Source organism: Dermochelys coriacea, chromosome 5 (genome assembly GCF_009764565.3).
Source record: "Dermochelys coriacea isolate rDerCor1 chromosome 5, rDerCor1.pri.v4, whole genome shotgun sequence".
Classification (NCBI taxonomy): domain Eukaryota; kingdom Metazoa; phylum Chordata; order Testudines; family Dermochelyidae; genus Dermochelys; species Dermochelys coriacea.
Window position 1 is genome coordinate 80,081,346 of NC_050072.1, and position 144,179 is coordinate 80,225,524.

Consider the following 144,179-nt stretch of genomic DNA (forward strand, 5'->3'; position numbering starts at 1 on the left):
TGGACCAATCCTCCATGAACTTACCTAATTTTTATATGAATCCTGTTACAGTTCTAGCCTTCACAACATCCCCTGGCAAAGAGTTCCACAACTTGACTGTATGTTGTGTGAAGATGTCCTTTGGTTTGTTTTAAACCTGCTGCCTATTAATTTCATTGGGTGACTCTTGGTTGTTGTGTTATGTGAAGGAGTAAATAACACTTCCTTATTCACCTTCTCCACACCATTCATGATTTTATAGACCTCTATTATATCTCCCCTTAGTCATCTCCTTTTCAGGATGAATAGTCCATCTTTTAATCTCTCCTCATATGGAAGCTGTTCCATATCCTTAATCATTTTTGTTGCCCTTCTCTGTACCTTTTCCAATTCTTGTATATCTTTTTTTGAAATGGAGCAAGCAGAACTGCACACAGTATTCAAGGATTTATATTGTGCCATTATGATATTTACTGTTTTATTATCTATACCTTTCCTAATGCCTACTAACATTCTGTTAGATTTTTTGACTGTCACTGTATATTGAGGAGATGTTTCCAGAGCACTAACCATGATGACTCCAAAATCTCTTTCTTGGGTGGTAACAGCTAATTTAGACCCATCATTTTTATATACAGTTGAGATTGTTTTTCAATGTGCATTAGTTTGCATTTATCAACATTGAATTTCATCTGCCATTTTGTTGCCCGTTCACCCAAGTTTTGTGAGATCTCTTTGTAACTCTTTGCAGACTACTTTGGATTTAACTATCTTGAGAAATTTTGTATTTGCAAATTTTGCGACCTCACTGTTTACCCCTTTTTCCAGATCATTTGTGAACATGTTGAACAGTGCTGGTCCCAGTATAGATCTCTGGAGGATCTGAAAACTATAATTTATTCCTACCCTGTCTTTTAATCAGGTACTGACCCATGAGGGCATCTTCTCTACTATCCCATGACTTTGTGCTTTGCTTCAGAGGCTTTGGTGCAGGACCTTGTCAAATGCTTTGTGAAAGTCAAAGTATACTGTATCAACTGCATCAGCCTTGTCCACATGTTTGTTGACACACCTCCCCCCCACTTAAAGCATTCTAATAGATTCATGAGGCATGATTTACCTTACAAATGCAGTGTTGACTTTTCCCCAATAAATCATTTTCATCTATATATCTGATAATTCTATTCTTTACTATAGTTTCAGCCAGTTTTGCCAGTACTGAAGTTAGGCTTACTGGCTGTAATTGCCAGGATCACCTGTGGAGCCTTTTTAAAAAAATAGCATCACATTAGCTATCCTCCAGTGATCTGGTACAAAAGCTGATTTAAATGATAGTTCACATACCACAGTTAGTAGTTGTGCAATTTCATATCTGAGTACCTTCAAAAGTCTTGGATGAATATCCTCTGGCCTTGGTGACTTAGTACTGTTTGTTTATTCAATTTGTTCCAAAACCTCTTTTAATGAAACCTCAATCTGGGATACTGCCTCAGATTTGTCACTTAAAAAGAATGGCTCAGGTTTGGGAATCTCCCTCACATCCTCTGCAGTAAAGACTGATACAAAGAATTAATTTAGCTTCTCTGTAATGGCCTTATCGTCCTTGAGTGCTCCTTTAGCACATGGATTATCCAATGGCCCCACTGGTAGGCTTCCTGCTTCTGAAGTACTTAAAAAATTTTGTGAGTTTTTGAGTCTTTGGCTAGTTGCTGTTCAAGTTCTTGTTTGGCCTGCCTAATTATACTTTTACATATGACTTGCCAGAGTTTATACTCTTTTCTATTTTCCTCAATGGGATTTAACTTCTAAATTTCAAAAGGATGTCTTTTTGCCTCTAATCACTTCTTTTACTTTTTTCCTTCTCTTACTATGTTTTTTAATTTGGGGTATACATTTAATTTGGGCCTCTATTATGGTGTTTTCAAACACCATAATTCCTTGCTCTGAACAGTAGGCTCTGGAGATGTTTGCATCACAAAATAATGACACAAATGTCATAGTGCCCTGGAGGACAAATTCATAACATCACAATTCTGCACATAACACTGTAACTAGTGGTTTTCACCATATGAACTTTCAGAGTACTTCCATTTTGAGAAAGTAAAGAATCGGAGATCTTTTTAATGTAAAAAATATATATATATATGCAAAATGTTATCCAAAGAGATGAATAATAAATATAAACAGTGCAGTGGCTATAACATTTTTTTTAATAAACGGAAATAACCTGAAGGAGGGAAAAATCTTAGATGGGAACAATAAAATGTTGATGTATATTCCACAGATCATTGTTTTCCATGGTTTAAAAGGAAAACTTCTTTCATAGGTAGTCTGTCCCTCTGACTAATAGAACCTGAAAATACAATGGAAGATTAAAATAAATTATTTTTGTATTGCTTAGTGAAAATTACACCTTTTGTGTAATCATGACATTCCTTATTTATTTACCACCTTAGTTTACTCAAATATTTAAAATTGCAATCCAGCACTACATATTGATTTCCAATTGATAGTTATCATCTGTGATCTAATAAAATGACAAATTTTCAAAAATCTACCAACAGAGACCTTTATAATACAGGACATGGGTTAAACATATTTGCATGTCATGTCTCATGTCTGCCTTTTATGAAGCTGTTGTAAATGATTTAGCTTAGCTTTTAGATTTCAGAGTCATTTCATTTCAATTTGGACTCTCCCTCATATAATTCGTAGGCTTTGTTCAACCAAATGAAGACTACTGACATTTAGCGTGTTGAATAACATGTCAAAAATCAGGGATGCTGAAATTCACAGTTTGTGGATTTAGTAAAGATGTGAAATAAAGGCCTTGATGCATGTTAAAATCACAGTAAAATGTAAGTGAAACCTAATTGTAAAATGTAAATGAAGCTTAATTGTTTACCATGCACTTTCAGTTGATATCCTGCTGTAATACATGGCAGCATCCATTGCGGATATGTTGGGGCTGCAAAGCAAAGTCCAAGTTGGTTTGGTTGTGACAAATACCCTCCTTATTCATGAACCAGAAAGTGCAGAGCTTTTCAGATGGTGGTGGTGGGGAAATACAGCTTTCTGCAGTAGCGAACACTTAAAAGCATAGTCCCAGAGGGAAAAAAAAAATTATTCGGAAAGCACCACTACATTACAATCAATATTTTGATTTGCTAAACAGAAAAGATTTCATAAGAAAATTTTACTGAAGTTTAACAGCTAATCAGGTAAATGTATCATCATGTTTTTTTTATATGGCTTTGTTTTCAGTGTGGTAAAAAACCAACAACTTCTTATCAAGTTCATTAATGCACTAAGCATTCATTAGAATACATTCTACTGCAATGAGATACTATATTCAAAATTCTTGAATTTTGAGTCTTTTGGAGTCAGAATAAAACTAATTAAGGCAAAAACAACCAAAAAAAGCATTCTCCAAAATAATGACAAGTTGACCCCAAAATCACATCCATGTATCTTTAAATTGAAACTGTTTTAAACCAACTGCTGGGTAGAAAAGAATCAACATTTTCTTCATTCATTCCCATTCAGTGTCACATTTTCTTTTGAAACATGTTTGAATTACCTTTTTAAAGTAATTGTAAATGTACAACAAAAATGCATTTTAAATCTTTAGTATTTGATTCCAGATGTCATAGTATCCTCTTGCAGTGAGAGACAGGTAATAATAAGGAGAATTCAATTAGACATATAGATAGTTGGGTTTGAGAGGACTGGGAGAACTACATGGTGAATTGCCTGCTGAATGCAAAGGTTGTGCGCCTCTTGAGACACATAGTCAGACTTGTTTCAGATAGCGGCCGTGTTAGTCTGTATTCGCAAAAAGAAAAGGAGGACTTGTGGCACCTTAGAGACTAACAAATTTATTTGAGCATAAGCTTTCATGAGCTACAGCTCACTTCATCGGATGCATTCAGTGGAAAATACAGTGGGGAGATTTATATACATAGAGAACATGAAACAATGGGTGTTACCATACACACTGTAACGAGAGTGATCACTTAAGGTGAGCTATTACCAGCAGGAGAGCGCAGGCGTGTGGGGTGGGGGGGAGAAGAACCTTTTGTAGTGATAATCAAGGTGGGCCATTTCCAGCAGTTGACAAGAACATCTGAAGAACAGTGGGGGGTGGAGGGGAGAAGAAACATGGGGAAATAGTTTTACTTTGTGTAATGACCCATCCACTCCCAATCTCTATTCAAGCCTAAGTTAATTGTATCCAGTTTGCAAATTAATTCCAATTCAGCAGTCTCTCATTGGAGTCTGTTTTTGAAGTTTTTTTGTTGAAGAATGCAACTTTTAGGTCTGTAATCGAGTGACCAAAGAGATTGAAATGTTCTCCAACTGATTTTTGAATGTTATAATTCTTGACGTCTGATTTGTGTCCATTTATTCTTTTACATAGAGACTGTCCAGTTTGACCAATGTACATGGCAGAGGGGCATTGCTGGCACATGATGGCATATATCACATTGGTAGATGTGCAGGTGAACGAGCCTCTGATAGTGTGGCTGATGTGATTAGGCCCTATGATGGTGTCCCCTGAATAGATATGTGGACACAGTTGGCAATGGGTTTTGTTGCAAGGATAGGTTCCTGGGTTAGTGGTTCTGTTGTGTGGTGTGTGGTTGCTGGTGAGTATTTGCTTCAGGCTGGGGGGCTGTCTGTAAGCAAGGACTGGCCTATCTCTAAATAAAGTGCTGGGGAGGAGACAGTGGTCTTGGTACATGTAGCTACCAATGCAATAGGGAAAGGTAAGAGAGAGGTCCTGCAGGCCAAATTTAGGCTGCTAGGGAAGAGACTAAAGCCCAGGACCTCCAGGGTAGCATTCTCTGAAATGCTTCCAGTTTCATATGAAAGGCCCATTAGACAGGCAGAACAACAGGGTTTCAATAAGTGGATGAGTTGATGCTATTGGGAGGAGTGATTTAGATTTGTTAGGAACTGGAGAACCTTTTGGGAAAGGAAAGATGGGCTCCTCCTAAGCCAAATGGAACCAGATTGCTGGCATGTAAAATTAAAAAGGTTTGTAAAGGAGTTTTTAAACTAAGGGAATGCCCATGGGTGCAGAAGAGCACATGGTTTAGACAGGCATCCCTTTTGGAAGATTTTTTTTTAAAGGGGGGTACTCAATATCCTAGTGAAGAGGAAAGGATAAAAGATGGTAAAGTACAGGTAGGGACTGAAGACACTCCATCAAATGATATCACATGAAGGCAAACAATTAAATACTGACAAATGTTATAAGTGCTTTTCTATAAATGCTAGAAGTTTAAATACTACGATGAATGAACTGGTATTAAATGAGGATATTGATATAATAGGCATCACAAACTTGGTAGAACAATGATAATCAATGGAGCACATTAATACCCAGGTACAATATATATATGAATGACTTGGTAGGTCATGCTGGTGGGGAAAGTGACACTATATGTGAAAGAAAGCATAGAGTCAAATATAGTAAAAAATCGTAAATGTATCAAACTGTCCCTTAGAATCTCTAGGTACTTGTATGGGATAGCTGAACCTTCAAAAGAGTCATATACCATTTGCCTGTTACAGCCTGGTACTTCCAACAGCAGACACAAAGCAACTATTTGATTTAGGCTGTGTGCACATTTAAAAAAAAACCCCAACTCATCTTGCATTAGCAACACAGCAAGATGCATGCTGGTGCCAATTTCTTTCTCTGAATTTTATATAACTGTTGCCTTATAACCTGTTTGAGTACAATAGATGACTGTCAGGCAAAACAACTCAAACACCTGCTTTTTGGGGTATAAAAGTAACATTGTAAAACACAGCTAGAATCATAGACATGTGGCTGGTTCTTCTGTTGGAAACAAAAGACTTCCAAGTTTCTGGCTCACACCAACACACAGTTGTATTTAGCATGGATCTGACTCTAGGATGGATTTTGATCTGTATGTTTTATTACTGTACTGACTATATACATGGATTTGGGGAAACATCTGTTTTTTACTTCATGGATTGATCCCGTTGCATTTTTGTGTAACTGCATAAGGTTTCCTTGTATCCTGGAGTTGCGATGGAGGAAGGAAGGTCAGGAGTTGCCCTACATGTTTTGCATCATTTATATTATTGTGCTTTGAGATGTCTCTGCCTAATCAATGGGTCTACTTCTCCATTCGCTGAACCTGAAAAGCATAAACAGACCCATTGATCTGATTAAAGATCGCATAAAGGTTAGGACAAGGAACATGTTTCTCTGAGAATATTTTTACCCAGGGGAGAGGTTATTTTATTCTTTAAATGCAGCTTCAGACCCCTCACCCACCCCCCTTGGAAAACTTTTCAAATCTCCTGTCTGTCATGGGGATTAGTATTGAGTACTATCAGCTCAACCAGTAACTGCTTTGTTATGATATATGACATAATGTGATTCATCCCAGGCTGTCTTAAGTGACTCATCATTATAGTGCAAGAAGGATATTGGAACAGGCAAATATTTGCTGAAATGGTACTTAAGTATAAAAACATGCCACATTTCTGTTACCAGATTCACTGATAAGTGGCTGTACTGTACATTTAAAATCCCCAACTGGAAAGCTTGATTATATTGTTACTTACAGAATCTTTTTTTAGTTGAATGGAACTGTCATTTAAAACAGATGGGAAAATAAGCTCTGAATCTCTTAGGGTCAAATATTAAGAGATGTCAGATAACAAGTTGTGGGTGCTCAGCATGACCTCCAGACCTCAAAATTTTGACCCTTTTTTCTCCCAGTCTCTTACTTATCACTGTTGACCATGTAATTTAATTCTGGAATTGAGGATTTGGAATGATGAGAGGGAGTGGAATATGTTTGACCTTGAAGGTTAAAGCAGTAGTAAAACTTGACATTAAAGCTTTTCCTTTTCATCCCTGGGGCAAATATGAAGCAAGCTGATGCAGTGTTAAGCCTCTTCACAATGACATCCCATTGACCTAACCCATGACCTAGAAAGACCACTCTTTGTAGGTTGAGAACTAATTTGGTCTCCAAACCTACAAAGTCAGGTCAATTTATTTTCCCTAGGAACTGATTTGATGCCATCAAACTCTTTCGCACCATGCTTTAGCATGGACTTCCAGATAATACTAATGCTAAGTTTTGTCCACTGAGTCACCAGGTCACCATTCTTTTGTCTGTGGGTCTTTGTTCCTGTGCCATTCATTTCTAATTTAAGGGGTTTTTTTCCCACTCTTTCCTGTCCCATGATTATCTTCAGGTCCTATATAAAGGACACAAAACTGTAGCCAGTCACATGGGTTTATGTAATTTAATAATCATGCCCAGCACAGTCCCCTTTATCATTTATATCACAGAACAGCTACCTCCTCCTCATGATTGTAATAGTGTTTTTTTTCCTATTTGTAGTTTTAGGGTCACTTTTGTTACATTATTAATATGATTTTATAGTTTTTCTATTTATCATGACTTATTATGCCACAGCCAAGCACTTAGACATGGGTGAAATGGGAGACTTAATTTCACTCAAAGGTATTCTCATTATGATTTTATTTATTTGTAATTGTCTATTGTGTTCTAAAATTTTAAAGCTCCATCTTGTATCAGTTTCTGCCTTTTAATTAAGTGTTCTTCTCTTTCTTTTTCCACTTGAGCATTTTGTGTGATTAAACATTGTTTGATACAAAGTACACAAGTTGCATAAAGGCTAAATAATCCTTTAAGGCAGCCTGAATTTTGATTGTTTTTAAAAATAGATACTTTTGTGGAATGATACATACAAATGATATTTGTAACTTAATATTTCAAACTTCTTCAAAGCTTTTGGAACCACTAGCAAAACAAGATAAAACAAACAAAGGAAAAGTTAGATGGAATTTTCGTGTTTAAAATTTTAAAACTGTGATTTTTTTAAAGAAAGTCATGAGGTCAGTTGACCTTACACTCAAAATTAAGTCAAGTGAAACCTGGGCAGTAAAATGCAGTACAAAGTCATGGCAGAGCTCAGAGAAATGACATAGCAGAAAAGTTGCATAGAACTAGTACAGAACAAATAGAGGTTTTCTTAATCTTGGAAACATAACTAAATAGTGACCTCTGTTCTGTGTTTATCAACTGGTAGCATCAATAGATATCTACCAAATGTGGTTGGTAACTCCATTTACAACAATGCTAACTATTGCTTAAATACTGTGCTATTGCTTCCCTGAAAAAGAGAATCTATAAGTAGCTGCAGGGTAACAACAGAAAACTGAGCATCAAACAGCATGGACTTAAAAAGAATATATCAGGCCCAGAAAACAGCCTGCTTTTCACAATCTAATTATAAAATGAGTGGATGAACGGAATGTGGTACAGTGATGCAAGGGCTCTGGATTTCAGTAGTGTATTCAGTGTTATCTCATGTGATTATATTAAATTTCAGAAAAACTTCCTAACTGTAAGAATAGTAGGACAATGGAACAGACTGCCTAGGGAAGTTGTGGAAGCTCCTTCGCTGGAGGCTTTCAAACGGAGGTTGGATAGCCATTTGTCTTGGAGGTTTAGACACAACAAATCCTGCATCTTGGCAGGGGTTTAGACTAGATGACGCTTGAGGTTCATTCTAACCCTATGTTTTTACGATGTTTGCTTATTAAAGTCAATGACTTGTGTGATTAGAGAGATTAAACATTTGTGATTGCATTAAGATGACTTACTTATTGCCACACTGTTGCAGAACAAGAATCTATAATATTAAACAGAGCTGACTAAATACTGCAAAAAAATAGTGTTTTTAGAATTTCACACTACTAGGTTTTTGATAAGGTAAATGAGTGGGGAATAGCTTTTCTTCATATTAACACCTGTATTCACATTTATAGAAGGGTATTCATGTGTGATATTTACTATTCACTGTGTGCTATTTGTGCTGTTATTCATTATTCTCCTGTTTTTGAAAAATTTCAGGCATCCAATCAATGATCAGAAAAAATATCATATGATTTAAGTGGCTCATCACAGACCACAAATAATGAACAGCAAATAGTCAAAGTGAACAGTGTTTGAGTTTCAGTTCCATCAGAGGAACAATTTTCAGCCAAACTATTCAGGTAATAATTGTGAATAATACAAATCTATAGAAATCAGGTAGATTCACAAACAATTTGGGAAGAGAAAAAAGGGCCAAATTCATCTACTAATTTATTTGCAATGAATAATTCCATCAGTTCTCAGGTTAATCTTTTCAGCAGGGACTAGTCTAGCTCCAATTTCTGACTTTTGAAATATATATAAAATGAGGCACTCTTGTGATCATTAAAGGCCAAATTTACATGCCACTATTACCAACTACAGTTAACTCATTTGTGCAAAAAGTCAAGTAGCTGGATACCCAACTAATCAATATGCACCTGCAAATCCTCATTTATATTCCCAAAGGCAATAGTTATATGTGTGGTGCATTCAACTTTGTATTAAACAGTAGCATGCACAAGTTTGTGGGAAATAAATTAGAGACCACAGTGTCCAGGCTCAATTTCAATTTGATTAATTGCATTTTTTTTACCCCAAATTCTACCGCTAACTCCAGTTGGATGCAGTATTCTGTTATCAGCTGCTGTTGAAGTGTTTCTGTCTTACCCCAGAGGTGGCTGAATTTTCAGTGACAGCCACTTGGGTGAAGTTATTTGTGTTTGAGAGCATGTGAAACCTGATATTTCAGAGTTGTTGAGCAGCCATAGCTCTCAACTTCCATTGATTTTTAACTTTAATTTAGAGCTCAACAGCTCTAAAATCAGGTCATCTATAGTTGGAATATAGTTTTGAAATAAGAAACATTATACGTGTGATATTAGTGTAAAAAAATCTCACTTCGTTTCACCTCATACCCTTAACCCTTCTGTTCATTAACGCTAGACTATTTTGAAGTCATTATTACTTTCTGTTTTCACACTTACTTGGTTGTCAGAGTGCTCTTATTATAGCACTAACACTTCACACTCAAAGCTTGTTGTACAAACTTCTGATTCATGTCTCGTCACAGGTAATATGTACAGCATATTAAATTAAACTGTGAATAGAAATGTACATTCTATTATATAACACTAACACTTATTAAAAAAAGATATCAAGCACTCTTGTTCATTCATAAACAACATAACTCCCATGTTTTCTTAATTGGACTTCTGTGTTTTAAAGTCCCAGTACAACAATAACTTAAGCATGTGCTTGACTTTAAACATATGAATAGTGCCATTAACTTTAATGGGACTATTCATATACTTAAAGTTATGCATCTGATTCAGTTCTGTGCTTAGGACTGGGCCCACAGAGAGGAGAATAAAACCCCAAAAGTTTGATCCAGTTCCCCCTTAAGTTGCTGGGAGATGGAGTCAGTCCAAAGTATTTATATGAAATTCTCAGGTTCAGCATAACTGTTGACATACACAGGCATTGCCCTGTTACACAAGAGATCTGGGTTTATAAGTGATTTCTGAGGGGAGGGGGCATCTATCTACACAGTATGAGGTAATGCTGCTGGTGGTGACAAGGAAAAGAGACAATTTCATGTGTTAATAGGGAAAAACTGAGGGTATCAATACTGCAGTGAGGCTGGCTTGAGAGGTCATGTGGAGGAGAGAGACATTCTTAACTGAAGCTGTGAGTTTAGAAAACAAAATAAAGGCACTCCTCCTAAAATCTCAGTACACTGTGGTGGGAGGAGGAATAGCTTTCTTTCTCCGCCAGATGAGCAATTTAAGAGCTTCTACTGAGTACTGAACAATTAAGACATTCAAGTACCAAAAGTGAAAAATCGTTTTTTTTCAACCACAACACCCTCAGGGAGCTGTTAGCTGTCTCTGGAAGACAAAATTATTTTCCAGTCAACTCCTGGAGGATCAACTATAAACAAATTGAAAATCTTCAATGGGCTTGTTTTCTGCCTCCTGGCTGCCAGGAAGGACCAAACCCTTTGTGTCCTCTATATGAAAAAGTAATTTTTAAAAAATTTGTGGTGGTGTGGAATACACAAGTATTCTACATCCTTGTCGCTCCCTGATGCCCTCCTTCCTTCCTCCTATTGTCATGTCTGGTCAATTTTCTGTCAAAGTAAGTTTTATTGTATGTCACTTGACATCCTGTAGTGCGAGCCTAGCTTGTGACACAAACTGTTTTCCTTGAGCAATATTATCAGTAAGAAGAAAATAGAAAACAAATCCTGATTTAGTGCTTGTTCTTAAAAACAATATAATAGCAATAAACTATGATGTACAGTAGTATAATATACACTATAAATCACATAAATATAGACTATACAGTAAATTATCAGTAAAATCCGTACTCTATAACAGGATGTATATAGTAGCAATAAAAGGGATTTGTTTTCATAAACTAGACTAATTTATGTCTTCAGTAAAAGGGCAAAGTCTGCCCAGTAAAAGTCATTTAAACATCTTTCAAACACATGGGGCCTAATTCTCACAACAGTTTTACGTTAGCGTAAGCCATTGAGTTACTGCTAATTTAGACTGGTGTGTGGTTAGACTAAATTAGACACACACTATGTAAGTGACAAATCAAGCCTATAGTACTGCAAACTAAGAAAAGGTTCGGAGTCTCAACTATAATTCCTTTGAAGTTATACTGGCATAAAATTGGTGTCATGCCATGGAGAATGTGACCAAGAGCAGGGCCCAGAAAAATGGAATCAGCCTTCATCGAACTGTAGAAGAAAATGTCCATGTAATAATAATAATCAGCATAGTCAGTAATTGGTCTTTCATCTAAGTGTATATATGGTGCTTTATAAATATCTAATTATTAATAATCCTTCCACATGGGACTTCATATATTCAAATCACTGTATGTACAGTACTATCATTTGGATTGTGGTAGCAGGGCTCTGGGCCTCATTGTGCTAGATGTTGTACCCACATTAAGCCCTAGAGCTGATCTTCTATGGGAGATTTTCCTGAGTAAATGTGATGGCCAACATCTTGGCTGATCCAGGGAAGATTGAATTAGGGACTGCTAGTACTGAAAGCATGAATAAAAGAGACATGAATGGTGGTGGATGTAATGTGCTCTCAGACACTGAGAGTGTTGTCCAACATACCCTGACCAATGGATTAGGTAAGGACAGACTAGAGACCTGAGTAGTAATACTCATAGTAAGATGAGGCTGAAATCTGATTTCCAGCTCAGTTCTGAGTGAAAATGCAGCACTTATTTTTCAGTTGAATATTAACATAAGAATGTATATTTTAATAGTTTTCATCTGTGTGCTAATGCATGTTCCTTGACTAAACAAAGGTGGGGTTAATAAAGAATGTTTTGATTTAATAATCTACAACAGTATTGACTGACAAACTACATAGCTAATGAAGACTGGAGGCAAATGCTCAACAAATCCCTCCTCCAAAAAATCTTCATAATGCAAAAAGAGAAGTTTTAAGGGGAAGAATTTTCCCACTCTGGACATGGAAGGACCTGGGTCACTCACATCTACTCTTTCTTGCATGAAGGAGGGGAAAGGGTCAGACACCTCCAATATGCCCTTCTCTCTTCTTACCCCCAAAACCCCACAGAGAGCATTCAACTAGTTTGAAGTAGGAGGAAAAGTGTGTGGGCCATGGTCGGGACTGGTGGAGGGATTTATATTGTCTCTCCTATACCTCCCAGTCCCATTCCTGTGGAAATTCCCCAAAAGATAATACAATGGATTCATGCTGCTAAAGCTAGGGAAAATGACTCCATGGGGACTTTGCACAGATGACCCTTGCTTCCTGTGGGATTCACCAGCTTTGTATCTGAGTCCTGCAACTGTTCCCACCAGGGAGAAAACCCTATCTCTCCCTTTTCCCCGCAATAGAATGACACGGGATGACATGAGGGGAGTGTTGTGGAGCTTTCTACCTCCAAAGCCTCCTTCCCGTGTGCCTTCCTGTGTTAGGGGATGCTCTGAGCCAATATGATTAAGCAAATGTAATTCACATGAAATGAAATGTAAATATCAGAGGAAATTTATAGTTTTATTCAATACTGTGGTTTTACAAAGTGATTTTTTTCACCAGCTGGAATCTTTAAGTTCCTCTACAAACACATTTTCTAATGGAAAATTCACATGATGAGATTTAGTGGCCCACAGAGCTTTTCCTGAGGTTTGCCAAACAGTCTATGTGGGGTTATTTATAAACATGCACTTTTTATTTTTTAAAAAAACAACATTTTAATTAATAAATTTGTCTCCTGACTTTAAGTAGATTTCAATAACACTGTAGACCTGGATTTGTTTAATGATACTAACCTATTTTCAGGTTCAAATATTTTACAGCCATGGAATAGTTGTTCAGATATTTATTTGAGGGTTAAGGAAACAGGTTGGGAGAAAATCAGGTGATATCTACCTTGCAATCACATAGTTTGCAGTCGAATTAGTTTTAACCTCTGAGGTACTCAAATTCAAAACATACAAGCTATATCTTCATACAGAACTTTGCTATGAACAGTAAAAGCTGGTTCAGCATATCAGTTTAAACCTTCTTTTCTAGTAAATTTTTCTCATAGCTAGCTTTACACGTCTAGAAAAATAGCATCTAGTAAATCTGATTGTTGTTACATGTTTTGCATCAAAAAGGATCATAACCATTGTTTCCACTCCCCATGTGCTCTCATGTGCTTTGCATCTCTGAAACTAGGCTTGTTAGTATTTAATTAAATAAATGAGTGACTTATTTTTAGAGATGTCTTCCCTCTGCTAATAATCTGGTTGTCATGAGCTGCAGCTGCTCCAGCTTTAGAACTATTGTTCTATCATGTGCATAGAGACAATTATTTTCACAAAAAATGCATGAAAAGGTAAATCAGTTCTTTTCCTTTCAGAAACATGATGGTCCCATTTGGAATTCCTCATGAGTATCTCAGGTGATACTGTGGAGGCAAACCCCAAATAAATTGGTTCTTATTCTGTTTAGCACAGGCAATCATTCCTTTTTAGGGTACTTCATTTTTATTTAATATCTGGTGCAAAGCTAAGCTGAAGTTCTGCATTAATGCAGCCAAGTGTTAATTGAACATAAATCACAACATAAATGCAACATTTCTGTCATGAAATTAATCGCCATCATTTGTAGACCACATCATGTATTTTATTGTAGGAATAATTTAGTGATAGGGTATTTTATGCTTAGCAGTGATTAAGAAATTGTGCAATTTACAATAGAAACAAATGGAGTCATATAAAATGGGTAATAAAATGGGTGCCTATGTATATAAATTTGTTTATATGTAACACAAATTAAAAAGGCAAATGCTTCTGTAGTATAAGGCAGAGTAGGAAGGGTTTTTTTATTATTATCCCTCATACTGAAATGCAACCAAATAAAAGATTCAGATTTACAAGAGAACTTGCTCTATGTAAAAACAAACACCTTTCACTGGAAAGAAGCATCTGTTTCAGCCATTAATAACGTGTAACATATATGCTGCTTGGAACTAAACATTTCCATTATAAGAAAGCTCATTTACAGAGAGAAGCAGTGCGTGAGTGTGATCAGTCATAGTGTCACCATAGCATATGATAACTTGTATAGAACTTGGACATATGCTTAGCTGAAGGCCTCTCTAAATTGCTTGCAAGCTGTAAAGGGGAAGCATTTAGTGTACCTTGGAACCATTCATGTGGAACATAATGTAAGTCTTCATAACAGGTTTCAGAGTAGCAGCCATGTTAGTCTGTATTTGCAAAAAAGAAAAGGAGTACTTGTGGCACCTTAGAGACTAACAAATTTATTTGAGCATAAGCTTTTGTGAGCTACAGCTCACTTCATCGGATGCATCCGATGAAGTGAGCTGTAACTCATGAAAGCTTATGCTCAAATAAATTTGTTCGTCTCTAAGGTGCCACAAGTACTCCTTTTCTTTTTTGTAAGTCTTCATAGTTTTCTTGGTAAGGTGCTCTTAGTGCTGATCTAGGTTTACAAAATTGTTGCTCTGTATTAAATAAAACTAATGCAACAGCAATATCCTTGGTTTCTGCTGTGTAAACAGGCTCTCTCTTTGTTACCTCCTGATCGTAGCAAAACAAGATTTTTTTAATTTTTTTGTTGTTGTTGTAGTTGCTGATTGTTTGAGCAGCATTAATCTATTTTAAATAGATTAGAGCAAGGTAGTGGAAAGCTTTTACAGTTTTCACAATATTCTGTAATTTGCATATGGGAAGGCCTGCACCTGCATTATTTATCTTTAAATACTGTAGTTAATGTAGCACAAAGACATTCTGTCGATTTTTCACACCAAAAGTTTTCTGGGCAGCTTTCCAAAATGTAGCAATAGTTTAAAATGACCCCAACTTTGTGAATGTGAATGGAGCCATTATAGAGTAATCATCTTTCCCCAGCTTTAAGTTACATTTAGCAGCTTAGTCTGAACTAAGGATTTTTTTGAAATGAGAAACTTAACTTCTTGTGAAGTTAACTCCATGGCATTTTTTTTTCAGTAATACACAATGAAATCACTCTTAACTACTCTATTAAAAGAAAAATCTGCAGTGACTTGCCACTTACACATAGTGCTTATTTGATGGACTGTAGGATAGAATATTTTAACCTTCAGGTTTCTAATACCACTTTTATATCCCATAGCTACAAATTTTGTAGTTAGGTTTGCTGGTACCCTGCAATAAGTTGATTTGGATATGTGAGGAAACAATATACTGCTTTTTCCATACTTGGATTTAACTGTTGAAATCTGTAGAGAGGAAAAATTAAAATGTATTTTCTAGTGGTTTAATGCAGTTGAATCGCAGTCATGTAATCAGAAGTGAGCTGACTGGGATTTTCAAAATGCAAAGCCAGGACAGTTGAAGGGTATTGGAGAGAATTTTGGTTGTGAGTGAGGAAAGTATGAGTATTTTGACAGCTCAGGGAGATAAAAAGGCTACCAACTGTTGTAAGCCTAAATAGGAGACCCAGGACAGACTCTCAGAAAATAGGAGATTCCTAAGTTTGTATGACATTTGGTCAGCCTAATCAGAGGATATTCTGCTGTTTAATTGATCTGAAATGTTTCAAATATGCTTAATGCTGAATTATATTATCATAATAGCCCTTAGTTTTGTTTCCATTTTAGTAGTTCAGGCTATTAATATTTTATGGAACAGAATACAATGCCTATAGGAATAAGACAGTATTTTATTGCTTGCTACGATTACTTACATTTCCCCCCTTCTAGCTGGATATCAGGAATTGATGTTGGCTGAATTACTAAGCAACTACATTTGTCCTGAAGCTATCAGAGTTTAGTAACCCAATAAGAGATGGGTGCCTCTGTAACAAATACATGGGAGGTGCTCAGACTGTCAAACAATTAAGTGGACCTGAATAATCCTATGTAATTAAGCTTCTTACTGAATAATTATCTTTATTTTAAAAGTGTCTTTTGATGAAACATCTGTTCCTTGCTCTAGATTTGAAAAGATATAACTGTGCACATGATGAAAATGGTGAGGCCATCCACAGGGTGTTGCTGCTCAGTTCCTTGGCGACAAATGTTGTAATTTGTTCTGTTTTTACGTGCAAGAGGCAGGTGCCGTAGCATCCGTGGCCTGCTTTGCCTGACCTCCACGCTCACTGCAGCTGCCTTTCATATTGTTACCCAGAGAAATAATTGTGTTTGACAGCCAGGCTGAAGATCATTACGTGAAGTGGGGAATGGAGTGAACACAGTAACTCCTATCAGAGCTGTCAAAGGTGGCTATGCTTACCCACTGGACAGCAAGAGGGAGAAAAGCAATTGGACACTGACAGCAGGATTTTACTTTATTTTCCTCCTGCACTATGTTATGTTTGACTGGATTATATTCAAAATAGAAAGCAGCTGCATTCATGTTGAATACATTGTCGTTTCCCTGGTAGTTTCATTTTGTAGAATATAGTATATCTTCATTTATAAGCTGCGGCCACTGACATAGAATCACTTTCCCCTATAGCTTTGTAAAGCAAAGTTGGCTTTTATAAAATGTAATTATTTTCCTGTTTGGCTTCCATAATAAATGTACTACTCCCCAAGGACATCTCCTATCAGGGCAGCTTCTCAGCAAAGTTCTATGCTATAAGCCCTACTCTGGGTCAGCATCTGAGCAGTACTCAGTCTAGTTCAAATGTGTGGGGGAGATGCAGGGAGCAAAAGTGGCTTTTAACACCACGTTCATTCCCTTTCTGATTCTGGGTCTGCACAGGAGCTAGGCTGGTTCCTGTGAGGTTTATGACTGGGTGAGCCTGACTCCAAAGGGGCTTTCCAATAGCTGAAGATCACTGGCATAAAGACATCCCACTAGGATGACCATACATCCTGTTTTGATCAGGATAGTCCCTTTTTTAAGCCCTGTCCCATCTGTCCCGAATTTTGGCAAAACTGGGCCCCCTCTTTCCCTGGAAAGGCCACCTATGCCAGGATCTAGAGGACAGAGTCATATAGGAACTGCTATGGTAACCCAATGCCACGTTGTGGAGTCCTTCACATTGGGTAATCCTCCACTGGTAGATTATGACATAATGGCTACTTGGCATTGCTATAATAAAGTCCAGGAACAGGCCCATGTTTCTTATCAATCCCATGTATATACATGAATGGGAGTTTTGCCATTGACTTCCCTAGGAGCAGGCGAAGACTTCCAATATATTTGGGTTTGTAGATGTAGTATACATTTGAAAGGGCTGGAGGGATTGTTTCATACCTTTGCTGGAAATTTCATCCCAAGGTAAGCATAGGTATCTGAATGATAATTATTCACACTTATGTAGCGTCTTTATTAAGAAAAGCTCCAATTGTTTACAAAGGTGGATAGCTATTATTTCCATTTTGCCGATGAGGAAATTATGACATGGAGAATTGCAGTGACTGGCCTGAAGTTGCATAATGAGTAAAAGGCAGAGTTAGGAAGATATATCAGTGCTTCCTGGCTCTCATTCACCTGCTGTGATGTTCATGCAGGGCTCTTCAAACTGTTTCTTAAAAATGACACAAGTCAAAGCAAAACAAACTAAACAGGCTAGATGTTAATAGTTCAATCTGATCAGACAACCTTCCTTGATAAAATATTGCCAAATAGTTGTGATGTCTTAAAAATGTACATAACTTTTGTTGGTCAGCACAGCTGAATGACCTGTCAAAAATAGCCTGGAGGAGTTTATAAACAGACCTGACATAGTACAGAATTTAGTGTTCTCAGGCATAGCCTCGACTGAAATTCTTTGGAAGGAAAGAATTCTAAACAGTATCCCATCAGCAGTCCTAATTACCGTCGTGTATCCTATGTCAACAATAAATACTGTTTCCTATCTGTATAATAGAGATAATAATCCCCACACCCCCAGGCAACTTTAATCTGGCATTTCCTCATATTTTAGAGCTTGCCTTTGCAACTTTAGTGATCTATTAAATGTATACATACAACATATACACACACACACACACAATGATGAGCACAAATATGAGGAAATTTTGATCCTTCCACAGAAATATTTTAAAATCTTATATTCTTGCACAGTGATCTAAACGAGATTTTCCTTTTTTCTACAGAATAGAAAATGTATTTAGTTCAATTGCTGTCTGTGCAGGCACACATAAATATTAGCCACAGGGCCAGATCCTCAGCTGCTGTAAATCATCATAGGTCTTTTGACTTCAGTGGAGCCATGACAAGATATAGCCGCTGAGGACCTGCCCCACAATATAGGGTGATGTATTTTAAGTATTATTTTTAAAATGTAAATAGATCTTGAGCTTAGAAATAATGGTTCCAACAGCTGCCTACGAACATAAAATTAGTGTATTTTTGTGTGGAAGATATTTATAGTGTTCAAATTGAGGCTTACACTTTGGCATTTATAGTCATGTAAATAATAGGCCTGATCCCACAGTCCTTTCTCAAGTGAAATTTCCTTTGAAATCAATGAGAGTTTCACAGGTGTAAAATCTGCAGGATAGGATTCAATATTGTAAATTTCAATTTGGGACAAAATACACTTTATTTAGTTTGCTCAAATGTAATAAGAAATAGAAATGACAGTAACATGGCCATGAATATGTTGAATTTTAATATAATTTTTAATATAATTTCCACTTGTCAACATCTATTTCAGACGTTTTTATTACTAAAGACAGTACCAATTTAGGTAAAATGTATTTTATGATTACTATCTATCCTGCAGCCTTTCCTATGAAATATTCACTGTGCACAGAACTTTGCTTTTAAAAGCTTTGAATACTGACATGAGTATTTTGCTTTTACTTTACAATAAAATGTGCAAATTACATGGCTTTATTGTGTGTACTTTATGCAAATTGACTTGACTGAACTCATTTGAATGCCTTAGGCTAGGTGGTTTTTTTTTACATTGCTGTTAGGGATTTTTTTCTTAGAGCGTATTCCAGTGAACTGAAAAATCCTTTGTATTAAAAAAAGAAGGCTTCCAGGCCATCCCATTTTAAAAGGGGGGAGGGGGTGCGGGGGAAATCCTAGACATAATCCACTGTATTCCCCAAAAAAAAAAGAAAAAAAAAGACGCTGTGGTCCAATGGATAGGCTACTGGAATGGGACTTGGGAGACCAGGGCTCTATTCTTGGATGTGCCACTGACCTGCTTTGTCATCTTGGGTAAGTCACTTAACTCTTTGTTTCCATCTCTTTGGCTGTGTTGTCTATTTAGATTGTAAAATCTCCTATGGCACAGACTGTGTTTCTTACTGGTCATACCTGTGTTTGTGTCTCCTCAAGCTAAGAATTATACCCCCAGCTTGAAGCGTAGACTTACCCTCTGTTTTTGTACGGGGCCTAGCACAGTGGGGCCTCTAGGTACTACTGTAATAGAAATAATAATAAGAAGAAAGGAATCTAAGATCTGGTGGTTCTTCTCTTTCTTCCGCTGGTGTAAATCAGAAATAATTCAGTTGAAGTCAATGGAGACTCACGAGTGTAAAACTGGTTTAGGTGAGATGAGAATCCAGGCCTTTGTGATAAAATGTAACTATTCTAAAACAAAATGAGTGAGAAGAAGAAAAGAAAGAGGGAATCTGACATTTCAGTTACTTTGAGCCTGATTGATTGGTTTTTCAACGGGAGTTTTGCTCGCATAGACACTGCAGGATCTGACTGTTGATTATGTGAGAGGGCAATAGATGTTTAATTCAGAAGATTTCTGGGCAAATGTTTTCTTTGGGTGGGAGGAAGAGGAAAGAGGTGTAGGGTATGTATGAATACCTGAACTGAAAGAATCTGTATAGCAACTGATTATTACTTTACAGAGTCAGAATGGCAGGTCACAGCTTGAATGGCTTGTTATAACCTTGCCTCCTTTGGAGTATTTCCTTAGCTCATGACATTGGTCAATAATTTTGTGGTTGGTACTTATATTTGCTGATCGCTGTCCTTGCTGTTTGACTGGTTATCTAGTGCCATACTGGATCAGAACCAATGTCGTTCTAGTCCAGTATCCTGTCTCAGACAGTCACTGGCACCAGATACTTCAGTTCAGTGGAATCACGCTATTATAAGTCATGGCTATTTTTAATATTTTGGTAAAAGCCATCAAAAGATGCCCAGTTGTTCATGCAAACCAGGGAACTGGTATTTGTTGCACCTGCTTTTCTGCTCTCAGTATTTTCTATGTAAATAAACGTGTTTCCATTAATTTCTTCCATAGCTTGAACTGAGACTTTCAAAGTTTACTAGTTCCTCTGGCAATGCTGACCTGGGGTAAGTTTTGGCATTATGATGAAAAGGACTTGGGCACTGGTTAGGTGGGGTGGGGATGATTTCAGGAGGCCTGGAAATGAAAAAATGGGATCTAGAAGAAAGGCAGAATCTAGAGGGGAGAAAGGAGGATTGGAGAAGATGACAGTAAAGCCATGCTCAAGGCCTGCCAGAATACTCCAGGATGCCATAACACTTTTTGAGGAGCAGGAATGGTGTATTATGGCACTTCTGATATTTTCAGTACTTGAGCTGTGGCACTTCTTGAGCACAGTACTTACCCGCTGCAATAAAATGCTACGGGTGGGAGACAATCTGGGCAGAACACATAGGAGAGAGAAAAGGGGGACTGGTAACAAAAAAGAGATGCTGATACAGGGACAGAAGCCTGGGTATACAGACTAGAGGATGTTATTCTTTACAGATCAGTCCCTTTACACCACTCTGGCAATGCAAAATTGTCTTAATATGGGTATAAATTTAATTTCTGACTATGTGCTGCTAGAGCATGAAGAGGACCTTAGTGTAAATGAGAATCTAATCCAGAAACTTGGTTTGGTTCAGCTTTTTCTACAAAGCTTTTAAAACCACTGTAGTCTTCTCTTTCCTGCACTGAATCTGCTGTGCTTCCTGAGAGGCACTGCACAGAATCCAGCCCATTGTTTTTATGATTCACTGGAATGTACATATTGTAGGCTCATCTTGTGTGTAAAAAATTGTGTGCACAGTCAAGGTAGAAAATAACTAGATAAATCTTTCTATGGAGGAATGTGAGTGTCACCCCAGAGGAGTCCACTCTGTTCTTCAGCTGTGAACCCTGAATTTGGGGGGATAGGACTCAAATTTAAAACTCTTTCATTCTAATGATATTATTGACATTCATATCTGAATTCTGGGTTAAAAATGGGTATAACTGAATGCATTAGCCTCAGTGGCTAGCCTTATAGGCTTGTTTTTTGTGCACATTATTGTTTATCCTTGTGACTTCAATGTGCGTCATAAAAATCAGTTATACACTCACTGTTCAGTCATTGGCACATCTGACATGCAGAGCATGTACTATATATAGGGTTTCAAAGAGTGTGGGTTCAAGCACATAATATTTAGCACGTAAGGACAAGTAGAGGAAGTACAAGAAAGCATCTCGATCTTACTATAGACCTTTGTTCTTTGAGTAACCCCATTGCATAATCTTGTAAGGCCTGATCTCTGCTTTTCCAGCAGAGTGATGCTTTGTTGATCCCAATCCTAGGAATTTCAAAGTGCTTGCATGCCCCACAGAATGAGTGCTTTTTTTAATTCCTTATGAAAAAAGACTAATTGACCTATTGGAACAAAGGAGAACATTGATTTTGGTTCCTTTGGCATTTGGATTACTTGTAATCTAGAAAATGGTTATTGGATTAAGATTGGTTTAGCATAGTTAGGTGGTAAGAGCACTTGGAACCATTTAGCTCCTGTTAGGATAGCTGCTGAACTGCATATTTCCTTTATGCTGTCTCACTTTAGCAAAGCGGAATAAAATTAAACATAATTACCCCCAATTTGAAAAAGAATGATTACAAACATGGTTACATTTATACTGTACATGATGTTGGAAATGGTGCATTATCATCAGATAAGTAATTATGATGTCATGAGCAAATATGCAAACAGCAAAAAATATTTTTTAAATATGTAGTGTTGCCTCTTGAGCAATTTTGGTTATTATTTAGGACTTAGGTCCTTTATATTATACCGATGGGAAACTTATCTGGTGGGCAAGTCACAGTTAATTATTATAATGACTCCTACTGTAGCTGTACTGATCTACAGCATCACGTTCCTGATTTTTTTTCACATTCCTTATGTTATTCTACCTAAAAATATCATTAGTAATTTAGATCTTAATTACTCTTACCATGCCCTGGGCAATACTCAAATCTGTTTTTTTCCACTCATGATTTCAAAGCTGTAGAACGTCTTGTGTCCAAGATCCACCAATAGACAATGTGTTAACAAAACTGACCTTTAGATAAACAAGTTTTTAACTCCTTTCCCTTGAAAAATCTGGGCTGCTACTTGGAGGTATCTATAGAGCAGATACTAATCTGGTTTCTATAAGGCCTTGGGGGTTTCCTTTGATGCAATCTTTCTTTAAACTGCATGTAAGGAAAACATCTGGGAGAACCCCTTCCTTCATTCATGTAATTTGTCAAAGGTATTATGATTAGCTTAGTCGCTTCTACTATCACAGTCTCCCCACCCAACAATGTAAGCAGTATAACAAACATGAGAGAAAATTAACTGATGAACAAATGTGCCAAGCTATTTTTGTCTAGGATACTTTCAAAGTATGTAAGCTGGTTACTAAGCATGTATTTTAAACTCTTACCTCTAATTTTTCAAAAAATTGCACTGAGTATTAGCTGTGTCATTTCCATTACCCTGTAAAACATTGCATCCAATACCCTTGCACAACAAGGATTTATGTTTTTCTTCTTTACGTTATTTTATTTTGAACCTGTGTTTTAAGAAAACGCACATTAGCGCTTAGGGAAAAAGAAAATGTCACATAGTGCTAGTTCTTCTGAATGTCTTTCTTTTAATCTTTAAAAAAATAGTAGTTATATAAAACCATAACCTATTAAGTGAAGCAGTAGATGAGGATAAGATTTCAGGTACACACCATAGTATGATTATCATATAGCTAGCTGGAGAAGAACAAACATTTAATAGATACTTTCAGAAGAATTCATGTGTTTTTCTTCCCATGCACATCCATCTTCCCAGAGCTGCTTTGATAAGCGTTTCTGTGATTACAACAGATCATATTGTCTCCTTGTACAGAGAAACTTGCAGAGTTTCCTGGATAGTATAATTTATTCTGCAAGGTCTACCTCATGGTTTCCTCCAGATGGTCCCCTATGTGTATCCTGTAGGCAGACAGGGGGCTCAACATCAAGATTTGGAAGTGTTTTGTGATCTGTGAGGCCTCAAGTTTTTACTGCCCCTGAGGCAGTGCATCCCACATGGCAGAACATCTATATGAGGAGTCATGCTTCCAAAAAGTCCCCACTGGTGATTGCCAGCAAAGACTTTCTCAGGGAAGTTGATGTGTGGAAGACCCTGGATAAAATAATAGTGATGAGGTGGGCCTCAGGGAAATTTCAGAAGTTGTGGTAGGGATTCAGTCATTTCCTGTTCCATCCCAACCAATCTTCCCGCAGCTCCTCCGGACTCACAGAGCTCTGATCCCACAGTATATAATGGAGGACCTTCCATGGGAATAAGTGCTGTTCTCTCACTTTGCATGTGGAGGGACCTAATTCCTCTAGGTTTGTTTCCCTTTGTGCATGATCATGGAGGGTAGCTTCAAAATTTTCCCAGAAAATTCTCCAGTATATTTAAAATGCTCCGGTTACAGCAGCCTTATCTATTCCATTGAATGTATTGAATTTGAATTGGTTATTACAATAGCTGAATTGCATGTTACATTTAAAATCTTAATGGTTATATTGTTTCCTCATCTTTATTGTCTATTTTAAAGATTTTTGTACTTCAGTGTTTGCCAAAGCTTGCTTTTTTGTATGTGGGAGAGAGAAGGCAGTGACAGTTCTCATGGTGCCCAGGACTGTGGGTCACATTGTTACTGCCCCACCTCCAGTTAGAGGGAGACTTGCTTGGGCTTAACTGGGTGTCAGTTCACTAACACCACCAGTCTGTTAGCCAGCCAAGCACTCTCCTCTGGGCTATGCCAGCCTGTACTTTGCCTTGCAGATTAACAAGACCACGCCCGTTTGAAGCCTTTCCCTATAGCATCCAGCCCCTAATCCACTGAATACTCACAGAAATACCAGGTTTGCTGTCCCCAGAGGATCAGTGTACATCCCAGCATGTATGGTTCAACTCAGGATCAGCCCCAGCTTAATACTACAGCACTGAGCTATATCTATAGTGAAATCAAGGATAAGTTTATTATCAAAGATTCAAAATTCAAGAGATAGTAAGGATAACGGAAACAAAAGGTTTCATATAAAACAAAATCATAAGATGCTTTCTAGAGACCTAACTTAACAGGTTAACCTTCTGTCTAAAGAAGTCTTATGACAATTCCCCATTTACAGTTACATTTTGAGACCTGTTAGCCAGTTTCTAATTCATTTAAAATGTATCATGTTAATTTTATATCATTCCAATTTTTTAAGTCAAAATGTCATGCAGGACTAAGTCAAATGCCTTACAGAACTCTAAGTATTGTACATCAACAGTATTACCTTTATCTATCAAACTTGTAATATAAAAATATAAGAACGGCCATACTGGGTCAGACCAAAGGTCCATCAAGCCCAGTATCCTGTCCTCTGACAGTGGCCAATGGCAGGTGCCCCAAAGGGAATGAACAGACAGGTTATCATCAAGTGATCCATGCCCTTTCTTGATGATTCCCAACATTCTGTTCGCTTTTTTGACTGCCCCTGCATGGAGTGGATGATTTCAGAGAACTATCCACAATGACTCCAAGATCTGGTAATAGCTAATTTAGACCCATAATTGTATATGTATAGTTGGGATTATGTTTTCCAATGTACATTACATGTACAATGTGCATTTATCAACATTAAATTTCATCTGCCATTGTGTTGCCCAGTCACCCAGTTTTGTGAGATTCTTTTGTAGCTCTTCACAGTTTGCCTGGGACTTAATTATCTTGAGTAGTTTTCTATCATATCAAATATATCAAGTTAATTTGACAATCTAAACCCATGTTGATTTGCATTAATTACATTATCCTCCTTTAACTCTTTATTAATTGAGTCCAATACCTGCCACTCCATTATCTTGCCTATAGAACAATAGATCCCTACTGTTATATTCTTATTAGAGCATGGAATTACTATCCACAGAGATTCCGTGGAATATGTGGATTCATTTAAGATTTTTACTTCATTTGATTCTACATTGTCTTTCACACATAGTGCCACCCCACACCACCCCCCGCCCCACCCCCAGCACGACCTGTTCTGTCCTTTGGATATATTTTGTACCCTGGAATGATTGTGTCCCATGGATTGTCCTCTGTCCACCAGGTTTCTGTGATGCCAATTATATCAATATCCTCCTTTAACACGAGGCACTCTAGTTCACCCATCTTATTATTTAGACTTCTAGCATTTGTGTACAAGCACTTTAAAAACTTGTCACTGTTTATTTGTCTGCCCTTTTCTGATGTGTCAGATTCTTTTTTATGTGAATGTTTCTCATCTGATCTGGCCCATACTTTATCCTCTTTCATCCTCTCCTCCTGACTAAAAGCTAGAGAATCTCTATCAAAAGTCTCTCCTCTAAGAGAAGTTTCTGTCCAATCCACGTGCTCCTCTGCAGCAATTGGATTTCCCCCAATCCCTTAGTTTAAAAACTGCTCTGCAACCTTTTTAATATTAAGTTCCAGCAGTCTGGATCCACTTTGGTTTAGGTGGAGCCCATCCTTCCTGTATAGGCTCTCCCTATTGCAATGCATTTCCACTGAATTCATCCGATGAAGTGAGCTGTAGCTCACGAAAGCTTATGCTCAAATAAATGTGTTAGTCTCTAAGGTGCCACAAGTACTCCTTTTCTTTTTCCTATCCCAAAAGTTTCCTCTGTTCCTAATAAATCTAAATCCCTCCTCCCTACACCATCTTCTCAACCACACATTGAGACTCTGAAGCTCTGACTGCCGGGCCCTGCTCATGGAACTGGAAGCATTTCTGAGAATGCCTCCATAGAGATCCTGAATTTCAGTCTCTTTCCTAGCAGCCTAAATTTGGCCTCCAGGACGTCTCTCCTACCCTTCCCTATGTCATTGGTACCTACATGTACCACGACCACTGGCTCCTCCCCAGTACTACACATAAGTCTATCTAGATGTCTTGAGAGATCTGCAACCTTCGCACCAAGCAGGCAAGTCACCACATGGTTCTCCCAGTCATCACAAATCCAGCTATCTGTGTTTCTAATGATCGAATCTCCCATTACTAACACCTGCCTTTTCCTAATGACTGGAGTTCCCTCCCACAGAGAGGTAACCTCAGTGCAAGAGGATATCCCAACATAATCTGGACGGAGGGTCCCAACTTTGGAAGGTTTCTCTCTTCTCCCATTGACTGCTCTCCTTCTCTGGGTCTTTCATCCTCCTTAACAGCACAGGGTTTGTCTGACCGGAGGTGGGACATATCTACAGTGTCCCAGAAAACCTCATCAGCATACCTCTCTGCCTCCCTTAGCTCCTCCAATTCTGCCACCCTGGCCTCCAAAGCCCGTATGCGGTCTCTGAGGGCCAGGAGCTCCTTGCACGGAATGCACACATATGCCACCTGCCCACAGAGAAGGTAATCATACATGCTATGCTGAGTGCAATAAACAGGATAGCCCCCACTCTGCTGCTGGGCTTCTGCCTGCATTCTCTCCTACAGCTACCTAGGTTAATGATAGGGTTTTTGTTTAAATCAAGAAGTTGTGATTATAGTTTAGTTTAAAGGTTTTAAAGAATTGCACGTGTCCCTTGCTCCCTTCCCAACTCCCTCTCGAAACTCCCTGTTAATGGCCCCTGTTCACAAAGCTCCCTGGTCGCTGCCTCATGCTTTATAAAGCCCTGGCCTCCCTGATAGCCCGCCCCCTGACTAAGGCTCAGCCAATGAATAGAGGCTTCTAGATTTCAAACCTCACAGCTCACAGCTTCCAACTGCCGCCCACAGCACACGGTCCTTCAAACAAACAAACAGACAGACAAACACAAGCTCAGCACACAGCTAGTAACCCAAAAACACAAACACACACTACAGACAGACACTTACCTCAAGTGTCCCATATTTGCTCCTCCTTTATTTGGAGAACTCCCTCTTGAAACTCCCTGTTAGCAACCCAGATGACCCCTTTCGAAACTCCCCGTTATGATGACCATATCAACTGTTTTTTGTTCTATATTTGGAAATAAATATTTATTGACCCCTTCTACCTTTTCTGCATTATTATTGGTAATTCTACCATTTCCATCTAGTAATGCATGGATACCATTTTTAAGATTCTTTTTGTTCATAATATATTTTAAAAACTACTTCTTATTATCCTTAGCTCTCCTGGCCATATATGTGTTCCTTTGCTTTCCTTATCTATTTTCTACAGTTATTAACTTCTGAATTATATTAATTACTATCAACTTCCTCTTCCTTCCTTTTGTTTTATATAGATTTTTTTAATAGCTGCCTTCACTTCTCCTCTAAACAAGATTGTTTTTTAATAATATAGCCTTCTTGCTCAGTTGTGGGACTGTGGCTTTTTCGGCATCTCGTTAGGTATTCTTAAATGATTCCCAAATATCATTCACATTTTTCTCATGAAATTCTTCCTTTCAGTTGATTTGACTCATAATTATTTTCATCTTTGTGACTTTGGCCCTATTAAACCACCAAGTATACATATATATATATATATATATATATATATATATATATATATATATATATATATCACTGGTCTGGACTTGCACATTATAAATGTGATCAATTCATAATCACTTGTACCTAAGCAACCATTTATTTTTAGTTCTGTGATCAGTTCCTTTATCCTAACAGATAAAAGGTCTAATAAAGAATTCCTCCATGTTAGCTGCAACACTTTTTGAGTTAGGAAATTGTCATCTATAACGTTTAGAAATTCTAAGAATGTTCTAGTACTGACAGCATGAGACTTCCAGCATGTCACTTAGATTGAAGTCCCCCATAACTATGCAGCTTTTCCCCCCTACACATTATAGATAGGTACATAAGGAGGCAATCACCCTGTTCCCTAGTGTGATTTGGTGGTCTGTAGTGAACACCAACTAATACCCCATCTTGTGCTTTATCTGTTAAGACATTGATCCATAAGCATTAAAAATCATTTTCTTCCAAGTTATCAGTGACTTGGAAGCAAGTAATGCCATTTTTGACACAGAGTGCAACTCCTCCTCCCCTTTTGCCCATTCGATCCTTCCTAAATAGGTTATAACCATTGATTTTAACATTCCAGTCTTGCAAATCATCCCATCTGTTTTCAGTAATACCAAGTAGATCGAATTTATGCTCATAAATGAGCAATTCCAGTTCCTCTTGTTTGTTACCCATGCACTGGTGCGTAGGCAGTCAATAATTTTTTCTCCTCATGTCCTTTGGATCCTGGATTAATTTTGTTCTCTACATCTTGATTTTGTGCTGAGTGCTCACATTTTCTCTCTTTTTTTACCCTCCTCTTTTGTTGTTATTTTAACCCTTTCCTGACTGTTCTAGCCAGCTTGTCCCCCAGGAGATTGGTTCCCCTTCTACTGAGGTAGAGGACATCCAAACTTACAGCCCTTTCCCCATAGAAGGTGGACCAATGTTCCACAAAACCAAAGCCCTGAATCCTACACAACTTATTTAGCCAGGAATTCACTTCCATAATCTTCTGCCTTCCTTCACTTATGGAACACAAAGGATCTTAGGGAAGATTCATAGAATCATAGGACTGGAAGGGACCTCAAGCGGCTTCTAGTCCAATCCTCTGCACTCAAGGCAGGACTAATTATTATCTAGACCATCTCTGACAGGTATTTGTTTAACCTGCTCTTAAAAACCTCAATGACTAAGATTCTACAACCTCCCTAGGCAATTTAACTACCCTGACACCTAGGAAGTTTTTCCTAACATCCAGCATAAATCCCCCTTGCTGAAATTTAAGGATGTCTTCACTACCAACATTAAAGTGCTGCCGCAGCAGCGCTTTAACGTGGCTGTGTAGTCATGACACCATCAGTGGGAGAAAGCTCTCCCAGCGCTGTAAACCCTCCCCCCTCCCCGAGGGGAGTAGCTACCAGCGCTGGGAGTTCGGCTCCCAGGATTGGTGCAGTGTCTACACAGCCACTTTACAGTGCTGAAACTTGCATCACTCAGGGGGGTGTTTTTTCATGCCCCGAGCGAGAAAGTTTCAGAGCTGTACAATGGAAGTGTAGACGAGGCCTAAATCAATTGTTTCTTGTCCTATCCTCAGAGGTTAACGAGTATAATTTTTCTCCCTCCTCCTTGTATGTACTTTTACATACTTTAAAACTGTTATCATGTTCCCCCTCCCTTTAGTCTTCTCTTCTCCAGACTAAACAAACCCAATTATTTCGATCTTTCCTCATAGATCCTGTTTTCTAGACCTTTAATCAGTTTTGTTGCTCTCCTCTGGAATTTCTTCAATTTGTCCACATCTTTCCTGGAATGTGGTGCCCAGAACTGGACACAATACTCCAGCTGAGACTTTATCAGGGCAGAGTAGAGTGGAAGAATTATTGCTTGTGTCTTGCTTATAACACTACTGATAATACATCCCAGAATATTTGCTTTATTTTACACTGTTGATTCATATTTAGCTTGATCCACTATGACCCCCAGATCCCTTTCCACAGTACTCATTCTTGGCAGTCATTTCCCATTTTGTATCGAATTTCATCTAATTTACTTCAGACCATTTCTCCAGTTTGTCGAGATCATTTTGAATTTTATTCCTATCCTTCAAAACACTTGCAACCTCTCCCAGCTTGGTATCATCTGCAAACTTTATAAGTTTACTCTATATGACATTATCATTCTTCATTGAAGACCTTACAGGACAGTCTTTGGTGTACTAGAATGTATATACCAGAATCAAAATACTCTTGTAACCTCCTTTCCACGTGGCACTGATGTCATGGGGGAGGAGGGGAGAAGAAGGATGAAAGGGGCTGCTGGGATTCAAATAATTAAGCCTTTTCATTCTGAGGTTGACAGTCTGTTTCTCTGTTGCTTCACCCTTTGGGTATGTGGAAGGAAGGGTTATGTCTCTGTTGTTGGTTCCCTTTCCAAGAGACAGTTGTACTTGTTTGCTTAGTGAAAAGAATTAAATTTAGTTTTAGAGCATTTTTCACATTCAAAGTATCACAAAGTTCATTACAGAATGGATTAATGAGTTGTTATATTTACTGTAAATGTGAGTTTGCTGCCAGTTTAATCTTCCTTAAATGTCTCGTCCATTGTTTTCATATTTCTTCTGATTTTGTATCATTCTCTGTTCATGTTCACCACTTGCCTTTTATGCATAGTTGATTTGTATTTTTTTTCTGTAAAGTGCTTTGAGATTTGTATAGCACTGTGTAAATATTAAACATTAAACAATAATTATGAGCTTTTAAATTTAGTTTCTGTTGATAGAGTGATCCTAATGTGATGCTGTCAAACTGATGCTTGACAACAAAATGCTCAAGCAAAATAAGCCCAGCCTTTGCTAAGAATAGTGCTGGGGTATTATAACCATCATTATATGATTCATAGCTTATTTTGGAATGCATTGTGGTCTATAATCAATTAGAAAAAATCGTGATTAGATTGATACATTTATTTAGATCAATAAAGCTGTCGTCCACACCCCTTCTTATTCATGTCCTGCTTAGGTCTTCAGTGCACAACACAGTTCACTGAGACCATAGCCCTTGTTTTCAGCATGCCCTAACCTCTGCCCATGCCCTTTTGACTGAGACTGAATGGGGAGGTTAGGGTCCAGGACACACCTTTTGCCTTTTGAACTCTTCATGGGTGTTGAAGGACTTCTCTATTTTGGGGGGCGGACTGTGTGAAACACCCATACAACAGTAGTAACTTTGAAAACAAAAGATTAATTTTAGGCTGATTTTTTCCTGCTATTTTCAATCAAAGAAATAGTTTGCATAGCATACCTCATCTGAATACATTGCTAAAACTTGACTGGCCTCCCTAAGATTAGTTACAGGGGGAAAAGGCAAATCTTACATAGTTTACAAAGCAAGTCATACCCCAGACCTCCTTCATCACAGTGACATCCGTCTGTGTTGCTGCATCCAGAGAACAATCTCACCCTACCTCCTGGGACCACTTATTATGATGCCGCAATGCTGATCCCTGCTTTCTAAACCAGTTTTCTCCTGTTGCATACAGTGGTCAGTGAAGATGGGCTATAGTGGTTAAGAAGACTCTTTAATGCTGCTTTGAATTTCAAGTACAATCTTTCACAAATCATTTGGTTTGGCTGTGTTCAGTTTATCAAGATCTCTTTTAAAAACTTTTTTTTAATTAAAGCTCTAATTTCAAAGTTATCATTTCACGGGATTTTAAATACAGCTATGCAAATAACTGATTTTTCATTTTGCTGGAAGTTCCAAAAAATTGGGAGGGGGGAATTCATTTCAGGCTGAATGAAACATTTCATTTTAATTTTGAGAATTTTTACTTTTTATTCCTTTAAAAATAAAACTGAAAATTTTTTTAAACAAAAATTGAATTGAAAAATCAAATCATTTTGACTTTGTTCAGATTTTTTTCTTTTTTTTTTCTCAACTGACACATTTCACAAATTTGTGTCAAATCCACTGAATTGTTTGCCAGCCAGAATCTGCACTTTTCACCAGAAAGGTTTTGGTTGAAAAATGTTGCCCACCTCTAGTTCAAAATGGAACAACTTTTCACTCTTTTAAAATTAATTTTTGTGAAATATTTTTTTAAAAAATGGTTTTTAAAATTTCAGAATCCCCCCCACATTTTTGCTCCTGTTACTTTTCACAACTTTATCCAACTTTGGAAAAGTTAGAGAGCAGCAAAACGACAGTGTTTCATTTTTTCCAATGTTGAGAAAATTTTGAAAAATTCTAAAGTTTTATAAAAGGAAAAAAAGGAAAAGAAAAAAATAGACATTATTCATTCTATTTCATTTAGTGGCAAAAATGGAAAAAGAAAATATGGGTACAAAAGGGTAAAATTTGGAGAACCCCCCCAAAAAAACCCATTTTCAACTGAAAAATTGAAAATTTCAATTTTGAAATTTCCTAAAAACTAAATGTTATCCATGACATTTTCCCACCAAAAAATTTGTTCATTTTTTGGCAGAAACTTTTTTCAGTTGAAAAAATTTAATTTCTTCTCCTTTTAATCAATTTTCCCTTACAAAGAAATAAAAATTGACAAATTCTGGACTCTGTCACAAGAGCTATGTTGATTTACACTAGCTGAAGATGTGGCCTCTAAATGATGTTATACTCCCTTTCACTTTAATTTTTAGAATTGCAAAGTATTTGTTAGGATGGGACTTACACAGCACCAAGATTTGTGATGATTTTAGACTTGAATGTAGTTTGGCAATATCATAGAACATTGAATAACATGTGTTTAATCATAACAAGGTTTGTGACAATACTTTCCGTATCCTCAGAAATACTTCATGAAAATTAGCTAATGGGACATTACTGCTCAGTTGTTAATTCTCCAAGCTAAACAATTCATCATTTCACATTTGTTTGAACCACAAAAGCAATAAATCCTCTTTTAAAAATTTACTGCAAGATAAATTTTTCCATTTTTTAAAATAAATCTACATTTCCTGAATAGGTTTCAGAGTAGCAGCCGTGTTAGTCTGTATTCGCAAAAAGAAAAGGAGTACTTGTGGCACCTTAGAGACTAACAAATTTATTAGAGCATAAGCTTTCGTGAGCTACAGCTCACTTAAAGCTTATGCTCTAATAAATTTGTTAGTCTCTAAGGTGCCACAAGTACTCCTTTTCTATTTCCTGAATAGGTTCTCAAAAAAGTCACTAGAATTGGGCAAAAGCTGTAATGCTTAACTTGCATTTTTCATAACCAGAAAAATTGCTAACCAAGCTGACTCTCATACAGAATCAAAACTCAGGCTGAATTATTCTGAAATATCCAATGTCCAAAATATTTAGAGTTCACCTTTGAAATGTCAAGCCAGAATTACTTTAGTACTGTAGTATGCTGGGTGAGACCACCTTATGGTGAAAACCCATTGAGATTGATAGGAATGAACTCACAATTCAATTAACATAACTGTAAGCATCAACCCCCTCCTCAGACAAAAGGATTACATGAACCTACCCTGGAGCTTTTGCTGACTGTTTCTTTTGAGATGGGGGGGCAGTGTGTATGTGCACCTGTGTGCGTGCATGTCTGTGGGGAGGTGGAGGAACAGAAGAGATAAAAAAACTGGAGGAGGGAGAGTCTGAAGGAGCAGCTGAAAGCATAGTGGCTGACTCTAGAAGAAACCTCAGGAGAGGTTTTGGACTTGGGGTGCACACTGAAATGGGTGTTTTTGGTGTTGTGAAAGCAAGCTATTCCTGCTATTTGATTCCTTCTGCATTCAGAGACACAGGACTTTGTACATTCTTAAACAAAACTGCATCAGCGAAATATCTGACTGTTACCAATTTCTCCTTCTGACTGGAACAACCTACTAGACCCTGAATTTTTGGCTAGCTGGTTGGGTCAAAAGGGGCAACAGTATTATTCCAGGCTGTGCATCAGATTTTGTTGTTAGTTACGCTGTGTAAAGCCGGAGTAATTCTATAGAAGCCAGTCGAGTTATTCTAGGTTTATACTATATAACTGAATCTAAATGTGGTTCACATCAGTGATCCCTATACACTATACAAATCTGGTTTGCACTAAAAAATGTTTATACAGTTTTGTGGCTTTTGATTCGTTTGACTCATACTTTAATACATTTCTACTTTTGCCAATATAGTAATGTGGGCTAGGGGTGTGATTTTTTTTTGATGTTTCTATACTAACAAAAGCCCTGGTGTAGATGTAGTTATGCTGGAATAAAAGTGCTTTTGTCAGCATAGTTTATTTTTATTCAAGGAACCAGTATAAGATATACTGACAGAAGCACTCTTCTGTCAGTATAAACTGTGTCTCGACTAGAAAGGCTTGCTGGTATAGCTAAATTGGCAAACCTTTTCTAATGTAGACAAGTCCTTACAATCCTTGAACCATACACCCTGCCAATTCAGTGTGTAGCACTGACTGCTGGACTTGTGACAAACAGATTACAAAGCTAGTTTATTCAGCCATTGTATTTTGTCTGGATCTTTTCTGAAGCTGAAGCAGTTATTGCAGTAGGGTGCACTAATTGCTCATTTGCTGGAGTAACCTTTTCAACTGGACACATTTCATATCTGATTTCATGTTGATGTGTCTCTTATTTAATTACAGTGTGCTAGCAGGGAGAGAAAAACCAGTGGTGTGAAGTACTGAATAATGCCTGGAAAGGGCTGACTCTGCTTTTCAGAGAGGTGTACTTTGTAAGAACTAAGAAGCAGGACTTCTATTCTCTGTAGTTTTACACCTGAGGTGTGGCAGAATTTAAAACCACTAGCATAAGTGTATTATTACCCTGTATATAGTAAGATTTTCATCTCTAAATCATGTACATTAAAAAGACCACATTGCTATCAAAAACGTACTGTATGCTGAGATAATAAATGAATCAAAGGCAACCAGAAAATAAAAAGTTTGTCCCCATTTTTCCCAGTTTATTATCATGATGATAATTTTGTTTTCTATCTTTAAAATATCAGGACTGTCAAGTCTTGTGTTTCTTGATTTGCTAGAGATTTCCCTCATAAAACCGAGAGTTGTAGATTGGGAACTCCCTCTGACCTTAATTAAATGAGTAGTTAGGTTGACTATTTAACAAAAGAGCTTTTCTTCCAACTGTTTAAGTATTTGAGTTTGAAAGGTTTCAAATTATCATAACAAAAGTTTTAAACAGGCTGAATATATAATATCAAATAATCAGGCTTCACTTCCTTGGTCTCTGAAATGCCGTAAATCTACTAGTTGTCTAGACTCTAGACATCAACAGAGTCTTCCAGAAAACAAACAGACAGGATAGATTTTAGAGTAGCAGCCGTGTTAGTCTGTATCCGCAAAAAGAAAAGGAGTACTTGTGGCACCTTAGAGACTAACACATTTATTTGAGCATAAGCTTTCGTGAGCAACAGCTCACTTTCCATTGAATGCATCCGATGAAGTGAGCTGTAGCTCACGAAAGCTTATGCTCAAATAAATTTGTTAGTCTCTAAGGTGTCACAAGTACTCCTTTTTTAGACAGGATAGACAATTTCCATGGGTGTCTGGGAAATAGGGGCTGGTAGTGTGAAGCCTCGTTAATAGTACTTTAGCATTTGGCCACAGTATGGAAACTGTATAGTATCTAGAAAGCAAGTCAGTGTTTCTCAACCAATTTTGGCTGGCAAACCCTTATTCAAAGTTCAATGTTTTTATGACCCCTTTACGTTTATCATAAAAGTTAGAACAAAAAAAAGTCAGTGATAACAATAAGCCTGTATCATTAATTTTTGTAAAAAGAAAAGGAGTACTTGTGGCACCTTAGAGACTAACAAATTTATTAGAGCATAAGCTTTCGTGAGCTACAGCTCACTTCATCGGATGCATTTGGTGGAAAAAACAGAGGAGAGATTTATATACACACACACAGAGAACATGAAACAATGGGTTTATCATACACACTGTAAGGAGAGTGATCACTTAAGATAAGCCATCACCAGCAGCGGGGGGGAGGGGGGGGGGAAGGAGGAATATATAGAGACTGGGAATGGATGAGTCATTACACAAAGTAAAACTATTTCCCCATGGTATTTCTCCCTCCCACCCCACCCCCCCACTGTTCCTCTGATATTCTTGTTAACTGCTGGAATTAGCCTACCTTGCTTGTCACCATGAAAGGTTTTCCTCCTTTCCCCCCCCCCTCCCCCCCGCTGCTGGTGATGGCTTATCTTAAGTGATCACTCTCCTTACAGTGTGTATGATAAACCCATTGTTTCATGTTCTCTGTGTGTGTGTATATAAATCTCTCCTCTGTTTTTTCCACCAAATGCATCCGATGAAGTGAGCTGTAGCTCACGAAAGCTTATGCTCTAATAAATTTGTTAGTCTCTAAGGTGACACAAGTACTCCTTTTCTTTTTGCGAATACAGACTAACACGGCTGCTACTCTGAAACCTGTCATTAATTTTAGTGAGTGTTTTGAGAAGTTGAAAGAAAATACATGTCCTTGAAGGGAAAGGGTGTGTAGGGAATGTGGGAGTGAGATTTTCTTTTATTTAGATTGTAATAAAGTTTTCAAGGTCTCGTGACTACCACACCCAATTGCCCTTCTTCACCAACCTGCCGGTCGCAACCCAACCGTTGAGAAACAGTAGTCTATAGGCTAGGTGCATACAGCAGGTTGCAATATCACTTGCTGGCAGTAGGGTCCTCTTTGTGGGGATGAAACTGCTCAAAGCAGAGAAGCAGCACTAGTGATGCCTTCAAGGGTAAGAAAATTCTTCTTGCATTTTTCCACATGATCCAGACCTCCTTCCTTTTTGAAAATCAGGCCCTGAATGTCTGCAAGCAAGGCAGCATTAAGGCTTTTGTTTTTGTGAATATGTTATAGATCTGCTTTAATATGCACTGCATCTCTCTTTATCAGAGCCAAAGGGGAAATAGTACTCTCAGTTCAGTGGCTAACTGAAATTAAGAGCTAGTCGTAAATCCTTTCATTTGGTTGTGGTGCTGAGTTATTTCGGTTTGACTGTTTCCCCGTCACAGCTAATGGAAGCCAAATAATATCAGCCAAGCCCTAAAACAAAAGAACACAGTAGCAGGTCAAGGTGAATAGGTAATATTCGTAAGCATGTGTTAAGTCGGTGGTTTTCAAACTTTTTTTCTGGGACCCAGCAGAAGAAAATTGTTGATGTCCGCAACCCAACGAAGCTGGGGATGAGGGTTGGGGTGTGGGAGGGGCTCAGGCCTGGGACAGAGGGTTGGGGAGCAGGAGTGAGGGCTGTGGTGTGGGGCCAGGAATGAGGGGTTCAGGGTGTAGGAGGGGGCTCAGGGCTGGGGTAGGGGGTTGGGTGTGGGAGGGGGTCAGGGCTCTGGGGTGGGAGTGCAGGCTCTGGGGTGGGGCCAGGGATGAGGGTTTTGGGGTGCAGGAGGGGCTCCAGGTTTGGGGAGGCCTCAGGGCTGAGGCAGGGGATTGGGGTGTGGGGTTGGGGCACAGACTTACCTTCGGCAGCTCCTGGTCAGTGGCGCAGCTGGGGTGTAGAGGCAGGCTTCCTGCCTGTCCTATCACCGCAGCCCACGCTGCACCTGAAGCAGCCAGCAGCAAGTCTGGCTCACAGGAGGAGACGTGCAAACTCTCGCTCACAGGCAATGGGTTCCTGGCCAATGGGAGTGTGGAGCTGGTGCTCAGGGCAGGGGCAGTGCGCGGAGCCCAGTGGCCCCCCTGCCAAGAAGCCGGACCTGCTGCTGGCCACTTCTGGGGTGCAGCACGGTGTCAGAATAGGTAGGCATTAGCCTGCCTTAGCTGGGCAGTAGGATGTCAACAGGACTTTCAATGTCCCAGTCGGCAGTGCTAACCAGAGAGACCCAGTGCCTTACATGCCGCGCCAGTACTGGGTTGTGACCCGAACTTTGAAAAATGCTGATTTTATTTTTAGCACCTGTGCTAAAAATAAAAACAGCAAATATTAGGTCAGTTATTTGTACTTACTCAAGTGAAGGAAAGGTAAAACTGGACTAAACGAGGGGAAAATCTGAAACAAACCAGGTCTTCCTGCGTGTCAGAAAAGGATGGGAATTATAGTACATTTCCCTTGACCTGAAGTTTGCTGTAGGTTTCTTAATTTCACAGTAGCTTTTTGCCACTAAATTTTAACTAGGCCCAAAAGGTTTAGATAACTTCAGAGAATCTTCAGAAAAGCATATGAACTTGTGATGAGTTTATTTGAGGGTTGCCTATTAGTAGTCTGTAGTATAATGTATTTTTCTGGGAAATATCTCTGAAAATTGTGGATTCTGCAGAAAACACTTAATGATCAAATCAGTGCAGAATCTGGATATTAATAAATGAAAGATGAAATAAAATCAAGCAACATGGAAACAAGTTATTTTTTTTAAAAATCTGCCATAAGAATTATTTTTTACACTCATTCAACTCTCCATCTTCATCGGCTAAGGATAAAATGACAGGTTAAAAAAAGGCCTTCTATTGTTTACATTTGACATTACAGCAAGAACAAAAAGAGCAATCAAAGAATCTTCCACAAGATCTATCCATCTGTTACGATGTTTTATAGAATACTGCTGTGACTGCAAAATTCTTCATGAAAATTTAAAATAAAATACATGCAAGATGATTTAAAAAATAGACAAATCCTCTGGTGAGGCACATGAACTATATCACAAATTATAGTTAGGGGTGGACATGAAGAATTTAGTTTGTATCTATATTCAGATTCACACCTTAAATCTGGTTGATGTTCAGATATAGGGGTTTCGTTCAGGCTTATTCCTGGTTATAATGACATTAGGTTAATATGCAGTTCTGGTTGACTTTCCACTTGAAACAATAACATCGGGTTAATGCAGCATGGAAAATGACATCACACATCATTTTGAGACAGTTAAGGAGTGAGAAACCATACTCAGCCAGGCATTTCTTCCCATTTTACATGGCAGGGCATTAAAGGAAGAAAGGGAGGTAGGAGAATGAGACCACTGTGCAGAAGTTCCAACCGTTCTTTTGTTCTTTGTTTTTTGGGAGAATTTTTTTCCTTCTAAGTTCTGTATTTGTGCAGTAAAATGTGGTTCTATTTTTAGATGTAACCAGTATTAACCAGTCTCATCTGTGAAACATTCAGGAAGTGAAAGAAAAAGATTAAATGTCCCAAAAGAGAAATAATAGGGCTAAAAATATTCCCATAGGGAGGAGATCCTTATTACTGGAAATTAAATTTGACAGATGTCAGTTTGTCAGCGAGTATTAATTTCTCTTTGATTTTTTTCTTTTTGCAGAGATGTATTAACTGCTTCGGCAAGACAAATTGCCCTAATGAGGACAGGAATATTAACTGCTTGAGTTTTAAAACCAGACTCCCTTTTCGCACCCACAATTAATTGTTGTCACAAATTATCACAGTTAGCCATCTAACATCTGGATTTGTGGGTCAGGCATCTAACTACCACCTTTTGCACCCACAATTAAGGATACATAATTAATTTAAATTTGCTTTCAATATTTTTAACACAAGAACAAACTTTTATAAAATCTACAATCAATAGAAATGCTTCTACACATTAAAAAGAATCCTGGATTATTTTGTTCTTCCTTATTACTTTGCTGTTGATATAAGTTGCTAAGACAAGGATCTATCCTAGTTCTGACCAGAGCAAAGAATTTGGAGAATTTTGCTCCTCTTAAAATAGTTGTGCCCCCTCCCAACCCACATCCATTAATTATTTATACACACAACTGCTGTTCAATTATTACTTTGAAGAAGGACAGAATTGGATGTGATGTAAAGAGTGGATTTCTGCAATGTGTTGTTCACTGAAAGCAGCTTTTCCTTTGTTTCCTGGAAATTTACTTTGGCAATCCATTGTTATCCTTGTGGGGAACATCTTTGTTAATGGTTTCCCCTAAGAAAGGTGTTGAGTTTGGCTCCACCATCTCAAGGCTTGTATACACAAGACAATTATACTGATATAAACTAAGCTGTGAATTTAAAGTGATATACATATAACAATAGGTTTCAGAGTAGCAGCCGTGTTAGTCTGTATTCGCAAAAAGAAAAGGAGTACTTGTGGCACCTTAGAGACTAACAAATTTATTAGAGCATAAGCTTTCGTGAGCTACAGCTCACTTCATCGGATGCATTTGGTGGAAAAAACAGAGGGGAGATTGATATACAATTGGTGTATCAATCTCCTCTCTGTTTTTTCCACCAAATGCATCCGATGAAGAGAGCTGTAGCTCACGAAAGCTTATGCTCTAATAAATTTGTTAGTCTCTAAGGTGCCACAAGTACTCCTTTTCTTTTTACATATAACAATATACTCCTATGACCTATGTGGATTCTCTAATCTGATGTAAGAAGGCCTTTTTCCAGTATAGCTCATATTGCCTTTGGAATAAGGTTAAAGTTAAACCAAAAAAGCCACTCATGCTTGAATAGGAACATTCACATCAGGGTTTACACTGGTATAACTTAGGCTATGTCTACACTTGCAGAGTTTTTACGCTGTCAGTTTCACTGGAGATAGGGACCCGGTAAAAGAAAAGCTCTGGTTTGTATTCTCACTTACTTCCACAGGCAGATTGTGTTCACATTTGCAGCACTTCCATTGCCGATGAGAGCAGTGCATTGAGGGCAGCTATCCCACAGTGCAGCACTCTCCATTTTGAGGATAGGTCTTGTGGGAAGGGGGGGTGTGATCACAGGGCATCCTGGGTCCCTACACAGCCTCCTCTCTCCAAACACTGATCAGCTCCAGTAGCTCAGCATTGTGCAATCAGGGGATCATTTGCTCCGTGGAGCAGGCATTGTCACCTGGCCAGATGATAAGTGAGCACTTGCCAAAAAAACAGGAAGGGGAGTTTCAAAGTTCCCAGGGCTTTACAGGGGGAGGGATGGATGTCTGTTTACCTGGCATCGGAGCAGCAGAGCCAGAGTGGTCACCTACGCACCTCCGGAGGCTAAAAGCTGTGTAAACAGGAAGAACGTGTCATCACTTGCACATCACCCCAAAAGTATCACTGGTAAGATTTCTCCGCCTCTCTTGGAGGTGATTTTCTGTTGGTGATGAAACTTCTGAGTTTCACCGGAAAAAATCATTGGCAAGTGTAGACGCTCTCGCAGTTTTTGCTCAAAAAAGGGATTTTTTTTTACACTTCAAATGGCAAGTGTAGACATGCCCTAAATTGGCTTAACTACACTAGTATCACTATCCCAGTATAACTGTTAAAACTTTCTTGCATAGACAAGAATTCAGAGATTGCAGAACTGTTCTGGGAAAGTCACCATATCTGGAAGAAGAAAAGGAGTACCGGTGGCACCTTAGAGACTAACAAATTTATTAGAGCATAAGCTTTCGTGAGCTACAGCTCACTTCATCGGATGCATTTGGTGGAAAAAACAGAGGAGAGATTTATATACACACACACAGAGAACATGAAACAATGGGTTTATCATACACACTGTAAGGAGAGTGATCACTTAAGATAAGCCATCACCAGCAGCGGGGGGGGGAAAGGAGGAAAACCTTTCATGGTGACAAGCAAGGTAGGCTAATTCCAGCAGTTAACAAGAATATCAGAGGAACAGTGGGGGGGTGGGGTGGGAGGGAGAAATACCATGGGAAAATAGTTTTACTTTGTGTAATGACTCATCCATTCCCAGTCTCTATTCAAGCCTAAGTTAATTGTATCCAGTTTGCAAATTAATTCCAATTCAGCAGTCTCTCGTTGGAGTCTGTTTTTGAAGCTTTTTTGTTGAAGTATAGCCACTCTAAGACCTGCAACTCTGAAACATATCTGGAAGGGATTCCTTCCCCTCAGAGTTTCACAGAGAGAGGGAGAGAGAGAGAAAGAGTGTTATCCTGTGCAATGGACTCCATTTTAAATACACTACTCTACCCATGAATTTCAGTAATTGCTAAATTAGTGTAATTGGGTCCCTGGAGATGTTGATCATGACTAGATGCTCTTAAGGAGGTGGAAAGCCATACAGGTACCTGGAACTGTTTTCCTACCGGTTGTGGAAGAGGTTACCGATGAACCCTCTGACCCTACCTGCTCCCAAGACTTCTGCAGAGCAGTCACCAGGAAAGGAGGTAGAGCAGATTGGTCAAACTATACCAAGAATGACAGAAGGAACCTAGAAGAATCAAACTTCCTTAAAGAAGAAGCCCAAATAGGCCCCAAGCAAAGCAGAGAGCTCTAGCAATCGGTCTCTACTGCAACAGAGGTAAAATATTGGAGAAATAATGCAGCCTCAGATCCCTTGATAGCCAACCATTAGGTTCCAGAAGTTTCTAATTTGAGCTCCTCTGTCAGCTGCAGTAGGCATTACAGTATTGACCCAACCCCAATGTTCAAAAAATCATGAGTCAAGCCCAAAAAACCCATGAGATTGGTTTAAATATCATCAGGTAAAAAATAGTAATTAGGGGTCATTTTTATTTGCCTTCTGGGTTTGGATCCTCCATTGTACACTTGATTCACATTTTCAAGTTTTATTTTCTGTTCTCTGAGGTCTAGAAGGATGCATTTTCTTAAAAAATGAAAGCTGATTCTTATGCAATCAACTATTTCCAGGAGCTATAAAACATCAAATATCACGAGACTCACAATAAAATCTCAATAACTGGCAACATTGGCATTGCTAGTCCTAATAGCTGGCACCACTTTTTGCTGCTCTGTGGTTACACTCAATGGTTTCCAGAGAGCGCACTTATGAGGAGAATTGGAATCTGAGGCAGAGAAAAGAGCTTGAAGGGTTGCAAAGGAATATGAGGATCAAGAGGAGAATGAAGAGGGATGCAGGAGAATGGGGGGGGTCCTGATACAGTTGGTTCAGGAGAGCAGAGGGGAAAGGGAAGTGCTAGAGGGTCTGAGAGACTCAGGGAGCAGAGTACCTGTGAGAGACTGAAGATCAGGGGATTAGTGGGTCAAGAGAATGTGAGGTTCAGAGGAGAGACAGGCATATACAGGAGTATGGGGTAGAGTGAAGTGGTTCAGGGGAATGTGGGGGATAGGAGACTAAGTGGAATGGGGACTGTGAGGGAGACTGAAGGGGGGGTGCAACTGACTGAGGAAGAAGGGGATGGAGAAGGACAGAATAGCAGATCCTGTATTCCACAGGTTAGGAGATGGTAAATGGAATGCCCCTGCAAGAGCCAGGTGACATTCTGGAGTGTGCATTTAATATTGAATTTTGAACCTGAAATACTCGCTACACACTTGTAGAGGAGGTGGCTTCCCTCTAAAGGTTTAAAAACTGGAAGGCAGATAGAAAAAAATATTTTTCTAAAAATATCATAATTTTAAGCCTCTCATATTTTTTGCAGGGTGTTTGCCTCATGACTTGGAATTGGCCATTCCGTGTCAGGTAAATTTAATTTTTAAAATTATTTCACTTTTAATAATCTAAAGTGTTGTTAGTGACACAGGTAAAGGAATTTGACTTTTCACAGCATTTTAAAGTTGACAGTGTACTTATAATTGCACCAGCAATGCTGCACTTACAATTATTGGCAAGCATGAATGGAAGTCTGTTTTTAAAAATCAATCCTATACCAGAGGAATCTTTTTTTTTTAAGAAAGTCATCTTCATCTCTTTATTGTATAACACACTGTGCACTGTGTAAAAAGAAAAGAAGTACTTGTGGCAGCTTAGAGACTAACAAATTTATTTGAGCATAAGCTTTCGTGAGCTACAGCTCACTTCATCAGCTGCATCTGTGTGCACTGTGTGAATTTCATTATATCAAACCATGCCAAATTATGTCCCATCATGTGATTTCATGTGACTTGATGTAACCTGGCACATCATCACTTATCCATTGTGCTGCATGACCAAAACAGTGCTTTGCAAAGGCTTTCAAAAACGAAGTGATAGCAAGTAATTAATTACCATTATAAAATGGCTTTAGAATTCAGAACACACTGGAGCTGTCTGACTGGCAGTCCATGGCAACAATCCTTGACTGTGACATGAGTATGATGGTTTGTTCCATTTTTCTCTTTGTGTAACTCCCATTTTAAACTATCAGTATGACAGTCCAAGCTGTGTGTTTCAGGATGCATTTCTTAAGGTGTTGAACACAAATCAGCCTCATGCCTCACAGTGCTGCTCCAAAAGTATGGAATGATCCTGCCAAAATGTACTGTTTACCGTATTTTAGGCAAAGAATAGTACATAACAGATAATGTGGTTGTTGTGTAATACTTTTATGCTTTGGATCTATATTGAAGGTGTAAAGTAGGAATCTCATTTGCTTAAGTACATAACAAAACCTACCTATCAGGTGAAATCCTCATTCTACTAATATCAATGACAGTGTGTGGTACAAAAGCAAGAGGGAGAGTATACTGAACAGGGTAATTTTGGAGAGTTCCATCCTCGTCTCCTCCTGGCTTCTGTCAGTTGGAGGTTTAGGGTTGCCCATTACTTAGTGTTGCATCCCTGACCATCTTGACTAATAGCCATTGATGGATCTATCCTTCATGAAATTATCTAGTTCTTTTTTGAACCCAGTTATGTTTTTGGCCATCACAAAATCTCATAGCAAAGAGTTCCACAGGTTAGTTGTGCATTTTGTGGAAAAAATACTTCCTCTTGTTTGTATTAAATCTGAGATATTAATTTCATTGGATGACTCCTAGTTTTTGTATTGTGGGAAAGGAAAAATAATGCTTCTGTTCACTATATCCATACCATTCTTGATTTTATAGACCTCTATCATTTTGCCCCTTAATTGTCTCTTTTCTAAACAGAAAAACCTTAATCTCTCCTTGTATGGAAGCTGTTCCATACCCTTTATCATCTTTTTGTCCTTCTCTGAACCTTTTCCAGGTCCACTATATCCTTTTTGAGTAGGATATATTATTCAAGGTGGGGGGGAGGGGCACCATGGATTTATATAATGGCATTATATTTTCTGTCTTATTTTCTATCTCTTTCCTAATAGTCCCTAACATTCTATTAGCCTTTTTGACCGCTGCTGCTCACTGAACTGAAATTTTGAGAGAATTATCCAGGATGACACCAAGAGTGGTAACAGCTAATTTAGAACCCACCATTACATATGTGTAGTTGGGATTATGTTTTCCAATATGCATTACTTTGCACTTATCACTGTTGAATTTCATCTGCCATTTTGTTGCCCAGTCACCCAGTTCAGTGAGATCCCTATTACTCTTCATAATCAGCTTTGTACTTAACTATCCTGAAAAATTGTGTATCATTTAAAAACTTTGCCACATTACTGTTCACTCTCTTTTCTTGATCGTTAATGAATATGTTGAACAGCACAGGCCCCGGTACAGATCTTGGGGGAACCCACTATTTACTTCTTGCAACAAAGTTCCTCCCCTTAGTGAGACTTGCGCTTATTGGTGGATTTGCTCGCCTTGGAGTTTCACGGCAGTCCTCAGTTTGGCCGTTTTCATGAACCCACAGCCCAGGTCAACTCCTCCTGTGTCTGACCAGGACTTGAGAGGTTTGGGGGGAACCCGGGCCCGCCCTCTACTCTGGGTTCTAGCCCAGGGCCCTATGGAATGCAGCTGTCTAGATTGCCTCCTGGAACAGCTGTGTGACAGCTACAACTCCCTGGGCTACTTCCCCATGGCCTCCTCCCAACACCTTCTTTATCCTCACCATAGGACCTTCCTCCTGGTGTCTGATAATGCTTGTACTCCTCCGTCCTCCAACAGTATGCATTTTCACTCCTAGCGCCTCTTGCTCCCAGCTCCTTACACATGCACCACAAACTGAAGTGAGCTCCTTTTTAAACCCAGGTGCCCTGATTAGCCTGCCTTAATTGATTCTAGCAGCTTCTTGATTGGCTGCAGGTGTTCTAATCAGCCTGTCTGTCTTAATTGTCTTCATAAAGTTCCTGATTGTTCTGGAATCTTCCCTGTTGCCTTACCCAGGGAAAAGGGACCTACTTAACTTGGGGCTAATATATCTGCTTTCTATTGTTCTCCTGTAGCCATCTGGCCCGACCCTGTCACACTCTCTTAATTGTGAAAACTGACCATTTATTTTTCCCCCTTGTTTCCTATCTTTTAACCGGTTACTGATCCGTGAGAGGACCTTATCTCTTATCCTATGACTAGTTAGTTTTGCTTAAGAGTCTTTGATGATGGATCTTGTCAAAGGCTTTCTGAAAAACCAAGTACACTGTTGTGATAGTCTGTACCCTTATGTTCACCCTTTTGACAAGACTATGATAAATTTTTACAAAGTATGCCTTGTGAGGTATCATTTGAAAACTTATAATTTGCTGAACATTATTGTCCTGGTAAAATATGAATGATCACATTATATCTGAAGTTATAAAATTCTACTGTATAAGACACATTCCAAGTCTAGGAAAACCACTTCAACCCAGTTCCCCAGAGACAAAAGTCTGGACAGAACCTCAGCCAGGTCTCAACATAATCAAATGATCTATCATCTGATTAAGCAGCCATTCTTTGTCAGGAAGAATGGTGTGAGCGAGAAATTTACATCTTGGTAATGGAAGGTTGGAGGTTCCCTTGTAAACAGACTTGCTGTCATCTGAACCCCAGCTGAAGATGATTCTAAAAGAGGAGGAAAAGATAAAAATGAGGAACAGAGGCCCCAAATACCTCTCTCCCCTCACCTATACTCACATCATCAACAATGTTTGAAAGCAAAGGAAGCGTCATTGAATTGGGGGAGGGCCTTATTTGATGATATCCAGCCAGATTGCTGTAAGCGTGTGGTGAGAAAGGGTCAGGATTTCATTTTGAATTCACTTAGCTTGTTAAGTTAGGTATTACTTTGCATTTTACCTTTTATTTCTTTGTAACCAATTCTGACTTTTATGCCTCATTATTTGTAATCACTTAAAATCTCTCTTTCTGTTAATAAACTTGTTCTATTGCTTTATCTAAACCCGTGTTGGTCTGTATTGAAGTGTTTGGGAAGCTGCATTTAAGATAAGATTTGTGGATATCATTTTCTTTTAATGAAATGATGGACTTTCCATAAGTTTGTGTTGTCCAGGAGGTTACTGGGGACAAGTCTGGGTCTTGGAATTTGCTGGTGTGACTCTGCAATATAATTCAGGAGTGGTTGGTTAAAATCATTCATATAACTTAGCTGGGAGTAATTTACATGCTAGAGGCTGTGTGTGAGCAGGCCAGGAGTGGTTGCTGTCATGGAAAAGCAGTGTAAAAGGCACCCCAATTTGGAGAATTGAGGGGACACAGCTGTCCAACAGTCCAGATTGTACCATAGGTAATGTCACAACTATAGTTACTGGCTCACCCTTATCTTCATGCTTGTTGACACCCTCAAAGAATCCTAATAGACTGGTGAAGTATAAGTTCACTTTTCAAAAGCCTTGTTGACTCTTCTCCAACAAATCGTGTTTATCCATATGTCTGACAATTCTATTCTTCACTATAGATTCAACCAGTTTTCCTGGTACTGAAATCAGGCTTACAAGCCTGTAATTGCCAAGATTGCCTCTGGAACCCTTTTAAGAAATCATCATTACATAAGCTACTTTCCAGTTACCTTGTGAAGAGGCTGTTATCTGTCATAGGTTACATACTATAGTTAGTAGTTCTGCAATTTCATATTTGAGTTCCTTCAGAACTCTTGGGTGAATACCATCTGGTTCTGGTGACTTATTACTATTTAATATATCAGTTTATTCTAAAATCTCTTCTATTGACACATTAGTGTGGGACAGTACTTCAGATTTGTCACCCAAAAACTGAATAGCTCTGATGTGGATATCTCTCCTTCATTCCCTGCAGTGAAGACTGATGCAAAGAATTTATTTATTTTCTCTGCAATGTCCTTGTCTTCCTGGAGTGCTTCCTTGGTTGTCTAATGTCCTCAGTGCCTTTTTGGCAGGCATACTGCTTCTGATGTACTTAAAACATTCTTACTGTTAGTTTTTTGCATCTTTACCAAGTTGCTTCTCAAATTCTTTCTTAGCCTGCCCTATTATACTTATTATAACTTGCCAGAGTTTGTGCTCCTTCCTATTATCCTCATTAGGTTTTGACTTTCAAATTTTAAAGAATGCCTTTTTGCCTCCATTACTCTGCTGTTTAGCCATAGTGGCATTCTTTTGGTCCTCTTATTCTCTTTTCTGGTTTAGACATAAGTTAGAATGGCCTGAAGGAGATGTTAGAGTCCCCAAGATCCTAACTAGCATCTGGGGATGACAGTGCCTAAGGGAAACCACAGTCACATCCCATTTGTTCTGCCCACATTGTCTACATTTCAATGAGTGTGGGAGGTCTGGCATAGGGGCCTGTAGGCAGCTGTGGAACCTCCTTTTACTGAGATGATCCTTCTGGAGCTGGTTACACCCATTCTCCCTTCACCATTTGGAATGTGTAATTTGTGATTGGTGTCTTATAGAATGCCAGTTTTTTAAAAATCTGTTTCCCCTTTCCTTTATCTCTTTAGATGAGTGAATGGATTGCTTAATTAAAATACAGTTATGTATGTTCATTCTCAACTCCATATGTTATTGCTTCATTTGCACTTGACCTGCATGGTTGGTGATGCTTCTTAGTTCACATATTTTGGCAAGATGGGAAACCATAGCTTGGTTTTATTGGAAACTTACTCCTTTCCATATATGAGGGTGATAAGAATTGCTACAGCATAACTGATTGCAACAATGAGATGAATATTATTACATTACTGCTAAATTCTGATTTGATGACATGTGGCCTAGAGCTGACAATAAACTCCCTGCTCCAAACTAAAAACATTAATCATTCTCTAATAAAACCATGAAATGTTGACATGAACAAGTCTAATTGCAATAATGACCTTAAATATGGGCATTTCTTTTGCATTAATCTCACTAGCTTTGGTAAAACTATCTAATAGAACCCTGCAACTCAGACTAGAACAGGTCTAATTATAATAATAACTCCAATGGTGGACATTTTCGTAGGTTAATCCACTAGCCTTGGTTAAACCTCCTGACAGGAGTTAAATGTTTACTTAGGAGAACACTGTGGTTTAACCAAGTTTCAGTAAAAGCAGGGACTGGATATTTGACAGTAAGTGAAAACAAAAACCAAGAACCAATTAAAAAGCTTGTTATTCCAATTTATTTGTTTTTGACTGTGCAAGTCAGATTCAGCTTTCTGAAGTTAGAGTTACAATTACTTATTGTCTTTATTGTGACCTGCTGTTTTTAAAACATTACTATTGATTTTTTTCTAACATTCTGCTCTACTGTTCAGGCTGAGTTTAACTCTAGTTCGTTCTTTTGGGGCCTGGGGCCTCTTACAAATCATTTTCACTGATATTCAGTGAAATCTAAGGTTTTATTATTTTCTGTGGCAGGGAAAGATGATTTCTGATCATCCATGTAAGCTTGTTTTCTTTCTTAAGACAGAAATTGCTTTCCAGAAACAAAGACGACTCTTACTGTGTCTATATGCAGACTAAAGATAAATCCCAGTCGCAAATTCTCACTGTTGTAATCACATTGGGTTACATTAATCCCTGCATAATATTAGAGAATGGCTTCAGTACACTACATCATAAATTAATTTGGCCCTTTGAGATTAACCTCTTTTTACATCTGTTTTGGCAATGGAAGTCTGAGGTACCCGAATAAATTCCATCATTGTAATTTTCTGTATATTTGTACAAAACAAATAAGGTATGTGGTGAGATACCAGGGCTGACACCCCTTCTGTTGTCACAATGCCACTGGATCTTTAATGAAAGTGTATGAAGTCTAGAAACATAATTTCATTTTTAAAAAATGCCAACTGTGATTCTGATTTCATTATGTGACTGTGTGATCTGGGACCCTAGTTATTGGTATATAGTGCCTATGACTTAGTCCATTCCTGATAATGTTTGATAATCAATTTTCAGAACAAAACTAAACTTGAATACTTGATGCAAAAGAAAAGAAAAGAAAAAGCTAGATTTTAATTCTTATGAATCTCCAATTTTCAGGTCACTTGATGGCAAAGATCCTTTTAACACTATCGTTATCTGAGTGCCAGTCAGCTCCTACAAGCCTAATTGCAATAATGACTGAAGAATTTGGTGGAAGCTTTCTTGAACTTGGCAAATAAAAGTTCGGAAGGGCATTAGTGTATAAATTAAATGTGACCCACAAGTATACATGCGCAGCTCCCATTATCGTTAGCTGTGCATGTGTATCAGAGAGAGCATGGCTGGCTCCTTCTTAACATAACATCAAGGCTGTATTTACTAGAAATTTTACCAGGCAGCAGTATTTTCAGGCAATCTTTGTCACTTAGATCCAACATCCAGGAGCTAATGACACTGTTGCTTGATCAGACAAAAAATTGCATATTAGTTTATTAATTTTTCCTCTTTTGGAACAGTTTATGAATTTAGAGAAAACCCAAACTCTTTATTATCCACTTTCCCAAATGACACATTTATGACTCTTATTCATTATAGGTTTTGGAATATTTTAATGGAATGACCATTACAAGAGGAAATACCTAAAACTTTTTTTTAATCTTTAACAAAGAGTGTCTGGTTCTGGCCTAAATCCAAGATTACAACTCTTTATATCAGAAATTGAGCTCAAGATAAGGCTGGAATAAATTTCTTAAAGCTGAAATCTGTCACAAGAAGGGAGTCACATCACCTTCAATGTGTCATTATGTGTCAGTCCAGAATAGCAGTATTTCAACATGATATATCAACTTAAATCATGGAAAATTATGTTGTAATCCAGGATATGGGAACTGATCCAAAAAAAATTAGATTACCTTCAGGGTTTGGGGAGAAACAGATGAGGTTCCATGATAAAGTTATGATGTTGTTAAAAGCTGTGGCTCTTATATGATCAAACATATTAAAATCACATCTTTTACAATGTCATTGTGTTCAGTCTTTAATCTCTCCTAATGAGCTCAGTGGTTGTAATAGTTCAGCTTTCTGATATACTGAATAAGATCAATACTGGTTCCTACCCTAATTTTTTTGATTAGTAGTAATTTAAAATTAATTTTCATTTGTCTTTTGCATTGGAGTAGCAAATGAAAAGAGAGCCTAGTTTGCTAATTCATTAATCTTTCAAACATTGTTCCTATCGAAAGCAATATTCCATATGATTCATTCAGAAACATATGTTTTCTTTATTTCTCAATTCTTAAAAATGGCCTAAAACAATAACTTTCTTTGTTCTAAAACAGAATGTTAGATTCATTACAATTCTTTGACCCATAGTAATTGTCTAATACTTTACTGAGGAAAAAATCTATAATGCACTTTCTCTGTCTTTCTCATCATGGAGAAATAGAACTTTCCTACTGTAAATCTCAGCTCCATATAGTGGGCCCAATTTTTTTGTTCCATGTACAGGGTAGAAAGAAAAAAAGTGCAAAATTCTCCATGCACTGACCAACTAAGTGTCTATCACACATAAATGGAAGCACCATCACGATCACACAATGTACTTTTCTTCACCATAAAGTCAGTCAGAGTTGGTTTACACGATGCTGAATGTGATTTGCCCAGTTCTACACTGGCTAGTCAGTTGTGGTCAACATCATGTCAGCTAACTCAGCTCTTTATCATCATGTTTTATTGTGATTGTAAAGTTGTTTTCAGTGAAGGCAAGCCCCATGTTTAGAGAAGAGTGACAGCCAAAAGGTCCTGCAGAGAGAGTGAGATACTCTGCCCCTTTACATCAGTCATAAGGGCTGGAATGGTTTAAAGGGGATCTAACAGTTCCATATCCAGCTGTCAGAGGAATCCTCCAGCTCAGGAACTACAGCAGACAGCTGTATGACTGCCTCCCAAGGATCCACTTACAAGCCCTGGCAGGGGTGTGCCAGGGGAGGACACTGCACGCAGCACTATAGAGATTCTGAGTAGTGCTGCATCCCATCCAGCAGCTCTGGGAGACTACTGTTGGGGTATATTAAAAACAATTAAATAGCAAGGTCATAAAATTAAGGCACTCCTCAAAATGCATTCACAGGAAAATTTCTAATGAGGATTCTTTGTAATTATTCACAAACACAACTAGACTTTGAATGAAAAATTCATATTTAAAGAAGATAAAAAATATTGACATTAAAGAATCATCATGTTTTCCATAACTCCCTCCCCACTCTTGCCTTCTAATAGACTAAAAGGGTAGCACAGGATAACCTACCTATACTGACTTATAACATTGAAATATAAAATGAACAATTGTTAATGGTAAGATTAAGAGCTTTCATGATACTTGTAATGATTTATAATTATGGACAGTGAATGAGTACAGCTGAGGTAACACTTAAGCCAGGCCCTTGCTGGCATAAATGTGCTTTTGCCAATTCTTAGTTCTTTTACACGGAATTGGTAATCTGCTTAAAATGATATTATTGGTGACAGAACAAAGGTAACATGTTGTGCTGGAAGTTTGGAGGTGAAAACACAAAACCTGTAATGATAAATTGGAAAAAAAATCAACCTTTTCTGGGAAGGCTCAGGAACAGGGTGACCCTGGACAACTCAACCCTGAAAACTGACCAGGAAAAAATACAGTAGCTTGGTAACTGAAGATTGGGCATGCATAATGTATGTGTTATCTAAAACCCAAAGGGTTGTGTTAAAAGCTAATTGGATAAAGATTAAGTAATCTGCAATAAAGAATGTATAAAAGACCTAAGTGAACATAGGCCCATACAGGAGAAACACCAGACCAGAAACTGAAGGAAGGAACTGAAGAACAGACCACGAGATCAGAGAAGGCGACAACTATCACAGAAGATGCCCCAGAATGTGGTAACCAATTTCATCTTCTCTTTTATTATTTGTCTGGCATAAATGTATGTCCAGACACTATACATGATGATAATTCTGTATGAAATTCTATAAATAAAGGAAAAATTGATTAATCCTAAATTGGGTTGGCTTGTGACTCAGTTTCCCAACTTTTTACCCCCACTACTACCATAACTTAAGTAGCCCCTAGGGGTGTCTAAATTATGCCAGCAGCCTCTCCAGCCCCCTGGAGCAGTCCAGGCCCTTGAGGGTGCAAAAGTGACTTAAAAGCCACTTGGGTTGTGATTGAGTTCTGTATTGCTTCTCTGAGAGACTCCACCACGCAGAATCTCACCCAGGACTTGTCTACACTTATAGTGCTGCAGCCGCACAGCTGCGTCACTACAGCACTCATTGAAGATGCTAACTATGCCAATAGGAGAGCTTATCCCATTAGGGAGGTACTCCACCTCCCCAAGAGACAGTTGCTGTGTTGACAGAAGATGTTCCATCGACACATGCTGTCCACACCAGGAAATTGGTTGGTATAACAGTGTCACACATTGGTGTGGATTTTCACACCCCAGAAAGCATAAAAGGGGTGAGTGAGCAGAAAATGGAGGGACTGCAGTCGGACAGTAACTTGTGCCACAAGGCCATCTCGCCCAATATGCATTGGAAAAGCAGGCAAGAAAAGTATAAAGAAAAGCTGCTCCAGAGAGTTTTAATTTAACATCTTCTGTGGGCCCTCATGACCATTGTTATATTTTCCATACACAAAGAGCAACCATATATGTTTCTTTTAAATTCATTTCATTTTAGTTGAAGGGCAACAAGTAAGAACAAAAATAAAGTCTTCAGGAAAGACCACAGAGTACACAGTACAAGAATGTGCTTGTGAAATGAGCACAAAATGGCAGTTGTATCCAGCAGACCCTAGTAATAAACTTAAGAATTTCATTATTTGTGGACTATTCATGAACAGAAACAGAATAAAAAATTCTCAAGTAAATTATTTGTTGTTAATTATTTGTCAAGCTCCACTATATATACTCTGTTGCCCCTTTTCAGCCCAAGCAGCTACTCAAATTTTAGAACCCCTGGGGATGTTTGAGTTGGAAGTAGAAACTGTGATGGAGTCTGGTGTTCTCTTTGATACAATCTTATTTATTTACAAGGAATGTCCAAACCGAGGAAGAACTAAGAACAAAAGGAGCAGTTTCTTTGCTTACAGCCCCCAAACCTTTTTAATTAAAAGACCCCAAAGCACTCTCTCTAGCTTTTTTCAGGGTCACACTGTGTTCACAGGCTACTGCTTGGCTTTTTTGGATTTTGCCTCTGCCTCTCTTTCTCTGTTCTGTTTGTCCTGCCAGTCCTCTACCCACCTACCTAGTCACAACCCCGCCCCCACATGGTGCTAGTTTCTGGGCAGACTCTATTAGGCTTCATTTTAGTTGTGTCCCCTTAACTGTCTCTTACAACTATCTTAAATGAAGGGCCCATTCACACATCAGTTTGAACAAGGTTTTAACTCAATCATAATAAGTTTCTACCCAGCTCATTACAATTCAAACCCAAAGACACATGTTCTCTTTCTCTATCTCTCACACATAGGCTAATTTGTGTTCTGATATTTATATGTAGCCATAGCCAATAGAACGGCTATGAGTATGCCACATACAATTACTTGTCTCATTTTCTTCAAGACTGCAATTACTTTGGATGTTAGTTATGGAGAAATGTAAAGTCCTAGCATTTGCAGGGTTAGAAAGCTGTGGATAATGCTCTTAAATTTGAACATATTAGTTAGTGGGTTGTTGTTTTTTTAAATAAAAACCCTGTTTTGAATGAAATAACAATAGAAACAAAGAGCTTCTCATAGCTTTAAAAAGTCAAATACTCTGTGTGTAAAACAGTTGAGTTTGGAAAAAGAAGAGAACATTTGCAGAGTGGGTCAGGGTTCCTATTTTATAACCCACACAGTTTTTCATACCCTCTTTCTTTGCTGCATAAAGGGTTTAATCATAACCTGTGATGGATGGATGTCTCATAAGTAAGCTGTGCCTTTGTAGGAAATCATATTAAGAGTCCACTTTTTTAACAGTCGCTAATGGAATCATCATCAAGACAATTGTGACCAAATTCTGCCCTTAAGTAACGTTCAGTGGGGTCCTTCAGATGCAGTATAAGGTAAGAATTTGACCCCTATTTGAGGAAGGAACAAGAAACCCTTGATGCCTTGTGCATCTTAACTCAGAGAACATATGATAGTGGAGTGTATGGTTTTGCTTTGTTTGCTACTCAAAGGCACATTGGTAATACATAAACTTCAGGCTTGTATTTAAGATGGTGAGTGTTGATTCAGGTTATGTATCGCTTCGTTAATTCCCTTTAAACCAAAAAATGAATTCAACCTAGAGCCATGATTCAGCAAAGTGTTTAAATATGTGTGTACCTTTACATACAGTATACATACTGCTGTTAGAATTTAAAGTTATGCATGTTCATAATCCTTGTGGATTAGAGACTCAAATTTCCGAAGAGAAAAAAGGTCATGTAAAAAAATATTTTTGCAACATTTATAATATGAAATAAAGTCTGCTGTGAATCCTGAGTCCTGCATGTTGATTAAGAGCAGATAATCAGTACACAGAATCTTAAACAACTAACCTTTTCTGTAATTCCTGTAGTTAACTAGCTTTCTATATTTTAATATCTGATGCTGATAAAATCAGTGATTACTAAAAATGTAAGAGTTTCTTCTCGTTCTACAAAACAGGCTGATATTCTCCTGCTATTTACCCAGTAGGTGTTACCATGAGCCAGATTGTGATCTTAATTACAAGAATGTAAATCTGGAATAATTCCATTGGCTTCAGTATTTATTCCAGATGGAGTTACTCTAGATTTATATAGGTATAACCCTTGATGTGCCAAATATATTCCAATGATGATTCAGTGAGATGGTTTACACTGATGCAAGTAATAGATTCTTCAGTTCTCATTTCTGGCCCTTCCAGCCCAGTAATGTGTAAACACTGTGAAAATCATTTTCACACACACAGGAAACGTGGCCTTTATGATCCATAATGAAAAAGGGGGGAAGTAAAATTTTAAATTCTTTGGAAACTTCAAGAACATAAAGGATAGGATTTTCAAAAGTTCTCAGCATTGGCCTAAATCCACTCCCAATTAAATCAATGGGAGCAGAATTAGGTCATCTCTGCTTAATGGGAGCAGAAAATGTGAAAATCCCACATGAAAAAAAACAAAGAGAAATTATGATTGACCAGTATAGCAGAACAGATAAAATAATTATCAGGTGTGCAAATACAATTAACCTGAACTTCATCCCTCTCAGCGCTGCTGCTGTTGCCTTAAATTACTTGCCTTTTATATAGATCATCACCTATGCGAATGAAGAAAAAGGATGGGTAAATAGGAAAACAAAGGCCACCCAATTGCAATGTTCTTCATACAATAGGCAATTAATTGTATATCAGGAAAAAATGAGTGATGTCACAGTTTAATGACACCATTAAAATCAATAATTTCAACAAGAACCAAATTTGCATCTCAGTGTTTTTACATTTTCTTACACCCTCCTACCCTATGTTCAATTGTACTTTATTTTCACGCACACATAGCTAATGCCATCTTATCTTCAATGGATTATACACAGCAAACCTCACCATTTCTCTTGCATATCTTTTGTAGGAAAGCAGATCTTTAAATTCCTGTTTCGCATTTGTTTTGTTTCTCTCTATTTAGGATTATAAATTAAGTACAAACTGGCAGTGCCAATTTTATCCTCAGGCACTGTGATTTTACAGTTCCTATCCACATGTGATTAATCAAATTAAAAATTTCCAAGAAGCAACTTTGGCCCCATGTCAAATAGAGGAATGTGATCTAAAACCAAAATGCACAGACCTGCAGAGGAATATCTTTGCTTCTGAAAATGGAGCTTTTTTTCTCATATGCAACCAATTTGGCAAACAACACTATCTGTCACATACAGCAAAAGTTTACACGCAGCATAGAAAGTATTCAATATTTGATGGGAGCTTAACACAATTAGAAGACACAATATAACAGTCTTTCCCAATAGACGCAGCCTCAAAGGAAAATAAAAGTAAAAAGATAGGCAGATTCTCTCCACAGAGATGATAGTGTTTCATGAGATCATCACAGCTGGAGCAACTGTTAACAGAGGACTGTGAGTGGTTGACATCACAATGTACAATCTTCACAGACTTTATGCTAAACATGATTTGTAACGGAGAAAGAGATCTATTTCTATAAGCAAGGGAGTACTGGGCTCAAGGCACATGTTAAAAATACCACTGGAGAGACTTTATCTTCCTTGAATATTTAATCATCTTGAAAGCTACTGTCTGCATGTCACAATACCCCAATACATATGTATGTATTTTTTAAAGGGTCATTTGAATTGTCAACACAATGTCCTCTAAAATGTTTAATGTTTCTTACTTGCTTTGATCTACTACATTGTCTGAACTTAAAAAAACTGTGTATATATTGTTACAAAGATCTGTCAGGGTTGGAGGCAAAGCTGGTCATTTTCATTGTTTTCTGTGACTCCTGGGTCACTGTTCACTGACATCTTGAATACTGTTAAATTTTTGCTGTCTTTTTATCTAATGCTTCAGAAAATTTTAAAAATTGTTTTAAGCATTAAGCATTCATATGCATGTTACTGTATATTATGATATCTTGTGCCTTGTTGCACTGTAGAAGCCTGCAGCTGTCTAACGCTTAATTATGCATCAATTGAAAGCCCATATGCTTGGCCAATAGTTCCTCAACAGAGTAGAGTTTCTCACTTGTTTTTGTTTGAATTATAATTGGGCTGATTTATATTTCCCAATCCATTTTGCCTCTTGTGCATGTTCCTCCTTGCTTCTGTTACCTTGTTTGAATCTGCTTCTGAAAGAGCCTTTTTGAATGTGAAGTGTCTAATAGATCTAAGATGGGTCATTAATGCATTTGAAAAATCCTTCACCTTTGAGAGGAAAAAAGGTACAGAAATGAACCGCCCTCCCTATCAGTTTTACTCCAGATGGTTGTGGAGTTTTTTTTTTGTTTTGTTTTTTTAAACCTGAATAGTTAAATAGAGACTGGCATCTGGGTTTAAACAAAGCGGGCTTGGAGCCAGACTTCTAAAAAGGAGAGTAGTATTAAGCAATAAAGCTCTACACCTGCTGAAAGAAGGTAATGGAGGCAGTGAAAGAGCATTTGTAGCTACAATTACCCTTTACAGAACGTCTTTTGTCAACTGTTGTCAAGCACACATGGGTGGTCAATCTGCGAAGTCAACAAATAGCATTGTTATTTAACAGTGGTGTTAAAATATATAAAATTTTGTACAAATAGCACAAGTCGATTATTGCTATAGCACTTATTTTCTGCGATCCCTGCATATTTATTCAAACTCTTCTTCAAATGCAGAGCATCTTCCTCACTTCTCTGCCTTTCATTAGATTTATGGTGTCAAGTGTCTGTGCATGTAAAATACATTTAAAGTCAACATCTGCATGCTCATCTTTTAGAATTTCATAACCTTAAACACTGCAGACTTTGATACGATATTTTAAATCTTGTGGCAAGGGACTAGGCGTTGATCATCATTTGGTGTCTTATAATTATGGGAAAAATGTGCAATTTTTAATGTCAAAGAATTAGCACTGTTTAAATGAAAGCACTTAAGAAGGTTCAACTCAGCCCAAAATAACACTTACCCCATAACAACATGGACAGTTGCCATCTTCACAGGGTGATAATCTTCTTCATGTTGCAATGTTGTATATGGGGATTATTTTGTGTTAATCTTTGTATTCATGTATAATTAAGTACCTGCTTTATGCTGTGTTCTACATACCATTTTCTCACTGGCAGGCAGAGCTATCTTATATGTCGCTTTGATTCATATATCAGGGCAGGTGTACACTCGAAGCACTACATCAGCACAGCTGCACCAATGCAGCTGTGCAACTGTAGTTCATCTGGCTGAAGATGCTCTGTGCTGATGGGAGAATGCTCTCCTGTTGGCACAGTTACTCCACCTTGGGAGAGGCAGAAGCTGTGTTGGTGTGAGAGCATCTCCCACTGGCATACCACCAATGTGGACAAAGCTTAGGTTGCTGTAACTTGCATCACTCAGGAGAGTGTCTTTTTCACACTCCTGAGCAATGTAAGTTAGATCAACTTAAGCAGCAGTGTAGATCTGTCCTCAGTCTTACACATAGGGGCAGATTCTCAGCTGTATCAGGGAAACTGTGCACCTATGATCTAAAGCTAGTAGGCCTAGCCACTAGATCACCCCTGCACATGAGGATCCTTGTGTGGCAGAGAGTAGCCCTAGCAGTTCCTACATTTCCTTCAATCCTACCTGTGTCTGGTGCAGTGGGTTGGCTGGGGGAAAGGGAGCATGGCTGTTGATCCCCAGCTGCTGTGCCATTCTCTTCAGGTTTCTCTAGCTTGGGTGAGGGGACCAGACTGACAAAGAACATCCTCAAGATCTGGGGGCACAAGGATGGACTTTGCACTTCCCCTCCTTGGCTGCCACTGAAGAGCTAATATTTCCTTATGTTTATATACAAACTACAAAGACAGGAATATAAGAATTGCCATACAAGTTCAGATCAATGGTCCATCTAGGTCACTATCCTGTTTGACAGGGACCAGGAACAGATGTGGCCAAGATGAACTTTTGATCTGAATCCAAAGTTAGCAGCTACTATCAATACATGTTAGTGGATGCTGATATTTCACTTAAGATGAAGTGTTCTTGAGAATGATATACATATATAGATTTCATTGTAATAAGATCATGCAATTTAACTGTATAGAATGGCTGTGACTATATAGCACTCTTATCTATAATATAACAACATAGCTGGCTTCATATACCCGATAACAAATACAGTGCTTCATACTTTGCTTATTTCAGCATTCTTATGCTGTTTGTAGAAGAAGTGATTTGCCAAACTGTATGCAATAGCAGAATAAGTGTGTACTAACCGTTTTATCTTCAATCAAATGATGTTCAGAAAGAGCTATTTACACAATGCATTCCAAATGTGTTACTCATTAGGGTACTACTGAATACATTAGTTATTAATACTAGCTTCCTGGAGGTAGAAAGCAGCTCTGTATCTTTACACACTATTGGGTGCAGGTGTTGTGTGATATATAGGTAAGGCAAACCCCACAGTGACTCCTTTAATCCTGCCTCCTAACCCTTACCCCTGTGCAATGTTGTCAGGTGCACTACCATAGTATTATTACTAATAATTAATAATAATAATAGGAATTACTGATAGTATCTTAACCACAAAAAGGCTTGCTCAATTGTCTTCCAAATTTCAGGTAAAAACCAAGCTTACTTTTGAGCAGAGACTACACCTGAGAAATTCCAGTCTCAATGTAATTCTTCAGAGAAAAAGTAAAAACGGAGTGGAAAAGTAGGCATAAAAGGAAATGACACCTGCTGCCTTAACTACACAGTTGCTATCCACAGTAACCTCATGTAAGTATGGTAAAATATTTGCTGTTTTGATCAAATGTAAATATGACATACATGGACAGTAAGTAATCCATTTGAATAGCAAATGATGTATTCAGAAAAATGAGACATCTAAGCATTAATGCATTTAAAATATATGCTCTACAAAATTTTGCAGGCAAAAAGCAGATCTAATAAATGTTAACTGGTGAATGTAGCTCTGCAAATTTATTCTGTTCAGGGCCCCGTCCTGCTCCCACTGAAGCCAGTGAGAGTTTTGACATTGATTTCAGTGGGAACAGGGTCAGGCCCTTATTTTATACCTCTTTTTTAGAGTCTAGCACATCACATTGAATGATCTTCTGGCAAGTACTTCTTTTACCTGTAGATGTTTCTAAATATGGATTTTACTGGAGTATAAAGAAATCCATTTTTTGTTTATAATGTATTCCGCACTGGCCCTGACACTTACCATTTAGCATTTGTCTTACAAGGAACTGCAGGGTAATAAAGAAAAAATAATATTCACCCTGGATAAAGATTGCTTTTCTCAGTGGATGATGGGAAGACGATTGGCTGGGTACAGGGCAGCTCCTTGCCCTCTTGAAATTTCAGGCCTAGAAAGATTGAGCTTTTGTGCTTTAAAAGGACCAGAATCCATTTACACATCAATGTCTACTACTAAAGAAAGCCAACATCGTTGATGTTATGCTTGTCAAATACGAACAATTTGTTTTCAAGGGAGGACAAGTACAAAGCTCTTTGTCCACTAAACTGAGCACATTAAATATGACCCTTTCGGTGGACACATGTAGCTAGTACAAGAAAGCACTGGAGATATATAATTAATATTAGCTAACCCACAGTAAGGTTAATTGTTGCTTCTCTGAGCACTTAATCTGCAAGCAGTTGATAAATCCCACAATGAATAAAAGCGGCTTGTATTTAGGTCACACAAAGTCATTGCCGTTTTTTAATTTAAACTGTGCACTAGATTAAAACACACGAGTATTTCAGGAGGACAATTCAGAAGCAGTAGCTATCGGCTGTCATTTGGTGTAAAAAGTTTCCACAGCACACCCCAGGGACATGTTAATCAAAGCTTTTTAATGGATTCAGTCTGATCTGTGACAGGCTTTGTTCCAGAGATGGCATTTGCAGGATAGAGCTGCAAGTTATCAATAAGACACAGTAATTGCTGGGAGTGATTGAGCTTCATTCCTTAGGCTTCATACCATTCAGTCCTTCTTATTATCAGTCAAGGCCAGAGATGTCTTGCAATAGGCAGTCAAGTAATGAATTGTTTCTCTCTTTAATCCCAAAACATATAATGAAAGAAAATTAAGCAACATGAAAATTTACATTAATTAAAAGTCTTGTACCATTTATTCTTGTTTTCCCACTGCTATGTTTTATATTATTTTTTGCCAGGATTTGGTGGTAATTCTTCAACTTGCATCATATACTGATAAATCCTTTCTAAACAGTGAAAGCTACTCAGTATTTAGCTAAAGGCTTCAGTTCTTCCATTGGCAGTTCTTTATTAAGTTATTCATTATCTTTTGCAAATCAAAGCATTGGCACAGTCACTAATGACTAGGGATAACACTTATCAGCTACACGTCTAGTTAGCCCTGCATGCATTTAGGAAGGGTACTCTCAACGTTAAAATGCAAATGTCTCCATGCTAGTTGAAAATGTAATGGAAACCTAACATTTTTTTCATACTAAGAGGTCATAATCTTCCCTTTGTAATACCACAATCATTTCCATAGCAACAGATTATATATAAGGCCACAAGGGATTCTGACCTCTTGGTATGAACAAACAGGAGGAAGAGCTGTTTAGCAAAGGAGGAATCCCCTTGGTTAGTAAAGTGAAAACTAGCTGGTATGTGGTATTCCATGCACACACATAGAGACACACAAGATGACAAAAAATTTAAAATCAGTTTATTTTGGATAAGCACAAATGTACAGCAGGAAGATCATTAAAGCCAGTTATTTTTCTTTATCCGGATTTAATTTAGCTAGGATGCAACTGTAATTAAATCTGTTCACATTATTCTAGTTGCCTCTGCGTATGTATGTGTGCTGGAAATCAGGTTAAGGCTGGATAATATTAGTAATGCTTTTCTTGGTAAACTTTGTCCATGCTTCTGGAGCAGTTTGGCCTTGGGGCAAAAACAGAGATCTGGGTGTTAAGGTTATTTCTGGCTATCTCACAGACTTTCTGTGTGACTTTAATCAATCACAACATCTCTGTGGCTCATTTTCTGTGTTTGGGATGGTACATCTTTATTTCAAGGGGTATTGTGAGGCTCAGTTAACATTTGTAAAGTATTCTGAAATCCTCAGATAGAAGCACTAAAGAAATACAGTTTTCAGAGTAGCAGCCGTGTTAGTCTGTAGGAGTGCTTGTGGCACCTTAGAGACTAGTCTGTAAAGTGCCACAAGTACTCCTTTTCTTTTTGCGGATACAGACTAACACGGCTGCTACTCTGAAATCTGTCATTATGCAAGGCCCTGAATTTAGCCGTATGGAGTGGAAATCTATCAACTTCATGAAAAAACTCTTACAGATACAGACAGACATCATCTTCCTTTCCAAATGCAAACAGATGGACATCATACCAAAAGGACTGAAGGTAAATTTGTTAGTCTCTAAGGTGCCACAAGTACTCCTTTTCTTTTTAAAGAAATGCAAGTATTCTATTATGATGTGTATCAGCCATGTTGGTGCTGAGAATTAAAAAGCCATTTGAAATGTTTTTAGAGAGAGAAAAAATATCCAGTAATGTTAACTATACATGAGCTTTTATTATTTTCATTTTCTATCCCTTGTTAAAAGCTAAGTGGTTCTCTTAATGTGCTTCTGTCACATACCTACCATTTCTCATTGATTATTATCAATGCAAAACTAAGCAAGGACACTCTCTCTGAAACCTCAGGAGAACCATATTGTATTATCCTCCATCTTATCAGAGTAGATTGTGGCTTTTGCAGTTGAAGGTGCTCTGTCTGAGCAGCAGTTTCATGAGGCACTTTGCCTTTAGGATGCAAGGAGTGATGTGCTTTAGCCGCATGCTCAGGAGCAGTAACTATTTTAGCATTTGAAAAGGTGTGGTGTGTGCCAGGGGCTGAGCTGTGGCAGGTATGGAAGGGATGAGACCCAACCCACAGTCCCACCCAGTCATGCCTCTTATCAGTGTGGAGCATCTCAGGCCAGGATAGTCCCCCATGCTTTGTGGGAAGCAAGACCTGGTAGTCTGTTTGCCCCATCCCCACTCCACAGTCCCCTGCCTTCCCTTCTTTGACCTTGGGCACAATCTGGTACATATGATAAAGTCATAAAACACTGGAAAGCATCGTTCAAACACCACTTTCAAAAATATAATTTATTCTACAAATTCTGGACAAATCCAGTAGTGGCTAGTACAGGGTGGCCAACTTGTGGCTCCGGAGTCACGTGCGGCTCTTCAGAAGTTAATATGCAGCTCCTTGTTAAGGCACTGACTTCAGGGCTGGAGCTACAGGCACCAACTTTCCAATGTACCGGGGGTGGGGTGGGGAGGATGCTCACTACTCAACCCCTGGCTCTGCCACAGGCCCTGCCCTCACTCCACCTCTTTCTGCCCCCTCCCCTGAGCCTGCCGTGCCCTCACTCCTCTCCCTCCAAGAGCCTCCTGCATGCCACAGCTTATCGGGAGGTGCAGGGAGGGAAAGGGAGGCGCTGATTGGCAGAGCTGCCGTGGGTGGGAGGCACTGGGAGCAGGGCAGGAGGGATGCTGATGCGGGGATGCTGAGGTATTACTGTGGCTCTTTGGAAATGTACATTGGTAAATTCTGGCTCCTTCTCAGGCTCACCCCTTGGCTAATATCTAAAATGCTCGGTTTTGGGGTGGGGGTTCCTTTGAACTATTTCTTAATTTTTTTTTTCACAGTAAACTAGCTTGGGCCAAAATCTTCTCTGATTTTACACCCTCTGCAATCTACTGGCTTCAGAATCTGACTGCAAGTGCCTAAAAATCTCATTGTGAAAATGCTTAATTGCTTTTTTTTACTATCTACTTCAAAACATATCCATTGCCAATACAATGTTATTGTGCTGTCATTGTGCAATTGACAAAGGACCCAATCTTTCTCCCCTTGCCTTTCACAAAGCAAGATTCTGACCATCCTAAGCAGCTTCAGCCCAGATCAAGTATTATGGTTTGTCTGACTGATTGCTTTACATTCTTAAACTTTTATCAGTCCTCAATACTTCATCTTCCATGTTATAAGTGCTTTTTTGAATGACTAATTATTGTTGCTTCAAGCTCTCTTTTACTTGGGATCATTTCATCCTCCTCCATCAGGATTTCGTATTTAAAGTATTTATTGTAATGGCTGCAGAATGAAATTAAGACAGCACATGTGATGTACACTCTCTGAAGTTTCAGAGTAACAGCCGTGTTAGTCTGTATTCGCAAAAAGAAAAGGAGTACTTGTGGCACCTTAGAGACTAACAAATTTATTAGAGCATAAGCTTTCGTGAGCTACAAATGAAGTGAGCTGTAGCTCACGAAAGCTTATGCTCTAATAAATTTGTTAGTCTCTAAGGTGCCACAAGTACTCCTTTTCTTTTTACTCTCTGAAGTGGGGTTTTTACCTGCCACAAGGAGAGAGGGTGGTTATAAAAGGAGTAGTTTGAACAGCGTTCATGGTAGTGGCAATGCCCCCATACAGAAAGCCTTTCAGATAGGGTAATTTGATATTGTTTTCAAAGCAAGTTGTCATCTCTTGTTCTTTAAAACAAAACAGAATTGTTTGTTTCCTTGCATGTTTGGACAGAAGTGATGATAGAGGTAGCTTCCCTCTGTGGTGTGATTGCAAGACTGTTTATTTGAGTTTGATTTCTTATAGGGTGGAGGAGAAGGCATGGAAGTGTTCTGGACTTTTCAAATCCAGCAGTAACACTGATCTTTCTGGCTGCTTTCTTACAATAACCATGTCCAGTGATGTTTTGATAACAATGTTTAATTTATTTCAGTAAAACCTAATACTTCAAGATGATTAACTTTCCAGCAACCCATTCCTTGCAGAGGAGAACCCCTTAGTGGCAAAGGCCACCATTTACTCTCACATACACCAATGTAAATCCAGAATAAATCTGTTGATTTCAATTGTTAACTTTGAATTTACACTAGTGTGGCTGACGTCAGATCTGGCCAATGGACTGTATTAAAAAAGGAATTGGTTAGAACACTTACCTAGCCTCTCTCTATATCCACACATTCAAAAGGAGAAAGTTAATGTCAGTTGCCAAACTACAAGCTGACTTTCTTCCTACGACATTAGACACCTGTTCTTTTTCTGTGCATTAATTTTTGCCTTCTTTGGTTCCTGGTCCTGTGCCAGGATCCAATAGTGCACAGCTGTGCACCTTTATAGAGAACCATTTACTTAGTGAGATTTCACAGAGGCACAGGGTTGAATGTGTGATGTTTGGGGATCAGCAGCAAGACCAGTAAGGGGTCCTGTCATTGCCTACCCTGCAACCTGGAGGTGCCTTAATGCTGTGCTGCTATGGCTCAGATTTCTGATACCAGTAGCCTGCCCTCAAGCACAAAGCCTCACCCTGGTTTCCAGTAGCCTGGTTACTCCTTGCAGGGTGACACCAACAGCCCTTCCAGTTCCCTCTCCCCAAATCCACCCTTCCTGAGTTCTTAAGTACCAGACACTTGGACTTTTCCCTTCTGGTCTGTCACCCTCAAAGGCATGAAACCATCCCTCCAAATATCAGCTTACTTTGGGATACACATTCCATACAGTTTGCACACCAAAGAGCTGCTTGGGTTAAAATAAACAAAAGGTTTATTTAATAGAAAAAACACAGACTCAAAGATGAAAGAGTAATGGAGCGCAAACATATACAAGTTACACAGAAAATTAAGAGGCAACCAGGCTTTGCACATCTACATTAGATAAAATTCCTTTTCTAATGCAAGTTATCTATTACCTTTGAACAATTTCCAGGTGTACAGCTGCCCAGAGGCTCTCCTTCTTCAGTTTCTGGATGAACACTTCAGTTTCAAGCCTCCTTTCTAAAAGACTTTACCCCCTTTTTTTCCTCTCTCTCAGACTATGGTCAGATGACTCATGGTTATTAGACTGGGGAAATCGCCAGTTGTCTCAGTGTCTTTCCATTAATTTTAATGGTCCACCTTTGTCCTTTCCTGGGCTGGACAATATACGGGTACCTGAAGCTGGTTTTGTGTAAACAACTGGCTTGGGAGGTAATCTTCCATGCTTGATTGTATCACCACCCTGTTGTGAGGTGATGCTAAAGTTGCACCACAGTTGCAATTTACATTTTTATATGCATCTGTACATTCATAAGCATTATGTGTATACATATCTCATAATGACTATGGCATTCAGAACATTAAAATATTTGATAAAAGATATATTACTCAACATTGTTAAATGATAAATGTACAATGATAAACCAATTGCTTGCATACTATAACTGTTTATTTTGGGGGGGTTAAACCTTCTCTTCTCCCCTTAGGTGCCTGGACCCTGATTATCACAGCATACTAGTGGATTTTGCAGCAATTTTAACAAAATCAACCAAGATGAGTCATTCCCAGAACAAGACTTCTCTCCCTCTCCTCCCCTCCCCCCCATCTCCATTTCTGTTGTAAGGTCTCAATGTTTTTCATAGCTTCTATCTTCTGCACCACTATTTTCTTATAGAGATGCACACCTTCCCTTTAACAGAAAGTCTAGGAACTTAGCCACAATTCTGGGGCTTCCCTGTTGGAGAAAATTAATTGAAATAGCAGGAAAAGAATTTGATAGGGGACAAAAAATAAAATAAAATAAAATTTCTGTAGAGCAATAGTCCAAATAAGAGGCAAACAGAATGCTGGTGTCTGACAGTTTCCTGGCATTTGAAAAAGAAATGAGAAGAACACCGCTCCCTTCTCTCCCCTCTGCCAGCACAGTGTTGTCCTGGGGTCTGGCTTTGCTAGATTCTAAGCACCATCAGATCACATTAATTCCAATGAGAATTGAGGTTGCTCAGCATCTTGCTGGAAGCATTCAGCATCTTACAGTTTACAATGAGATAATTATGGCAGTCATGGGGGCAGCTAAGGAACGGAAACATTGAGCTGTTTTGAAATACAGCCCAGTGAAGGAGGAATGAAGTGTGATGTCTCAGGAATTCAGGAGAAACCATGCACTGAAAGACACTGTGGTCAGAAGTTAATGTAAACTTGAATGGAGCAGAGCCACAGGGCTTGTCTATACTGTAGAGCCTTTACCAGTTTAGCTATGCTGAAAATGGAGATACAGCATATGCTAGCCAAAGGGGTGGCCCAAACTTTTCAGTAGCATGGGCTGGACGCTAGAGTTGGAGCACTTCTGTGGGCCACATTCAGAAATATATGCTCTACAAAATGGTATCCTCTATGACGTGTGACCTTCCACATACAGTGAGCGTGATGCCATTTTATAGAGGAGGTAGAATGGGTTCCGGGGCTAGACAGAATAGTAGTGCAGTCTGGATCTAGCCTTTGGGCTGCCAGCTGGACCACAGTACACAATGTGTTAATACCAGGGATTTTGCTGGCAGAACTGTTGGCTATGGGGTGTGTGTGATTTTTTTCATACTCTTAGCTGACATAGCTATGCTGGCAAAACTTTGCAGCACAGACCAAACCTCAGAGTCTTCCAGAAATGGAAACACTTACAGCCCTGATTATGTAATCTATATCTATTTGTCTCTAGGTTCTTCCTACATATAAGTACATGAGAGCCTGACTAACATTAATGAATTTATCCTTACAACTCCCCTGTAAGGTAAGGAATTATTATTTATTCCATTTTACAAACAAGGAACTGAAGAACAGAGAAACTATGCCCCAGGTTTTCAAAATAGTTCAGCTCCCATTTAGGTACCCAATTAGACTCCCAGATTTTCAAAAGAGCACAGCATAGCTTTTTGTAAAATCTGGCCATAAATGTCACAATAGGAGATGCTGGGCACTGAGCACTTTACTAATTTGGCCCTGCTTGACTTGCTAAGGGTCACACAGGAAATCTATGGCAGAGCTAGGAATTGAATCCAGCTTTCCTGAGTCCCAGTGCAGTGATTTAACGAGAGCAGAAATTTACTGTGAGAAATGGTAACTTCGTAGAACTGCACAGAATAGTAATCTGTGGAAGCATAAATATAAAAAAGCATTAAAAAAATAAAAAGTTTGGGTAGGCTCACCTATATTAGTTCCAACTAGATTCTTCAGAGACCAACAGACAAAGAAAGGACTGTTGAATGAATAGTTTGACTTTAAACTGACTCAGAACCTTCTTTCTGATCCAACAAATGGATAGGACCAGGGCAGGGAGAGGAGGCAGTCCTTAGAGGAGGTTTGGAAGAACTGACTACAACAAGAGCCCTTGGTGGAGTTGGGGGCTGATCTCTGATAAGCTTATTAGTGTGAGTATAATTTTTTATTGTTTTTAATATGTTTTTTCTGTAATGCTTTCACCTTAAGAATAAATGTGCTTGCTTTGAAAGAGCTGTGTGGTGCTGGCAGTTAGGTTGTAGAGTTAGGTAGACTTTGAAGAGAAAGTAAAGCACAGACGCTGGCCAATTTAGGCATTCTGGCTTTCTGGGTATATCAAAGGGTAGGGCAGGGAACTGTGCCACTTGGGAAAAACCTCAGTCAGGAAGGGAAGAGGATCCTGGAGCCTAGAGTGGTGGCACTTGCGGGGCCAAGGAGGAGGAATACTGCCCTGAGTTATGACAGGGACCATCACTTGATGAAGAAAGAAAAGTTATTTGCTTAAAGTAACTGGAGTTCTCTGAGATGTGTTGTCCTTATGTGAACCCCACTACCCTGCCCTCTGCTGCCAATCCTTTCCTAGAACAATCTGTGGTAGAGAAGGATCTGCAGAGGTGGTCGGTTTGGAGCATCAGACGGCAGAGGACACATGTTTGGACCAGAAGACACTACTAGCAAGAAATTTTCCATCTCCAGTGCATGGAGTGCATGTATACAGTGGAATACACATAAGGACCAGATATCTCAAGGAATTCCAGTTCCTATAAGGTAAATAACTTTCTAGTCCCACCCGTTAATTAGCAGACCATTCCCCCTTGGGGGAATAGTGTTTCAGAGGCCACAGTACATAATGTCCCTTACTTAATGCTTTCTTGAGTACATGATAGTTACCCAATCCTGATCCTACACAGTGCACTGGGGACAGTAAGGGGAGACTCTGCATCCTCTTTCGTCCCTAGCTGAACAACAGAGGGCAGGGTCTGAACTAGCTAGGAAGGCACCTAATTTAATTTTTTAGCAGTTAATTTTAAAAGTTCCATTGAAATGATATCTAAATCTGACCAAAATATGGGACATGAATAAGGGCCCATTACTTTTTCCATTGAAATCAATATCCCATTGACTTCAATAGAGTCAGAATCAGACCTTAAGTTGTTGTTTTTTTAATTCTAAATGGAACAAGAGCACAGGAGACTTTGCTAATTACTGATATCTTAGCAAAACAGAAATCTGTTAGTGTCTCTTTCAAGCAGTGGATTAGATATAGCATTAGTTCCATGCAGATGATTACTCCAGAGGTTTTCTCATTTGTCTCAGTACAGTATATGTTGGCATATTTGGCCTCCCAGAATATCATAAACCAAATAATACATCTGCTATAAGTATTTATTTAAAATGTAAATTGTACACAAAAGTATGCTTTTAAAATTAATTTTCAAGAAAAAACAACAAATATTAACAGATGTTGATATTCTGTTTCCTCAAGTAGATATTGTACTTCATTGAAGTATTGGAGGAAAAATAAATGCCCCAATAAATAAAATATACTGGGCTGAAATTAAAACCTTCAAATGCCAAAAGATGTAAACTGGTCCTATTAAGTTCAGATGTTGACACATGTTTTGATTGTTAATGCTGCATTACAGTGACATTTCTGTAGACATGTGATGTCCACATCAACACTAAATGAGTACATTAAGGTTAGGAGTTTTATTACAGTGAATCCAAGAAAATGAATGGGAACAAAACAAACATGCTTGTGCAAAATGCTGCAAAAATGGAGTGACACGGTTGATTCTGACTGACGATGGAAACATCATTGACATTATTATTCTGTCTTTTAACGTTTCTTTTTTAATACATAGGAAGGAGAAGCACTTTGAGCATGTTTTCAAAACAAGTGTTAATGCCTGTGAAACTATTAGGTCCAGATTTGCATGTTTTCAGCACTTCCCAATTGCTTATTGCCTCTTTCGTCACTCAACTTTATTAGAAAGATTATTTTCCCACACACACACACACACACACACACCTTATTTTTTGACAATTTTTGTAACTTCCTTGAAAATGTTTTATAGTATTTAAAGCACAATTGTAGTTGTTCCCTTTGTTCTTTCTGTTTGCTCTTTGAAGAGAGCCATTTTGAAGGTGCTAGAAACTGAAATCCTTTCTTTCTCCTCAGAGTAGGTTTAGCCCAACAGTGCAAGCTTTCCCACACAGCCCTCCTATGTATCTTGAAGAGTGGTTCAGCCACAGTTTCTGAAAAAACAGCTGAACACAGTTTGGTCCTGTCTACACTTCAGTTACACAGTTTCAACATCGGAGTAACCTGACCTGTTGCTGACATCCATTGTTAGAAGTAGGTAAATCTATTAGGGCTCATCTATACTCGAAGTTAAGTTGTATTAATGAAAGGTGTGAATTTAAAGTACATTAAAGCTTTGTGTGGACTCTCAGAAATGCATTTAAACTAATACACTATAAATTCAGACCTTTTATTTATTCATCTTAATTTTCCATGTAGACATGCCCTTACTGCAGACAACGTTTTAGAAGTCTTGGACGTTTCAGCCATGCAATGGCATCAAGTTTGCACTGGTAGTTCAGAGGGAAACAGAATACAAAGAAAGAAAGAGCCAGCACTCATAAGAGATTTTCTTTAACCATAATAAGAAACTATAAAGGAAGTTGAAAAACTTCTAAAATATCTTTTTCATTACTCAGATATTTTTGAATCTTAGCTTTATAACTTAATTTTTTCCCATCTGTCCCTAAAGGAATTGAAAACACAAAAACTGCCACACAAACAACTAGATCTAAGTATAAATCCAACACTAAACAGGATCATGTATCCTGATGTTTGTGTGTTCATAGCATGCTTCATCCAGCAGGATTTTGAAAATAAAATAGAGAGAACAACAAAAGAACCTGAATTAGCAAAGACTTTGAAAGCCATTTCTGAAATTATAGTCCATTGAAGTCAACTCCAAAAAAAAAAAAAAAGCTAGAAAATCTTTACTTGTTCTTGCTTTAGTCATAATATATACTAAGTATGCCCAGTTTCTCCTGGAGACTTATTTTCTACTGAAGGGAAGTTTCTGTTCAAAAGAATCTATCATTAAAGAAAATAGAATGTGATAGAGACTAGGATTGAAAGAAGACTGGGAAAACTATTTAAGCTATTCCTTCCCAGCTTTATCAAGGACAGGAAAACAAAATATAGCTATTTAAAGAATTGTACTGGTGGATTCTTACTGCTGTTTTGTCCTGCTAGATCTCATTGCTGGGATATGTCCAAGTTCAAAATAGTAATATCATATTATCAGTTTCTCCATTATAGAAAATGAGACGGTTAATATCAAAATAGATATAATTTTATAGTGGGAACTATATTTAATATTTTCCTATGAGGCCCTGGCATCTGTGTAACAGATCTTATCTGTGCATAAGACAGATACAAGTTAATCTTCTTAAGAGAGATTTTCAATCAATATGAAGTCAGAAGTCTTTTCTAGAAGTCAGATAGTGATAATTTTATCATACAGCTCACACACACATACCACATAACTCTAGCTTGACATATAGATACCCTGTAACTAAAAATAAATTTAGGTCAGCTTTCACCTGAAGAAAACAGGAACTTATCACAGCTGGCCTGCATTATTTTCCAAATCATATTTAGCTACACTATATGTATACCCAGCAGCTATGAAAAAACAGACTAAAAATTGCAAATATTAGTCATTCATTTTAGTTTGGACTGGTGTACAATAGCAATATGATATTTTATAAATATGAACACAAATCTAAGTTTGTAAAATGTTATCTCAACCTTTATCCTGTAATGTAACCAATGTATGAAGACAGCTGTTCCATAAGCTTTGTGTTGCATGGAAACATGCTTTTTAAAAGCACCATTTTAAACTGATAAGTGTGCAAACAGATGTTCAGTGAGTTATAAATGTGGAATTGATTAAAGTCTTCAGCTACTCTGAGCTTTGCCTGCAACTTGTGTAAGTAGATACCCACAATTTTTTAAATGTATAATTTTATAAAAGATAACCTCCTTTTGCTTTAAATCTAGGTGGATACTAGATAAACAAATACATGTTGCATTCATGCTATAAATATACACACACAAAATGCATATGGTATCATATTCTCAAAGTTAGCTGCCTGGAGCTGTATAAGGACATATGTATGTGCCTAAATGTACATGCACAAATGCCCTGTGTGTGCAGGCACACATACATAGCCAAGTTATATGCATGGGCTTAATTTTTGTATACACTTTGGCTATTTTGTGTCATAAGTTAGGGTACATATGTTTCTATACACCTATGTATATACCTTACTTTGAAAATATAAGTCAGTATTTAAATTATAGTGTTACACTGAGGCTTTAGTTTAGTAGTTAAATCACAGGACTAGATGGGTTCTGTACTTGGCTCTTTCATGGATTTTCTGTGTGACCTTAGGAAGACACTTTTTGCCTCAGTTTTCCCAGATGTAGATTGGAAATGATAATATATCTCTATCTCACAGTGTAAGTAATTAATTTAATTACTTATTTCATTATTGTCTTTCAAATATTTGGAGATCCTTAGAGGGGAAGTGCACTAGAAATGTATAGTATTATTATCAACCATGAATTTGAGGCTCAAGATGTTTGTGTAGTACTGTAAGTCCATAATGTTGTTATGATTACAAAATTAGCCTATTATTTATTTTATATAATATTCCTCAGATTCAGCTGCCACTCTCTCCCTGCTTCTCTCTCTTGGTCATCTCCTCTGTTCTCTTCTTTTCTTCAGATTGCAATTATAGTGGTTGGATCAGCAGGTTCTGAAGCATACCCCAATGGATGAACTCTTTGAAGTGTTTCTCTACTAGCTGGTTCACTGTTCTTGAAGAGTTGCTAGACCTGCTGCATCCCAATGTGTCATGAGAGTAATTTTCTTGGGAAATATTGCACTATTGAATCATAGAATCATAGAATATCAGGGTTGGAAGGGACCCCAGAAGGTCATCTAGTCCAACCCCCTGCTCAAAGCAGGACCAAGTCCCAGTTAAATCATCCTAGCCAGGGCTTTGTCAAGCCTGACCTTAAAAACCTCTAAGGAAGGAGATTCTACCACCTCCCTAGGTAACGCATTCCAGTGTTTCACCACCCTCTTAGTGAAAAAGTTTTTCCTAATATCCAATCTAAACCTCCCCCATTGCAACTTGAGACCATTACTCCTTGTTCTGTCATCTGCTACCATTGAGAACAGTCTAGAGCCATCCTCTTTGAAACCCCCTTTCAGGTAGTTGAAAGCAGCTATCAAATCCCCCCTCATTCTTCTCTTCTGCAGACTAAACAATCCCAGCTCCCTCAGCCTCTCCTCATAAGTCATGTGCTCTAGACCCCTAATCATTTTTGTTGCCCTTCGCTGTACTCTTTCCAATTTATCCACATCCTTCTTGTAGTGTGGGGCCCAAAACTGGACACAGTACTCCAGATGAGGCCTCACCAGTGTCGAATAGAGGGGAACGATCACGTCCCTCGATCTGCTCGCTATGCCCCTACTTATACATCCCAAAATGCCATTGGCCTTCTTGGCAACAAGGGCACACTGCTGACTCATATCCAGCTTCTCGTCCACTGTCACCCCTAGGTCCTTTTCCGCAGAACTGCTGCCGAGCCATTCGGTCCCTAGTCTGTAGCGGTGCATTGGATTCTTCCATCCTAAGTGCAGGACCCTGCACTTATCCTTATTGAACCTCATTAGATTTCTTTTGGCCCAATCTTCCAATTTGTCTAGGTCCTTCTGTATCCTATCCCTCCCCTCCAGCGTATCTACCACTCCTCCCAGTTTAGTATCATCCGCAAATTTGCTGAGAGTGCAATCCACACCATCCTCCAGATCATTTATGAAGATATTGAACAAAACGGGCCCCAGGACTGACCCCTGGGGCACTCCACTTGACACCGGCTGCCAACTAGACATGGAGCCATTGATCACTACCCGTTGAGCCCGACAATCTAGCCAGCTTTCTACCCACCTTATAGTGCATTCATCCAGCCCATACTTCCTTAACTTGCTGACAAGAATGCTGTGGGAGACCGTGTCAAAAGCTTTGCTAAAGTCAAGAAACAATACATCCACTGCTTTCCCATCATCCACAGAACCAGTAATCTCATCATAAAAGGCGATTAGATTAGTCAGGCATGACCTTCCCTTGGTGAATCCATGCTGACTGTTCCTGATCACTTTCCTCTCCTCTAAGTGCTTCAGGATTGATTCTTTGAGGACCTGCTCCATGATTTTTCCAGGGACTGAGGTGAGGCTGACTGGCCTGTAGTTCCCAGGATCCTCCTTCTTCCCTTTTTTAAAGATGGGCACTACATTAGCCTTTTTCCAGTCATCCGGGACTTCCCCCGTTCGCCACGAGTTTTCAAAGATAATGGCCAAGGGCTCTGCAATCACAGCCGCCAATTCCCTCAGCACTCTCGGATGCAATTCGTCCGGCCCCATGGACTTGTGCACGTCCAGCTTTTCTAAATAGTCCCTAACCACCTCTATCTCTACAGAGGGCTGGCCATCTCTTCCCCATTTTGTGATGCCCAGCACAGCAGTCTGGGAGCTGACCTTGTTAGTGAAAACAGAGGCAAAAAAAGCATTGAGTACATTAGCTTTTTCCACATCCTCTGTCACTAGCTTGCCTCCCTCATTCAGTAAGGGGCCCACACTTTCCTTGGCTTTCTTCTTGTTGCCAACATACCTGAAGAAACCCTTCTTGTTACTCTTGACATCTCTTGCTAGCTGCAGCTCCAGGTGCGATTTGGCCCTCCTGATATCTTTCCTACATGCCCGAGCAATATTTTTATACTCTTCCCTGGTCATATGTCCAACCTTCCACTTCTTGTAAGCTTCTTTTTTATGTTTAAGATCCGCTAGGATTTCACCATTAAGCCAAGCTGGTCGCCTGCCATATTTACTATTCTTTCGACTCATCGGGATGGTTTGTCCCTGTAACCTCAACAGGGATTCCTTGAAATACAGCCAGCTCTCCTGGACTCCCTTCCCTTTCATGTTAGTCCCCCAGGGGATCCTGGCCATCTGTTCCCTGAGGGAGTCAAAGTCTGCTTTCCTGAAGTCCAGGGTCCGTATCCTGCTGCTTACCTTTCTTCCCTGCGTCAGGATCCTGAACTCAACCAACTCATGGTCACTGCCTCCCAGATTCCCATCCACTTTTGCTTCCCCCACTAATTCTACCCGGTTTGTGAGCAGCAGGTCAAGAAAAGCGCTCCCCCTAGTTGGCTCCCCTAGCACTTGCACCAGGAAATTGTCCCCTACGCTTTCCAAAAACTTCCTGGATTGTCTATGCACCGCTGTATTGCTCTCCCAGCAGATATCAGGAAAATTAAAGTCACCCATGAGAATCAGGGCATGCGATCTAGTAGCTTCCGTGAGTTGCCGGAAGAAAGCCTCATCCACCTCATCCCCCTGGTCCGGTGGTCTATAGCAGACTCCCACCATGACATCACTCTTGTTGCACACACTTCTAAACTTAATCCAGAGACACTCAGGTTTTTCCACAGTTTCGTACCGGAGCTCTGAGCAGTCATACTGCTCCCTTACATACAGTGCTACTCCCCCACCTTTTCTGCCCTGCCTGTCCTTCCTGAACAGTTTATAACCATCCATGACTGTACTCCAGTCATGTGAGTTATCCCACCAAGTCTCTGTTATTCCAATCACGTCATAATTCCTTGACATCACCAGGACCTCCAGTTCTCCCTGCTTGTTTCCAAGGCTTTGTGCATTTGTATATAAGCACTTGAGATAACCTGTTGATCGCCCCTCATTCCCAGTATGAGGCAGGAGCCCTCCCCTCACAGACATTCCTGCCTGTGCTTCCTCCCGGTATCCCGCTTTCCCACTTACCTCAGGGTATTGGCTGGGCTTTAAGTGATAGCTGTTTGACTGGGAATGCTAATAGGCGTAAATATTGGTTGGGTAAATCTCATAGTTCCTCATAGTGAATTCTGACTTGTTATAACAATTTATTGTAGGAGAAACAGTTTCCTTCTTCCCCTCACCTGTCCAACTGAATGATTAGGGGAAAACAACATGAGGGAGAACCTTGTGGAGTTTTGCTCCATTAGTTGCTCATCCTTGTGGGCAGGGGTTACATCAACAGAGCAATCCCTCTGTGACGCTCTGTACCTCGAGGGAACTCCCTGCACCCCCCATGTTCATCCTTCTAATATGATTTTGTGGTATCTAATGCAAAGTTTGTCATGTCGGGTGTCTTTGGAAGGCTCATGATGCACTGAACATGGTTGTTGCTATAGTGATGTTATAGGTTGTAATTTCATGTATATAGTTATGAGGCTGAAAATGTGTCCTCATGGTTTAAAGCAAGCCCAGGCAAAAACTCTCCAGGAGCAGAGGGGCAGTTCACGCCTCATCAGGGCATGAATGGGACAAACCCAGCCCAGCCTCACAGGAACAAAGGACGCTGGCTTAGGCAACGACAAAAGGACTTATTGGGACTCTTGAATGAGTCACCTCCCTTCCTTTAGTCAGTTCGAGACTGCGATGAGGTAATGCTCACCTGACTCTGAAGGGGATGGGAGGCAAAGCCAAGAGGGAAGAAAGAACATGATAAAAGGAAAAGACATGCCATGCTCGCTCGCTCTCTTCCACCTCCATATACAGAAGTCAACACCAAGAGACTGAAGCGCTAACCTAAGGGAAGAGCCTGGCTGAAGGCCAGCCAGCCAGCCTATGGTGAAATGCATCTAAGTTTGTAAGGGCATTGAAAGTGTTAAGATCAGCTTAGAATGTGTTTTGCTTTTATTTCATTTGACCAAATCTGACTTGTTATGCTTTGACTTATAATCACTTAAAATGTATCTTTTGTAGTTAATAAATTTGTTTATTCTACCTGAAGCAGTGAGTTTGGTTTGAGGCATGTCAGAGACTCCCCTTGGAATAATAAGCCTGGTACATATCAATTTCTTTGTTAAACTGACAAACTCATATAAGCTTGCAGCGTCTAGCGGGCATAACTGGACACTGCAAGACAGAGGTTCCTAGGGTTGTGTCTGGGATTGGAGATATTGGCTAGTGTCATTCAATTGCATAATCCAAGCAGCGGCTGGCCAAAAGGGGTCATTCATGTAGCTGGGAGCAGCTTACATGCTAGAGGCTGTGTGTGAACAGCCCAGGCGATTGGGATCTCTCACAGTAGAGCATGGTATAGCTGGCTCCCAGAGTCAAAGATTGGAGTGACCTAGCTGATCACTGGTCCAGATAACACCAGGGAAAAGTCACATCCTCCACACTAGAATTAAAAAAAAAAGACCCTTCTCATCTTCAAACATTATGAATCCCTGTCTTATGAAAGAGAGAGTGCCACAATATAGCTTAAAATATCCAAACGTGCTTTGAGCAACCGACTATAACCAAAGAATTCAAGCAGCTGTTTAAGCATGATCTCCAAACAACCCCTTCCACCTCCTCAATCACTTTGTGAAGAAATTTTGTGAGAGAAACTGTGAGATGGCTATAGTGACTTAAAAATGCATACATTGGAAGATCTGGAAGACAGCTGGGCACAGATGTTGTTTATCTTGTCTACAATCTAAATGTGAAAACATTCTCAGGATTCTGCATGCTGTTACTAGTCTCTTAGGATTTTAGAAGCAGTTAGTAGTTTGGGAAAAGGGCTCTGGTTCATTTTATATAGTTTGAATAATATCTTTTCCTACTTCTCCTCTGACTTCCCCATGGCATACAGAAAACTATTCACAAGTGATGGAGGAACCTCAGGAGGTTTAGAGGTTTATCTAGAATCTCTCCAAAATGCTTCAATGCTTCTCTACAGCTTTTCCAAACGTACTATAATTATTTTTACCCTTTTCTCTCTCTATTCTGATTACTGTCTTTCAATTTCCTTCCTCCCAACCCAACTGTTTTTCTGTCATCCCCACACATTTCTTTCTCTCTCTCCTGACATCTAGTCCTTTTCTTGGACCCTGTATTTAGCCTTTCCTGAACTTCAGAGGACATGAAGCTTCCTGTCTTTCTTTCCTGTTCGACTACTCTATTTTTTGGAAGAATATAGCATCTTGATGAGCCCACGGACCAGATTGCTAGCCTAAACAGGATATTATGCGGGCTGTACCAGTCATTTTTGCATGCCAAAAAGCAATCATTAGAGCTGGTTAAAAAATGCTATATATTTATTTTTAAAAATTTGAACAAAACAAAAACAGAATGGTTTTGTTTGAAACTTTTCTGTTGATACTCAGTTTTTTTTAACAAAAAACCTTTTTTTCACTTTTTGAGTTTTAGCTTTTGAGTTAGTTCCATCGCTCCCTTTTTTTTCCTCTTGCAAAATTGGGGCTGGGGGAGTGATGGGGGGAAAACCTGAACATCCAAACATTTTTGGGTTTTGTTTTTTCAGTGAAAAACAGGAAAATTTCTTCAAAAATAAAAATTTGCGGAAAAAAATGTCATTGCGGTCAAAAAGCCATTTTTCACTGAAAAAATGTTTTGATAGAAATACTTTGGCCTGCTCTAGCAATAAAAATGACCGTTATTTTAAACTAACTGAACAACAAAATAAGAGAGAACAAAAATAAGGTCTCCATGAGAGCACAGAGTGCACAGAACATTCCAGCATCCTATTAAATTATTAAATGTTTCACCACCAGCATACAAGGTGCAAATCAGCACATAATTTGTATTTTAATTTATATTTAGTGCTATTAATCAGTTTGTTCAGCACTTTGGGAACAATTGCTAAACATTGTGAGCCAAATAATGGATAACTCCTTTGTGGGTAAACTAAGAAAGCAAAAGGGTTGCACCTTCTCCCTCACAGCTTGCCTGCACTGGATCAGCAACTTTGTAGCCTCTCTGTGCTGCCCTCAAGCACAGGGGCAAGAAAAAGAGAAGCACTCTGAGGTTTTCAGTGTCTTAGGTTTTGTCACTGTGCCTGAGGAAGAATAAATATCAACATGAGTTTACGGGGATTATGCAGTTGAGATTCCTAATATGGTACCATGATGGCATGTGTACCCCACACAGGCCCTGAAGGGGTTAATCTGAGCCTGAGAGGCCAAATAACATATCTTACCACACCAGTGAGAGAAAACCAGGCTTAACTGATGATGAAGTCCAGCAGGTTAGGGGCTTGTGATCATAAAGCTAGGAATTTTGTAGCAGAAAGGGGCTGTAGGGAGAGAGCGAGAGAGCTTGAACTCACTCTCGGGGGGTGAGGGGGGAGCAGGGCGGGTATAGAAGAGATAGGAAGTGGTCCAGGGAGGCAGCAAGGAGTCTGTGGGAATAGACCTTTGCAACCAGCTACAAGGTCCCCGGGCCAGAACCTAGAATAGAGGCGGGGCCTGGGTTCCCCTCCCAGTCACTGAGGAAGGTGAAGTGAAACCTCCTGCGATCAGGGGTGTAAGAACCATGGATCCCAGAGACAGATGGAAGACCTGCTGTAAGATCACTGGGCTGTAGCTTGGTTGGACTCTCTAATACCCCAGAAGGGGAATCCATTTTGAAGCACTTGTAGGAGAGGAAGGTGATCAGGAACAGTCAACGTGGATTCATCAAGGGCAAGTCATGCCTGACCAACCTGATTGCCTTCTATGATGAGATAACTGGCTCTGTGGATATGGGGAAAGTGGTGGACGTGATACATCTTGACTTTAGCAAAGCTTTTGATATGGTCTCCCACATTATTCTTGCCAGCAAGTTAAAAAAGTATGGATTGGATGAATGGACTATAAAATGGACAGGAGGCTGGCTAGATAGTCAGGCTCAACAGGTAGTAATTAATGACTCAATGTCTGGTTGGCAGCCGGTATCAAGTGGAGTGCAACAGGGGTCGGTCCTGGGGCTGGTTTAGTTCAACATCTTCATTAATGATCTGGATGATGGGATGAATTGCACCCTCCGCAAGTTCCCGGATGACACTAAGCTGCGGGTACAGGTAGATATGCTGGAGGGCAGGAATAGGGTCCAGAGTGACCTAGACAAATTGGAGGATTGGGCCAAAAGAAATCTGATGAGGTTCAACAAGGATAAGTGCAGAGTTCTGCACTTAATACGGAAGAATCCCATGCACTGCTACAGGCTGGGGACCGACTGGCTAAGCAGCAGTTCTGCAGAAAGGGACCTGGGGATTATAGTGGATGAGAAGCTGGATATGAGTTAACAGTGTGCCCTTGTTGCCAAGAAGGTTAACAGCATATTGGGCTGCATTATTAGGAGCATTGGCAGCAAATCAAGGGAAGTGATTATTCCCCTCTATTCGGCACTGGTGAGGCCACATCTGGAATATTGCATCCAGTTTTGGGGCCCCCACTACAGAAAGGATGTGGACAAATTGGAGAGAGTCCAGCGGAGGGCAACAAAAAGGACTAGGAGTCTGGGGCACATGACTTCTGAGGAGAAGCTGAGGGAGCTGGGCTTATTTAGTCTGAAGAAGAGAAGAGTGAGGGGGGATTTGATAGAAGCCTTCAACTACCTGAAGGGGAGTTCCAAAGAGGATGGAGCTAGGCTGTTCTCAGTGGTGGCAGATGACAGAACAAGAAGCAATGGTCTCAAGTTGCAGTGCAGGAGGTTGGATATTAGGAAACAATATTTCACTAGGAGGGTGGTGAAGCACTGGAATAGGTTACCTAGGAAGGTGGCGGAATCTCCATCCTTAGAGGTTTTTAAGGCCCAGCTTGACAAAGCCCTGGCTGGGATGATTTAGTTGGTGTTGGTCCTGCTTTGAGTAGTGGGGTGGACTAGATGACCTCCTGAGGTTTCTTCCAGCCCTAATCTTCTATGATTCTAAGACTAAAGCATGACGTGGCCAAAGGCCAAATTGCATGAAGAGACTCCACACGCTGACAGAGCAACTGTCATCAAGGGGTACCATCTGGGGAGACAGCTGCCATATCTGGCCACAAGAAGGTACACCTGTGGTGAGGGAACTCCTTTACAAGTACCAACAGCTCCTTCAGCTTTGTCTGTGTTTCCAGTTCCTAGCTATCTAGATTATAAAGTCTTCAGAGCAAGGACCATCCTTGTAATCTGTATTGTACAGGTCCTAGCACAATGGGACCTTGAGTCTCATCAGAGCCTGAAGGTGCTTCTGCAATGCAAATATATAATTGTTGTAATTAGGCCCATAGGATCTCATATATATTATCCAAATAACTATATATGGAGATTAAATATTAAGAAAGACATTAAATGAATTTGACATTCAGTATACCAACAAGTTTTGCAATATATCAGAAGAGTGTTGTCATGAATATGTAAAATATTATGATCATTGCCATACCTAGCTAATTGCATTTGAAACATGCTGGCCATAAAATAATTAATTAGCAGTACAGAAAGGCATCATGATACCAGCTATAAATACCAAAAATAACTAATTATTTCAGTCATAAAATGATCCTGCCAAGTAATTTATAATGAAACTTTATGTTTAAAAAAAGGCTCTTTTCCCTCCATGCTTGCACAGGCAACCTGTTTCGTTGAAGCTATTCTGTTTTGTGATATTGTCAGTACTCGCGGATACCAATTTGAACATAAACTAAAATGAAACCAATCTAGGATTTTCAATGTTCTTTAAGCTGTTTTGTGATTGTTGTGGAAAACGCAAGCAGATTCTTTTGTTGTTGACATCAAAAGTGGCGGGTCACTCTGGCCCTGCTGCATACATTCTGAGCTCAAGCTAAAATTGATTTCCTTTTTTAAAAAGCAGCTGGCTTTACAATGAATAGCCTTCTTTCGATTTTTCTGTTCTGTTGAAGCATTCAGTGAATGCAGCAGGCATAATAGGCTGAAGTAAACAGTGTCAGGTTCTGTTATATCAGGAGCTCTTTTAAACCAAGCAGACAAGCTATCATCAATGCCTGAAACCCTGCAAATCATAGTAGAGACTGAAAATGAGTTTATTTCCTGACAAGTGTTTTGATGACATTTTGAAGAATGGAAGGAGATAGTTACTAATTACTGTGGCTGTCACATGTTCAGTCATGATAGTGTTTCATTAATGAGCAAAAATAAACTGCCCGTGTGAGGCAGTAATAGAATTAGAACTTCAGTGAACTATATCTATATCGGCAATTTGGATTCTCAAAAACATGTAAAATATAGTAATCTAGCCAAATATGGTAATATAGCCAAATCTTCAGTTTGCCCTCTTCAGTAACATATCTGCTTTGTTTTCCCTCTTTCACAGTGTTTATCTGGCTCATTAGCTGGGTGTGTCAGGAAGTCTGCTGAGATCATAAGGGAGTTCTATCATCTGGCTGGGATCTTCAATGAGCCCTCTGGTTTTGTCCCACCCTGAGGCAATCAGTTAACTTTGTGTGAAGCAGCCACAGTCAACAAGGTAAAAGATTCCATGGAAGAGGTAGTATATTCCTCTGGAATGTTCTTGTGAACTGAGGGATCAAGGATGTGATGGGGTGTCTGTTGTCAACAGGAAAAGGGCAGAGAGATGAGATCTAGACTAGCAATTATTCTACTTGGGTGGAAAGAAAAAAAGGAGAATCATATTTATATGATTATGATTTTGTATTAAATCAATCCCTTGGAAAATATACTTACTCCAGCTTCAATGAGGCATTGGAATGGAAGACTTTCAAATTAATATCTAAGTGGGACTGGACATGTTGTAAAGTAACAGCAAGACAATGTCTTAATAAGATTCCAGATTAAAAAATGGTGTTGAACTTGACTCCCTACACTTTGTGCATTAGGTTTACAGGGAGTTTCAACTCTATTCAGCTTTGCTAAATATACAGACTTGATTCTGTCATTAGGAGTGTGTTTTTACTCATTAAATGGAAGACTTGGAAGAAACCTTTGTCACCTTTATAATGAGTAAGCCATGTAAGTCATTCATATGTCACTTTTAGCTATCAGGTTTCAGAGTAGCAGCCGTGTTAGTCTGTATTCGCAAAAAGAAAAGGAGTACTTGTGGCACCTTAGAGACTAACAAATTTATTAGAGCATAAGCTTTCGTGAGCTACAGCTCATTTCATCGGATGCATTTCGAATGCATCCGATGAAGTGAGCTGTAGCTCACGAAAGCTTATGCTCTAATAAATTTGTTAGTCTCTAAGGTGCCACAAGTACTCCTTTTCTTTTTAGCTATCAGGTTGCCAAGGACTAGCTGTCAGTTTTTCTCTGAGGTGAGTACTGTCTATTCCCATTGTGGGATGTGATCTGTTGGTGCTATTGAACATTGGGAACTTCCTGGAAGACCGTGTCGGTTGAGGCTGCATGGGTATCCTCTCATCACACCAGTATAAAATGGCATCTCAGTTCCTTCTTTTCTGCAATTTGTTATGCGTGAAGAGACTTTCTCTCAATACACATTGCAGTTTGAGGGGATGTTTTTGATGAGCCTCTGGCTAACTTTTATAGTTAATTTGTATTTCAGTTTCTCATTCTCTCTTGGGATATAAGAGAAGATTTTTTTCAGCTTCTTTGGTCACTTGAGACTCCCCCTTTCAAGCTCCTTTCCCTTATTTTCACTTCAATTCTTGGGCTGTGTGGACTTACTGGCAAGGTTAAGTATTTCTGAACCCTCCTTCTGATGTAGAAGGAAATGGAAATATACAATTACCCTCTCCTCCTAACTAGCAAGATGGGACTCCTTCTGGCTCAACATCGGATGATGATGTGGTCATCTCCTTATCTGTTTCACTTTCTATCAATTTCAGACAAATCCAGCAGTTGCTGAAATATATGGCAGAGTCTCTAGAATTGGAAACTTCAACTGTCCTGGATAAGACGCACCAGCCCTTGAACATCCATGAGTCCAAAGAGAAAAAGCAAATTTATTCCATTAGCGCTGAGCTGCTTGACCCATCAGAGGACACCCTGTTGACACCAACACATCTAAAAAGAAAAGTCATCTTTATCAGCTGATCAAATATGGATGCCAGTAGTTCCATTAATTTCCTACTGTTCTTCTCAAAACTTCAGTCTCACTCAGAAGAAATTAGATTTAATCTTTAATGTTGAGAGGACTTTGAGTTTTTATTTATATATGACTCAGACATATAGGATATCAGAGACTTTTTGTAGCCTTTAGGAATCAACATAAAGAGGATGAATGTCACTTACACTATAAATACCTGTACATTTTGTTATATGTTAGGTAGAATGTCAGTACCCTACAGTCATGTCTCACTCTACCAGGGCGAAGGTGGCATCAATGGCATGCCATTGATGGTGTTTTCATCACAGAAATCTGTAGGGGTGCTATCAAGAGTTACACGCCAGTACAGTCTTGTCTTGGCATTTAGATCTGATGCAAGTTTAAGAGGGCAGTTCTTCAATCTTTGCTTAGTTACACCTCCGCAGCCTGCCCTCCTGGGGACAGTACTGCTCAATTGACTTCTACAAGTGGGACTAGGCACAAGCCATTTGGTAGAAGGTACCAACCTATTACTTACCATAGTAACTACAGTTCCTTGAGAATTCTGCCTCTGCATATTTACACAACAAACCAGCCCACCTTCCTCTCAGTTCTGTTCTCGTAATAAGACTCTTAGGTTTAGTGGAGAGAACTGAGACAGTTGTGGCTGCAGAGACGTATTATAATCTTGGCTCTGATTGGTTGGTTTTCCAAGAGGGCAATCCTTATCAGAAGACCCCCAAAGCTCTGTAACACAGGCTGACATTGGGAATAGAGCGCACAAGTGTGAGTATATAGAAGCTACACTCTCAACAAACCATAGTTACTATGGTTACTATAATAAGTAACATTCTTTTTCTCCCCCCTCCCAAAGACTATAGTAATAAGGGCTTATGGTCTGTGCAAACAGTGATACATACTGCATTTAGTGAATTGATATGTATGCTATGGATAATATTTTCAACACCCAACAACATACAAATTAAAATAGCAATAGCCAGAGAATGTTTAGGTTTACCTTAGACTCAGTACAGGCAGGGCAGAGAAGAGCTCAGTTCACATTATACACTGGCAAAGGTAGAGGGTCACTCCAGAATGGCCCTTCCAGTTGACTGAATCCCAATAATGGCTTCAGAGAATAATCTTGTCCAATTATAGTTCACTAAAACTTTGCTATGCATGGTGTAGTGTCTTGATGATGCAGATGTATGGGCAGAGGGTTGAAACAGAAGAAACAGGAGATCCTCAGGAATCCCAGCAATGATACAGAAGACCCAATTTTCCCTGTTCCTTAGAGAAAAAATACTTACCAGGCGGGCGTTTCTAAGCTCTTACACTTCAAAAAAAGACTATAATTATTGAGGAAATTAACTTCACAGCTAAAGATTGTGGCTTTGTGATAATTTAGAGTGGGAAGGATGTTTCCTAAGCAATCTATTTTTTTTCTTTTTGGTTATCACTTAATGGCATTCATTAAAACCAATAACAGAAATTGCTTTTCTTTAAATTTCCTACTGAGTCTCAGTTTAGTTGTTAAACTTTTTTTTGAACAATGTATTAGTATTATGTTCTAGTTCTTATAAAAGAAATAAATCTCTTTTACAGTTTATTCTTTGCAGCACTGGAAACAGTGAAAAATATATATGAAGTTGCTGACTTCTTGTTAAATAATTGCGGATGCCAACTCTAGTTGTCAGGCACAGTCTTTCCAATCAGATGCATAGCAGCTTATTCAGGTCTTTTTTCCTCCCTCCAAGGGAAGCAATACATTATCTTTGGAGTCAAGAGGAGGTTAGCAAACAGCGGAGATTTGAATTTCCATTGCTAGCAAACTAGCTACCTCCTGCTTTTCCCAGTTCAGCCTGCAGCTAGAAAATATATTGACTTTCAGGAGAATTTGTCCTCATATTCATAAATTGCATGTTGTACATTTTAGTTGTTTGATAACGATAGTGGATAAAAGAAGGAATCAACAAATCATACTACTGTGCTCCCATCCACTCTGTTTGTCTTCTTTTATTAAAGTTTTAGATCACCAAATCTTCACATGGAGAATTGGAGACAGTCTGTAACTATAGGCCTGATACTTCTCTCATTCAAATTAGGGGGAGTTTTGCCACTGAGTTCAATGGAAGCAGGAGCAGGCCCTATGTGAGGTCCTTACATTAAATGCTACAGGCCAAATTCTTTGGTCCTCACTCAAGCCAAATTATGCCCTGCTTGGGTTAATGCGGCTTAAGGAGTGGAACATTTGAGTTTCAGCTCATAGGGTTTCTTTGTAATTCTTTCTACTATGGTGGCAAAAGGAGGGTATCTGCCCTCACCCTCCCCTTCCCTTGGGATATAGGTAGACAAGACATTTAATGAGAAACATAAGAACAAACCAGTAATCCTATTTCAAATGCATTGCCCTAAATTAAAACATTGAGAACATAGTAGAAAACATGTAAATAATTTTGCTAAACCAGGGACTGTCTCTCCTTAATGAGCAGGGTCATCTGGTTTCCATAATGTGAATACAAATGTAAACCAAAAAAACTTTCTAAATCATTTCAAAAGGAATAGAGCAATTAGATTTTTGCAGAGTTTCCATACAATATGCTTGTGAAGGAAAGGAACCTACTGGGTAGCTTCGGAAAAGATCACATTGTCCTCTAGAAACTGTCCTTAAAAACAATTACTTGCAATCCTCTCTTTCACTCCTTTTGATATGAGAACACTTCATCAAGAGCAAAGCCACATCAGTTTTAAGAAATAATATAAATGTAGTTTTGCAGAAATGAGAGATATGCTGCAGAATACATAACAAGTGAACACTATAGCAACCCAAACAGAATTACATGAATACACAAAAATAAAATGAAAATAGCATTTTGCATTATAAGTTCACTTTTACTGAAGCAGTAAAGAGTCACATGACCTTGCATCTAGCCCATTGGATAGCAATGGAACTTGCTTTGACAGCCAGCCCAAAAAATATTGAACTTTCACAGAGAAGAGAGAGTGCTAAAATTGATCCATGCCTTGAGTAATGCTGATGAAACTTGTTTGTGTGTGATGGCTATTTCAATCAAAATGTGATATGCAAAAGTTTTTATTTAAACAATCCCAACCCATGTATGTTATCAAAATGGAGATTGGAAGTTGGGAGGGAGGGGGAATACTAAATATCTGTGTCTGACTTCCAACTTTGATTGTCTGTGAGATTGTATGCAGGATTGTAGTCACTATAAAAGACAAATATTTTAGAAGCATGTAAATTGTCACAACTCATAAGGTAACACTGAAGGTATGAGGTTTGTGCATGCTTAAGAAGTGGAGAGTCTTACACCAGAGACCAGATTTATATAGAAAACAATTCTAGAAAACCATGCTCAAGAAAAAAGTCATGAGTGGAGACTGTAGTTTTGGAATGTGTGCATCACTTAATACATAATTGTGCTGTGGTCACAAACATTGCTGAACGTCAGACAATATGGCCAGCAGTTAAATTCCTGAAATAGTGTGACAAAATCTTCTTGTATTAGAAAGCTTTCTATCATGTACCTCTAAATTGTATTACCATGTGTTTTCACTAAGATGGTACAAACCCTGTTAATATGGTTGCTTGTTTTGTACTGGATTAAAAAGAGTAAATAGTTGATATATTGCTCCTCTGGGAAAAAAGTTACACTTTTCCTATTTTGTTCACAACAACTTTCAACCTGCTCTCCCTGGGAAAGTGCAAGATGACACCAGGAATAAAATAGATTGGACATTGTTGCTGTGGTGTAATTGGAATTGAAGGGGCTGTTGCCTAAAGATGGGCCTAAAAGAAAATTCTGAAGTTCCCAAACATTCAGGATGTTCAGATCCAGATTCAAAATTAGCTCAACCCTTCCCTATCTCTGTTGGGATGAGCCAAAACCCTACAGCTGAGCTCCCTGGACTTTGGATCTGGATTCAGATCCAGACTATGTTCAGTACCATATCCACTGACATCTACAAATCACTCCTTCCTGGTCTTCCCTCATCAGTCCAATGTTGTATACTCTTAGGAAACTCTACCGGTTTGCACTGTGTATTCACACACAAACATTTTTATGTGCCTTAGCTGTGCTGCAGAGGCTACCTACTGAGATGAGAATATAGGACTCATTCAATCTTGAAGACAATAAGGGTTCTACTTATGAAGCTGGGTGTGAGAGATGACTCTCTGTGGATATCTGATTTATAGTAACTATAGTTATAGTATAGGGCTAGAATTTCTTTACAAATAGACTTTTCTGGTGATGGTGCTATAAATGCCTTACAATGGCTTGTTCAGTTAAATTAGACAAATTATGTCTCCTAAAATGAATTGAGCATCATTACAGATTACAAATAGTCTTCCTGACAGTATTATGGAATATGTATCACATTCCTTAGAGAGAAAAAGAAATCTCAACTGGAGTCAAACTGGCTGTGTTATCCTAGGGTTTGATGCAGAGACCAAGCTGCGAATTGGAAACTGAATTTAAAAAACAGGCCAGACAGCCTAGGTTAACAAACAACTGTATCACATGGTCAGGAGCTGTGAATGGAACTAATAAAGCATGATTTGGCTATACTTTGCTGGAACATAGAGATCAGGAGAGTCTTCTGACAAGTTCGGCATCTTTTCTAAGCTGTAATCATAAAGTCTTTGCAGACAGACAGTGCCTGGATTCTGTTCAGACTCTGGAGGCTTAAAGCATGGGATCCAGAGGCTGGATCTTGTCGCAGCAGTCTGGTAAGTGGCCAAGAGGGGACACGTAACAGGAGCTGTGACTCCGCTTTTATTATGTTCTCTCTATTTATTTTTTATGAGTTAAACTTCCCTTTAATTAAAACAAACTGAACTGGATTCTAGTAAGTTATGTTGGGGTTAATCACTACTATGCGTTAGGTTGTCAAGTGTATAGTACTGGGAGATAGTTGACCATTTGTTTATTTAGTAGGTAATCTGCTGTGATCTGTTTGCTATCCCTTATAATCACTTAAAATATATCTTTCATAATTAATAAACTTGTTTTTGCTTTATCTAAACCAGTGAGTTTGAATGAAATGCTTGGCAATCTTAGTTCAAGGGGCAAATGCAGTTACATTTCCTCTCCACATTGAGGGAGGGACGAACTCTATAAGTTTTCTCTGTACAGTTCCCTATGTAGAGTAAGACAGTATAATTTTGGATTTATACTCCGGGGGAGGGGGGTTGTGCCTGGGGAGCTGGGGGTTATCTTGGCTGTAGCTGCTCTATTGTTGGTTCATGCAGTGGCTGGTCAAAGAGTCTGAATGTAACTGCAGCTGGGTGTGTCCCTACCTGTGTGACTGCTGGTGGAAGTCACAGCAGCACAGTGTGAGAGGGAGCCCAGGCTGGTGAGTCAGAGGGCTCAGGTGGCACTCTGGGAGGAACCCATCACAGACTCCATTACATGTAATTATTTATGATTGTTCCTTCATTTAATTCTTGCACTCCATCAATTTTCACTTACACTTCAACTATATAGCAATTGTGTATAAAGTATTTTGTACTGAGAAATACTCTGGTAGAGTACATCAGCTGACTTGGGAAATACATGGTCCGTCAGTAAAAAAATTCCTGTAAACATGCCCACTACTGATAAATGCATACTAAAGTTGTACCAAATGAGTTGGGGGAAATCCAGCCTCTCTCAGTTTGGGAGGCCTTTGCCTTCCCAGAAATTCAAAACTTCACATGAACATATTAAAGTTTTTACTGGTAGACAGACAGAAGTTCACAAAAACTGATTCTCTTTCCTTAGAATAAACAAATCCAAGTTATGTCAAACAATCAATTAACGGTGACATGCACTCAAACAACAAGAGACAGCAAGATATTAGTATATGCAATATGGACCTTCATCCAATCTCTCATGTAGAACCTCTGAATAGTCTGTGTTCTAGAAACAAATATGTCCTTTTGAGTATTTTTTTCAGGAACAATTCCTTGAATCATTAGAACCTAGAACCATTAAAATTTTAAAAAATCTTATATATGCAAGTGGATGGTAATTGGATATGTGGCATTTGTATCATTCATTTTTAAGAATGGCAGGTTGCTCCAAGCTTAGATATTTGAATACATATTCAGAACCAATTTCAAAGGTGATGTATAAAGTGATTTAAGTTCTATACTACGGAGTGATTATAATGGGTCTAAATGAGCCTAAAGCTGTGAAAAAGCCAAATGATAACACAACTACCAGTGCTTTACTTGTTCTGTAGAAAAGACTGTAGTGTTGTCAATTTAAAACCTTTCATGCACAAAACGAAAATGAACTTTTCTTTTTTTTCTTGGTAAAAGAAGGACACAAAGCCATCAAATAAAAGAACAGAAATTGATCTCCTGTTCATTGGACAATTCAGATATTGTAAGGTGGAAAGTTGTATTTTTTAATCCATTGTGTGGTGAAATACTGTATGCCAGTGAAACAAAATCTAGCATTTTTCAGTTGCTATGCTAAGATGACCTTGGTGGATACATTTTTTAAAGGGACTGATGAAGTCACAAACAGAAATTCACGGATCAAAGTGGCCTACTCAGTGCTGGGCCCTGTGTTGTCTCAGATTTGTCTTGCAAGCCCTTTTTTCAGAAGGAATATGAATATACACAAAATGCCATCAAAATGGTAACATTAAATCATTCTTTGATTTTATGAAAAAGTCACTCTTTCACCTTTCTTGACTAGCTAATTTTGCTGCAAGCAAGGTTGGGAGAAGAAATATCAATAACTAGTTTTGATCAGGAAATCTCCTCCAACCTGAATGTGGGAGATTTTACCTATCAGCCAAGCAGGAAATTAATTATTACATCAGAGCATATTAAAAATGTTGCCTGTTTTCAAAATTCTATGACAAACATCTGCAAAAAACACTGTCTCTTCAGTTGGACCAATGATTTGGAAAATTTAACAATTAATAGATATTTTGCAAGAAATTATTTTACTGGGGGAAATTAGTTTCTTTTTATTTCGTTAATTAGACATTTAAGCATGTGGAGGAAATGGCTGAAGTATGGGGTTCCTCATATTGGTATTTATCCAGTCTAGGCAGTAGAGTCCATTCCCTTTCCCTGCCTCATTTCTCTTCTGTTTCTGGACTATCAAATTTTTCATTTGAAATTGAGTGCAGCAAAAGGAAGGGATTTAATTTGTTTGTTTGTTTTTGGCAACTTTATCTGTATTTGCCCTTCACTGTCCATGTTTAGTAGCCATCACCCACTCCTGAAGTCATTGTCTTGTTTGCTTCCTAGAATGGTAGAATCATAGGATTAGAAGGGACTGCAAGGGTCATCTAATCTAACCCCCTGCCAAGATGCAGAATTTTTCAGAATTTGTTCAAGACAGATGGCTATCTAGCCTCTTTTTGAAAACCTCTAGTGAAGGACCTTCCAATTTCCCTAAGCAGTCTGTTCCATTGTCCTACTGTTCTTACAGTTAGGAAGTTTTTCTTGAGTTTTAATCTAAGTCTACTATGCTGTAGTTTGAACCCACTGCCTCTTGTCCTGCCCTTTGTGACAAGAGAGAACAACTTTTCTCCATCTTTTTATGCCAGCCTTTCAAACATTTGAAGAATGCTATCACGTCCCTCCTTAAGCTCCTCTTTTCCAGCCTAACCATACCCAATTCCTTCAGCCTTTGCTTGAATGGTTTGCATTCCATCCCATTGAACATCTTTGTCACTCACCTCTGGATCCTTTCCAGTTTCTCTACATCCTTTCTATACATTGGGACCAAAATTGGACACAGGACTCCAGCTGAGTCCTAACCAATGCCGAAGAGAGTGGTACGATCACCTCCTATGACTTGCATGCTATGTGTCTGTTAATGCAACCTAAAATTGCACTTGCTTTTTTTTTTTTTTGCAAAGGCATTCCATTGCTGACTCACATTGAGGTTGTGATCCACCACAACTCCCAGACCCTTCTCAGCAGTGAGGACTCTTGCAAAGTCTCTAGTGTAGCTCACTGGTCATCATAATCACTGCAAAATGTATGTATGGATAATATTTAAAGAGTTAGTGTCTATACTGAAAATTATATTCTTAATAGCTTGGAGTTAAGGCAGGTCACTAGGAGGTGACGTAGCTCCTGCCTGAAAGGAACACTTCTGAAGTAACACATAACGATCTCCCTGTCTGTTTGTGTATTGTATACCTTACACTGTCTGGAGTGCAGTGTTTCTTTGGAAGCAGTGGACTGGTGAATACTGCATGCATCCAGTGGACCAGGGATTGTACACTCCAGGGAGACACTCAGAAATACTCTAAGGTTGGAGTGTGTCTATCTCTAACCTGTAAAATGACAGCAGGGTCTGCAAGGCCTTAAGGGGAGTCCTTGTGTTATCCATGGCCAATGGAGTTCGGGAGATGACCCCGACTTCCTCTTGCTAAGAGTAGGCGGCAATGAAGTGCCTCATAATCCTGGTGTCCCTGGGAAGCATTACAGATATCTGTGATCATGAACTAAGTTCACCTTGTACTTTTCCATGGTCCAGATCTATGGATACCACTTTATTCCATCTTCCCACTGAAAGCAGAAAGGACCACGAAAATATGCAATGACAAACCTTGGTCACACTATTAGTCCCTCACTACTTGTGCTGTCCTAGCCAAACTAATACAAGAGGTCTCATTGGGTCTTCCTGATTTCCAGAATCTGAAGTTTCCCATCTAGAACCTTACTGATCATTTACTCCTTGGACTTATAGGGTACATCTGTGCTTCAGCTGAAAATGTAATTTCCAGCTTGGGCAGATATATATGCACTAGCTTGGATAGAGCTAGTGTACTAAAAATAGTAGTGTAGCAGTGGCATCATGGAAAGGGGCTTGGGCTAGCTGCCCAAGTACAATTCTGTCTGACATCCTAGGTACATACTCGGACAGCTAGCCTGAGCCACAGCTATACTGCTATTTTCAGCATGTTTGCTTGATCAAGGCTAGTGGAGGGAATATATATCTACCAAGCTGGAAATTATACCTCTAACTGCAGTGTAGACGTTCCTACAGAGTCCTTCAACAATTTAGGCCTTAATGTAACATAACTAAAACATTATTGTTCTTCTTTTTCCTATTAAAGTTTTCCTAGAGTTTCCTTTAAAAGTTTTTTTATAAGGTCTGAGAAGGAGCATACTAGGTTCAAGTCTCAGCATGTACCATGTACCTTATCCTCTCCTACTGCAATATTTAGCTGTATCACTGTATTTCCCACTCCTTTGTAATTGTAGCTCATGCTCATTCACTTTAAGGCAACCTGGGTTTGACAGTTTGCTAATGTAATGTTTCAAGCCCTTATTATAGCTACTTTCATATAGCAAATTGTGGTGTCCCATTTTTCTGTATCTTTCTTGTCACAGTTTTCACTTTAGTGGGAAGGTTAAGCAAGCAGAGATTCTCTTATTGCATTTGTAGGCTCTTATTTTCAGTTCTCTAGAAAAGATGATTAACAGAGCAGCCATTGAGAGCTTTCAGTTAGAATGCTGATAGTTTTTTCAGGTATAAGTTGTGACAACTTTAAAATACATTTTCATTCTCGGGAAGTAGTCTGAACACTAGCTTCATTATACACCATTCTAAACTTGGGAGGAAGTCTGGTGACTTTCTCATGTTGTTTGGCTGTCTCATGAAAAGTCTGTTAATTATCCTCCAAGTCCTACTATGCCAGATGGATCAGAGGATCCTATTTTCTAGGCAGATTAATCAGATATCTGGTATCTTACTTAGAGATTTTTGACCTCATTCTGCTGGAAATATAAACATATTGGGGAGAAAGCAGTCAGCCCTTTTCAGAGACTACAAGGCTGTTACCACATTATCCGTACATTCTTTTTCTAAACACGACGAAACTCAGTTGCTGTCGTCTTTGGATTCAATTTCAGGCCACAGATCCATCAGTTGTCAATACCGTCAAGAAGATATGTATAAATTAAATAAATAGTTGAATATATTAGTGCCTAAGCTTTCAAAAGTGAGTTACAATTTTGGGTGCTCAAATTGAGACACCTTAAGGTGTTGATTTTCAGAGGGTGGTTGCTCAGTACTGAAAAGTTAAGGTGCCTAAAATCACTAGTCACTTCCAGAAAATTTGGCGGGGCGGGGGGAAGGGGGATTATCCCTTTTATTTAAGTGATTTTTTTAGTCTAAATTAATTGATTAGCCTTTACCATACCTATGCTAAATTTAGCTTCATTGATAGTTTATACAGTTGTTGATTTTGATTGAACCACAGTCACTTATTTATTTCCTTTGTTTTTAATGATTTTTTTGGTATTTATTCACTCTTCTATTACCATGTGAATGGGATTGTTTGTTGAGCTCCTGCCTCATTGTTGAAGAAGATGAAAAGTTTGTAGTGAATGATGCAGGAGATTGCAGGAAGAGGGCTGGGAAAGGAAGGTTTCATGGCTAAGGCAGTTGAATGACACACTGGACAATTGGATTCTATCCCTGTTTCTGCCACAGAGTTCCTCTATGATGCTAAGCAACTTAAAGAAAATTTTTCACAAGTGGCTATTGTAAGTTCCTCATTTTCTAGGTTCTGAGCTTAAGACCTTTGGGGTCTGACTTGCAGAAGAGCTGAGTACTCATATCAGCAGTTGAATTCAAAGGGAGCTGTGTTTGGAACTTATAGAAAGCTATAAACCAAAGCTAAATAATCTGAAAAATCAGGTCTGATGGATCCTAAAATGGGAATACAAAATTAGTGGGCACACCTAACAATTTTGGTCTTCATTTCTATGTTTCCATTCTGTAAAATGGAGACAATACCCCCTCATCTCACATAGGTGTTGTGAAGATAAAGTCATTAATATTTGTGAAGCACTTAGATGCTATAGTAATGAGTACTACAGAAAAGCCCATGAGTAAATGAATAATTCTGTATTCACAATAGGGTTTGAATAGTGTGTAGTAAATGAGTCATAGGGTCAGACCCTGAACAATGAAGAAAAAAAATATTAAAATAACAAAATATTAAAATCCTGAATAGCTGCTCATTCAGAGTACCATAAACCCTGTTCATTGAATGAGAAAGGTATCCTGTGGAAAAAATAGCATGTAATTAAAGAGTATCATAGTGCATGCATACAAGAGGATCCAGTATGTTTGGTTTTGCTCCTCTGTTTTCATTCAAGTCAGGACAAGAGGGTAATAGGGCAAAAATGGCATCTACACAATGATTATATTTGTTTCTTCTGTTCCTAATGGTAATAAATAACTCTGCCTTTTGTTAGATATGAAATTTAGGGTAGAATTTAATGGGAGTCAGTAACTTTATCACTCTGTAATCTGGTAGTGAACAGTGTCAGGGAGCAATCTGTTTCACCTGCATCACCCTCCACACCTGTCGTGTCATATACTGGGCATCCTTTGTGGTTTGAGCAAAAAATCACCTTTATTATACAGTTTCCCTTATAAAATCTTATACAGCTTCCCTGAGCAAAGGCATGAGACAGATGTGGATTATTTCTTTTGCCATCTGCCTTAGTATAACTTCTCATAGCCATGGAGGATGGGAACAGTTGTTTAAGTTCACCTCTATTAGACTTTTAGAGCATTTGCTTAAAGCAGCTGTAATTAAAATTCTTTGTAAATTTTTGGTAGATGTAAGATCTTAACCTTGGGTTCTCCTATCATTCTAGGTGTTTGATCCCTTCTAAACCTACCATTTTATGAAGCTTCAACACTTACCTGTAACATGCTATTCCTTAATTAGCAGAGAGAGCACTTTCTGGACTCAAATTTGGGACTGAACTATTTTACTAGAAACCTTTCACCAAAGCACATCTGTGTCATGTAACTTTCACAAAGTGCTACAGGGCATTTGTTTTCAATTATCACATACAAATAATGGCTGACACTATTTGTAACAGCAAGTGAAAGTACCTAGGGTATTTTTGAGAGAATATTCTCTCTCTATTGGAAATCCAAAAAAAAAAAAGAAGGCCACAGAAACAGAACAAAGCATTAGTTCCAGTGAGATTCTTGGTAATAGTAAATTCACCATTTTCCCCCTAACATGGTGTCATACCCCTTATGATGGCGCTGCCTGTGCTTTTCTAGAATAAATTTATTTACTATGTATGTCCCCCTTATTTCTTAGTATAGTGTAAGTAAAAGGCTATGACTCCATAAGAGATTTCAAGCTTCCAAGAAATAAACCCCACTCATACTGTAATTCCTCTTCTAATAGCATAAGAAGAATTTTACTTTTCTTTATTTACAAACCTTTATTCTGGCATTGTCATTTACAGGCCTTACTTATAGACTCTTTACATCTCTTTAATATGTACAGTATTATTACATACATTTTTGTACCCAAACAATGTTACATTATTACCAGACCCTAAATATATATTTTGTAAGGCATCCTCTGGGTATGATTGGAAATAACTCTTGACTTTAGTTTTCTGTTGTCTTGTCACTGTAACACAGCTATTTTTCTTCACCACTGATATAAAGTTAAGGGGGGATTCTAATTTTACTTTGCTGGTGTATAAATGTGTCATTTCATACAACTAGCTGTTTTTCTTTGTTGTTACCTCTTTCTCTCTGTTTTAGCCTGAGGCTCCCCTTTTTATTTGATCAGTATAGTTTATATCATATTCCAGGCAGCATTTCTTTCCAAAAGAAAAACAGGATTTCAAATTGCTACTCATGATTCCTGAGGCGAACTGAAAGGGTGCCGACTGCATTAATGTTTCCTTTACTGTTTTGGGGACTTATTGGTTTTATTTCCATTAGCTTATGGATACATTCTTTTTCTATCTTTAATATTGTTCTTACCTGACTATTGACAATTTTTTCTCTGTTGTTTACAGCTCACTACAATACAAATTTAAGCAGAAAATTAATCAGTTGAATTATTTAGTGTCAAAAGAAAGGAGTTTAAAAAATCCACTAAGAATAGAAATATTCCTTCTTTGGGACAAAAGTTATATCACTTGGTTTTCAGAATATATATATTTATTCAGCAACCCCAGAACTGTTCTGCAGGAACTGGGCATGCTGCTATCAGTATTTTAACATTCTAATATCTCTAAATGATTTATTTGCCTGGTTAATATGGCTCACTACAACACAGTGCAGCAGCCACACTTGATAACATTGTTAGGAGAGTCTTTATTATAACACCTAATCCTGTTTCTATACATGTGTCTAGAGTATGGTTTCAAAGTTCACTTAGTGCCATTATTACAAATATTCATGGTTTTTTTCTTCCCCACTGAACACAAATGGATTTATTAGTCCATTTCCATAATACCTTCCACTAAAAAATCTCAAAGCACCTTAGAAGAGTTAATGAATTGAGCATCATAATACCATATTTTGCAGATCAAGAAAGTGAGGTGCAGAGAGGTTACATGATTTTATTCTAAAGAAAATCTCAGATCACCTGACTCCCAGTCTTGTACTTTTACCACAAAGACCATGATTCTTTAATAATTATTTGCTATCTAACACTTTTCTCTCTTTTACACAACAAATGAACAATTCCACCCAATCGCAAGCCAAAAAACACTGAACATCAGTTTTTCACAAATGACACTGACATCCTTATTGATGTCCAAATGACACATATTCATTGATGCCATGCTTGTCACTTCTATGTTGGATGTTCTTTTTCAAACATTTAATCACTTTCTGATGCCTCTCTGGAAAGGTTTTTTATGTAAGCCCTGACCCAAAGAAAGATCAATAGAAAATCAACAAAAGCAGTAATGCAGAAATTCAGATCTTGATGAGACAGGGAAAAAATATTACTTTTTCTTTGTTATGTTGTGGGATGATGTATTTTCTTTTTCTTATTGGCTAATAAGGTTAAGGTTTATGGATAGCACAGAACAAATTTGCACCAAACAGTTCATTCAGTGTATTTCACCCTTATTCCTATTCACAAATAGATTCTGATTTAACTTAAATGTCTGTTCATAGTTGTTTGACAGATGCTTAACATGAACAAGTTTCTGCCTATGGATTGCTTTTAAATTGTGTTTTACACTTATCTGAGGTTAAATTCTGGCTCCATTGAAGTCAATGGCAAAATTCTCATACTAATATTTTTTTTGTTTTCTGACTAAATGAATGCATTTACAGTAAAGAGGTGAAAGGCATGATCAACTCATCGGATCTCTGAATAGCTCGGGGAGAAGGTGGGGGCAGTTTGTGAAATTTGGAGGAGATAGGGTAATTATTATAGAAGTTTAAATCTGTTATTTTATGAGCCACTTGAGTTTAGTTTGTCTGATAAGTTGTTGCTTAAAAAAACATGCTATTTGCAATAGTATAGGCTATGGTTAATATTCTTTCAACACATTGACACAAAGTAATTGTGTGGCATGGTCATACATGTTTCCTGTAGAATTTTGTCTGGTCTGGCTTATTTAGCTACCTCTGTAACAAGGCTCTGGCCAGGGGGTTTGTGAATCCTTAGCTGTGAAGGGCACGGTCCAGTTGTCTTGTTTAACTGTGTCCGCATCAGGGTGGCCTGGCCAGGGCTGTTGGGAATACAATCTGTCTCCATGGTGCTGTACTGTTATGAACCAGAGTTCAGCAATATTTCATATATCTACCAAGTTAATTTACTGAATTTCCTGGTCTCCAGTTTTCTGTAATTTAACAATATTCGTCACAGTGATTGTCAGAGAAAAATTAGTAATTGTGGTACACAGGTATGTATTTTCAGCTACGTTGGAAGGCTGCATGTCCGCAATAGCCACCAAATCAGAGATCTGGTCAAGATGACTGGGAAACAAACCCATCCCCTTAGTGCCATATACTTGTTAAGTGGTGGCCCATATAGAACATTTCATATATAACATACCATGGTCAATGTCTGAATGTCCTGGCCTCTACTTTTGTGTCCTTCACCAGAGTTCACCATAGTTACTGATATGCAGTAATTATGGGATTCATGCATACGCATGGCCCTACTTGGATAGGGTATGTCAGGAGCCCCACAACAGCCTCCATATCAAGGATCTAATCAGGGGAACAATTCAATAAGTCCATCTTTGGTTGTGTTACTATTTGTAACTGTCCTTATTGATTATCAATTCGCACAATGAGCAACAAAGGTATCGGCCAAGGGAGAAATGCGTCTGTCAAAAAACACATTTAGGCACTATGCAAATACCATGAGAGACTCATAACAAGCGCATCAACAGCATAGCTTTGTCATCACATCCTAGAGTTTTACTGGATGCAGACCACAGCAATCTGCTGCTCCAATCAGAAGCCATTTTTATTTAATCACAAAATGAGTGTGGGCAACAGTTCAGACATTTATTTTCTGTGAATTTCTTTATAAACAAAATTCCTTCATTCAAATGTTAATGAAAAATGAACACAGAAAGGGTGTGAATGTGGCACATGGTTTCTGACTTGTCAGAATGGCTATTATAGCTATTGGACACTTCATCTTCTTCCATTGTCTCACATATACCTTCCTCATTAATGTTATCTGTGACTCCAGAAGCAAGGAACTACATAGCTGCATTGTACTAAGACAAGAATTATTACATCAACTTTTTCCCCTTGACTCCACAATAAGACGTCAGAGTGACAGCTGCCAGGATCCCCTGCCCTTCCTCATTGTAGTTCTATTGAATATCAATGGCAAAAGCATTTTGCAGCTGATTGTTTTTCCTCTGACACTACAGTATGTAAAACTTTACCTTGGGATGCACAGCAAAGCTGAGAAAAGTGCTGGTGCAGCCAAAATAGTGCTGTATAATGGTGTTGTGGCATTAATGGACCTATTGTTTTGTATCATAGTGCACCTTATAATAGGAGATGTGTTGCTTTATAGTATAAACCTATTTCAAACATATTTAAAAGCACAACATTGATTTTCTGCACTCTACATTCTTAAAGACTGTTGTACTCTGTGAAAATGTATTCTTTGTTCTTCAATTCTTTAACTCAGAGATTTCCTCATAGGATATGGAGCCTTTCACTTTTAGGTGAGCTTTTCACTTCTGGGAGGCAACATAGTCTACTGACTAGAATATAAGACTTAGAGCCATGAACTCCTGAATTTCAATCTGTGTTTGGCCACTGACTCCCTGTGTGACGTGCAATGCCCCTCTGCCATATACATTGGTCAAACTGGACAGTCTCTACGTAAAAGAATATATGGACACAAATCAGACATCAAGAATTATAACATTCAAAAACCAGTCGGAGAACACTTCAGTCTCTCCGGTCACACAATTACAGACCTGAGAGTGGCTATCCTTCAACAAAAAAACTTCAAAAACAGACTCCAAGGAGAGACTGCTGAATTGGAATTAATTTGCAAACTGGATACAATTAACTTAGGCTTGAATAGAGACTGGGAGTGGATGGGTCATTACATAAAGTAAAACTATTTTTCCATGTTATTTCTCTCCCCACCCCACCCCCCACTGTTCCTCAGACGTTCTTGTTAACTGCAGGAAATGGCCCACCTTGATTATCACTACAAAAGGTTTTCTTCCCCTCCCCCTTCCTGCTGGTAATAGCTCATCTTAAGTGATCACTCTCCTTACAGAGTGTATGATAAAACCCATTGTTTCATGTTCTCTCTGTGTGTATATAAATCTCCCCACTCTATTTTCCACTGAATGCATCCGATGAAGTGAGCTGTAGCTCACGAAAGCTTATGCTCAAATAAATTTGTTAGTCTCTAAGGTGCCACAAGTACTCCTTTTCTTTTTTGTGTGATCTTGGAAAGTCACTTAACCTCTCTGCTTCTTCACCTGTTGAATAGGAAATAATAATGCCCTCTTACCTAACTCCTGGGGAGCATTGTGAGGATTAATTGGCTGGTGTTCCTACTGTAGTATAAAAATGTAAAGCTCTATTTAAGTACTAAGCATTATTGTTAGGGTGAATTTCTAGATCAGCCCATTATATAACAAAGCCCTTCATCATGACATTCTGATCTGGATCCGGATTTCAAACCAGCCCTACAAAGTTTGGGGTTCCCTTAGATCCAGCACTCCAGTTCTCCTCAGTAGTGACTAGAGTTGACTCTCTTTCACGTACACCATGGGAGAGGTGAGAGTAGGCTAGACAATCTATAACTTTTTTGATTTGCTTTGTTTTTAGTTTTCTGACTGGGAAGCAGCCAACCAGATTTTTGGCTGTACTGATTGACATGCCGCTCAACATCAAGGAACATTTCTCTATCATGAAGGAAAGGATGGTAGATGTGGCCAAGCACCTGATGGAGCCTTCTGTGACTAGCAAATGCCAAGTACTATATTGTCTATCACCACTTTGTCCTGCCTCCTGAAAATGGAAAATCTGGTTGAGGAGTGTTCATCCAGCTAAAGACACAGACTACTTAGAAACATAGTTGATGATTACATTTGGAGAGAGATGATGTCAACATGGCACTTGGACTTCTCCGAAAGATGAATTGTGTTCATGAGTTGTGTGTATGTAGGGGGAAAATGGGCTCCTCAGGAATATTTAAAAGGAACGTTTAAGAAATACTGTCAGAAATAGGCAAATCACCCTAATCTTCCCTTCAGTATTGTAGCAGAATTTGAACAAAGAGCTTCTGCAAATTTCGGAGAACATCATTGTTTATGTTTATCTACTGCAGCAGCTTTCCCTGTCTAGGAGTCAGTGTACTTAAATCTTCCTATTAAATTGTTAGCTAAAGAAGTCTGGTTTTGGATAAGCAATGGTGCCTTGCCATCTGACCGTACATCCTCCTGACCAAACTTTAAAGTGATAGACACCTGTTTTTCAATAGAATTATGTAACTGACTTAGAGTGGGTACCTTTTCTAGGATTCATAGCTATTCAGAAGATGTTATTTACATTTCTGCTTTTCCTAAGCTATCTTAAAAAAAAGCATACTTCTGGAGCCCTCTTGATTGCAAATTATAAAAATTAAAAGACTGTCAAATGTCATTCCAATGTATATTTTATTGCCATGGCAACATACAGATAACTGGGTAGGTTAAGCTACAAGTTACGTATTGGGCTATTAAAAGACCAATGAAATAAATTCAGTGAATCAAGCTTATCATTGCTTGTGCTATGTAATCAAGACAACCCTAATAAAGTCAAAACACTGGATGTTTCTCTGTTGTTTTTGTTCAAATAGTACCTTGTGTGCTGTATTGTATCAAACACAGCCAATCAATGAACATTACTCATTTTGCAACCATGATAAAAAAAAAAGCTAGCTTCCTTCTGCAAATACTCCTCATTGCAATTTTTTTTCAGCATAATTTATAGTATGTTGAAGCTTACTCTGTTCAGATACATTCTTTTTCTCCAAATTGCTCTCCAAATGCACACATTTTAAGCAACAACAAAAACAGATGTACTGAAAAAGTATGCTCTTGGGTTTTCTAACACAGAATTATATACATGGAAAACCATTTTAAGCCATGGCTGTTGCCAAGCAAAACTGCATTATATCAAAAGCCCACAGAACAAGGGCAGAAATAAAGAGACTTTTTAGCTTAATTTAGAAGCTATACCAGGATAATATAAAATCTTTATTTGGAAAAAAAATGGCAAAACACTCACTTGGATTTGTTCTTTCAGGGAGACATTAGAGATTTTCATTGGCATATCCCATTAATGCCAATACAACGCCTTTCATGTTGATGTATCCCAAAGTACTCTACAGACTGTGTACTGGGATCACATAGCTTAGTCCTCAAAGAAAGCCACCACAGGGTGGAATTCTGCAGTCTCATAAGAGCAAAGGTTGCAGCAATTTTTGCACCAATATTACACAGCAAGAAATTAAAAATTGTTGACCCAGATGCAGTTGCTGATGGAATTTAGAGAGGCAGTATATTAGCCAAGGGGAATCTAGCCAGGATACAGTAAACTGTTCAGTAAGAACTCAGGCGCTCAGGTGGTTGGAAGGAAGAAGCAGCACTTTTAATAAATGAATAAGCATCTACTGTAGTCAGGCTTCTGGGAACATCTAGTTTCTACTGGACTGGCTCATAGGCTTAACACTAGACAATTCCAAAACAAAAACAGAGTTATTTAAGGGAAGTAACAACAGGAACAGGAAAATATATTGAACTATAACCAAATAACAAGTGAGTTGTGGTTTAACAGAGGTGAGTATAAAACTCATGCCCCAACTAACCCAAACCTTGGCAACAACTAAACAAAAGAGAACAAACGAATACCCCAAGATACTTTACTGTCTCTACGTTTTCTTAACCAGCAGGAATGAGGTTAAGATGTATTTGTCTTCACAGGTGATCCACAGGCTCACAGTATCTAGAAGCTGAAGTGGTGGGACCTGAAGGTGAGAGCCCTCAGGATCCTGGCGACTGGTCCCAAAGGTAAGATCTTGAACTCAGGAACACCACAATGTTTAAAGTAAGTGACTAGACATTAACAGTCTTTAATGACTTTACACCTGCTGGTGATCTTGGTCTGATCCGGTGGTCTTGATCCAATGCCACACAAAAAGACTGCACCTTGACTGTCTCTATATGGACAGCCCCCAAGCAATGGGTGCTCAGACTAATTTAATTTTTTTAAAGACACATGCACCAAAGTTCTGAGGGAAGTAGCTCTACAGGAGCCAGTTGGAACTAATTCCAAATGTCTGTTGGCTTCTTTCCTGCCAAAGTTCTGTAAAGAAGCTTCCCCAATATGGAGTCTGAGTTACCCTTTGCTTCAGACGCCATGATGGACACCTGAAGTCCATTTTGGAAAATGGGGTAACCTGTCTAACATGTACTACTAATAACAGTAAATGTAATAACAAACAGCTAAAAGTGCTTAGAACATTGTGATAAACATCATAAGGACTATATTGAGCATGAAATAAAAAAACATGCAACACAATGTTATGGTTGTTCTTTCAAAAGTTTACAAATGTACAATGAGTTAACACAGCTTTGAAACTTTACTATGCAGAAGAAAAATGCTGCTTTTAATCATTTTAATTTAAATGAAACGAGCATAGAAACAGTTTTCTTACCTTGTCACATCTTTTTTTAAATGTTTCAGAGTAGCAGCCGTGTTAGTCTGTATTTGCAAAAAGAAAAGGAGTACTTGTGGCACCTTAGAGACTAACAAATTTATTAGAGCATAAGCTTTCGTGAGCTACAGCTCACTTCATCGGATGCATCCGATGAAGTGAGCTGTAGCTCACGAAAGCTTATGCTCTAATAAATTTGTTAGTCTCTAAGGTGCCACAAGTACTCCTTTTCTTTTTTTAAATGTTACCTTTATTTTTTTTAGTAGTTTATGTTTAGCACAGTACTATACTGTATTTGCTGCTTTTGTTGTTGTTGGTTTTTTTTTGTCTCTGATGCTGCCTGATTGCATACTTCGGGTTCCAAATGAGGTATGTGATTGATCGTGCACTTCATAATTCTGGTGTTTGTAACTCTGAGGTTCTACTTTATAGGGACTACTTATGCTTAAATTTCAGCATGTGCTTAAATGCTTTGCTGATGAGGGCCTAAATTGGAGCATATATTTAAGCCATACTTACAGAGAAGCATGCCACCTGCTGGTTTATCTGCATCCTGTTTTACAGCACCTGGATTTTCCTTGGAAACCTTCCATCTAATTAAGAGCCAGGCCAAAGACAGATTATCTTGTAAAATCTTGGTAGTTTAAGGTGGACTGGCTGCATACAAATAGGGAAAAGGCTTTTGTGCCAGGAAAGCTAAGGAAAAACAGACACACACACCCTCACACACACTGATTTTTTCTCAAAATTAGCTATTTTTTCCCACTGAATTTTCATTCACATTGAGGTAAATTATTAGGGGGTAATTCCAATTCATTCACTTTTATCAGACATGTAGAATTTTGTCACTATTTTCATGTTATTGGAATAGCCTTCAATCCTGCCCCCCACTGACTTTAGTGAGAATAGGATAGTACATAGTACATCAAAATATCTTTCAAAAACATATTTTTACAAAATCATCTACCAAAATGAATCATTTTACAATATTTACACATGAATAGTAAATATTTCACATTTGTTTTCCTCTGCTGAAGTGAATGAAGGACAGATCCTAGCCAAGTTAATGCATCTGTTGTCATTAGCAGTCACAATGGGTATGTCTACACTGCAGCTGGGCGTGAGCCTTTCACCCTGGGTCCACAGACTTATGCTTGTAAGGCTCATGCTGGTGTTCTAAAAAGAGCTGCGTAGATGGAGCTTTGGAACTATTGCTTGGCTGGAAGCTCAGGGTATCAAGCTCCCCCATCCCCAACTTCAGAGCCTGAGCTCCAACCCACACAACTCATAGGCGCCGACTTTGTGGGTGCTCCAGGGTTGGAGCACCAATGGAAAAAAATAGTGGGTGCTCAGCACCCACCAGCCACAGCTGTTTGGTAGCACCCCCTAATTAACTGATCAGGGCACCTCCAAACAGTTGATTGGAGGCGCTGCTGAACAGCTGTTTGGTGGCTGGGTGGGGTCAGGGGGAGGGTGGTGAGCAGTGAGCAGGTGGGGGCCTCAGGAGGGGGCAGAGCAAGGGCAGAGCTTGGGGAAGAGGGCGGGGCCTCAGGGGTTGGAGTATAGTAGGGGTGAGGCCTCAGGGCAGAGCAGGGGGTGGAGCAATCCCCTGGGTAAAGAAAAACTCAGCGCCTATGACATAGCTATTTTTAAAGAGCTTGCATGAGTCTCACCAGCACAAGTCTGTGGCCCTGGTCTGGGAGGCTCACTCCCAGATGCAGTGTTGATTTACGCTATCCGCTCTCATCCTAGTGCAACACTATGGGAGACATCCCAACTACACTTTTTAAATGGAGAATGGACATTTTCTGCCTGCGTGAGGTGGTGGGCTACAGTGAGTGAACAGTCGTACAGTGCTGGCTCCTTCTTCTTGATTCCAGTATTTACAGAGGGAGAGGGGGACCAAGAGGAAGGAAAGCATGTGTGGGAGAAGGGGAGCAGGGGGACAGGAGATATGGGAGAGGAAGCTGAAATGATGATTAGAAAGAGAGTGTATAATTAACTTTTTTCAAAAAGGGCAATATGCTTGCCACTGTAAAGGCAAATTAAATACATTAAATACTTTTCTAATGTTACTTTTCCATGTAAGAAAGTTCTGTAGTAGGCAATGCGAATGGTCTGCACAGTTGTGAACAGAAAGCGAAAAGGTATTTGAGACACTGTCTCTCAGTTTAGGTGTGGAACCTACTATGAAAAAGTCTGAAACCCCCTGAATCATGAGGTAATCTTTAACCATCCAATAACAGACCATATGACTTCCTCTCCAATACACTTAGGCCATGTCTACACTATGAGCTAGGGGAGTGATTTCCAGCTCCTATAGACATACTCATGCTACCACAGTGACACTAGTATTTTTAATGGGCTATTTCAGATGAGAGCTAGCACATGTACATCTATGGGAGCTGGGAATCACACGCCTAACTTGCAGTGTAGACACAGCCTTATACATGCGTCGCACAACAGGCTGAGGAACTTTTTGAGACAATCCAGAAAGGAGTTTCTGGTACTAGAATTCATAGAAGACTTAAGTATTTCATTAAACAGAGAACCAGCTTTATGCAGTACGACTATGATGAACAGTGCCATTTAAACTTTAATGGTCATCTTCCATTATCCATGATCATTGGAAGAGCCATCCTACCGTTATAGCTGTCAGGGCTCTGCTGGATATGCCTATACCAACACAGCCCAGTCTCCCTCATCTTGCCTTTAACTGGAGCAACCTGCTTTGGGCCCCTTACAACTTCATTTCATTTCCTGTTATGGTGTGTCCAACCATTCACCATCTCAACATCTTCATTTCCATGGTGAATACTATTGCCTAGCCTAATCACTATTTAATGATTTATTCACTGTGGAACAGTCATTGTGGGCGGCAGGAATGGGGGAAGGCACTCTGTAGTCCAAGGGTTAGGGCACACACACCTCCAGGAGGTAGGAGAACCTGGGTCCAGTCCCCTGCTTTAATCATGCCTTCATTATTTAATATACAATGGAACAGCTTCACCAGGAGAGACTGAGGAAGCCCCAACATCAGAATGTCCCAAAGATCAGTGGTTAGAGCACTCTTGGCAGGTAGGTGGTCCCCTGTTTAAATCCTTCCTGCCCCTTCAACAGAGTGGGGAACTGAACCTCGGTCTCCTACATCCCAGATTCTCTAAACACTGGGCTAAAAATTATAAGGTGGGCCACACCTCCTCTTGCTGCCGCCATTTTGTGTGGAGAGAGGCAGGTGCCTAATCATTCCTTAAAGAAACATCTGAGGCATTTCAGCCTCCTGACTCCAGGCGGTGGCTTCCCATTTGTGGATCGCTAAGCATAGGTAGTCATCTCCCTGCAGGCCCAATTTGAGTACCTATCTCTGAGGGAGTTGTGGGGCTTAGTACATATCTCTTTCCTCAGCATTTCCCACAGGCTAACTTAGCTGGCTCCCTTCCTTGTGTGCTGGCTTTTGTGAATCATATTCTTAGATACTTATCTCTTCCAATTCATTGTATAGGCAGCCCAAGTGCCTAACTCAACTTTATGGATCACTGCAGTGTTCCTAAAAAAGAAAAGGAGTACTTGTGCACCTTAGAGACTAACAAATTTATTTATATTAAATTTGTTAGTCTCTAAGGTGCCACAAGTACTCCTTTTCTTTTTGTGAATACAGACTAACACGGCTGCTACTCTGAAACCTGCAGTGTTCCTGTGATTTTTCTAAGCATTTAAAAATTAGCGTTTTTTTTCAGCGCTGAGAGATATGGCACCTAAGTCCCTTCATGGATCCTATCCTAAGCCTCTAGAGTTGCCACTCTGATCTTTCTCCACAACTTTAAGTGCCTTTCTTTTCTCCCTCCACCTACTACCTCTGCTCACATGTTACATTGTCTGAGGGTTGGCAAAAGAGACCACAGTTCTTTTTTACTTCCATGGCTGGGCAGATGGGTATATCTTTATTTGTGTTGCTTCTATGACATGATATTGGGACTCTGCAGGGAAGCAATAAGCTGATTAACGAGTGGGAGGCTTCAAGGGTGCTTCTAGCTGCATTTTGCAGCTCCAATAGCAGTAAGAGCTTGCTGAAGTTAGGGTGACTATTTGGCACTCATGGAATCCCAAGCTTTGGCGACGTTGGGGTGAGATTTATGCCCATAAATGAAACTCTTTGTTTGGATGCACACAGTGAGCTCTTATTACTTTCAGGAGAGACCTCCCATGTGCATCTATACTGAGAATGTGGCCATCAGAATATCTGCTGTGATTTCATAATAAATCACTTGTTCAGCTTCTTTTAAAAATACATTTTTTTCCCTTGACTGGTCCTGTGCTAGAGATGAGTGAGGCAAAACAGAGTTATGGAAAGAGAACAGGGAGCTTGGAGGGGAGCAGTACTTGGAATATAAATTCCATCTGAACTCAGTACGTCCTGGAAAGTCCATGGATGGCAATACATAATCCCATGAATTATATATTTTCCCAAAATACGTATCTATAATTAAATTGCCAATTACACACCATTAATTTATCTCCCCTTCCCTGGTAGCCCCTCCGGTGAATTAACCAGAGTAATCCTAGTAAATGAATTGGGAAACATGAATGATCCTAATAAACATAAACCACCTTAGTTTTCCCCTTTTGTCTAAAATTGTATGGAAGCTCAATAATTATATTTGCAGTGTGATGGCTACCCACAGAAACAAAAATTAATCATAATCTGGCTCTAAAGTAACTTCATAATTAGATTTTATAGGTTTCAGAGTAGCAGCCGTGTTAGTCTGTATTCGCAAAAAGAAAAGGAGTACTTGTGGCACCTTAGAGACTAACAAATTTATTAGAGCATAAGATCTCCCCTCTGTTTTTTCTACCAAATGCATCCGATGAAGTGAGCTGTAGCTCACGAAAGCTTATGCTCTAATAAATGTGTTAGTCTCTAAGGTGCCACAAGTACTCCTTTTCTTTTTAGATTTTATAGGCATCTTATTCTGTATCTGATGACAGAAACATTAAATAGGACACTTCAGTGGACTTCAGAAAGTTTCTTATAATGTTTATCAGTAAGCTCTCTGACAAAGTCTTTAAATGTTTATCTGCGGCCTCACGGATCAAAAGCAGATGGCTGTCATTAGGCATTTTAAATCTGACTCTGTTACCGTGCAGTACAAGAGCTCAGACCTTGGTTCTTTGTGTATCTATGTTTATGACCATGACCTCTTCACTACATAATCTAAATCTGTAGTCCCCTGTAGGCTGAAGATACCATATTGCTGATGTACACAAATACACACTGTGTATGTTTACAAAAGAGCTGTTCCAAATACACACTGTCAGGGACTTATCCATGGCAATTGCATGTCAGCTGAATGAGGTGCATAGGATTCTATTTCATACTAAATTAGATCTTCACCAACTACAGTGTTATTCTCGCTCTTTCTGTAAATAGTGCTAAACCCAGCTAAATCCAGAAAATTACATATCTGAGACTGAATCTGAGCAGAATGTTCTCAAGCCACTAACATACAAACACCATCAGAGATAAACTATGACACCTCATTCACTGTAATTAGAGCTTATTAGAACCTGCCTTGATTCTAACAAAGGTGAATCCAAAGCTCTTATTTGATAGGTCAATGAGGAGCTGAAATGAATAGTATTGCTAATAGAAAAGGAGTACTTGTGGCATCTTAGAGACTAACAAATTTATTTAAGCATAAGCTTTCGTGAGCTACAGCTCACTTCATCGGATGCATTTGGTGCATCCGATGAAGTGAGCTGTAGCTCACGAAAGCTTATGCTCAAATAAATTTGTTAGTCTCTAGGGTGCCACAAGTACTCCTTTTCATTTTGCGAATACAGACTAACACGGCTGCTACTCTGAAACCTGTCAGTATTGCTAATGAGGATCTGAAATTAATCAGCTATTATAATTAACAACTCCAAAAAAATAAAATACTAAAAATTAGATTATACAGAATAATTTACAAAAATGGGAACAGTCAAAGTGAAATGTTAAAGTAACTGACCATTTTCAAGCCAAAAAACATTGACTATATTTTTAATAGAGAAAATTCAGACATTTGTAAATAAAAGGAATTTTTCTCATTCATTCAGAGGTTTCCTTCTATTTAAAACTGTAGAAAAGATATCTCAAAATGATGCTGTGACAAGAAATAAATGTAAGTTAAATAAAAAGCTTTTTACTTTACTCTGAGGGGAAACTATGATAAATAAATAGAACCTGATTCTGCACCCCGGTGAGTGAGGTTTACAGGATTGGGCACCTAAACAACAGTAATGTCTGTTCTATTAGTTATTAAGCTCTAATTTAAGAACCACTTCACTTTTCCTTCACTTTAGCCTTTCTCATTGGTCCAAGCTATTCAGAAGCATGGACTGCAAACTGTGAAGATGGCTGCAGTGCGGATTCAAAATGTAATCCTTTGGTAAGCAGAGAATTGGGGAGAAGCATTCCAAGTTTAACAAAGGCTGTTGTTTTGAATAACACATCTTCAAATCTTTTGAAGAGTTGCCTCCTCTGGAAACATTGTGCTGGAAAGGAGACAGCTGAGAGAAGAGAATACTATATGCTTGTCTAATAATACGCTCCTGATTCAGTATGTGATTTTTATCCCCTTCCTTCCTTCCTCTGCCTGCACATATGGTAGATTTGAATCAGGTGGGTTTAGCTACCCTAGAAAGCAAAATAACTCTTCATAGCAATTTGTCTGAGTTTAGAATTGATCAGTAACAATTTATTCTCCATTTTTTGTTAAAGTGGAATAGCCAACTGACCTCTCTGTGCTATTTAATTTGTGATATATCCCTATCATGTCAGCTCTTATTCATCTCCTTCCTGCTCTAAATAGTCCTACTCTTTTAAATACCTCCTCCAATGGCCATTTTCTGTATCTGTAATCATTTTCATTGCCCTTTTTTCATCTCTCTATATCATCTGATATTTTCCCATTTGCGATGGGTTGGCAATAAAACATTGTATTCAAAGTGAGAGCATTCCAGTGATTTGCTTTATAAAATGACATTATAACATTATTAGTGCTATAGTCTGTACTGTGCCTAAAACAATCTTAACATTTTGTTTTCTTTTTGGCTAGTGCAGCATATGGGCAAGATATTTTTATTAAATTCCTGACTGTGATAAATTGGACTTCTTGCTGAGTGGTTTCCATTAATTTACATGGGTATTTCAAATAGTTTTTTCCAATTTACAAATACCTTAGATTCAGTTTTATTGCCTACTGTTCTTTGGGTGTTAAGAAATCCCTCAGTATCCTCTCTAATCAGAAGTAATCAAAAAATGTTGTATAATTTTTGCTAGTGTTCACTCCCTGTCCTACATCATTAATAAATATTAATATCCTAGTACACATGTCCTAGTACAAATTCTTGGGGCAACCCACTATTATCCTCATTCCATGTTGAAAATTTACCATTTATTTCTACTCTTCGTTTTCTACTCTGGGCCAGTGTCTGATCCATGGCAGTACTTTGTCTTTCACCCCATTACTATTTAGTTTCCTTAAGTGCCTGTTGTGATAGACTTAATCAAATGATTTTTTAAAGTTCAGATACATATATGCCAGTTTTCCTTTATCTACTATTCAGTTGAGTCCCAGATGTCATCAAAGCTGATGGTACATCACCTATCAAGTGTCCATTCTTTAGCAAGGAAAAGGGGCAGAAACAAACAGATCTGCAGTTTAGCAAACAATTTAGAAAATTTCTCCCCCTCTCTCCCTGTCTCCTTGCTCTCAGATGGAAAGAACATTATATAGGGGCTGCTGTCAGGGAAAGGCATTTCAAAGGGTAACTGAACTATAAAAATGAAGGGAAAAACACCCCAAATTATCTCTCCCTATCCACCTTTTTCTTTTCTACCTAACACAACAAAGGTATCCAGCTCTTTAACTTTGGGAGGGATCCTGACCTGAAGATTGGTCAGTAATTCAGTTGGAAGCAAATGGTAAGAATTTTAGCAAGTGGTAAGAATTTTACCTTAAAACAAGCCCAGTTTGTAAAGTTTTAGTACTAGGAAGCATTTTATCTTTATATTTCTTGTAACCCTCTCTGTCTTTAATGCTTTAATACTTGTACTCACTTAGAACCTGTCTCTATAGTTAAATATTTTTTTTCTTTAATCAGAATTAATCTGGTGTTGTGAACTGTGTGGGTAACTCCATTTAAGGTGGCAAGGTACTGTTTATTGTTCCTTTACAGGGACTATTTGTCTATCAACTTACAATTGTTATCTGAACTGACTGGGAGAGGGCTGGACAGTGCAGTACAGAATACACATTTTGGGAGAAGTGTCTTGGGGTCACTCTGCATGTGGTAACCAAGGCTAGTAACCAAGGCTGGCAGAGTGTGATTGCAGCATGCTGGCAGGCTGCAGTTATACACAGACATTCAGGATGTGACTTGCATGCAGGAATGCTGTTTGTGAGTGACCCAGGTGGGGGTTACAGCAGGAAGACATTGTAAGGCATCCAAGATTGCAAGCAAGCAGCGACTGCCCCTCACTTGTCTGGATTGCACCCAAAAGGTCATTGGCAGTCTAACAAGTTAGCTTCACAGAGTGAAATCTTGGCCTCATTGAAATCAGCAAAACTCTCATTGATTTCACTGGGGAGTTTTCATACACATTGGATTTCACACATAGACTTTGCTCTAGGGAGAAGGTGGCTGAATAAAGAATTCATATGTCTGAAATCAGCTTTAGGCAACTGTCTCTGAGAGGGAAGACCCTCCTAAGTAGGGGAAACAGCCTCCAAAACTACTGAGCAAGGGATCTTCCACAGTCTCTACTGCTTTTGGATAAATTGGGCTTAATCCCATAAGAATGAAGCATATAGAAATGTTTTCAAAATACAGGTCATTTGGGTTTTTTTTTATTGTTGCTTCCTGAAATTTTTGTCACACTTTGACCAGCTTCTAACATATTTCCACAAATCAATGCAACAGGCAACATTTTCAAAATCCCTCTGAGTATTTCCTGAGGCAGAACACACAAATTAATGCCTGCACAGCAAGGGCTCTGTGTATTGCACATAACTGAGTCTGCTGTTGGTCTCCCTTCAATGATCTTTTGAAACCAGTTATAAGAAATAAGAAATCTAATGAATATGAAAAGCTGGACCCTCCCCTTCCATATAGAACTATAAGTGAAACAACAACACAAGAAACTGGCAGTTGGCTCTTAAGGTGTCACACAAGCAAGTGAAGCATTACCAGAGAACTTGTTCACTGAACCTAACTGACACAAACAACAACAAACCAAAATTAGTCAAAGCATGTGCCTAGGGCAATCTATTGCTGTTTGTTTATGTTTTTCTAAAACGTCCTTCTCTTTAGGTTTCTCTGATGAGTTGTGATACAAAAATCCTGCTGTATCTAAATGCTATATTCTGAGGGCACAATCGATAACAATACAGTACACTTTTTTTTAATTTTCCACTGTGATTGCACAAACACTACTTTTCTCTCATGGCCCTTTCACTGCGTTTCTGTATTAGAAGCAAAAAAAAAAAGGACTTTCCAAGGAATAAGAGGAGGAAATTTTTCTGCTGCCAATGTCGCATCTTTCTCTGCTTTATGATCTATTCCTTTTTCAGCTAAAAATCTTCAGAGGCTTATTAAAACATTTATATTTTCTCCCTTTGTTAGTCTCTCTCTTCTTTCCCTCAAAAGTCGTCTCTTTTCATTTCTGCTGAATTTTTTTCATCTCCCTATTTATTTGTTATCTCTTCTATAACCTTCCAGTCCACAACTCTTCATCAATTTTTTCTCTTGCAGTTTCCTACAAACTCTTCACATGCACTATATTTACTATGTTTTTCCAAACAGCACAGAAGCCAATAACAGGACGTATTGCCCAAATTGTGGTCTCAAGTCATGTTTACACTATGGGTGCTACAGCAGCATACTTATGGCACTATAACTATGCCATTGAAACATCGTAATGTAGAAGCAGACTACAGTGATAGAAGGGGTTTTTCCATTGCTGTGGGAACACCACCTCCCCAAGCAACAGTAGCTAGGCTGACAGAAGTATTCTTCTGTTGACCTAATTGCATCTACACCATGGGTTAGGTCAGCATAGCTACAGCACTTGGGGGTGTGCATTTTTCATACCTCTGAGTGCTGTAGTTTTGTCAACCTAAGCCTATGCCATGTAAAGACATACACTGCACGCCCCCATAGCCTGGATACAAATAGCAGTGTAGACAGTGAGACTCTGCTTAGGTAAGTATATACCCTATATGGCTCTCTGCACAGCAGTCCCTCACCTGTCTATACTGCTGTTCATAGATGCTGACTCCATGGGTGTTCCAGAGCTGGAGTACCCATGGAAAAAACCTAGCAGGTGGTTAGCACCCACCGGCAGCCAAGCTGCCCCCCCCCACTAGTGCCTCCAGCCCGCCAGCGGCCCCTCTGATCAACTCCTCCCCCTCCCTCCCAGCGCTTCCTGCACACTGCAGATCAACTGTTCAGTGGCAGGCAGGAGGCGCAGGGAGAAAGGGGGAGGAGCAGGGAGAGGGTACGCTTGGAGGAGGGGGCAGGAAGAGGTGGGGATGGGGGTTGGAGGAAGGGATGGAGCGTGGGCAGTGGGGAGGTGTCGAGCATCCTCTTGGTAGAGAGGAAGTCATTGCTTATGCTGCTGTTTTTAGCAGTGTAATGTCCCACTGCTGTAGCCTTCCCCTGCCATAGAGAAAGGTTCCAGCAGCAGGGAAAGGATCTGGAAGTGGGGAGACAGAAGGGAAAGATTCTAGCTGCTCGTGGCTGCCAGAGTCTTTCCCTTCTGTCTCACCCACTTGCCAGAGCCTTTTACTGCCATATGTAACCACACTCCTCAGTGTTGATGTAGACTGCTTTTTACTGCAGCATGTAGCTCCAGATACCCTACACACTGCCACCAGTGTAGACAAGACCTAAGTTTAAATCTTAGGTTCCAAGATAAATCCAGAGGAACTCCATGAATTTCTTCTACCAATTTCCATTTTACACTGGTGTAAATGAAACAGAATTTGGTTCCTTGAAGTGTAGCCAAGGGAAGAATTTGACCTAGTATATGTAGTGACATATTCACAGCATAAATCAATGATTATATTACCATATATAGTATAGAAAATTGTTTTTAAGCAATAAAAAGCATTAACAGCTCCATAGGAGCAAGTTCAGTGCCTTCTGTGAGTGCACATTAAGAGTAAAGCACAAATCTCATTTCAGTCCAAATGAGTTCATTGACATGATACCAGATCTGGAGGTGGAAGAATTTAGAAGAGTTTGGCCCTCTCTGTGCTAAGGAAATGATGATGTAAGTACACCAGTGCAAACATCCAGGGGCAGAGCTTCAGCTGGTGTAAATTATCATCAGTCCATTCACCTCAGTGGAATTTGACAATTTACACCAGTAGAGGATTGCCCACCAATGTTAATGTAGTGAATGCACCAGCATAAAGCAGAGTTTACTCCTTCCTCCACCATTTGGATTAAGTTGCACTAGTGTAAGACCAGTTAAAAACATCTGTATTAGGGGTTTACACCAATATTACACCACTGTTAATTCACTTAATGGAGGTTCAGATTTAATGGAGGTCCACTTAATTTTTTGGTGGAAGTACCAGATATGAAACCCTATCTTTCCCCTCCCCTTTGTAAAAGGCATCCTGGGAGGGTGGGAGGTACGAGAGAGAGAGTCTCAAGGGAAGATTTTACATAATACAACCTGCAAAGAATATCTGTAAATCCCTCTGATTCCACTTAGGTGGTTTCATTTGGAAATCACTGTTTCTCATGCAGACTGCATGTCAATTACTGAAGGTATGTATCTGGCTTTAGAATCTTCCTTATTTATTACACTTATTATGGCATGGATATGGAGGATACTAACCATAATAAGTGAAATCAGATTCTTTCACTGCAGCATTACAAATCTCATTGGAAGCAATGAATTTGCTTTATTTAGACCTATTCCACATTAATAGATAGGGGACCATAGATTTTTTCATCCTTATTAACAAGAAAGACTTGTTAGTGATTTACCTCTGATGTTTATGGATTTCTTTTTAGCGCATACAGTATACGGCACATTGTTTTTAGGCAATAAACAATAACTGTATTTTAGGATACAGAGATGTTAGTGCCATATTATATTCAGAATTCTGGTAAATGTCTCTGGTCTATTTTTCTTGTGCAGACATAAAAATACAAAGACAAACAATGCTCCAAGGCTACCTTTCTCCTTCCTCTCTCTCTCTCTCTTCTGTGATCAGCGGTACTTACTAAAATGTGCTAAATATAAATATGCTACAAATGAATGTTTGCAATTATGCCAGTTGCTACCCTTCAAGGACTCCGTAAAAAGAGAAAGGGTTTTAATCTAAAGCAGTTTTACAGGCCAACAGAGCTAAAAGTTAATTAGACATTAATCCCATATTATGTGTACATTATTTATGTTAAATCATGTGTAACTGTATAAATAATATACATTTAAACTGACTATTGTAAATACAAAATAATTAACAGTAAAGGGAAAATGTTATTCAGTAATAGAATCCTTTTGCCAAGTCCAATTTAATTTTCTCACTCATAAAGCTAAATGAGAATCTTACATTTGTACTTTATATGCAAGTCACAACAGTTCTGTTCATCCTATACATTCTTTCTCTCTTGCATATATTCAGGCTATTGCAAAATTCCCATTGTCTGAGGCTGTACAACAAAAAACGTACATTACAGTCAGTTCAGTGTATTTTTTTTTCAAAATTCATGCAACTTAATTCTGTTAGAAAATGAACTGAGGTGTAAAGCAGGCAAAATTCAGGAACAAATCCTCAAGACTATCCTTGCTTGAGGTTCTCAGAGTCTAACCCAAATGCTGAAAATAGATGTCACACAACACTATTATATTTTGGTAACCATTCTTTTCTGATCAGGCTATTGATGCTTGTATAATGCTGTATGAACAGCTTGTATTAAATACATTCTAATGAAGAGCCTGTGCCTAATATGTAGATACCTGAGAACTCCTCTCACAAAACATTAATTGATTTTTTTTCATTCGTGTCTGGCAGCAACAAATACCGAGCAGCTTTCACTTTGTTAGTGTAGGTGTAGTTAATGCACTTTCTGCATCCATTTAAATGCAAATCCTCTTGCAAATAATCACTTGGAGGAGAAAAGAAAAAAAATGTGTTCAGCTGAAGACAAAGCTGGAGGGATAACAGAAAGCATGAATAGAGTGCACAACAAAACAAGAACTTTGGATCTCCGAATGAAAAACACATTAACTATGGCATAGAAAAATTCTCAGTAGATTATTACAGTATAGTTGCATGTAAACATGATTCCCAAAAGATGAAACAAAAAGAATTAATTTTAATGATATAGCGCTCTCGCTCTCTCTCTCTCTCTCTCTCTCTCTCTCTGTATATATGAGCTATATATATATGAATATGTTTGTGTGTGTGTAATACACTACTGGTATTCATGTTGAACCCATAAACTGTACCCAAAATATTGGCTTCATCAAACATTTGTTCTTACACAATTAATTGAAAGCTTTGGAATCATTTCACTCATTCGTATTACTGTATGGTTATATAATGCTTTGGGGGTGGCATTTTTCAGAAGAATAGGAAATGAACTGGGACTCAATAAACATAATTATACTTGAGAACAGCAACCCTGAGCCAACTCACTCTGGGGAGTTTTAGCACTATGCTAATGCAAAATTTACACCCTTCTCAAAGCACATTTATGTAGAAAAACACTCTAGAATGTAAAAACAAAACAAAAAAATGTTCCTGTCTCACTATAATATGAAAAAAGGAGCCCTACTGGCTCAGATGCTGAAATAAAATAGGCTATCTGACATGTAATGTGTTACCATGGTTATATAGAGCACTTTAATTTTGCTGTATTGCAAATTTCATGATTACCATTTGATAGTCCCAACATAAAAACAAAATTTGGAAGAATTATTCAAGACATGCAATGGAAGTTACACAACACTATTTAGGCAGCATTATTCAGTATGCACATCAGTTTGTGGAGGCATCATGTTTCTTGAAGACAGTGATTGTCTGGGAATTGATTTCCTTGGCTACTCAGAAACCTGAGACCCAAAGAAAATTAATCAATGTATTTTGCAATGATATGCCTAGATTGTGCTTTGCGGGCACAGCCATTCACTAGGAGCAGTGGGGAATTGCATCACCTCAAATGCAGCTTGAGGAGTGATTTTGCCTTTAAAATGGCATGAGCTGCTCCGCTATTATGGCTGCCCATTCCCTAGACCTTGGAGACTGTGTTTCTCCTGGCCCTTTTAATCTGCAAATATCGTGTGGGCAAAACCATTACATCTCACATTTGCATAATTTGAAAATAAAATGGTACAGATGCATGCAGATGTGCCAATGGGAGAGACGGAGGATGGAGAGAGATGTAAAGAAAGCATTGGCGAGAGAGAGAAATCTGGGGTGGGCAGGGAGCAGCACTAATTCGGAGAAATGAAGAAAAGAGGAAGAAGTGATTCATTGTAGGAGGGGAGAAGCCGGAACTCATTTGAGTGTCTGTGTGTGTGTGTTTGGGGGAGAGGGGTATAGAGAGAGCTGGTTGAGGGGGTTGTCGCTTCTCCCTGCCAAGAGCGTGCAAGGGACCCTCACACTCCCTAGCACATGCATCTCTCTCTCGCTCTCATTGCCCTCTCCGGCCCCAGCATTTTACTCTGACCTACCCACGCATCCCCCGCTCCTGCTGGATTGCTAGGGAAGAAGCTAGCTCTTCACCCCTCCCAGGCCTGGCTGGACCAGAAGCTCTTCTCCCTCCCCACTCTTTCATAGACCTGAAGAGTGTGGTACCGCCAGTGGAAACTTCTTTCCTCCTCGCAGGCCTGGGAGGGTAGGTACAAAACAGGGTTCTCACCCTCCTCCAGGCCCTGAGGTTACAGGGGTAGAGAGGAATGGAGGGAGGGAGGAGCTGTGAAGACCCATCCATTTTTACACAAGAGGGAAGAGGAGTGGGAAAGAAACCAAGCAGCTCCTGGCTGATCCTGAAAAGCAGACAATCAGATGGAGAGTATCCCATAGCCTAACAGTTTTCCACCACAGGAGGATGTGGAAAAAAACCATATTCTGTGGGGAACACCCATATAAGGTGACCACCTTTTCAAAAGACAAAAGCAGGACACATGTAGGCACCCCGTTGCCCTCCATGGCCCACCCCTCCTCCTCCTCTTCCCCACAGGGACCGACCCCCAGCCAGACTGGAAGCTGGACCTGCGCCATGGTAAACGCACCCCAGGGAGCCTGCACTCCTGGATTCTCCACTTGCTCTGGGTGGGGGGGCCGGGGGGGCCCTGAGAGAAGCCCCAGCCCATGTCCCTGCCCCCCGAGGCACACCAACCAGGGCAGGTAAAGTATCTGGGGATCTCCACAGTGGCCTGGGCTTTCTGGGCAGCTCTTCCCGCCCGGCTTCAGCTTCATGGCATGGAGGAGCTAAGGCCCACCTCAGTCCCCAACCCACCCCCACCAGGAAGAGACTGGCACCCCCCTGAGCCTCGGGCAGTCACAGAGTAGCACCACAGGGACGCCAGGACAAATGCTGTCCCAGAGTCATTCAGCCAGGGCCTGGGACTTGAACTTTACATTTCAAGACTGTCTTGCCCAGTCTGGGATGGGTGGTCACCCTACACCCATAGGCCTGCTCTTGTGTGGGGTGCCCAAGGGGCAGTCACACTCTGGCCATGTTGGTAGTTATTTATTTTCATTCACATAGGTAGCAATAGTACTTCTTTTCACTTCCTGCCTCATCTTGTCTATTGCCTTGTCTTTTTGCTGTTCTTCTAGATCAGATGAGTAATAATAAACATAATTAGAGCTAAGCGAATAATTTGCAATGAATAATTTATCAGATTAATTTAGCCTCTTTCTGCTTGTGGAATATCTGTGAGCAGATCGTGATTTCTTTTAATGTATTCATTATTCTAATTTATTCAAAAAATGTACACTGTGAAGTTTGCCGTGTGTATTCAATACTGAAAATTCCATCTGTATTGCCCAACTGTGATCAGTCAGATAAATCACATGATATTGATTCTATCCTCTGACTGGATAACCAGTTGGGCATAAGTGAATACTTGCATGTGCTAGTTAAAATTCAGTTTTGTTACAGGACTATGCCCACTGCCTATGTAGGAACCCTTACCTACTTTCTAAAGCTGGTTTAACAGTTTTGGCCCCATCCACTGTGAACTGAAGCAGCCTGAATGATTTTAAACCACACTTTAAATTGCTTCAGGTAACACAGTTTTAGTCCTACTGTACACAAGGCCTCAAGTGAATTATAGACAGCTGACCTCTGTGCTAGCTGTGTGAAGTTAATCCAGTCACACACACACACACACGAACAGCCCCAAACTATTTTACTGCCAGAACTCCAGCAGCTTACTTCACATTCTGTAACAGCATATATCTCCTGACTGATCTCACAAGCATGGGATTTGCAGTTTACAGCTGTATGGTGGCCTAAAAGGGACATTATAAACAGCTGCAGTGTTATAGGGCAAAGGATATATGGTAAAGAAAGCGCACCAAAGAAAAAACAGGCAGGTTTGTCTAGGACCTGAACTTTCCCACACCCTCTGTAGCAATATTTTGACAGGTGTTGGAGGTGTGGATTTCTGTTCTGACACAACCAAACGAGTTAAACAAATTCCTCCAACAAAAGTTTGCAAACAAATTGCAAATTATCTCATTTTGGTTCAGGATGATTAAGAAAAGTAAGCGCTACCAGAATGCTTCAATATTTCAGTCAATTGCTTCAGGTGTCTGAGAGCAGTATCAATCAGAGAACTAGAAAAACCTAGTGATCTTGGAACATAAATATCACACTTATGCGGCGCTCCACTGCTTCATTGCTTTACTTGGACCCTTTTCCAGTGACTTTACATATTGGGTGAGCTTGGTGTGAGAATTCTTTAAAGAAACTGTTTGCCTACAGGCAGGAGGGAGAGGTAGTCCAAACTCTCACAGTTTCAATTAAACATTATTCTTTAATGGTCCTGGGTGTGGCCTGAACACCATAAACACGGCTTTATTTAATACTATTTGACTAATTACAGTTTCTTTTTTACATCAGGGTGACATTTTGAGTAGGCTGCTTTTAACTAGATTTTTATGTTTTTAAAAATGAGCTAGCTGGCCCAGAAAATATGTGCCCCTCAGCTGTGTTGTCAGTCAGATGATTTCCTTGTTCACTCCTGGAGTAATGGCATGTTTTAATCTTCTATTCATCAGTTACTTAACTATCACTCTCTTGACTTTTTTTTGGAAAGTAAGTTTCCTTAAAATATATTAGCAGAATAAAAAATAACTATGGCTGCATATTTTTTTCCAATGGCAAATGTGTGTACTTCTTCCATCACAGCCCTGCCAATGGTGCCAATAAAATTTCACAACCATAACCACTCAGATTATCAAATTGCAGTTCACACTGTGTTACAGTTTCCTTTTCCTATGTTTTTATCCATTTTCTCCCCCATTTTTTCACTGATCCAGGGATAGTGTTAACACACATCAAAAGGGATATATTACATTCTGTATTGAACAGATGGCAAATAGAGGTGTGTGAGAGTAAAACAGACTATAGCTTTGGGGTGGGGGGTGCTCACTTATATTAGCTGTTCTAACAGTTCTTGAGTTCCATTATGAGTCAGTGTTCTTGTGAATGCTGCTCTATGAGGAATATATAGTTCAGCAGCTCATTGAGTTGTAAGTGCCTAAAATGACTTCCTCCTTTTCACATGGATGCTAAAATTAAAAAGTGGTTGTTGTAGTTCAAATGTAATTTTGTTTCATCAGTTTCACCTACTCTCACCTTGAAAATTCTTGCAATACATGCACAGACTAAAATATTTCAAAGAGAAATCTTTCTTGCTGCTTTGAGTAAGAACTTCGTTTCTCAACCACTAACTGTTCTCCCATGCCCCAAGCATGGTTTTCCTTGTGCTAATATGGTCCACAATTCACAAAGAAACTTGAAGGATTATGAAATCAGTTTTGAGGCAATCTTTATGATACTATTTGCCGCCATTCTGTCTTTGTTAAATTGCATGAGCAAAAGAAGCAACTGCTATAATCATGACAAATAAATACACACAAATTGAAATGTGAAAAGTAAGGGAGGGATTGAGAAACTCACAATACTTTTAAATATATCCATATTATACTATACACCTTATTTTACATCTTAGCCTTAAATACTGCAATGCTGTTAATTTATATGCAGTGTTGTTGTAGCCATGTTGATCCCAGGATATTAGAGAGACAAAGCTGGTGAAGTAATATCTAATAACCAACTTCTGTTGGTAAGAGAGATAAGCTTTTGAGTTTACACAGAGCTCCTGAAGAAGAGATCTCTGTAAGCTGGAAAGCTTGTCTCTCGCACCAACAGAAGTTGGTTCAAGAAGATATTACCACACCCACCTTGACACCCTATTAATTAGGCATACAAATATTGCAAAAGGTTTTCTGTTATTCTTAGTTTGTGATGAGAGGAAGTCATAGCTTCTCTTTAAACTAATAGCTAATTATGATGCAATTCATGAAGACAGAAGAGAATTGTATTAATAGTTGTCTATTGTCTGCAGGAATATAATGAATTAACTCCACAATTATCTGGTAATTACATGGTTACGTTAGCATGAGTTGTCATGTAATTACCAGTGTAGTTACCCTGCTGTTAACATGAAATTATGTGCATTATTTTACATTGGCCCATGGCACCATTGTATCATTTTCATGGGGAAAATGTCATAAGTAAATTTGTGGTTCTGAGAAGAATTCAAACCAAGATAAAGATCTTTATTCCTTTCATTTTCTAGGATTAAGCACAATCGAATTTAATTTTCTTTAGATCTTACCCTGGCCACACCCACCACAAACAGATCTACAATTTGCAGATGCAAAGAATTATAGGTGTTGCTATTTTAGGTCCCGATCTTCCAATTAGATCAGTGTGGCCAGACCTTTGCGTGTGCATGCAACCCCATTGACTTCAGGGGAAATCTGCCTGGACAAAAGAATCTGCATGCATGGATCTGAATCAGATCTTTATATCAGGCTGTCACAGATCCAGTTGAGTCCCCCCTTCTGGGCAGTCTCAGGCTATGTGCTTTAAGCTTACTGACCCCGCGCACAGTCCAGGCACTGCCTCTGGCTCTGGGTTTCTTCTGGGCACATTCTTGGAGTGTAGCTCCTCTGTCTAGTAACCCCTTCTGAGTGCTAAGACCCTATGGTCCAACTGCCTAGGCCTTGAAACTAGTGTCATTTCCCCTCAGAATCATCAGTAATTTAAGCACCCTCTTTCCCAGAGCCAACTTTGTGGGTACTCTGGTTTACAGTTTACTTCTCCAGGGATATGTGAAAGTTGAAGCATATAACACACATTTTGCAAAAGTTTCCAAAATCAAATCACTTTTTACTTTAGCCAGCAAGAGAAAGATACATATCTAGGTAAAACAATAAAAACTATTCCCTGACTCCGTTTCCTCACCACTCTGGAGTGTTCTTCAGGATTTGGGTCAATGTCTTTTCAGGATTTCAAATTCCATCTCCTGGAACTTTCTCCTCTGGAACATGGAGTGTGCCCTTTCTCCCTTCCACTTAGCTGCTTTTGACATTGACTGATTCCCCTCCTTCCAAAATCTTGTGTCTTTAACCCCCTGCTCTCACACCTCTACCTCTTGTTCTCCTGTTTGAGAATTTTCCACTCACTGTAGATAAACTATTCAACACAGTTTACCTTCTGGCTGAGGCTTTCTGCATCTCATACTAATTGTCCAGTCAAGGCACAGTCATTAAGGTTAACAACTTTTTTGTTTGTTCTGTAGCTTCTGCCATATAGGATGGGTGATATGTGACCAGGATGCACTATACATTGAGGCATTCAGTGATACAGCAAAAAGAAAAGGCGTACTTGTGGCACCTTAGAGACTAGCAAATTTATTTGAGCATAAGCTTTCGTGAGCTACAGCTCACTTCATCGGATGCATCACAAAAGCTTATGCTCAAATAAATTTGTTAATCTCTAAAGTGCCACAAGTACTCCTTTTCTTTTTGCGAATACAAACTAACACGGCTGCTACTCTGAAACCAGTGATACAGCAATATCACAAAATTGTCCAGCATTTGTAAGTTATACACAGACCAATTCTCCCAATTGTCACACAGACCCTCGGTCCATCTTGTCCAGTTTCCCGTCTCTGGCAGTTGCTACTATGTATACCTCAGAGGAAAGACAAAATCACTCATAATGCACCTCCTTAGTGTGCAATGCTGTACATAGCAAAGAATAAACATACCCACTAATGAATTTGTTTTCATAGCTTATGATCTACCAACTTGTGGTAAAGCACACAGGAGACTAATACTTCAGATTAAACAATTTTCCTTCTAATATGCTGCACAGCAATAAAACCACCCTTGATTTCCAACTAGTATTTTCAGCATATTCACTCTATTATTTTAGTGATCATTCCATGTGTGCAATGACCTAGACATAGCATTTAGTATCTTTGCATTGACTTTCATCTTCCACTTCATTTTGTTCCTCTTTATTTTGGGTTTCCTTGACATTTATATGTCAAAATCTCAAACTATACAGAATATTTTATCTAAAAAGCTAAGTAGTGTTAACTTGTCAGTCAATAAGCCATTTTCTGATGGATGGGATAGGAAGCCTTTGGGTATGTCTACACTACGAAATTAGGTTGAATTTATAGAAGTTGTTTTTTTAGAAATCATTTTTATATAGTCGCCTGTGTGTGTCCCCACACAAAATGCATTAAGTGCATTAACTTGGCAGAGTGCTTCCACAGTAGCGAGGCTAGCGTAAACTTCCGTAGTGTTGCACTGTGGGTAGCTATCCCACAGTTCGCGCCGTCTCCGCCACCCATTGGAATTCTGGGTTGAGATCCCAATGCCTAATGGGGCAAAAAACATTGCCGCGGGTGGTTCTGGGTACATGTCGTCAGGCCCTCCCTTTCTCCATGAAAGCAATGGCAGACAATCGTTTCAAGCCTTTTTTCCTGAGTTACCTGTGCAGACGCCATACCACTGCAAGCATGGAGCCCGCTCAGCTCACTGTCACCGTATGTCTCCTGGGTGCTGGTAGACGGGGTACTGCATTGCTACACAGCAGCAGCAACCCATTGCCTTGTGGCAGCAGATGGTGCAATAGGCCGGATAACCATCGTCATCATGTCCGAGGTGCTCCTGGCCACCTTGGTAAGGTCGGTCAGGAGCGTCTGGGCAGACATGGGCGCAGGGACTAAATTAGGAGTGACTCGACCAAGTCATTCACTTTAGTCCTGCAGGCAGTCCTATTGTACCATCTTATGGTGAGCAGCCAGGAGATGTGGATGGCTAGCAGTTCTACTGCACCGTCTCCTGCCAGCCAAAGATGTAAAAGATAGATGGAGTGGATCAAAAGAAGAAATAGACCAGATTTGTTTTGTATTCATTTGCTCCCCCCTCCCTCCGTTAAATCAATGGCTGACAATCGTTTTGGTGAGGTCTGTCAGGGGCACCTTGAAAACTTGAATGGAGTATTTCAGTCCTGCCTGAAATACCAGAGGGAGAGATAGCTTAGCGGGTTGAGCATTAGTCTGCTAAACCCAGGGTTTTGAGTTCAATCCTTGAGGGGCCCATTCTGTGTGACAGTTGGTTTTGTTTCTCCTTGATGTAAAGCCACCCCCTTTGTTGATTTTAATTCCCTGTAAGCCATGTCGTCAGTTGCAGTGGCAGACAATGGCAGAAAATCGTTCTGTGCCTTTTTTCTGTGCAGACGCCATACCACGGCAAGCATGGAGCCTCTCAGATCACTTTGGCAATTAGGAGCACATTAAACACCACACGCATTATCCAGCAGTACCTGCAGCACCAGAACCTGGCAAAGCAAAACCGGGCGAGAAGGTGACATCAGCGTGGTGACGAGAGTGATGAGGACATGGACACAGACTTCTCTCAAAGCACGATCCCTGGCAATGTGGGCATCATGGTGCTAATGGGGAAGGTTCATGTGGTGGAATGCAGATTTTGGGTCTGGGAAACAAGCATAGATTGGTGGGACCGCATAGTGTTGCAGGTCTGGAACGATTCCCAGTGGCTGCGAAACTTCCGCATGCATAAGGGCACTTTCATGAAACTTTGTGACTTGCTTTCCCCTGCCCTGAAGTACCAGAATACCAAGATGAGAGCATCCCTCATGGTTCACAAGTGAGTGGCGATAGCCCTCTGGAAGTTTGCAACACCAGACAGCTACCGGTCAGTTGGGAATGAATTTGGAGTGCGCAAATCTACTGTGGGGGCTGCTGTGATGCAAGTAGCCAATGCAATCAAAGATCTGCTGATATCAAGGGTAGTGACCCTGGGAAATGTGCAGGTCATAGTGGATGGCTTTGCTGCAATGGGATGATAGACGGAACGCATATCCCTATCTTGGTATCGGACCACCTTGCCAACCAGTACATAAACTGTAAGGAGTACTTCTCAATGGTGCTGCAGGAAATGGTCCATCACAAGGGATGTTTCACCAATATCAGCGTGGGATGGCCAGGAAAGGTGCATAGCGCTCGCATCTTTAGGAACTCTGGCTGTTTGAACAGCTGCAAGAAGAGACTTGCTTCCCAGACCAGAAAATAACAGTTGGGGATGTTGAAATGCCTATAGTTATCCTTGGGGACCCAGCCTACCCCTTAATGCCATGGCTCATGAAGCCATACACAGGCAGCCTGGACAGTAGTCAGGAGCAGTTCAACTATAGGCTGAGCAAATGCAGAATGGTGGTAGAATGTGCATTTGGATGTTTAAAAGTGCACTGGCGCAGTTTACTGACTCAGTTAGACCTCAGCGAAACCAATATTCCCACTGTTATTACTGCTTGCTGTGCTCTCCACAATAACTGTGAGAGTAAGAGGGAGATGTTTATGGCAGGGTGGGAGGTTGAGGCAAATCGCCTGGCCACTGTTTATGCGCAACCAGACACCAGGGTTGTTAGAAGAGCACAGGAGGGTGCGGTGCGCATCAGAGAAGCTTTGAAAACCAGTTTCTTGACTGGCCAGGCTACAGTGTGAAAGTTCTGTTTTTCTCCTTGATGAAACCCCCCATCCCTTGGTTCACTCTACTTCCCTTTAAGCTAATCACCCTCTCCTCCTCTCTTCGATCACCGCTTGCACAGGCAATAAAGTCATTGTTGCTTCACATTCATGCATTCTTTATTAATTCATCACACAAATAGGGGGATAACTTCCAAGGTAGCGCAGGAGGGGTGGTGGAGGAGAGAAGCACCGGGAGGGGCAGTGGAGGAGGGAAGGACAAGGCTGCACAGCACTTTAAAAGTTTAAAAATTTCAAACTTATTGAATGCCAGCCTTCTGTTGCTTGGGCAATCCTCTGGGGTGGAATGCCTGGGTGGCTGGAGGCCCCACCCACCACGTTCTTGGGCATCTAGGTGAGGAGGCTATGGAACTTGGGGAGGAGGGCAGTTGGTTACACAGGGGCTGTAGCAGCGGTCTGCACTCCAGCTGCCTTTTCTGCAGCTCAGCCATATGCTGGAGCATATTAGTTTGATCCTCCAGCAGCCTCAGCATTGAATCCTGCCTCCTCTCATCACGCTGCTACCACCTTTCAGCTTCAGCCCTCTCTCCAGCCCGCCACCTCTCCTCCCAGTCATTTTGTGCTTTCCGGCACTCTGATATTGTCTGCCTCCACTCATTCATCTGTGCTCTGTCAGTGTGGGAGGACAGCATGAGCTCAGAGAACATTTCATCGCGAGGGCGTTTTTTTTGTCTTCTAATCTTCACTAGCCTCTGGGAAGGAGAAGATCCTGTGATTCTTGAAAAACATGCAGCTGGTGGAGAAAAAAAAAGGGACAGTGGTATTTAAAAAGACACATTTTATAGAACAATGAGTACACTCTTTCACAGTAAACCTTTCTGTTAACATTACATACATAACACATGTGCTTTCGTTCCAAGGTCGCATTTTGCCTCCCCCCCACCGCGTGGCTAGCCCCTTCCCCTTCCCCATGGCTAACAGAAGGGAACATTTCTGTTCAGTCACAGGCAAACAGCCTAGCAGTAACAGGCACCTCTGAATGTCCCCTTAAGAAAAGCACCCTATTTCAACCAGGTGACCATGAATGATTTCACTCTCCTGAGGATAACACAGAGCGATAAAGAATGGATGTTGTTTGAATGCCAGCAAATATACACTGCAATGCTTTGTTCTACAATGATTCCCGAGTACGTGCTACTGGCCTGGAGTGGTAAAGTGTCCTACCATGGTGAAGGGAATAAGGCTGCCCTCCCCAGAAACCTTTTGCAAAGGCTTTGGGAGTACATCCAGAAGAGCCGCGAATGCCAGGGCAAATTAATCATTAAACATGCTTGCTTTTAAACCATGTATACTATTTTAAAAGGTACATTCACCAGAGATCCCTTCTCCGCCTGGCAGGTCCGGGAGGCAGCCTTGGGTTGGTTCGGGGGGTACTGGCTCCAGGTCCAGGGTGAGAAACAGTTCCTGGCTGTCGGGAAAACCGGTTTCTTCACTTTCTTGCTGTGAGCTATCTACAACCTCATCAACATCATCTTTCTCATCCCCAAAACCTGTTTCCGTGTTGCTTCCATCTCCATTGAAGGAATCAAACAACACAGCTGGGGTAGTGGTGGCTGAACCTCCTAAAATGGCATGCAGCTCATCATAGAAGCAGCATGTTTTGGGCTCTGACCTGGAAAGGCCATTTGCCTCTCTGGTTTTCTGGTAGGCTTGCCTCAGCTCCTTAAGTTTCATGCAGCACTGCTTCAGGTCCCTGTTATGGCCTCTGTCCTTCATGCCCTGGGAGATTTTGACAAATGTTTTGGCATTTCAAAACTGGAACGTAGTTCTGATAGCACGGATTCCTCTCCCCATACAGCGATCAGATCCCATACCTCCCGTTCAGTCCATGCTGGAGCTCTTTTGCAATTCTGGGACTCCACCATGGTCACCTCTGCTGATGAGTTCTGCAATCACCTGCAGCTTGCCACGCTGGCCAAACAGGAAATTGAAATTCAAAAGTTCACGGGCCTTTCCTGCCTACCTGGCCAGTGCATCTGAGTTGAGAGTGTTGTCCAGAGCGGTCACAACGGAGCACTCTGGGATAGCTCCTGGAGGCCAATACCGTCTAATTGCATCCACAGTACCCCAAATTCGACCCGGCAAGGCCGATTTCAGCGCTAATCCCTTTCTCAGGGGTGGAGTAAGGAAATCGATTTTAAGAGCCCTTTAAATTGAAAAAAGGGCTTCATCGTGTGGACGCGTGCAGGGTTAAATTGATTTAATGCTGCTAAATTCTGCCTCAACTCCTAGTGTAGACCGGGGCTATGATACGTTCAGCTAGAATCTAATGTGCTTTAGAATATAAACCTATAGTGTGTATATAGTATTCAAGAGAATGAAATCTGCCTGCTGCTCTAGCTGAGATTAGAGAACATAGATTTAAATGCTTGTTTCTGTCATTCTTTCTTTTTTAAAAGGGCTCTATCTATACCCTATAATAAAGATAATCTTATACCCCGCCTGGAAAATGTAATGTACTTCATGGGACAAATAATATATTAATGGTTATTATTACTATTGTAACGATTTTATTTATCACTGATATTGTGCTGGGATCTAGTTGCCTCAATCAAGTTGAGGCCCAATTGTGCTCTACAAACATAATATATGACAGTCCTTGTCCTAAAAATTGCTTTAGCAAGCAACATTTGAGATCAAAGAGGCATCTGGCCAATAAGTTTAAGGATATCTTTGTATTTTTGATTTGGCTGAGGCAGAAATCACTCATCTTCACCTCACTGTTGTTTTGACCTCATCTGCCAGCACATCTCACACACTGACATTTTGTAATGGAAAGAGACATTGGGGGATGGTTGTGCTAATAGATATTGTGAAAGAGCATAATAATATATGAGTACTAAAAGGATTTCAGAAGAATGATGCAGCCTCAAAAATTCAATGCCTAAAAAGAGATACATGTGAAAACTATACTGAATGGTTGAATGTTCAGTGTATCATTGGCAGTTGTATATATCACTAGCCATGCAAAGCATTTTATAATGATTCTATTCAAATTTGTATAACCATAGATGTCAACAGACCTTACCTAGTTTGGATAATTAATCCTTTTTGCTTCATTGTGAAGAACTCTGTTCATACCTGTGTGCCATTTGTATAGAAAGTTAATCTAATCCGGGTCTTTGACTATTTGTTCAAGTACACTCAACTTTTGCTTATTTCAGCCTATTTGAAATGTTTCACTGTACATTTATATAAACCTTTATATTTAACTTGTCTACTTCTCAAAAACAAATGAATGTTGAAACAAAAATAACTTGTGCTCTCAAAAGTTCCAGGGGTTACTCCAGATTTAAATTGGTGGTAGGGCAACAGTTGGTCCAAAATCTTTTCTTCAGATTCCACCCACTTGTTCAATTATTGTTGGCAACAAAAGTACAGTGATGTAAACTTAAAAACTTCATAATAAGACTTCCAACTGGCATGGAGAAGGAAATCAAACTAGCATTATTTGGAACTTCATGATGTGACAGCTACTGTTCAGAGACAGTTAATTTTTACCCATTGGACTGTTCCATTTTAAGATTACACTGCTGGAAAAATAATTTCTTGAGTCTCTCTCTCGCTGGCAGTGGTAACTAATGCATTCAAAGACACCCTATGGTTACCTTTTTTATAACAGTTTTAAAACATTTTTATTAAAGCTAATGTTAAAATTATATAATATTAAAATTATAGGTTAAGAAAGAGTGTCTGTACATCTGGATCTAGTGCTTAGATTATCCAAAAGTACAACATCAGCTTTATAAAATACTTATAGAACATAAAATACAGTTATAAAATACTTATAGAACATAATCTGCAATAACCCAAATTTAGGTGAGTAAATTTAATGGTACAGTTTAGATATAAGAAGCTGAATACTCGGGTACATCACTCATGAAAAGTTATGCAGAGAGTTGACTGTAGAAAGCAAATATAGGAATGAGTATAAATTGTCCCTCAGTAATTGAACATTTAGGATAGTTGTCCCTTAGTAGATATAATCCATCAGAGAAGTGTTTTAGTTACTTTCCAGTTTCACTTCTCATCAGCACTCCTGCTCATTGCTCCTGGTATTACCAAAATTCCAGCATTCTAGATAGTTGTCCCTTGACCACCTCATAGTGTCTGACACCATGAATTGCTGCATCAGCCTAGCATTGACCGATTCCACATTCTCTCAACACTCACTTGTTGCTGTGGTCCCACGTGCCCAGGGATCCAACAATAAGCACGTGAGTCCATTCCGGGGATGGCGGAGTTCACAGCCACCTTCCCCCTGGGTGGTGGGATGGCTCTGACTAGGCAATTCTGGATGGTGTTGTGTTGCAGCTGCCCGCCGATCCGGCAGCTAGTGAAGACATACTCTTAGTTTGAGGATCTCCAGGTTTAGGTGCTAAGCCCCTTGGCTATGTCAGAATTTAGAAAGCTTTGCACACACCCACCATCAGAAATCTAGGTGCCTAGGTAAATTTACCCATGGAAATAGGCACCTAGGGAATTTAGGTACCTACAGGGTTAACCAGCAACTGAGCAGTGTTTTTAAGGATCTAAATTTTTTACTTAGGTGCCTAAAGCAGCAGTTAAGTAGCTAAATCCCTTTATGGATCTAGCCTCAAATAAATGTTTATCTAGCATTTATTTAAAAACCATCCAAATCTCTTGATTCTGGAAAATTGGACTTCAAATCTCACAGGAATGGGCTTTCTTGTGAGATTTCTATCTATGATATTCCTCGGGTGCCCATCATTATAATACCTTTGGTAGAAAATAGGGCATTCTTAGGCACTGGTTCAAAAATGTGGAACTTAGGGCCAGATTTTTAATGGTATTGAGATACCTGAAGATTCCGATAGATGCCTTATGAGATTTTCAAATGCATTCAAGTACCTAACTTCCATCTAACTCCCAGCATGGTCCCCCTTTAACCTGTCTTGCTGAGCCAGGCTCTTAAGCCTCCTCTAGCACACACACAGGCATGGCCACACCCCGCTGCTGAAAGACACAGACACCTAGATCAGCTCTGAGAAGACTCAGTTTAAGGGACTTGCCCCAGCACTCAGGTGTCCACCTCCCTTGGAGCGCAGATCCAAAGGGATATTGTCTTGTGCTGTAGAGAAATCTATACAACGTAAGCTCATAAATTTGCCCCCTCCCTCAATGTGGAGGAAGATATGCACAACTTCTCCCCTCCCCCCTGTTAGAAATTACAGAAACTGGGTTTAATAATAAACAAAACAAATTTTATTAACTATAAAAGGCAGATTTTAAGTGATTAAAGGCATAGCAAGCACAACAAAGCAGATTACTGAGAAAATAAAACAAAACTCACAAACTAAGCTTGATTCAGTAACGAAACAGGTTACAAAATGTATTTTCTTAACCTAAATGTTGAATTAGGCAGGATGCAGCATTTCTGTAGCTCAGAGTTCTTCTTACAGACTGGACCCCTGTCTCAGTCTGGACTTACCCCTGCCTTTCCCTTCAGGTTAGTCTCTTTTGTCCCTCCCAGACATGCCAAACCCGCAGAAAAAAAAATGCAGAAATGGGGCTTTTTTTGACTTAATTGGCTTGTGAGTTGCTTGTTGGCTAGTAGCTTGTTGGGCTTGTAGCTTATTGCTTCTTTTTTTTTGATTGGCTCCCGGCAAGTGGGGGCAAGCAGGGGAGAGCGTCAGGGGTGCACAGCAGGCCCACCACAGTCCCAGACTGCATGCCAGAGTGATCTAGTCACATAAAGTGTTGGGGTTCTTAGGGATTGGCTTCTTTTGGCCTTGATTTGAAATAGGATTAGTTTGAATTTTGGCTTATTGTGAAAGTCAGGGTACTTATTTACCAGGTGAAAGTTGGCAACTGTAGTCCCTTCAGGTTCTTTCAGCAGTCCTTCTTGGGTAGTCCATGGAGGAGAGACCCATTTGCCTTCCTCTCCACCATTAAATAAGATTTACGTAAGGCAGGAATCCTTTGTTTCCCAAACTAGACCCCCACCCCCCATTTCCTTTTAGTGGAAAGTTACAAAAAGTCCCAGGTAATGTTTGGTATTAGGCGGCAAGACCACCTGACCTATTAGTGTCACAGTTACATCCGAGGATGCATCCCAGGAGGGAAGGAGATTAGTATCTTCACAGTCTTGTTGTTTCTTCCTAATGGCCCATCAAATCTGATGGCCTGTCATCTGGTGGGTGTCTTCCCAACACACACCCAGTTGTAATTGTTACATAGTCCATATTCCTAACTTTAAATACAGAAATGCTACATGCATACAAATTGGATAATCACATTCAGTAAATCATAACCTTTCTAATGACATTTTACATAAGCCATCTTGCATAAAGTATATCTCAGTTATGTCATATCCATATCATGAGCATATTTTCATAAAGACTATGGAGTGTAATGGCACAGTTGGTACAAGAGATCTCAGAGTGACTGATGAGACTGCGTACCATGCCTGTGTTTCTCCAGCAGTGAAGTTGCAAGTGAGATTCAACATCAGAGACAGAAGCTGCACTTCTATCTTTGCTATTCTTTTCTCTTCCCTCTTGTGTGTGTTTGTCTTGTTTTGTCTTTTAGAAAATGGAATTAGAGTGTAACAGTAGCAGCAGCACATCTCAACTAACTTCTGTTTTCCCCAAAGAGGACATCTTTAATATCATCTAAAAGACTGTCAAATGTGTGTTGGGGTAGGGTGAGGTGTTTCCTTCTAAAAACTCTTTGGCTAAAGGGAAAGGCAAAAGGAATGTCATTAAATGAAAGCCAAACTTAAAAGTTTATATTTCAAAAGATGTAACTGTTTTTCCTTCTTTTCTGTATCTTTAATAAAAGGTTACAAGATTTTTAATTGAATATTTGCAAAGTTACTAAGCAGGCTGAGGTTTCAATACACCAAACCCTGAACTTGGTTTAAAACTGTTTAGTGTTGGACAATTTCAGGGCCCTGTTAACACCTTTGACTCTTTGAGCCTATATATTCCATCAAAATTAGTGCAACACACATCATTTTAAAATTCCTATCAAAATAAAACCATCATTTGCAAAATAATACAGAAGGAACCTCACTTGATAATTATTAAGTATCACAGTATGCAACACTGAATGGCACTTATGGCATGTCTTCACTAGCAACTTTAAAGCACTGCCGGGGCAGCGCTGTAATGTGGCTTGTGTAGTCGTGGCATAGCGCTGGGAGAGAGTCATTCCATGAGGGGAATAGCTACCGGTGATGGAAACACTGCTCCCAGTGCTCGTGCACTGTCTACACTGGCACTTTACAGCACTGAAACTTGCTGTCCTCAGGGAGGTGTTTTTCACACTTCTGAGTGAGAAAGTTGCAGCGCTGTAAAGTGCCAGTGTAGACAAGCCCTTAGATACCATAGTGATAGGCAGAAGAACTGTAGGAAGATAGAATTCGATGTTTTAAATGAAAGGCACTTATCTGGGCTCCCAAATATTGATAGTAGATCCAGATATTCTAGATCCTTTCACCATACAGCTACAGAACTAGTGTTTTATAAAACTACAACTTTTGCTGAAACCATTACTAGCCATTCTGCTTCCTTGGCCTCTGTCCTTTCATTTTCTGATTGGACCTTTTTTGAATTCTGAAAGTGCTATAAACTAAAATGAAATTGTAATATTAATGATCTTCTGAACAAAGAGCTGTGATATAGAGTACCCACTTCTTATTCAGCAGAATAATCTGGAACAAGAAATAATTTTAAGTAAAACTGATGATCTTCTCAGAGAAAAGCACCATATTTGAGTATTGATTTTCCTTCCTTAGTCATATCAGTAAGGCAATCTTGATCACCGTAACCACTGACAGTAAATAATTTCCAGCAAGGTACTCAATTTTTAGTTCCTGCTTCTTGCAAAAATTCAACGAATCAGGTGGGAATAAGTACATCAAGTTGGCAGCAGTAGCAATGGTGTGTGATTGGAGAACCACATTTTGGGGCAATTTTTTTATCGTTATTACAGGAATGTAACCAATAACTGGAATCACAAAAGAAAATTGTATAGTACTGTAAAAATGTCATTGCTGCCTTTTTAGATCATTCAGGATTTGAGAACAGAATTAAAGTAAAGCTATAATAAACAATTCACCCCATTAGGAAACACATGCAAACAAACTTTTAACCAGCTGCTAGGTTGGTTCACTATACTTCAGAAGCCTAGCCATAACCAAATAGGTGATCCAGGGAGCCAGTGGAGCTATTGAAATGCAAGACCCTATTTAGAAAATAATTTCAGTGTACTAGTTTCATTCTGAACATGATTTCAGGGGAGTAGAAAATGATCTTGCAGCTGGACACAGAAAATGCTTTAGGGAGAGTGAAAAGTGCAGAGAGAGGAGGAAGTATGGAATCAGCATGAAAGCAGTAAATCATATTTAATTTCTGGGGACAGGGGAATCCTGAAAACTTTCATGGCTCCTGAGGCTTACTGCTATTTGCCCCACTTTTGGTTCTGGACTACCCATCCTATGTCCCAGAACGAATCAAATTAGTTTTAATTAGGAATTAGTTCATGAGATCTGGGCTAGAAGAGAGAGGAGAAAATTGGAAAAAATGGGCCATAATAAGATTAAGGGGGTGAACACATGATCCCTTTTTGTACTTCATTGCAATTCTTTTAGGGTATTTCTTGATTTGATAAAGATCGCTTTCCATCCCCGATATAAATAATTACTGACGTCATTATCATTAAGTTAGCTAAGTTCACATCACTATTTTGATATAATGGCAGCATGGTGGGAAACAAATTGAACATTTCTTTTAGTGGATGTTTTGCCTTAAAAAACTTGCCAGTTTTGCCAAACAGTTTTAATTGCGTCTGGCGTCACTGTGATTACCTCCGTAACAATGATAGTACAGATTGCTGTCTGCTGACTTACTCACAACTTGTAAACCTTTCTGTGCCTAACACAGGGATAAAGCATATAATTTTATATTAAAGCAAATATAAATTACAAATTCAGCCTGAGATTTAGCTGAATGATTAACTTTTTCCTGGTAAGGTGGAAGTTGGGGTGGTTCTATAATGGGGTGGCTGCCTCCCGAGCAGTCCTTGTAGCCTGGTGTGGCTCGATGGAACCCTGCCTCCATTTCCCCTTCTCTCAGGTTCCTGAAAAACTCCACCACAAGTTCTCTTGGGTCTAATATGGCCCCTACCCAGGGCCAGTTTGTTGTCTCACAGTGCAAAAAGTCCTTGAAAGCCCCGACACAGTCCATCTATCCCAAATACTGTGCACGTAGTTCATCATCCTGAAACAAATTCCAGAAATACACCTCATACCCCAGCTCCAGCATCTTCTGTAAACACCTGGGCTTTTCTTCAGTCCCCACCTGTTCTTTTATCATAATAGCCACCCCTCACCTGGATTCTTCCTGGCTTCCAATCCTCTGCCAAGGAAAGGTCAGCAAGCTAGTCCCTTCACTGGTCTCCTAACCTTCAGTCTTCTTCAGCCTGCCAGCCCCAGCTCTCCAGCTCAGGAAAGTGAGCAGGCTAGCCCCTCCACTGGTCTCCCAGCCTTTCTGGTTTCTTTCCCAGCTCTTGCCTCTTGTATAGGACATGGTCAAAGGGGCAGGGGGGGAGCATTCCCTTGGGCCTTACTCTTGCTCTGGAGTCTACACCTTCCTGCTTTATAGTGCACGCACACACTCTTTCACTCAATCTCTCTCTCCTTTCCACAGCCTTCCCCACGGAACGCCTGCAGGTCCTTCTGGGCATCTCCTTCCCAATCACCGCCATCTTCCTCTCATTTATCAACCCGAGTTGCTGCCTTACCTTCTTAATCAGGTCAAACTGAGCTGGACCTGTGCTGGCACAGAGAGACTATACCCACTTCACCTAAAGGCGCCGTCCATCTTGTGACAAAGTATCTATATCTGTGACATACTGCAAAGCTCTCTGTCTGCCAAGTCCTATATGTGGGATACTGACCCCCAAAATTAAGGAAATGGCAACAAAATAAATAAAAGCCAAAACCTACAACGACTTAATGGGCATTGAAACAAGTGACTTGGCATGAACATGTCAAGGACGTTTCCTTTGTAATATAGCATTTCTGATCTCAGTGATTTACAGTAACAAAGAGTAGGAAGAGGCAAACTCTATGCAGTGGAAATAAATTCTAGGTCTTTATAAGGGATATCTCAAAAATAAAGGACAGCTGAGAATGACATTCAGTGACATAACCAATAGATTGGCTCCTCTTTATATTTGTTATAACTGTTGTTTAACTGCTTGCTTAGGCCTTCCCACTGGCCTTAACTGCATGCTGAGATTTTTACCTTTGAACGCTGCTCTGTTAATTTTAATAGTAAACAATAAACTGCCCCCAAAATATTTCTTCCCCTTTTCTATCAAAACTGAGCCAATGATGTCTGCATGATGTGCTCCCTGACTTAGGTACAACCCCCTACCAGTGCTGGTACAGACGCTTAAGTAAAAATGAAGAGGTTTTTAACTGATAAGGTCTGCCAAGAAGTACCAGCACTGACTTTTATAAGCAGTCACATTCATTTATCTGGTACAGCATTGTGATAAATATGCATGTGCGTGCAGGCACACACTTGCACATGTCCACACAGGCACACACACACACACACATGCCTTGTGGGATCAGATGTCTTCCTGGTATAACAGCAAGTTTGCTGAATTTGTTTTCAATTATTTTTTTAAAAAATTTAGTTTTAGGTTATGTGCAGGCCTTAAGAATTAATGTTGCACCATTAAGGTCCTTCAACTTGGTCTAATATGAATCAAGAACAGATCTTTCTATCCACTGGGTAACATTTACATATATTCCTTTGTATGTCATATAGAGGAATTAATCATTCTAACAGCCTCTCTACCTCATAGGAGATGTGAGGAAATGATAATGTTTTATGTGAGTAATTAATCCTGTGGCAGATGTGTAGTTTCCAAGACTACTGCCATTAGAATATTGACAGGCTTCGGAACAAATATTCAGGCACTGGCTTAGTAATGATTTTAATATGATAATATTCAGTTACTCATAAACAAGTAACATTCAGACCTTAAGTTTTACATAAGTGTGGTTATTTGTAAAGGCTTTCACAGAGAACTACGTGATGAGGTTTTTATATTTGTAATGTTGCTATTGAATAAACAGCACACAATTAACATACCAGCTGGAAGTGCATAATTCCTCAATTCTTCGCCATTCTGTAATAGTCACTGTTTGTAAAGTGAGGAAGGTAATTCATAATGAACTAAAGGTCATTCGGGGAAACAAAGAATATCAAGCAAGCAGTCTACACCTTTAAAGATTTATTTTTAAAATGATGCTCTCATACATTCCTGCTAAAATGACCTCTTTAGTTGTATTCTTGGCAAAGTGACAAATTCAACTATACATGATGACAAGATTAGAAAACAGTTTTCTATAACAATATGTAGAGTCTTAAGGTTTTGTACGGTGCATACTGGCCTTTAATTGTGAATATGTAGGGCTGCTACATTCCCACATGACTGGATTCCACTGTCAACTGTTCTTTAGTTGCCACATTATTCCTTGCTCTTTCGATAGGTGCATGAGATGGGGAGCCCAAGGTATTCAAAGGATATGCTCCATATAGTTCCAGTTGTTTAGCCTTGTTTAAAACAATTGTATTCTTTGTAAAATACATGAGTGTATTGGTAGCTAGGCTCCTTCATATTCTGAATGATATAGGCCTGTACTGCTGATATGGTCAGGCATTTTTGGGGATTGGAAAAACATATTCTACTTTGAGCATGGGCCAAGTCTTGATCTTCGTTTCTGTGGGAATAATAAACATGTTCACCCATTACTCCTGTGTCTAGTGGCAGGGGTGAAAGTAAATCTAGGGACTTACCGGTATGGGGCTGGGGCCGGCTCTGGTCCCCGGAAGGGGCAGGGCCTCGAGCGGAAGGGATAGGGCTAGGGGAGGTCAGAGCCAGCCCCGGCCCACCCTGTACCAGCAAGTGCCTCCTTCCCCCTCCCCGGAGTAACAGCGGCAGCCAGGGGCTCTGGCAGTGGTCTAAAGGGCCCTGGGCGATAGCGGCGGCTAGAGCCCTCTGCCCTCTAAATCATCCCTAGAGCCCCGCCGCCACTTCCCCAGGGCTCCAGGAGCAGGGCTCCAGGGATGGGGCTCCGGCCACCACTACTGCCCCGGGCCCTTTAAATCATCCCTGGAGTCTGCTGGAGCCCTGGGGAAGCAATGGCAGGGCTCTGAAGACAATTTAAAGGGCCCAGGGCTCCGCAGGCTACCGCCCCGGCCCCTTTAAATCGCTGCTCCAGCCCCGCTGCCGTTACCCCAGGGCTCCGGCAGAGAGGCTCTGGCAGCAATTTAAAGGGCCAGGGGCTCCAGCCACTGCTGGGAGCTGCAGGCCCTTTAAATTGTGCCTGGGGAAGCCGATCAACCCCGAAACGGCGCACTGGCTCTTGCCGATACACCATACCGGGGCGTACCAGCTTACTTTCACCTCTGTCTAGTGGCACCACACCAGCCTGGCAAATGCTGAGGATGGTCAAGCTAATTCAGAAGGGACACAGGCTTTAACTGCAGCAGCTCCATAATGTGAACTGTCACAACTGCTGGAGGGAGCAACCTATCCATATCCTGACCCCTCTTCACCTGACAGAGCATCCCATAAAGGCTATTGTAGTGGGGGGTGAGAAGCAAACTTTGGAGGGCCAGATGTGTGGAAAGAGGATGGGGTGTCAACGCTGTTCCATCTGAGTTGCAGGGCCATCCTTAGGCAAATGCAGCATACATGGCTGCATAGGGCACCTGAAAATTTGGGGCACCACGCAGCGCAGACTCCATTCCTCTCTGGCCCCTCCCCCGTGCTGGGCCAGCAGGCTTCTTCCAGACCCGACCCCTTGGCTCCTCCATTCCACCCACTCACTCATCAGCCAGTGGGCTGAGGGCTCCAGCTCTGGTGGGGCCTCACGGGGCCAGGAGTGAAACTTTGCATGTGAGTGAGCAGGGGGAACAGGGCCAGGTTGGGGAGGGCAGGACTGGGAACTGAATTGTGGTTGTGGGAGGGGTATACCCGGAGGCTGGTCAGGCTTGACAAAGCCCTGGCTGGGATGATTTAGTTGGGGATTGGTTCTGCTGTGAGCAGAGGATTGGACTAGATGACCTCCTGAGGGGGATGTACCTGGAGCAGAAAAGCAGCAATCAGGGATGCAGAATGCAAGGGAGGGAGTGACCTCTTAGCAGGGAAGGAAGATGGACTCGAACTTGACAAGGCTGGAGTAGCTGGAACTTTTATTTAGGGAAAATGGACATGATTTTTTTTCTTGTGGATCCAAGTATCTCTAGGGCTGTCTCTCAAGCTGGTAGCAATTTGAACAAGGGAGCATTCTAAACAGTGCAGAGTTGAGTGCGATTTTAAAGGTTCCTTCAAGAATGAAGCACCTTCTTCCTCACCCGTGGGAAAGACCTTTGGATTATTTAAGGCAGTTTTTAAACAAGAGCCACTGTTCAAATGAGACTTGGCTGCTTATGGCTCCAGCCTCACCGTTGAAGCATTGTTGAAATTGCATGCTGAGTTATACCCAATACAATCCCACTGAGCCATGTGTGGCAACCAGGTGTGTAAATCAGGGCAGAAAAAAAGACTGGTGCCTAAATATAATTCCTTTTCTTATTAAACTGCACATCCCAAGCACCTCTTTACTTTTCAGGATTAGAGGGAAATGCTCAATTTTAGCAAGAATGAAAGGCTGTTTGGGAGTTGATGACCCAGAGCCATAGCAGGCAAGGGCCTAGATGAGGACTGGACTCAGCCATTGGTATCAGTTATTTCTTTTTTGTCATTCAAATATATTTTGGGTCACGGCTGACATCCCAGCCATTATGTAAAACGCTTCCCTGTGGCCTTTCGACATTCACACAGAGGTGGCTCACTGCCAAGTCCTTATCTGGGGAAGGGAGGGGGAATGCTTCAGGGTGATCTCCCATCTCTATGCAGCCAGTGGCCTATGCTTGCCACTGCCATACTGGAGCCTCCACATTTATTTATTGACAAAATTTGCAGAATTTTGCAGAATTTTAAAATATTGTGCACAGAATTTAATTTTTTGGTGCTGAATTCCCTCAGGAATATGAGATGCTGGGCAATTGGGGGGGGCTGTGAGGGGGAGCTGGGCAGTGGGGTGGGCTATGGGCGGGAGATCCCTGAGCATAGGAATCTGTGGTGGAGATCTCTAGATGAGGGGTCACTGGGCATAAGGGGATGGGAGGTACTGGGCAGGGGGGCGGTGTGGTGGAGCATGCTGACAGTGCAGGGCTGGGGTTGGGGGCACAGGTGGGAGAGAAGTGCGGGGTTGGGGTGAAGGTGGCACTATGCAGAGGTTGGGGTGAAGGTGGCACAATTACACTGTTTTTAATAAAGTGCACGTGGCAAGTTTTCCAAAACTATGTTTGTGTTGTGTAGGGCCCCATAAATCCTAAGGATGGCTCTGATGAGTGGGGTGCTTGTGTGTGGGGGGAGGGTAGTATCCCTTATTTGCTGTAGAAAAGAATTTCAGCCCTGATGGGCTCTTCCTCTCCATCTGATAGCTGTATAATGGAACTGTGATTCAGCACTCGCAGCTGTAGGCTACTTACGCCTTCACTCCCCTGGCAGCCTCCCCCATGATGGAATACTGTCCTTCATTCTGGGACATTGCCTTCTCTAACATCACTCCTCAGCATCCTCTCTTCCGTATATGGCAGTTGAGAGGAGTGTCTTGGTCTTTGCATCTGAGGGATGTGGCCATGTTCAGCTGCATCTGTATTGGTTCTCCCTTCATGATTTCATCTTTCCTTGGGGACGGCAGAGGACCTAAAAGATATGAGCTGCAGAAGAGATCAGAGTCAGATCTCTGTTCTATTTGTGCAAAGCTCTCATTAACCTCTAAGGAAACTCTATGCATGGGACAAGGGAGGCCTATGCCCCTAAGTATTGGCTTCAGATTTGTTTTTTTAAAATCTACCTTTTTTAAAACCTTGATGTTAACTAAGTAATTAAATAAATCCAATTATTCATGCATGGATATCAGTGACATCATAGCAGAATTTTTTGAAGTCTTCAAAATCCATTGCTAATTTTGAGCATTAACTAGTTGACTTTCCGGTGATCTGCCTCAAACTATCCCCCCTGCTTTTGTTGGTTGTGTCATCATACATGCATTTTAGTTTTATCACATTCAGTAATAATCCACACTTCTCACTGTTTTATACAGAGTCCATTGCACTTGGACTTGTTCTGAATCAATGAACATTATGTGTTTGAGGCATTGGCACAGGTGAAACAGGAGACTACCCCACCCCCACCACCACAATTCATTTTGGAATAAAATGAAAACTATTATGCTCAATACCACCAAAGCACACATTCTGAAAAGTCAATGTTGGATCACACCATAGTTAACTGAGAAGGTGTTTGAGCTTGCAATAAAATAATTCAGAGTGAAAGAGAATGGCTTGGAGATGAAGAGAATATAAGGAGCTGAGCAGATAGTATGGAACTTGAGAATTATAAAGAGAGTAAAAAGCATTTTCATAGCGGTGAGACTTCTCACCAAAAGATTTTCCCTGCAATCAAATATAATAAAAGATCAAGATGCCAGAGTCCTCACTAAGGGGATGATATTAAATGCAGATGGAGAGATCATTGTGCCAATCTGTATTCCTCAGTAAAGCCACTCATAATACAGGATAACAGAAAAGAAAGTAAAGAGCCCAAGCCATCAATCCTGCAAGAAAAAGTGGTAAATGCTATTATGAAAATGAAACCTGGAAAAGCACCAGGGGAATAAAATGTGCCTGCAGAATTCTTAAAAACGATTGATGAACACGGTGCTGATCTTAGGTGGAAAATTTGTAATGATGTATGGATGACTAGAAATTGGCTGGAGGACTGTACAAAAAGAATTTTTCTGTCATTATCGAAGAAGGGAGACACAATGGAGTTTAATAGACTCTGCACATGAGCAAAGTTCTGCTCTACATCATCCAGGACTGCTTGCAACAAAGGATAGAAACAGAACTATCTCCCCAATAAGGTTTGTTAGAAGAGCCAAGGAACAGGTGACCAAATCACAGGTGGACCAAATATCCAACCATCCATTGATCATGTGCTTCATTGACTACTCAAAATCATTTGATACCTTCCCACACAACTGTCTCTGGAGGATAAAGGCAGACATGGGGGTTCCAAATCTCATTGAACTTATCGTAAGTCTTGACCACCAACAACCTTCACATTCTTTAGGATAAAATGTGAGATCAAAGTGAATCTTGTTATTTATGGTTCCCATCATGGAGAAACTTGCCTCACTAACCTGCTAAGATGCAAAAGAACAGGGTAGATAATAATTGCATTGTTT